Genomic DNA, 127,183 nt, shown 5'->3' on the forward strand with positions numbered 1-127,183 from the left:
TTCTACTACTTTGGGTGTTGGTTTGCTCTTTTTTTTTTTTTTTTTTTTTTTTTAGTAGGGCTTTGCAATGTAATGCCAGGTCATTTATTTGTTGACTTTTTCTTCTTTTAATGAATGAACTCCATGCAATGAACTTTTCTCTAAGCACTGTCTTTACAGTGTCCCAGAGATTTTGACAAGTTGTATAGGAGTTCTCATTTACCTTTAAGAATTTTTTAATCTCCTCCCTTATGTCTTCTGTTATCTATACATCATCCAATAGCATATATTTTAGTCTCCAAGTGTTGGAGTAACTTCTCTTTTTTAATTTTATCATTGATTTGTAATTTCATTCCATTATGGTCAGATAGAATGCAGGGTATTATCTCTATTTTTTGGTATCTGCTAAGACTTGCTTTGTGGCATAACATATGGTCTATTTTGGAGGAGGATCCATGAGCTGCTGAGAAGAAAGTTTATAGATGGCACATTTGAAATATGTCTGTTAAGTCCCAATTATTGATTGTATTATTGAGTTCTCTAGTTTCTTTGTTTAGTTTTTGTTTGGAAGATCTATACAGTGGTAAGAGAGGTATATTAAAGTCACCCAATATTATTGTGTTGTGGTCTTTTTTTGTATTTGAGAAGGTTTGGTTTGACATAAATAGATGCCTTATTGTTTGGGGAATAGATATTTATGATTGTGATGTCTGGTTTATGTATAAATCCCTTAATCAGTATGAAAAATCCTTCTTAATCCCTTTTCACTAACTTTGGTTTGAAGTCCACTTTATGTGACATGAGGATGGAAACCCCTCCTTGTTTACATGGTCCATGTGAGTGGTACATTTTCCCCCACCTTTTCATCTTCAGTCTGTGGATGTCTTTTTCTATGAGGTGAATCTCTTGAAGGCAACATATTATTGGGTCTTTTTTTTTTTTTTAAATCCAAACAGTCAGTCTATGTCTTTTAATTGATGAATTTAGGCCATTCACATTCAGGGTTATTATTGAAATATGATTTGTATTCCCTGACATTTTGGTTTACTTTTGGTTTTTAACTTGACTTGGTTTCTCCTTTGATTGGCCTTTCCTTTATTGTAGTTCCTCTCTTCTCTGATTTCCATTGTTGTTTTTCATTTCCTCTTCCTGGAATATTTTGCTGAGGATGCTCTCTAGTGCAGGATTTCTCACTGTAAATTATTTTAACTTTTGTTTATCTTGAAAGTTTTTATTTCATCATCAAATCTGAAATTTAATTTTTCTGGAAATAAGATTATTGGTTGGCATCCATTTTCTTTCAGAGCCTGATATATGTTGTTCCACAATCTCTTGGCTTTAAGGGTCTGGGTTGAAAAATCTGCTGAGATACAAATTGATCTCCCCCTACATGTGATCTGATTTTGGCGGCCTTTAAGATTCTATCCTTATTCTGTATGCTAGGCATTTTTATTATAATGTGCCCTGGTGTAGATCTGTTGTAATTTTGTACACTTGGTGTCCTGTAAACCTCTTGTATTTGATTTTACAATTCACTCTTTATGTTTGGGAAATTTTCTGATATTATTTCATTGAAAAGATTGTGCATTTCTTTGGTTTGAATCTCTGTGCCTTCCTTTATCCCGATAAATCTTAGATTTGGTCTTTTAATGCTATCCCATAATTCTTGGACATTTCACTCATGGTTTCTTACCATCTTCACCTTGTGGTCAACTTGTTTTCAAGATTGTATATTTCATCTTTATTATCTGACATTCTGTCTTCTTCTAAGTGATCTACTCTGTGGTGATGCTTACTATTGAGTTTTTTATTTGGTTTATTGTTTCCTTCATTTCAAGGATTTCTGGTTATTTTTTTTCCCAGAATCTCTCTTTCTTGAAGTAAAATTTTGCTACCTGTATTTGCTCCCTTATCTCTTTGTTGGTGTGATCAATGGTTGCCTATATTTGTTCTCTTATCTCTTTGTTGGAGTGATCAGTTTTGCCTGTATTTGCTCATTTAGGTCATTCTTTAATTTACAGATCATTCCAATTATATATATCCTGAACTCCTTCTCTGACATTTCATCAACTGCACTCTTTATTACTGTAGTATCCTGGTTTGTTTGGGGCACTTTCCTCCTTTTTTTTTCATGTTGTCTACGTGTCTTCTTTTCTTGCAGTGTGGATATGAGGTATTACAGTTTCTACCCTATAATCTTGTAGTGTTTGTGCAGATTATATGTACCTCACCTTGGTGTTGGGCTTCCAGACACTGCCGGTGTCCCCCCATGGATGCTACTGCAACTAAAGGTGGTGGCAGCAATGGCAGGAGGTAACTTGAGATAGCAGTGGGGTTATCCTAAGATGAATGAACCACTTTTAGAGATGGGGCTAAAAGGGTGGGCCTTATAATGGCTTTGGGATGCCTGTTCTGGGATGCAGCTGCTTCTCTGCCCTGTCTATTGTGACAAAGGGCTACTGTGTGGGGAGAGCCATGGGGATGGCTTCAGTGTCCCAAGATGGAAGTGGGTTAGGCCTGGGCTCCTAGGTAGGCCTAGGATGGCGGTGCTGGGCCTGACCCTGGCCTGGGCTCCTGTGTGGGTCAGCTGGTCAGCAGGGCGTGGACCTGGGCCTAAGTTGAGCCTGGGCTCCCTCAGGGGTGGGTGTGGGCGGTCCTAATTGATAAAGTTCTTAAGGCTCTAAAATGTGAAGGAACTTGCTTTGCTTTATGTGGCATACAGAGTGGAGACAAATAGAGAAAGTTTCTTCCTTTCCACTTTCAGTTCCTTTCAGTTTCTATACTTTCTGTAGTTTGCTGCCCCATTTTAAAATGCTGACCCTGAAGAAGATATTAAGTCCAAGGAAGTCTGATCCAAGCTGAGACTAGATGATGCCTAAATGGGCTGAGCTGTTTGGTCTGGAGTCAACAAGAGGGAGCCCAAAGATTATGTTTTATCTAGGAAACAGCAGGAAGGAGCATTATCTGCCCCTCCCCCAACAAAACACAAAGCTGACTTGCAATTTCATAAATATTTATCACATAATATTAAGTAAAAGACAGGGTTCTGAGTACCGCTAGGCAGAACTCAGAGAACTGTTGAATAACAACAAAGTAACCAATGTACAGGCTACTCCGGAGTTCACAGTCAACTGTCCTGGTTTGCTTGAGACTGAAAGGGTTCTCAGGACATGGGATTTTTAGAGCTAAAATATATTTAGTCTCTGATAAATTAATTGATTACCCTACTTATCAGACAACTCGGCTTCAATTTCTATGATTTTTTAACCCCAAATTTCTGCTGGATTATAATAATGTGTAATATTTAGAGTAAATTATTAGGCCTGTAGATACTTGCTTTTTGCTTCACAGAGATATACAGGAAAAAATTTAAGTCTTTTGGAAACTGTTTCTACTGGTTTACTTTCCTAGTTGTATTGAATTAACCATAATTAATCTCTGAGCCCTATTTTATAAAATAAAAATAACTATCATGAAGATCTGCTGTGAGGAATAAGTGAAATAATGTGCTGATTATTTTTTACAGTACTGTGCAGATGAGATATTAATTATCTGCAAACATTTTGCTGTAGCAACAATAGAATAAAATCATTTTCCATTCTCTCATAATGAAATTTCCTCTCAATATGCTTTGTAATTTAACAGAATTAAAAATATTTGAAGATACAATGGAGCACAAAATATTATTGTACTGCCATCTTTGGGACATATTTTGAACTACACTTTTGTGTAATTGAAGTAAATTGTTTTTCAAAGGCAATGAGGTTATGTTTTAAATGTATCAGCAATGGTTATTACGGCTATTGGTGTAGAGTCTGAAGGTCTCATTAAAAAACTCCTAGATCAATAAATCACAAGGAATTGAGTCAACAATGACTAACACCTGTCACAGAGCTCTCCTTATGGATGAGGCTGGTTCCTGGAATGATTAACTGTTAAAGCTGGAAGGGACATTAGAAGTCAGTTCTTGCAGATGGCTTCCTGTCTGCTTCCCCTGAGGGGAATTCAACTTGGGGATTTAGCAACAGGAAGAGTAGCAGATTTCAGCTCTGGGAGCTGCCTGGGAAGAGGGGATAGGCAATGTCTGGCATAAAGGAGAGACACCAGACATCCAGGCTCTACATACAAACATTGTCTATATATCCTTGTGTGAAGGAGTGAAAACATGAAACTTGTGATATAGCCCATTCCTTTATGATTCTGGGCTCTGTCTGATGAAGACAGAAATCAGAAAAGCAACCTCCAAGTACGCCATCCTGGGAATATGAGTGTGTCTAGTACCTCTTTACCTAATAATGCACAGTGGGATGGGGAAGTGATATTCAGAAGACTGGAATGGAGGAAACCCCTTTAAAAGACTCTCTGGCTTCCTTAGGCTGCATAAACTATGGTTCCCAAGTAAGCTAAGCAGTCATTTTACTGGAGAATTTAGGCAAGAGAATCAAAGCTTTACTGAATTAAGAGTGTGTGTTAGGAAGGAAGAGAAGGAAAGAGGGAATACAAAAGTCAAGAGTTGTGCTTCTGGGGCTGGGGATGTGGCTCAAGCGGTAGCGTGCTGGCCTGGCATGCGTGCGGCTCGGGTTCAATCCTCAGCACCACATACATACAAACAAAGATGTTGTGTCCACCGAAAACTAAAAAATAAATATTAAAAAAATGCTTTCTCTCACTCTCTCTTAAAAAAAAAAAAGAGTTGTGCTTCTGTTTAGGTAACTCAATCTTTTGCACTACTTCAATTGACATTTAAAACTTGACAATGAGTTTTGCTTGGACAAGCTTCTGAACATTATTCTAGGCCCATCTGTGTCCTTCCTTATAAAAATCCAAATTTTTAGCTATATTCATTTAGCAGGAACCCCCGACCTTGATCTCTGATCATTCTTAATATCTGATCAAGGTCTTTATCCTCTGTCATCCTCTTCCTGCCCCAAGATGTCTGATCACCCTGGCCTATCTTCAGCAAGAATTCTGTAAGGTTGGATAAACCAGAATACTCCTTCCCCCTAAGATTTCCTCTTAGCAATTTTCTCTCCACTGATCCCTACCCTGCTCCTTGGCTATAAGTTCCCACTTGTTCTTGCTGTGTTAGGAATTGAGCCCAATCTCTCTTGTCTACAGCAGAATTCCATTGCAGAGGTCCTTGTACATATCTCAGGAGCCCTGAATAAAGTGAGCCTTATATGTTTAAGCAAGTATATTGAGCAATTTGTTCTTTAATAAACTTCGGGGGATGTGGCTGCCTTTCCTCCACAACTCTCACCTCCTTCCTAGTCCATTTATGGTCCTCTCTTTACACTCCCTGTCTTCAAGCCGTATCAGTCTGCCCTCAAGATAAAGGTCCTCAGATTCAGCCCTTTCTTGTTTCCAAACCTTGGTCTAACTTCCGGATGTGGGTCAGTTGAGTCTTCCTCTGCTGAGGACTTAAATATTATGCAGGGAGAAGGAAGAATCGTTCATTATCCTGCAGGAAAGGGTCCAAGAGTAACTCTTTGGGGCCAGTTTGATTGGAAGCTTGGTAACAGGATTTAATACAAAGATTTGGCTATGTGAGGGAATGTGTATTCTTTCTATGAATATAATCTGGATCCTATGAATAGTCTAGAGACACTTTGTTCTTGGCCTGATTTATATTACAAAGAAGTTCCCTCCTGCCTGGGGAACGCCTTTCACAGCCTGACAGTTTCCTTTGGAACACTATAGACTAGGGCTACAGATTATCCGGCAGGCAAACACCATTTAGGTCCCAAGAGCAAAAGCCCCCGAGATGTAGTAGTCCCTGAGTGGGTTCCATCCTGTACAGCAGCAGAAGGATCAGCAACCTTTTAGATATTGCATTAAATTTTTGAGCTATGGCTTAATGTGGTAGGTCTGTAGTAGATAAGTGGCTTTTGAAAGTCTTCTTTGGAAATATTTTTTCCTCACACCCACTAAAATTTAATTGCTAACCAGAAAAGATTAACAATGTAAATTATTGGGAAAGATGTGGAGTTATGGGAATGCTTTTACATTGCTGTTTGGAGAATAAGATGGGTAAAACCTGGCTATTTCCAATTACGTTAAACGTACACCTAATTTATGATCCACTTTTAGGTATATAATCTAGAGAAATAAATGCATATGTCCACAAAAATCTCATACAAGAATGTTCATAGCAATTTTATTTCATAAAAGCAAGCAACTGGAAACTATTCAAGTATCCATCAACTAGATGATGGATAAAAAAACGGTATTTTTATATAATGGATTTCTCAACATTAAGAACAAACTACAGAGACATGAAACAACATGGATGACTCTTGAAAATATTGTACTACTTAAAAAAAAGTCATACACAAGAGGAGTACATAGGGTATGATCCCATTTACATTAAGTTAAAGAACAGGCAAAATTTAATCTATGGGCACAGAAATCACAAATTTGGTTAACTTTTAGGGGTATGTTGAAGAATACAGACTTTAAAAGAGCATGAGGGGAACTTCGTAGGCTGGTGTCATATAAGTATATATTTTTTTAATTTGCATCAGGTGGTGATCATACATTAAGGTTTACAAATGTGCAAAAAGATAATACACATAGGTTTGTACATTTTTCTTTTACATAAATTATGGCTCAGTATGGTACCATTAAAATCTCCTTTCCTTTCTTTCAACCCCTCCAATTAGAATTCCATTTGGGTTTCCTAGCTCTTCTTTTTATATCATCTCAGTGGAGTTAGGTCAACTGGGAGCACATTAGCTTTAGGAAGCAGGAGGGAGGGAGGAAAATTCCAAAGGCAGCCGCCTCCACTTTGTAACTCTACTCAGGAGTCAAGTGGTGGCAACTGCTTCAAATGTCACAGAAGAACATCTCCACCTACTCCTTGCCTGTGCCCGGATGGATGTGGCTGGAGAAAAAACACAGCTGTGCTAACTTAGTCTCACATTACATTTATCCCCTCAAATCTCAAGTGGGCCCTCTGCACGCCCTTGCAATTCTATTATATTTCATGAGTAAATTTACTCTTCTACTTCCTAAAATTATTTCGTACCTTAACCCCCTCTCTCTTCAAAGCAAAAGCACCCTCTTAGCTGACACCTTGTTTCGTATTTCGTTAAGAAAACCGAGGCCAATTGCCTCCTCTTCCCACCACGGAATCCCTCAGGTCCTCTGCATGCTAGCTCACCCACTGCCTCTGCTCCTGGTTTGGTGCCTCAGTGGTTCTCAGCCCTGGCTATGTGTAGAGCTTTTAAAACACGAATGCTCAAATCTCTTCTCAGAAATTCTGAATTATTTAATCTGAGTGGAACATCATTTTTCCCTTTCTATTCATTCTTTTTAATTTGAAGGGGTCCTAATATACAGGTAGAAGTTAGAACCAGGGATTTAGAAGGTCTAAGTGCCTGTCTAAGCACAGTCCCCACTTACAGAGTGATACTCTTCTCCCTCATCATCTCAAAACATTGTTCTGCCAGTGCTTTGCCATCTTTCCTGCATCGTCAGTGTTTCTCTTGTTACTAGACTGGTCCTATCAGCACTCATACATGTCTAACATCTTGTCTTAATAATGCCCCTTCCTTGACTCCAACCTTTACCCTCAGCTGCTTCCTTTAGAGAAAAACTTCTTCAAGTATTTGTCCACACTGGCTGTCTCCACCCTACAATCTCCAATTTTCCCATTAATCTATTTTTGTCTCTACTATTCAATGTTGAAATCATCAACATCCCACATGTTGGCAAACCCAGTGACCCCATTTTAAATTTTGATTTACTCCAACATGTAACATAATTGGATTTTCTTGAACTCTATCTCTAGGCGAGGACATCATCATCTTCTTTCATTCTTACATGTGCTCCTTCTCAGACTTCTTTGTGTACCTCCTCCTCTTTTACCCAAGCTGTAAACCCCAGATGATCCCTTGGCTCAGTCTTTGTCCCTAACCTTCTCTAGCCATGGGTTTTTTTAGGACAATCTCATCCAGTTCCTTATGTGGGTGGCTCATACATGTGTCCTGAACTCTTGTCTCTTTTCTAAGTGCTGGGCTTATGTGCTTCAAAAATATTACTTTCACACAAATCCTTATCTTAGGATCTGCTTCTGTGAAATTCAACCTAAGACACTGGGTACAAAAAGAGTTCTAGAAAACTGACTCCAAGGATGGGATTATTCACCTGACAGATGGTAGTCAGGCCCCAGCCTTGTCAGTAGGTGGAGCACTGTACTCTGGCACACTGTGGCAGAGTGATTGCTGACGCACATCTATGGCGAATTTGAACAGGATGCAAAGAAGCAGATGCACTGGCTTTGGCATGGGAGAACTAGCAATTAGAAGGATTTTGGAACAAGGTAGTCATTGATGAGGGAAAATAACAGGCTCATGGCAATCAATGGATAATTGAAAGCAAACTGTGAGAGTCAGTGGGCCTCTTGGGAAGAACTTAAAGGGAACATTGTTTTCTGTAGCTGCAGGGCAGGCAGACATGCACCTGAGGAGCAGACAGGAGACTTAATTGTGAGAGTGACAGAGTTTCACAGCAGGCTGAAGAATTCTCAACACCAGAGTTAGCGCCCAAGTAAAGATGAAGAGCTAGAAAGGGAATTTCTGGGTATTTTTACTTGAGCATCTTAAATCAGATTCTGTTAGAACCACTTGCCTGCAGATATGGCCCCCTTCCACCCTGTGGAAGACAGAGACCCCACTTCCCTTTTCAAAGGCAATACAGACACTTCAAAAGAGACTTGAATCTTAGAAAATAGGCTGTCTTCTCAGTTTCTATCTCTACTATATTTTCTGGCTGCCAGACCAATAACTAGACTCTGATCTTCAATAATCATTTGCTAGACTTATGAGGGAAGATACAGATTAATTATACACCAATGAGTTGACTCACATGTGCTAGCAGAAATCAGAAAAGTATGACTAGGTGTGGATGCTAAGGATTGTGAATCAAGGAGTGCAAATATAAAGCTGAATATGGGAACACTTTTCTATGACACAGGATTTAATACTTTTGTAACAGCCCTGGAAAACAGTTTTAATATGCTGTTATTATGATACTTGGAAGCTTGAAAAAATGATGGGCCATGCTACATACAGTTAGGAAACCAGAACTCCAGGGAAGAGCGTATAGAAGTGAGCATGTTTGAAAGGATCTACTGTGACATTGGAAAACCCATCCTGGCCCTGTTTCTTGGGAGGATAGAGAGGACACTTTATTTTCCAGGACAATAAACAGGCCTACTAGTGAGGGACCAGCATCAGTAGAAGCTCAGCAGCATCCATCCTCAGTAGCACAGGATTTATTTGGCTCCTAATAACAGTGGAGATGGCAGTCCTGGATTAGTTGTTAAGGCCTAACCATCTGAAGCAAGGTGGGCAGAATTACTGTAATGGGCAGCAATATCAGAATGGCATCAGGAGAGGCAGACCTGCAGGATCTTTGCAGATAGCTAATAAAGGTAATCATGTTAATCCCAGGGGTAAGATAAGTGGACAGTGCTTTATGTAATACGTAATTTGAAGAGATTAAAAATGGATGAGGAGAAGACTGACATCACAATCTCTTACCCAGTTTCCAGACCTGAGCCAGTGATCAGACCCAGAACTCCACCACTGAGGCTAATGGTCCCTGCTAGACTTTCAAAGTTTATACGGTAGTGATCCCCACCCCACAAGTTCTTCCCAAAGGATCATATGGCTACCTACTCAGGAAACAAATGGGGAAGAAGGAGTTCCTGGATCTTTCAAGGGTAAGGACTTTGGATACAAGTTCTGGGCTGACACTGATATCCAGGGACCCAACCCTTGTTACAAGAAGAACAAATGGAGTCCTTGCCCAGATCTGACACACAGTGAGTGGGTCAACTGCATTCAAACACCCATAATTATTTCATACTTAGCATTTGGTAGTACCAACACTTTGATTCTTGACTTGTAGAGGAGGAGCTAGTGTAGTAGGAAATATCTTGTGGAAGTTACTGAAACCTCCACTGTCCTTAAAAATGTGATAAAAACCATACACACACACACACAAACACACACACACACATGTCATTATATAACAAGGATAATGGAAGAAATTTGGGGTGGTGGTTCTTCTCATATCCCCACTTAATTCACCAGTTTTTTTTCCTTTAAAATCTAGACAGATCTTGGCAATGAGTAGACTGTCACAAATTTATCTATGAAGCTCCAATAGTGGTTGCTGTGCCAATGTGGTACCCTTACTAGAACAGTTTAACAGCCTTAGGTGCATATGTGATGAGAATTTAACACAATTCCAAAGATCTCTCCTATTGCAATTATAATAAAAATTATTACAGAAAAATACAAGAAAATTAAAGAGGATCAGAATTTTAGAGAGGCTGAGTATTCCCAATAAGAATGGCTACTTTTGAATTAGAGATTTGTCTAGCATGTGCAAGATCCTAGGTTCAATCCCCAGCACCACACACAAACACATTTCTACTTTTTTCTTTTAGTAAAGAAACTGTCCTTAAGAGTCTTCTTCAGAAGTTTTTCTGGTATCAGGTGGGTAAGAAGCCCCCAAAACTTAGGCTGAGTTTAATCAACCAGGAAGTGTATATGCACTATTCTAAGTTATGCCATGATTTATGGATTCTTATCCAATAGCCAGAATAAAACTCTAAGCTTCATTGTGTAATTTTACTCAGAAGCTATGGACCTGGGTATAGCCTAGCTCCATGTTCTCAGGTGGCCTCTTGGAATTGGATGTTTCTAACTCTAGTAGACTTTGCCTGTCTTAGGTACTCTATCTTCTTATTGGGTATTTTTAAAAATCACTGAATAGTTGAGTATCTGAGACATAGCATGTAATTCCATGTCCTCTTTGGGAATCTGGCTTCTCCCCCTCAAGGCAGCATGATCTCAGCCTTTGAACTGAGTGCTCTTTCTAACATCATATTTGTCCCCTAAGTGGATGATGTCATATGAAATGGACTTGATGAGCAGGAAACCCTCTGAATGCCTTGGTAACATGCATGAAATCCAAAGGATGGAAGATTAACTTTGCAGAAATTAAAGGATCTTCTACAGTGGTGGAGGTGTCATGGGATGCTGGAACATCCTCCACAAAGTAAAAATAAATCAGTATCCCTTGAGCCTCCTATCAGTATGAATGAATTCTGAAGCTTGAAAAAAGTCTGAAGTTTGGTTCAAAATCTGAAGCCTGTTCAGGTTTGGGAGGCATATTTCACACTTGGGGATAGACCTCCCACACATTCATCAGGTAGTGTTAACAGTGATAGTTTTAAGTGGGTCCTACAAGTAAGGAGGGGTCTTGCAACATAAGCAACCTGGTCACTTGAGCCATATCACCAGTAGATAGGACTGTGGTACTAGAGGTATCTGCGTACTCAATGATACTATGGAGACGGGTAAATTCCAATAAGAAAGTTACACAGCATAGACCCTTAAGCTTTTGAAGCAAGGCCATGCTATCTTCATGTCAATATGTAATTTTTCATGGCAAAGGTGGTTTGCAAATATGGTCATGTTAATAATTATGAGATGAGAAATTATCCTGGCTTATCTGGATGAGTGCAAGTTAATAACAAGGGTCCTAGTAAGACGGATACAAAGGGTCAGAGTCAAGGAAGAAGAAGTGGCATGAAAGGGGTTTGGGAGAGAGGGTGAGAGAGGGAGAGAGAAGGAGAAGAGAAGAGAGATGTGGGAAGAAAGAGATATATTATTAAATATACTGTACTGCTGGTTTGAAGATGGAAGAAGGGGCTATGGGCCATGCAGGAGGAATGAAGTCCGGCTGACTCTTGATTTTAAATCAGGAAAAAAAAAAACTAATTCCTGACTTCCATAATGGGATATTCATAAATTTGTGTTGTTGGAAGTATGTGGTGATTACATAAGTATGTTACAGCATCAGTAGGAAACTCATACAGACTTTGCTCACCAGAAGTAGGAAGCCTTAGGTCTGCTGAATGTCTAGGCAAATAGAGATCAACACTGTGTCTTTGATACAAGGTGAACAACCTGCTACTTGAAGACAACTTGACAATGTCTTCCCTGATTAGGAATAACCTGTCTCTGAATGTGTTTTGCCTTTGCTGAATTCAGGGCATCAGCCAGCCCCACTATCCCTGGACTCACATAGTGTCTAATCTGCTGACATGGATTCCTATCAGCAGTGTTCCAGACCATAGACCCCACTTTGCAACAGAGAAGGTACATCAGTGAAAACATGACTATGGGATCCACTGTCCCTACCACCTACTCCACTCTGCAGAAGCTCCTTCTTGATGGCATGGTGATGTAATCCTTTAAAGGAGAGGACCCTTGTACTCCGGGTGTCCTGCTTCAGGACACACTACATTCTAATCAATGCTCAATTTATGGTTATGTAGCTCCAATAGAGAGAATATTTGAAAATATATGAAAATCAAGGGGTAAGAGTAGGAGAGGACTTTGAACTACTGAGAAATCTGTGCTTCCTATTCTTACAACTGTAGAATCTCTGGGTCTTACAGAAAAGAAATGAAAGTTCCAGTAAACTTGAAGCACAGCTGTTGAGTGGTCATTTTAGATTCCTCATTCCAGTACATTAGGAGGCAAATAGAAGAGTTCCCATATGGACAGGGGCAATTAGTCCTGACCATTATGAGGAGGGAGGGCTACTGCAACATGAGGAGGACATGGAGCAATACATTTGGCATGCAGGGAACCCTCTGGGTTGTCTTTTGGTATGTCAATGCATAGGCTCAACAATGCCTAAGTAAGTTGGAAAGTATAGCAATCAAAGTTCAATAAGAGCATGGTACCGGAGGTCTCATACCACTCAATGGCGAGGTCCTGATCATTCCCCCAGGCAACCCAGAAGTGCCAGCTGGGGGATGAAGGGAATCTAGAATGGATGGTATAGAAAAGAGATGATGAGTATCAGTATATAATCTTGTTACCAACTGCAAAATTTGAGGCTTTGATTTGTCCTCTTTTGGTATATGTCCCTAGGAATTGTGGCAACAGAATGCCAAAGAAGCTGTTCCCAGATGGAGTAAACTTACTTTGTGAAGTTAATCTGAGCTGTGCAAAGGATGAACTGCAGCTGATGCTATAGGGCCATGGCATCCTTCTTCCAGCTGCTGCAGATGATGGCTGCTAAGAGCAGTATCTGTGCTTTTGCATTTAACTTTTGTCCATTCAACATTATAATGGATATACCCATTATAATGTGGTTGTACATAGCTACAGTAAGTTCTTACTGCTGTGCAGCATCTGATTGCTGGAATATATCACAATTTATTTGTTATACATTCTGTTGATGAATCTTTGAATTGTCTATAGTTTTTAACTAATTACAAATAGTTACAATAGTTACAAACTATTACGAATGCCTGTGGACATTCTTTTACCTGTCTTTTAATACACACACATATATATTTCTTTTGGATTTCTACCCAAGAGTGAAATTACTAAATCATAGTTCTATATGTTCTATGATATTAGGTAATGTTAAACACTTTTCCAAGGCAGTTTGTGTCCTGGTAGGAACTATTTTTAACTCTACAGATATGAATATAGTCTCCTATATAATCTTCTGGAAGCTTTATTGCTCTCCTTTTTACCTTTATATCACAAATTATTATGGTTTGGATATGACGTGTCCCCCGAAAATTCATATTTTGAGGGTTTGGTTTCCAATGCAGTTTAGAAGTAAGGCATTTAGGAAGTGATTAGATCATAACAGCTCTGACTTCGTGGGTGTATTAATCCACTGAAAGCTGAATGGATATTGGGAGGTGGTAGAAACTGTAAGCAGGTGGGACATGGTTGGAAAAATTAGATCACAGATGTGTATGTGTTCTTGGGGACTATATCTTATCCCAGCTGCCCTCCTCTGCTTCCCAACTACCATGAGCTGAGCATCTTTCCTCTCCATGCCCTTTTGCCATGATATTCTGCCTGACCAATGGACTGAAAGCTCTGAAACTGTGAGACAAAATAAACCTTTCCTCCTCTAGTTTGTTTTTTGTTAATTGGTTCTATTTAGTTATACTTAACAGTAGAACCATTTTAGTATAATTATAAAAGTATGGAAAATATATCTTGTTCTAATTTGGTCCTTAGTGCCTTTACTTCTCCTTTCCTTTCCCCACCCTTCTGCTCCTTTCCATCTATTGATCTTTCTGCCATTTATCCACGTTTTTTTAAAAAATTACTTTCTTATATATGTAAATGTATATGATGATGATGATGATGATATGTATATATATATATATATATATATATATATATATATATATATGACAATACATATATACAGACATACGTACATACACACACACATATCGGAAAGTTATGTCAAATTCATTCCACTCCAATTTGTTCTTGTCAGATATTTTGGTCCCAATGATAGAAAGCTGACTAATATAGTTATCAACTTGGAATTTTTTGTTTAGAATTATTTTTTTATGTATGGTTTGAGACAGGACTCAAGTTTAGTTTCTTTTCCATATGGAAATAAATTGCATATTTGATTCAAAACACAATTTAAAAGTGTTTTGAAAAGTTTCCCCTTTCTTCTGCTGTTCTCCAACACAGTACCTATAATGTTTTAGTTGTTTGGCTTTTCTCATAAAGGAGTTTGTGTTTGAAATGAGTTATTAGAAAATTATTTGGTTGAATCTCTTGTGATGATGGGATTATAGTCCTCCTTTTTTTCCCATTAAGAAATTGAAATTTAGAGAAGCTAATTAATTCAGTGAATAGGTTCTTCTATACAAGGATTCATCCTACTAATGCTTTTAACAAGATAGAAGTGACTTGATTGATGGAATGGTTTCCATATTTAATATAATGGAAATTGATGACCCAGGCCTTCTAAGGAACTTCTGCTAACCACATGTGATTGCATTTCTGGGTCTGACATGGTTGCTTCAGCTTTTACACTCTTGTTCTCATTGTAGTCTAAAGGGAAGGAAAGAAGAGCATGGGATGCACACTTCCTGTTTCAAGGATGTTACCTGGGAATTGCACACTTTCACTCATATACCTTTGGTCAAAATTAGTTTTATAGCCACACCCACCTCCAAAGGAGCTTGAGAAACAAAGTCTTTACTTTAGATGGCCATATGTCCCTGATACTTAGGGTCTTTATTACTAAAGACAAAAAAGGAGATAATGAGTACTGAAATAGCCAGCTATAGCCAGGTACTTGGTTTGAGCACATCTGAGATCAGGACTGTGTAACTCTAACTTGCACAGCACAGCCCTTGACAGCAGCTGCACTAAGTAGTTTGACTATCAAGTAGATTTGTGGGTTACCTTCTATCAGAATTTAATTCTTAGATGTCTCTACAGATGTGTGTGTGCACCCTATTAATAAATAATATTTCTTCACTATGTATTTGATGAAGCTCTCAAATGAACGTTATTTAAAAATTTTTGCTATTGTTAGTAAAAAAAAAAGTTTCCAAAGACTGTTTTTGTTCTCATTAACTTAACAATTTTTTTTTCTCTTGCCTTCCTTCCTTCCTTCCTTCCTTGCTGTCTTGCTCCATTTTCCCCTCCTTGTTTCCTCCCACTCCTCTTTTTCTTTTATCTTCAGTCTGGTGCCCTGGCATTTCCTCTCCACATCCCTCTGCTTACAATTTAATAACATGGAATAAGCCAAGTAAGGGGTAGGATGGGGTAGGAGAAGTGGTGATTCATAATGTCTCTCACTTTTACATATTTTTAAAACTTTTATTATTAGTCTTTATTACACAAGTAATACATGTTCATTGTAGAAAAAATTAGAAAACACAGAAAAGCAAAAGAAAAAATAATCACCCATAATCCCACTACCCATAGATAACTGCTATTAACATTGTAATGTGTGTCCTTCTAGCTTGCTTATGCATATATATATACATACATGGATATATTTATATATAATTTTCTTTTTACAAATATTATATCATAGTATACATACTGTTTATAACATGTTTTTCATTTAATATATATTGTGAACATCATTGTTTATTCCCTGAAAAAATTATACAGATACTACATGCTCATGTGGAAAAATTAGAAATTACAGATATGCAAAATAAAATATAACTGCTCCAAATCTCACCTCCCAGAGATAAATTCTGTTATCCTTTGGCAAGCATCCTTTCAGACTCCAATGCACACATGTGTCTGTATGTTTTTAAAAGGGATCATATGGTATTCTTCTGCGACTTCCTTTTATTCATTTCATAATCTAACCTGTACATTTCAATACATATACATAGAGCTTATTCTTTATTGGTGCACAGAATTCCATTGGATGAGGTACTTTATTCAACTAACCATATAATGTAGGCTTATTTACATTTTCCTACTTCTCCAATAATGCTGCTATAAACGTCTTTTCTTGCATATATTTGTATAATGAATAAATGCATCTTTACTCCTTTTTTTTTTTTGCTGAAAATGTTAAAGGAAAATTTACCTAACATGGAATTACTGGGCATACAGGAAAAATGTAGTGCCAAGATATTTTCCAGAAAGGTTGAATCAATTTACACTCCTGTTGACTGTAAGAGAATGTTCATTTCCATACTTCTTAGTTGTCCCTGGAAACTTAATTTAATTCTTTAACTCTCAGCCTTTCTGAGATGTAAAAGGGAGTTTGTCAGACTAATTTGCATTTTTTATTACTAGTAGTTCAACTATTATTTTAAGTTATGATACATTGCCACTTTGTGTCCTTACTTCAATTTTCTACTGGAAAGTTTGCTTCTTTTTTGAGTCATAAAATATCACTCATGTCATTCATTCATTATTCACTCACTCAATAAATGTTTTCAGTATTTTCTGTGTGTCTAGAGCTGTGTTAGTAGTTGGGAAAACAAAGTAAGCAAAATAGTCTTGGTTGTTGTCATCTCTACTTCCAATTTAGCAGGATAACCAGACAATTAAACAAGCAATAGTGAAAAAAGCTTGGGGGGTTATAAACCATGAAAACTTCCCTAAAGCAGTAGTATTTAAACTCTTGGTATATATTTGAGATCTAGACTCTGTTTCATATATTAAAAATAATATTTTCTCTTAATTTGGTGTTTTTTCAAAGGAATTTTTGATTTTGAATCAGTCCAATCCATCCATCTTTTCCTTACAATTATTACCTTTGGCATCATGCTTAGAAAGGCTTTTTTGTTTGTTTGTTTGATTGTTTGTCTTTTTCCACACTAAAATAGCATCTTCATCCATGTTGCCTGCTAATCCTTTTGTACAATTAATTATGCGCTTTAACATTTTTATCTTTATTTAATTTAGAATTTATTTGGATGAAAGTTATGAGGTATAGTTCTAATGTTTCTCCCAATAAATGTCTAATCCGTTATCCCAATAAAAGTTGTTTAATAATTCAATGTTTTCTCAAATTTGAAATGTTATATTTATAATGTGCTTGATTTTTTTTTGTTCTTGGGTTAATTGTAGACTGTGTGTTTAATTTTAGTGAGACCACTAGTACCACTGCTTTTTCTTAGTCTGCCTATAGTTACCTAAAGGTTGAATGCTTTCCTTTTGGTGACATTCTAGAACACCAGCAGTAATAAACATTGCTAAGTATGGGGTTGAGGGATAGGAAGTTAAGCTGTATGACAGCCTTAATTCTTTCAATGTCAAGACTTTCAGAGTCTGAAATTCCAGACAGGATCATTATTAATCTGGCCCCATTTGTTCCCTTTCTTAAATAAATACTATGGTTTTATACTCTGTTTATTTCCCCTTATTCTGAAGCCCAGCTTTCAGTAGGTGGCAGTATTACCAAACACTGAACATCTCAACAGTTTTCACAGGGGCACAGAGGAACAAAATGGTCAGGCAGAATTCAGAATTTACCCCAAGAGCTTTAATTCACTTGAGGAGGCACCATACTGTTCTATTTCTAAAGTTCTCTTTGCAGTGAGTCTGCACCTAGATGCAATATAAGCAGAGAGATTTTCAAAGTGATACCTTGGACTTGTAGGCATTTTACTCATCTTTTCCTAAAGTGCCTTTGGGCCCAGTCCCCTGACTGATCTAAAATCCAGGGGGCTTTAAGTGCAATGATTTTGGTGAAATTTCGTTGATTTTTATTTTCCTTATATGAGGTGGTATTTTTCAGGTTTCCCACAAGGAACACATATTATTGTTGTAATCTGGGGGGAAAACCAACATAGGATATTACAAATATGGTGGTCAAATAAGTGAGTGTGTGCCACAAAAATTTACATCCTTTTCTGTTTCAAGTTTGTGGGTACACATGAGAAAATAGGCTCAAAATTCTCTTCTTACCCTTGAGATCAGCTCAATGTTATTGCCAATCTCAAAGCAAATCACTATCAGGAAGCCAAGACAGCAGAACTTTATCTCATGAGACCACACCTGAGAAAGTCCTTGGGTAGGTGAGAGTAGAGAGGGGTAGCTCTTAAAGGTTGTGCTGGCATATCTAATGGGAGATGGTAGATTACCTATTGCAGCTAGGAGCCAATGTAGGTTATCAGAACTTTGAGTACTAAATGTAATTTTTAGGACCTGCTACTGCAAGGACATCTATAAATCTTGGAGTGTGTCTACAGGAACTATAAAACTGATCGAAGGCTGGAAAACAGGCACTATGAATAAAAGATAAGGTGGCTGAATATATTACCTTAGATATGGAAAGTCTGGCTAAGTAATTAGACAAATTCCCATCTCCATGAGTAGCTACTACAGGCTTCCCAGACATGGAGGTGAGACCTGAATTTATTAACAGTCTTCAGCTGTATAAAGGACAATTGCACAGAAGGTAAGTGTTACTTCACACAGAGACTAAGGCGAGAGTGAGCACAAATTAACCAAGCAGAAGTGATTTAGGTCAGGCATTTAGAAGAACGTGCTGAACACCAAGGTCAGACTTATCAGTTAGTAGCTTTGCATGGATTAGTAGGAACAAGATTGAAGCTAGGAGGTCAATATAGTCAAAGGGTGGGAGAGGGCAGAGATGGGAGCTGAGAGCATGCCAATTTGGGCTACTCATAATTTTGAAAACAGGCCTTTAAATAAAATAAGCTCAGGGGATGAAAATGAATCAGATACAGGAAAAAATATTAAGCTTTAATCAAGATTGATTTGTAAAAATCAAAGTGGGCAGACCAGCTGAGTCTGGGAGTGGTTGCTTGCTTTCTAAGGGAGTATTCAACTGAGTTTTTAAATAGCATGGTCCCACAGTGTTTTACACTATTTAACAAAGAAAATTGTGATTTTTCTCGTATGACTTGTCTGGGGTACTTCTGTTTGTGGAAGGCCAGAATACCTGTAACCCCATATTCATTACCAGTCCTTTGAAACACAACTCTGGACTCCAAGAATAAGGTCAATAAATAGCTGGTGTAATCAAAATAGAGACCTGACTAGCCTTTTGAGTTCTCCTCCAACCCTTTAATCCTTTTGATTGCTTTCAATACAAGGAGCTAGAAGACTATTCCAATAGAATGAACTATATGAAAATGCTATTTTGTAGGTCAAAACAGTCAAATACCAGCAATTTCATATAATTCAACCTAATAGAATAATTATTTACTCTCTTCATCTTCATGAAAGCTAAAAGCTTTAATATATTTAGTTTTTAGGTCACAGTATTGGTGTATATATAAGTGCCTATACAGGGTTAAGATTAAAGTTGTATCTTGGGTAAACCACTTGTAGGCATCTAGCTCCTTCTTCTATTGTACTGGACCCTGGTATCTCTTGTCCGACTTGACAATTGTTCAGACTATGTGAAACAAGAAAAGAAGTGCAAAGACTTGATCTTTCAAACCACAGGAAATTCTGTGTGGGAAATAGGTCAAAGGAAGAGCAGGGGAAAATATAACAAAATTTATACCATGATACAAGTTTAGTGGAGGAAGATCACAATGAAGTCTGGAGCAGATAAACAAAGCATGTGGCTTCCTCCTTTCTAAAATATAGTATTGCTTAATGTGTCCTGCTTTCAAGATTCTAAGCATAAGACAAGACACCAAGTACACATTGGAAAAGTCATATCTGCATAGTCATCTAAAATGAGACAAGCTTAGCTTAACTAAAATTTTTTTATTAATAATGTAAAATGTTAAATATTTTTACGATCAGAGCTAATTCCAGCATGCCCTATAAGATTTAACACTATGCTGAGGTGCAGACACCATGCTTCAAATTTCAATTAGAACGAAATGTGATAATATTCAATTTTACATTGGAGGGTAATTGTATATGTTACTACACCATTTCCTAACTGGATAACTTCATTCTCCAAGAAGCTGAAAAAGACACCATTGGATCAAAGGGAACTTAGTTGCCCATATGCATTGTACGAAGTTATTAGGATTATTGTATATTTACAAAATTAAATATTTTTCATATATGATTTTTGTTGCATTATAAATTAAGATATTTTTATGTTGAAGCTTTTAGATTCTGACAGAATGGAAGACTAAACTTAAATGAGTGCAGAGAAAGCAATAGGTGAGGTGGTGTATGTTTGATTATAATATTTCTAATGATATTGATAGATTGAATATTTGAACACAGTTTTGCAGTTTTAAATAATTTCTATGTTTAAAGACTTTTTTCATTTATGATAAATTGTTGAGATCAGCAAGAGCTATAGATAGACTATTATAAGTGAAATAAATTTTCTCTGTATAATACATTTAAAAAACCTTTAAATGATTTAAAAATCATAATCCTTGCATCTGTTATGGCATGGTTTGGAGCAGACATGCACAATGTCAGCTTTAAAAATCCTTTTAAAAACAGCCTGCTTTTTGATTCTGTTCTTTTTTTTTTTTTCTCTCTTGAAGGCAGCTGCTTTCAAGTGTAAAATCATTTAAAAGGGTAGGGAGAGGCGGATAAAAGTAATAAGAAGGAAGCATAGAAAACATAGTCAAAAACCCATCACTGTGTGGTCCAGCTGTCCGGAGGTCCTCCGGTTTTGTAATTTTTTTTTCCAGGTGTTTTCAGTGGTGGGCTTCAGGAAGAAGAAGAGCCTAGCTTGAGACGAGACAACACAGCCCAAAGAACCTTCTCTTCCGTCTTCTAACCAGAGGGTAGGGAGTTAGATTCAGAAGGCTGCTGTCATCTGTGAGGGGACAGAATGTACATATGATTGAGGTATAGACAAAAACTGCTCTTTATGAATTGGCTTTAAAAAAATCCATGATCCCTTGAATCAAGCTTTTTCAACCTCAGCGCTGTTGACATTTTAGAACAGAAAATTAATTCTTTATTGTGGGAGGCCATCCTGAGCTTTGCGTAGTTAGCAATATCCTTGGTCTCTACTTTCTAGGACATCAAGAACACTCTCATGTCAGTTGAGACAAACCAAAAATGTTCCCAGATTATAACAAAATGTCCCCTAGAGGAGGGGCAAAATAGCCCAAGATTGAGAATCACTACTCAGAATTAAATGAAAAACTGCTTAGAGGCAATCTTTGAGTTAGGAGAAGAATATAGCTTACTAGAAAGAGTGTGTGCTGGCTTCTTTTCTCAATTTACCTCTACTATTTACTAGTTCTGTGATGTTGAACATGTAACTTAAGCTCACTAAGCTTCAGTTTCCTGGTCTATAAATTAGGATTTAATAATAATACTTACTTTAGGTGATGATTAAATGAAATAAGCTATGAAAAACACTCAGCTCAGGTGGGTAGTTTAGTGCCTTGCACTAAGTGCCTTGCATAGAGAGGAAGCACTCAGGTAATACAGCCATTGTTAAGTCTTTTCCTTTACATAGGACCATTATTACCCTAGCAATATTCACTTCCTTCATGTCTCAGGAATTGCATGTCTTCAGATATTTCCTGTTGGGTCTTTCCCCAACATTTTCTATATATTTATTTCATAAAGGCATCCAGAGAAGATTGAACTGTTGAATTTCTAAGTTTTGGTTTGAATTATTTTGCAAGTAGAGGAAGAATTAAATCAGTAAGCCAGATCTGGTTAAACAGATTGCTTTTTGTGTTTGTTTGTTTGTTAAATAGTGCAGTCCAAAAGACAGAGAGGGTAGAAAGATCCTGTTGGAGTAGAATTGGGCTGTGGGGATCTCAGAACCTGGGGGCACACAAGGAATGGCCTGGAAAATGCCAACTGGGGTGATGCTAGCACATGGTCTGACTGGAACAAAAGGACTGGGTGGGACTGGTGAATCTTAAGTGTCCTTCAGAGTGGGGCTTAGGGGATCCCCCTTTCCCTACCCTAACCTTAAAGGAGACAGAAAATCTGCAAAAGTCCAGAATTAAATGAAGAGATGGATTCCGTGATGGAATGCTTCACCTCAATAGAACTGGTTTGTAGGTAAGGGCTTGTTTTTCTTGATAACTGAGCCTAATTGCTTAGGAAACTGTCAGGTTAAAAAAAAAAAGTCCTGGAGCTGGGGTTGTGGCTCAGTGGTAGAGTGCTTACCCAGCATACATGAGGCTGAGGCACTGGGTTTGATTCCCAGCACCACATAAAAATAAACAAATAAAATAAAGATATTGTATCCATCTATAATTAAAAATATTTTAAAAAATCTTGGTTTCTGGTCCTCTTACATTAAACTGTATCATCCAATTCCCCAGCTTTTCCTCCCCATCCTTAAAGACTTCCATGTGTTATTTGTAAATGGGCCTTGTCCACCAAAACTGACAGTAGTCTTTAGAAGGGAACACTATTTTAAATATTTATAAGTCCAAGCCAGAGAAGAAAACAGATACCCCAGTTGGGCACATAAAATGATTTAAACACAATCCTTTATCCAGTCTCCATAGATTAAAATTTTTTCTCAAAACTTAGATTCTGTTAAAAGGACTATTTTTTCCCTTTCCATAGTGAAATATAATTTATGATAATCTGGACATCAACAGTTTGAGAGCTAGAAACAGAGCATCTTTCTTTTAGCATTAATTTGTCCCCAAAGGATGAAGTTACTGAAAGCAATGTCTAATAATATGCATGAACCTCATTTTTCAAGATAATCTCTTGGAGATGAACCATGATAGATTTGGGACAGAAAAAAATCATAAGTCACTTTATCATCATTTCTAGGACTCTTATTTCTTTAACCAACAAATGGTTAAGAATAAGCTTAACCTAACTGGAGATGGCAAAGATTTTAGGAGACTCTGTAAAACACTGAAGGGTAACTACACATCTTGAAACTCAAGTTGACCTACAATTCAATGCTTCCCTAGAACAGAGTCATCAGAACTAGAGAGGAAAAAAAAAAATATATATATATATATATATATATATATATACACAAATGTATATATATGTATATATATATATCTCAGATTATATATATACACACACACAAACACACACACACATACACATATCTTGAAGAAAGAGTTTTTATATTTTCACTTTTTTAAGACTTGGAAGATCTATCTTCCAAAATCCTACATTTCCTGCTTTCCTTCCCCCTAATACTTAGCAGATTTGAGAAGAGACTTAACTGGTCTTTATATATATATTATAAAATGCAATTCTGACGTGTATTGTTCTCATTATATGATGAAATGTATGCCACAATGTTGTTTTTATAAATGAAAGTGTGCCTCTGTATGCTGTGGTCAGATATTTAGTTCCATTTTTAATGTTTTAAATGCACACAGTTATTATACACAGATATTATGTGATCTTTATTAAGACTGAATCTTGTTCATTCATTACAGTGAATCAAAAAGGCTTTCAGTTGTATAGCTTTTTTGGTATTGAAATTCTTCTCATCTAATCTTCTTCATAGATGCATTTGTATACATTATGTGCCCATACACATACATGCACATACACACACACACACACACACACACACATACACCACACACACACACACACACATGGGGTATATATGCTGCACTTATATATGTCACTGTATACATAACACACATATATTACATATATATGTCATAAATACATGTCACTCACAATAGGATAGAAGTGTTAGGACTTGTGGGGAAGGTGCTTAGACATTAAGCAAAGAACAGGCTGCCTGTTAAGGACACTGCTGATTTGGGGAATCTTTGTGACACCTTTGCCCAGCCCAGAGCTTGTCTGATTATCACCTAGGGCTGAAGAGACACAAAAGCGCAGAACTTCTTGGCAAAAATTCAGAGCAGCTTTCTACACCACAGGAAACTGAGATTTCAGTAAATGCTGAAATTCACCAAGCAGGAAGTATGCCTAGAATGGTTTGAAGTGAATTAGACTCCAAGAAAAGATGTCTCTTTACACTGATTGAAATCCTGTCTCTGAAGCAAAGGGTTGCTGAAAGAATATGAGCAAAATGGAACATTTCCCTACTCATTCTAAATTGTCTGGGCTAATCCACTTGAACTCGTTGGAAAATCTTTGGGTTTTATTGCAACTGTTTGTTTGGATATGGTTTACTAATTAAGACTTTTCTCCAAAGTGCACAATATCAGGAGAATGTAACCAAGGACAGCTTTAAATGTGAAAATGAAAAGTGGGGAAAGGAAGGGGAGAAATGAAAGGAAAGGGCAAAGTTTAAAGACAAGGGAATATATGGAATTTAGCCATCAGGAAGGTCAAACTCTATTCATTTGATATTTAGTTCTTGAATGTTACTCAAACCAGAGACTGGAATCCTGCAGGACACAAGGATACCATTTCTTTATTGCTCAAGTTTCTTGGCTAATAAATTCCTCAACTTTCTTATACAGAGAATATGTTGCATGGGTTTAAAGCTGTGTTCTTGGATATAATAAGAAAAAACACTGATAAAGAAACTACAGTTTCATGTTTGTGTTCCAGGATCTCAGTGGTTCTCAAATACTAGCTGCATAAACATCATCCAAGGGCTTGCTGAAGCACAGATTGTTGGTAACACCCGCAGAGGTTGTGGATTAACATGTTGTGGGTGAAGTCAGAGAATCAGTCTTTCTTACAATTACCCAGACATGCTAAAGCTGCTGGTTCTGAGACCACACTTTGAAAACCACAAATGAACCTGCTAAGTGTAAGGCTCTATGTTGGGTACTGAGAGTAATATCAAGATGAGTCCCAACAAAAAGATGGTCCCTGGATGCAAGGATAGTTCCTTCAGTAATTATGAGGCTTCATTACAATGCTATAAGAGATCTCCAAATATAGTGCAATGAGAGTTCCCAAGGGGAGGGGACAAAGGATTGCTCTCATTTAGAGGAGAAGAAAAACATTCATGCAAGCTTCTGGGAGGTCCTAGTGATCATTCTGGACCACAAGAAATGAGGAAAACTTGGATGTTTGTTGCAGTGGGTGGGCATTTGGAATAAAGAGAACACTATAGACAAAGATATGGAGGTGATAAAAGGCTGCTAATCTGGATTCAAGTGAACAGTCTAGTCTGGTTGAAATTAAGGGTTTACGAAGGAGGATATTAAACAGAACCTAAGTATGCCCACACCTTCCCTTGCCTCCCTGCTTTATTCATGCTGTTTTTTTTTTACCCCAGAAAAGTCCTCCCTCCTTAGATGAATGATAAGCTAATATCCAAGATTAAACACTTTTTTCCTCCCCCACAAAGTCTTTTCTGACTGTTCCATGCTTTTGCATTCTGTTATGCTCCCATTCCTTCTATAAACAATTGTTATAGGTCTTGGCACATTATCTGCATGCAATCATGTCTTCTCACCACCCTGTAAGCAACTCTTCATGAAAATATTCATACATTTACCCTTTCTGCCCCAGCTTTTGACTACCACTAACTCTCTGACCATCGTCAGCCAGGTTTCCATATCCCAGATTCCTCGTAATTTGCTTTTGCCAGCCACACCACTACCACAGTCACACCTTGCTGCTGAATCCTGTGAACACCTTTGGTTCTTATCTGGCTTCATCACCCTGCCCTAGTAGCCATTCTTTCCTCGTTACTCTCTTTATTTCATAATGCTTTCCTGGATTTCTTCTCAGGCCTTTTTGTAGACTGTTCTCTTTTTCTGTCCAACCTTAACTTTTGGCATTCCAGGGCTCTTCTCTCTGCACACTTCCCATGAGTGGTCTCAACTATTTGTGGGGCTTCAGTGACCATTGTGGAAGATGGTCAGCTCTGTTTCTGTCCTCCTGGATTAAATGTTCACTTCAGCACTACCAACCACTGAGCACTGTGCTCCTGGAGGTTCCTCATATCCAACACCTTAATCATTCTCTATCTCTAAGGCTTCTCCTCTGTTCTCTCTAGCTTAATGATTGATACCATTTTTCAATCACTTTCCAAGTTTGACCCCGGGTTTCATTCCTGATTCTGCCTTCTCTGTCATGCACCACCTCTGATTAGCCATATTACCCTTTCCAATCTTTTAGCTTTAAGTCAGATCTTTAGCATTTCTCACTTGGAATACTGCACTTTTCTCCTAACTACATCCTCCCAGCAGCTCCAGGATAAAAATACAACCCTCCTAATGTGGCTTACAGGTGCCTTAAGGTATAGCCCACCTACTTCTCTCATCTCTCTCTCTCTCTCTGTTCTGGGAATCAAATCAAGGGCCTCACACATGGAAGAGCACTACCACTGAACTACATTCCCAGCCCTCTCATCTTTCTTAAGCCTCCATCTAACCACTTTCCTAACTACCGAAGAGCTGTAGTTTTTAAAAGAAATGCTCTGTGCTGTATCTACTCATATCTAGATCCTTGGGTCTAGGTAATCTTTACCCCATCTTTTTTTTTTTTTTTTTTTTTTTTTTTTGAGTAACTCCTACTCACCTTAAAAAGTCTCAGTTTGGATACTTTCCAAAAAGCAAGCTCAAATGCTTCCCCATTTCAACTCAAATTCAGGCTAAGTGAGAATCCAATATAATCTTGTAGCAACCTGTGTGTAATCACTTTGGCATTATTATATTCTAAGTGCTCATCTTTGTATCTTAATGGTAACATAGATGGGGGCGGGTGGCAGTGGCAGGGAGAGTCCTTTTTGGAGTTCACATGCCTTCTCTGAACACTTTACCACAATCTCTATGAGGGAGGCATGGGCCATCTGGAAAAGCTTCCCAGGTGATTCTCAGTCAATTCTGCCTTGGGTGGCAGCATCGGGGTGGGGTGGTGCAGTGCAGGGATTTATCCCCAGATCTGGCACAGAATTTGACACATCATAGGTGACCATCACATGTTGGATGGTGATAAGGACAATGGATACTAGAGTGAGATTTGTTCTTCCTTCAGTAGATATTTAACATTTGTGAGTAGAGACTCAACATAGAGTAATGCATTAGAATTGATGCATGGATTAGATTGGAGGAGAGGGATTACATTTGTCACATTGAAAGCTGGATAAAAGGTTGTGGAGATTACAAAGGATATGGGGCTACTGGTAAAATTGCCCAGAAGAGCTTTCCAACACTACCTGGTAACACAGAATGTCTTCAGTTGAGGCCCTGGGAAAAGGACTTTGAAAGGTCACCTCCAGGACAGAGGGAGCATAACTTCCCAGTGCTCTTTAGCCAGATATCCAGATATCTTTTATCTGATATGGCCAGATTGGTTTTACATACAGTGGTCCAAATCAGAGTGGTTGGAGGATATAAATCTGGGAGAACAGTTCATAGGCTCAGTTTAATCTGGAGCAGGACTGTCCACATGTGAGCATTCATTCTAGAGCAGATTTGATTCCTGATTTACCTACTCCAGGCTGATTCTCATGCGTGGTATCAACAATGGAATTCTATGCAAGACTGAATATACCAATACAACCCACAGCATTAAGTCAGAATTTTAGAAAAGGTGAAACTGTCTTTCAGGCTTAATTTATTTCTGGCGATTCGCTTTGTTTCATAACAGTGTGCATTTAGAAGATGCTTGTCCTTCACTTTCCAATCTCCTTTTAGCCTTTGTCAGTAACCTTGCGGGCTCTCCACAGGTGGTTCCATTTGTAATCCATTTGACACAGCAAGACCATCATAATTAATGAAGCTCCCTACAGCACTGCCAGTGACCCAGAATGTAGGACAGGAGGGGCATTGAAGCAGTGGAAAGAACAGCGGGCTGAGAGCCAGGAGACCTGGGTGTCGCCTGGAGCCTGCTGGGGAGCTGCAGCAGAACAAGGGTGGCTGGCTCTTTTTTTGTGCACCTCTTTGTCTCCAGTCTTAAAGTGGAAGGATGGGGAAGAAAAGACTTTCTCTAAAATAAAGCCATCATCGCTAACCATTAAAATCCCTGCCCTCGGCCACCCTCCTTTCTTTTCTACTGAAAATCAATTTGAAGTCAACTTTTGTTGAGTCAAGTTTTGATTGTGTAGAAAGGGAAAGATATGATTAAATCTTTAAATACTAAAAAAGAAAACAGAATAGTTTCTGAGACAAGGGCTGAGAGGGAGCCTGGAGAAGAGGGGGATCTGGCTGGCAGGTAATTACATGGTCAGGGCTCTGGGTTGGAAAAACGAGGATCAGGAATGGTATCTTTCCCCTTTTTCTCTGTTTCAAACAGACATGTAAATGGAATAAAAAAAGAAAGGAAATAAGAAGCCAGAAAGAAAACAGATGGCTTTCTATAAAGGTTTTCAACCAGTTAGAATCATGTTTTGAAAATAATGTTCTACAGAAAAGAACTGGAAAAAATTTTCCATAATTTCCCCCCACTGTTTCCTGCACATGTTAGACTAGACCTGTGTAATAAACAAATCACCTGAATGGAGAAGACTTGGCAGTCCACCTTGGATCAGTCAAAGAGAAGAATCTCATATGATTTGCTCATTAAAATGATGCCATAGGCATTTGTCAAAAAACATTCCCAGAGGGACCACAAGAGACCTGTTCTCCTGTCCTTAGGCACTCCCTGGACCCTGCAGGCATCTCTCAAGCTCTTCCTCATCAGCCAGCTCACAGTGGCAACATGCTGTGGGGACATGTTGAACATTTAGAGAACACAGATCTTCACGTGCTGAGGGTTGACATTTCTCCTCCAAAATGAAGACACCTGAATTTCTACCAATCCTTCACCCCAAGTTATTTTTTTTAATTAAGATCTTACTGTACTACTTTCTTCTGAATAAGTTCTTACACCTCCTAGCTCTTTCCTTTTCATTCTCCATATGGATCCAGGACTCAAGCCCCTGTATTATTTATTCCTTTAACTCATAGTATTTTATTAGTATTCTAATATTTTAAAGATGTATTTAAAATTTTATTTTTGTTTATGAAAATAATACAAATTTATGTAAAATATTTATATTATACTTTCTCTAAAAATAGACTAAGTGAATAAAATTTGTCTTTTCACTAATGTACAATTCAAAAACTGCTGAATGAATTACCACCGGATATGGAGGGAATGTTTAAGATGGCATAATTTAAAATGTAGACTTTATGGCATCCATGAAATTTAGACTGGGGGACCCTGGGTAGTCTTCCTTCTAGGCAACTGAATGTGAGGTTCAGCAAGGGACCTGGTGCTATTGATGGGGGAGATTTGCCAAGTAGACACAAAGGACACTTTAGACATGATTTCCAAGTCCAGAAGCCAATGCTATGAACTGCAGCCTCAAGACCAGCCTCACATGGATATAACACGTGGTCATGGTGAGTGGTAATAGGGACTGTTTGATTCAGTAGTGGTTTGGGGTTCTCCTGAGCAAAGCTGGGTGGGTCAGCTAGTAAATAATATCAACAATACCAGTAATAACAACAGTACTTACAATAAAGCATCTGTCAAACATTTGCTCCTCGTAAGTAAGGTTTGTAATAGGCATATGACGCACTGTTTCATTTTATCCTCAAGACAACCCTCTGCAGTAGGTGATACTATTGTCCCCTTTCAGGGATGAGGAAATTAAAATTTCCAGAAGTTAAACACTTATCTAGGGTGAAAAGCTGATACGTGGTAGTGACAGCATTTGGACTGCAGCTAGCTTTAATCCAAGGTTCTTTGTCCTAAACTTTGCTTATTTCTACCAACAATCCGTGTTGTAATCAGAGCAATCTATCATCACTACAACGTGTGGTCTTTTTTTTTCAAAAAGCACTACACCCTTGGCTCAAGACAGCTGGCCTTGGTGGTCAGGCCCTTTGGGGGTGCTTGAAGTGACCTGATGTGCTAGTCCCCTGCCTCTCGCCCCATGCAGCTGAGGCCACACTACTCCTAAGCCTTTCAGCCTCTTCGTCTAGTGTTCTCACTTCCACCTCTCTACCTTCTGCTGAGCTGCTTCCTGAGCCAAGAGGCGCCTCAGCTCTGCTGCCAAATCCTCCTCCTCCCCTCCTCCTCGCTCTAAGGCAGGCAGCACCGTGTCCTCTCTCCCGCCTAGGCTTTGCTCAGTGGAAACAAGAGGAGTTTCTAACTTGCCTCCAAAAAGCCTTTCCCCATGTTTTCCGTGCCACTCTCTGAAGCTGCTCCAGCTGCATATGCTTTGTGAGAGTGCTTGTCGTCTCCCTCACCCCCCCCCCACATCCTTAGTCCCAAGGCCTGCAAAGTTGGGTACAGCTTTAACAAACATTTGTCATTTGTGCCAGGTATTATTCTACTATGTCCCTATCTCTAGATACTGGGGATACAATAGTTAACAAAAACATAGAGACGCCCTTCTCTCTTTCTGGTGAATATCCCCTCCTTTTCTGTTAGGATGTCTACTTTAAGATAGTTCTGGAGATGGACTACCTGCACGTCTACATCCCAATTTTTCTACTTACAGTCTGTGTGACTTTAAACAAGTTAATTAACCTCTCTATGTCTGAGTTTCCTGTAACCTCGGAAAAATAATAATATTTCCCTCAAAGTTGTTAGAATTAAATAAGCAGCTGAGGTGGCTCGGTGATAGAGCATTTGCTTGGCACATGTGAGGCCCCTGGGTTCAATCCCGTGCATTACACTCACAAAAATAATTAAATGATTTAGTACAGTTACTGTATGTGTACAGGATGGTGACATGGTAAGTTCCCAATTTATGTTAAGTATTACTATTACTTTTTAAATAATTAGACATGTAGATATTAGGGATCTTCTTTGGAAGTATTCCTAAGTCTCTCCCCTAGGCTGCAAACCTCTTGGAGACAAGGGCCACATTCTCAGTCCTTTTGTGGGACCCCATCTGGTATGGTGCTCGCCACTGCATGCAGTCAGTCGGGGAGAAATCTGCTTCTAGGTCAGAGTATATCTCTACCCAGTTCAAAGCAATTTTGTGATTACATTTCCTCCAAGGAAGACAAATGTATGCTTAATGCTTTCTATTGTTTCTGGAAAACACCCGCTTTAATTTCTCAAGAAATAAGTTCCAAGTTATGTATCTTGTTTAAAACATCCTTTGCCACACAGAGAAATGACAAGACTCACCTTGATTTTTCAATGGTAAAGGCATAGTTTCCCTGAGTTTGCTTAAAAGGTTTTTCATTTCTCGCATATCTCTGTAAAATTGATAAAAAGAAAGAGTAATCAGCTGTAAATTTCTAAAATGAAGTCTCAGTCTGGTCTATGAGACAACTGAAAGGCAAGAGTCTGTGCCTAGTTGTACTAGCTCTTTTTTTTCAGTAGGCAAATATTGGATCTATTTTGCTTTTATAAGAAAAAAATCTGAGATGGGGTCAGCTCCTGTGGGATAGAGAACTACTCTGAGGAACATTTCCACAGGATAGTGTCCTACAGGAAACTTCATCCTTGCCTCCAAATGCACCTGGCTGAGATCAGAGAGGAGCCTTTGGTAATGAGGACAATGCTTCAGATTTACAGTGAGAGGCCAAGGACATGCAAAATGCAACAATTGGGGAGCAGGGGTGGAGGTGGGGAGATGTGATATCTGGGTTCTGGTCAGAGGCAGTGGTGACTGTGTAGGTTCCTCACTGTTCTCTGCTCAGGTTCAAGTCTCTCCTTGCTGTGATTGGAATTCAGTATAATGAAGTATTAAGCATTTGTGAGAATCAATGCTTACCAAATTGAATGATAGGAGAGTATGACAAATTCTACAACCTCTAGAGAAGAGCTCTTAATAAAGAGAGAAAGAGAAACCACCTGGGGGCAGGTTGGTCTTCCTGTAGCCACCAGCCTCTTTTTCAAAACTTCCTGGCTCCCCAGTATGGTCTATTGCAATACCACTGCATACTTCCAACATCCTCCCTCATCTCAGCGGAATGTGATCATAACACCCCAGAACTGTAGAGCAACCAACCACTTCAGGGGCTTCTAGCCTAGTGCAGTGGGAAAACTGGACTTTTCAAATGTTTGGGACAGTGGTACCCACATACATCAAGGTGGCTGTGCAAAGGGAGACAGTGCTCTTAAAATCTTGGGACCTAGTGGTAGATTTCATCTAAAACAGCAATAATTTGATGCAAAAACCAGATACATCTTTTAATCAACTTTAGAATAGGCTAGCATTAATAGGCACCATAGATTTAAGTGTGGGAGCAGAGACAATTCTAAAGTGGAAGAAATTCTATCCACTAATTTTTTTTTTGTGCATTTAGGAGAGCCACCATTTAACTTCAGGTATGAAAACTCTCAGTCCCTTTCACAAAACACCACTATTCGGCTAAGCACAGTTTGAGGGCCAGTGCCTTGGTGGGGAACGTGGGCACTAGAGACCCCAAGGGACCTCTTCCTCAAAAGAATTGACTAAGATGTGAATAGGAGCTCAAATCTCAGGAATTACTGATTAGAAATGGAAGGGAAAGCAGCACACAGGTCTGTAGAAATGTTTCAATGTCACACTGTGACATTGAGCACTGCAAGCAGACAGCAGATGAGATTTAAAAAAAAAAAAAGGTCCCTCTCTTCATAAATTCAAGGAATATATTCTGCTTCCATATAAGACTGACTGCTGCACAGGAGTATCACCAGAGAGACCCTGATTCCCTTGGCTTCTGGTGGGGCCCAGGCCTCAATGTTTTTAAAAAGCCTTCCTGGAGAGTTACATGCACAGACTAGTTTGGGCCCAAGTCAGAGAATCCAGGAGAGCTGAGGAAGCCACATCCAGACCAGAAATCCTGTGCCTACTTCCCTCACTCTTTTCCACTCCTTTAACCAGAATCTGGACTTCCAGACTGACCAGAAATACAGCCAGCACTGTGGGCTTATTACCCTGTTCTTACTACCATCCACAGCTTGCTTTCTTAACACTTATAATGTGTGGCTATAGCTGCTGTGCAAGGTGCTTTGAAAAGGAAAATGGCTTTACTGATGGTTTCTGCCCTGACCATGGCATTCTGTGTGTGTATATATATATATATATATATATATATATATATATATATACACATACATACATACATATATATTTCCCCCTGGGAACAGAATAAAGAATCTTCTATTTTGTAACTTAAGATAAATCACTACCTCATGATTTGTCTACAGTTTTATCAAACTGAGCCAAACAGTTTTATTGTTTGAATTGTTGGATTTCCAAGCTTATTACAAAATCCAAGTTTTATTAATAGCACATAATCACTACATAGTTCAATTTTCTATAAACACAGAAATTCAGTAATTAGCTTTAGAATTATATTATAATCTAAATGTAGAACTACAATGGCTATAAATTTCATTGGAAGTTACGTTTCTAAATGTAAAAAAATAAAATGTTTATTATGTTGTCAATGAGTCAACCCTACACACACAGAACACTTAGTGGAATTGCTCAATATTCATTCAGCTGCTCTGTGCCTACTCTGGGGACATTAGTAGCAAAGGGTACAGATATTAGTGTGAAAACCAATAAACAAGAGTCTCATCTTTCGGCCTCACAGAACAGCATTTTTAGCCTTTAGATAGGACATGACACTTATTGTTATGATATTATTGCTTCTTTTTCTCAAATGAAATAGAATCATTGTAGAATTTCTTCCCAAGAAAAAAACACCCTCTAGAAGTAAGCTCCTACTTATGACAGTGCATTAACTCATTTTGGCTACTAAGGGGCCATCAGCTACGTTCTGGGAAAGTAAGAGGAGCCTCCATGAAATGCCCTTTGTGAACAAGACAGAATGCTCATCTAAATAGGCCACTCAATGTACCTGAAATTTAAAAATCCACTAGAAGCATCTTTGCGTGACTTTGGATTTTTTTCCTCTTAAACAAATAGAAATTTGGGAACCAGTTTGATGGATGAACTGTGACAGTATATAGATCTACTTTTCTCCCTTCTACAGAGATAGAGCATACTTGAGAGGGATAATCAGAGTCTTAGGAGCTGGCACCTACTATCCTCTACTGTTTGCCTGTAGAATTTGGACTACTTACCCTTTCTCATCTCAGTTTTTTCATCTGCCCATGAGAACAGTCTCCAAGGTCCCTGCCAGCACTATACTTCTCTGGCAGACCAAAGAAAGCTGTTTCTTCTGAACCTGAAATAGAAAACTCTCAACTCTCTGTGGCCCCTAAGAACATTAGCTGGGGGAGGATTGGAAGTCTATTCAGGGTAACTTCCCACTTACCTTTCAGTGTTCTCAATGTCTGTGGAAACCTGCCAGGAATGTTGCTGACTATCTATGGGGGATGAGGAGGAGTCCTCTAGGGCAGGTATTTCAGCACTTTCCTCAATTTTGCAATCCAAACTCTTCATTCCCCCACCAGGTTCCTTTCCTAAGGCAGAGAAGTTGTTGGCAAAGAGAAAGGGTAAGAAATCATAAGTGCAAGTTCTATATCCAGGATGGCATTGCAAAAGTTGGCTATGCTTTGAGCCAAATGCTACATTAAATCTAATAGCTTTCTGAGTAACAGAATAATTGTGTGTGTGTGTGTGTGTGTGTGTGTGTGTGTGTTTGTGTGTGTGTGGGCGGGGGAAGAGATGTTTTCTCAACATCTGGGAAAGATTCTTAAGGTCAGTGTAACCTAAAGATGAAGATAAAATTAAGGTTCCTGCTGCATGCAGTGGCACTTGCCTGTGATCCTAGCTACTTAGGTTGCTGAGGGAAGAGGATCACAAATGCAAGGCCAGTCTGGGCAATATAGTGAGACTGTCTCAAAATTAAAAAAAAAAAAAATGGATTAGGAGATGTATCTCAGTGGGACAGCACTTGCCTACCATGTGCCAGTCCCTGGGTTTTATCCCTAGAATAGCAAAAAAATTAAAAAAAAAAAAAAAAAAAAAAAAAACAAGATTCCTGTGTTTAGTGGACTGTTAGTACCTTGTAGCCTATTTTGAGTTAGATCAAGTTAGCTTGGGTGGGAGGAATTTGCCTGTGAAACCATGCTGGGTTTTGGTCTCAGATGCAGCAGGAGGTGAAAAGGCCAGGAACAGGTGAACCCAGGAGGAAGAATGGGAGCTCCTGCTGTTCTCTCTGATTTTAGACACTGATTCTCTCTATCTGCAACAGAGATCTTGGATCTGCCTTTCAATTCCTTGGCTCTCTGAGCTCCTTTAGTGCATTCTTCTATGAGGAAACAGTCCAGCCATATCATCCAGCTTTACAGATGAGGCAGTAAAATGCCATTAACTGAAGTGTCCCATGGAGGGCCTTGTATTGGGAGCTGTCCACAGCAACATACTGATGATCCACTAAGACTTGTATTTAGCATGACTGATCTTAAGTAGATAAGGTAGGAACTTTCTGGAAATAAATAGCCAAATTGATTCAGTCATAAATTTATATGAAATTAAAAGGTAGTCTGTGTTACAGGCATGCTCTGTTAATGTCTTTTATTCTACCTTGAGTATCCATGGTAGGATAACTGGGTACCATGGAAATGGCCAATAATGCCACAGAACTGGGGTTTAAACTCGGCTTTGTCATTCACTTGTTCACTTATTTATTAATTCACAATATTTCTCAAGTGTCAGCTCAGTATCAAGCATTGAAATTAATGCTAGAAATAATAAGAGGTGGGTTGGGGTTGTGGCTCAGTGTTAGAGTGCTTACCTAGCACTTGCGAGGCCCTAGGTTTGATCCTCAGCACCATATATAAATAAATAAAAAATAAAGGTATTGTGTCCATCAACAACTAAAAATATTTTTTTAAAAAGAAATATAAGAGGTAAAAGAAAGAAATAGAGTTCATGGAGCTTAAAATTTAAAAAATCATACAAAGCATTGTAAAGCTGTTGTACAATATTATGTAGTCTGGATTAAAAGGTACTTATTTTGTCTTTTACTCTTTTGCTTCGTTCTATTTTTATTATTTAGACACAGCTCTAGCTTAGTTAAATATTGTTTCAGTCCATATCACTGAATATTCTCAAGACTGAAGCTATATCCATTATTTGTTAGCTCAGTCTCCCTAATCCTGCTGTGATTTTTTTTTTTTCCTTTAAAAAACTCAAACTTGTGAAGAAGATAGCTGTTCATGGTAAAAATCTAACAGCACGTTATTTCTTTGGATTCCTGATCCAAAAGAACTAGCAAAAATTTCTAATCCATATGGTAACAAACACAAGGAGAAAAAGACAAACCAATAAGTGGTAACTGCACCTTTCATTAGACCACAGCAGAAATAGACCTCTGAACATTCATCCAAAGGACAGACACAAGTTTACTGATGAGAAATTTTGATCCTTTAGTGTGTACTTTATGCACACTGATCCTGAGGGATGGAACTTGCCTGAGGAATTGTTTTCTCAATTTTATGGTATGCTGTTAGCTGGAAATTAATTAAACACATAATTTAGCCCATTACCATTTCACAGTTGGAGGGCAATGACCTCTTAAAAGCATTTGCATTTTGCCTCCTGTTAGAGTGTGGCCAATGCAGTCAGTCCATTTGCCACCCACCTCTGGGCAGAGTTAGCCATAGGATGTGAGCCTGAGCAGGAGTGGTTGAGATCTGGAAGAGGGCCAAAAGTGGGGCTCCCCCAGTATAGCTCTCTGCTTTTCAAATCTCTGAAGAGTAGGGCAACCTGCAAGCACTTGTGGAACATTTCCTTGCCTAAGTATTTCAGAGCAGATCTTTGGAATGCAAAATTTCTTAGTCTTTACATGTCTGAAATTACATCTTCCCCTTCCTCTTCTTCTTTGTGCTCAAATTTTGATGGGCTGGATGTAGAAATCTATGTTCAAACTAAGTTTCTCTAAGAACTTGGATGACATTGTTCTCTGTCTTCTATTTATACCTAGGGATGCTCGGTATGTAGCCTATTTATGGCTCCCTGAAAAATTTTCAGGATGTAATCTTCAAACTTTTGAGTTCTATAAAGGTTCCTAAATATTTCTGGGTATGAGTCCTCTTTGTATTAGTTTCTCTTGGCATTTGAAATTTATTTTTTCTAATCTTTTATTTTAAAAAATATTATAGATTTTATATATAAAGTAGTTTGTAATGAATCATTTGAGAGTAAGCTGCAGGCATTAATGACACTTTATCCTAAAATACTTTAATATCTATCTCATGAAAAGCAAGAGTGTTTTATTACATAACCTCAAAACCACTATTAGACAAAACAATTTCAATTTTTTTTAAAGAGCGCACGAGCACGAGAGAGAGAGAGAGAGAGAGAGAGAGAGAGAGAATTTTTTTAATATTTATTTTTTAGTTTTTGGCGGACACAACATCTTTGTTTGTATGTGGTGCTGAGGATAGAACCCGGGCCGCATGCATGCCAGGCGAGCACGCTACCGCTTGAGCCACATCCCCAGCCCCAAAATTTTGATTAAATATGATTCAATACAACATTATTATTTAATATGCTAATATTTAAGTTTCCCAAGTATTCCAATAATTCCTTTTAATTGAGGGTCCCAATTAAGGACTCTACAAAGTATTTTGTTAGCATGTTTCTTTATTTTCCTTTTCTCTAGAATAACATTCTTGCCTGTGTGTTGAACCTAGGGCCTTGTGCATGTGAGGCAAGCACTCTACCAACTGAGCTATATCTCCAGCCCCAACCCCACCCCTGCACCTTTTAAAATTTCATGTCATGGATGCTTTTGAATGAAGAGCCCAGGCCAGTTGTTTGATATAATATCTTTCCATTTGGATTTTTCTGATTGTTTCAAAATGTCTAGATACAGAGTAAACATTTTTACAGACTCATAAATCTCTTTGCATATATTGATTACATGTATTTTAATTACATGTATTTTTGGCAAGAATATCATAGAAGTGATATTGAATCCTTCTTGGTGTATCACATCAAAAACACATGACTCAGTTGGTCCACTATTAATGCTGCTAATTTTGCTAAGTTGGTTTCTGCCAACTTTCACTATAATAATAACACCTGTTCCCCTTTGTGATTAGTAAATAATCTTAAAGGTAATTCACTAAGACAGTATGATCTTTTTAATTTAAATATTTCTGTCTTACTTTAGATTTGGGGAAAAGGTCTTCTCTTTTTCTTGACTCTCTACTTCTCTGAATTCTATTCTTTCAGAATTCTTATTTCATATTTGAGTAGCCTCTGAATCTTTCACATTTCTTAATTCTCCCCAATAGTCTATATTTGTCTTTTGGGCCAAATTCTGGGAGAATACTTTGACTTGATATTTCATTTCACTATTTTAGGCTTTCAGTATTTCCATTATAATAATTTTAAAGAACTATGACAGGTCTTAGATTTTATCCTACTTTCAAGTTAGCCTGATACAATTTTATAGATAGTGGAAGACAACATGAGATTCCTAGGTCAGAGACAAAGATAGTTGATTACTCACAGAATAGCAGTAGCTAGCCAGGTGTGGTAATGCATGCCTGTATTCCAATAGCTTGGGAGGCTGATGCAGGAGGACCACAAGTTCAAAGGCAGCCTTTGCAACTTAGAGAGGACCTAGGCAACTTAGTGAGACCCTGTCTCAAAATAAATCTAAAAAATTGCTGGGGATGTGGGCCGATGGTTAAGTGCCCCTGGGCTCAATCCTGTACCAAAAAAGAAAGAATAGCAGTAGCCAGCATATAAGTATTTGCTGGGTTTCTGAGTCTTAGTTCTCAGAGAGAGATGTAAGAAGGCCAAATGATACCTACACACACAGTGGGCTATGACAACAGTGGAGCCTTGAGCTTAGGGTTCTGGAGTCTTTAATCAGCATGCCTGCCCTTTGCTCCAGAAGGAAACGTTTTAATTATACTGCATAGAGAGCCTATGCTTTACTCTGGAGGGATACACTCTATTTTCCAAGACATTTGCTAAATAAGCATCCTTGAAAAGACAGTATAAAACAAAGGGCAATTAGTACCTTACTTTGTAAAACCCATAAAATGCAATAGACAAATGGAGAATTGTCACCCAACACTAATTAACTTATCTATGGAGTTTTTCATTGATAAAACTTTGTATTTCCTACAAATATGACTGGTTCCTATCTGTTGCAGACAATTGTTGTTTTATGTATATGACAGACTCATAAATCTCTTTGCATATATTGATTACATGTATTTTAAATTTTCATCACCTTAAATTTGTTCTTCTAGAATTAATTGTTTGCTGCATCTGGTAGCACCGTTTCATAGTGCTGGTTTTTCTTAAAAATCTGGTCATTCCTGGCTGTCTATTCAGATATGTCTTTGAAGATCTCTGTTTTCCTATCATTCTTATAATAGTGTCCTTCTGGTAATTGTGGAGAAGGAGCAGTGTGTATGGCTGGATGCAAAGGTTTTCCATCTTTGGTGGTAGGCTTCCTGGGCAGCCTGCTGTTCTTTATGCCCCATGTCTGCTCTGAGTTTCCTGGTTAAAATTTCCACTTCAGTGAGATACACTGAGCAATTATGTCTGCAAAAAACCACCATCGTCTGGAGCTCAGGTTCTTTTCCTTCCATTGCTGTACTTATGGAGGCCCAGAATGATTTCACACTCTATTCGGCTTTGCTTCCCAGGACTGACATTGACACCAGACATCCTCCTGGGACAGCCACAGTCTGCTGCTCAGTGTGGGGTAGTCCAGCTTTTCCGGAATGCAATTTTGAAACTAATTTCCCTGACAACAGTTCCAGAAATCTTTCCTATGATTTGTATTTACTGACTGAGTTTAAAATGTCTCTGGAATTGATTTCTTGCAAAAAAAATTTCTCCCGCTTCAATTTCTTCTTGAGTTTCTTATTTGCTATGAATTCCTCTGTTCTTTTATTTCTACCAACTCAATTCCAGTTGCCTCCTAGCTTTGAGAAATTTCTCAAAATTTCTGATTTGCTTAAATTGTCCTTTGTTTTTCAGGGTTGTGAGAGTTTCGTGATTGCTAACCTGTGTTTTCTTTTTTTTTCTACAATTAGAAAGGGTCACGTGAAAGTGTTATGGCCAGTGAACCCTTCCTTAGCAGGAGTGATGTAGACCTCTCTTCTAGACTGGTGTCTAAAAATTCTCCTTTAGAATCCTCCATGTTTTCTTTTTTCTTCTCTAAACATTGGATGTGCAGAGAATGAATAGAGCAATACTCTTTGCCCCACCCCAGCTCTGTCATTGGACATGAGTGAATAATGAGCTTTCATTGCTCTAATCTATTGAGATTTGGTATTGTTACATATAGCAGTTATCTCATCCTGATAAATACAAGAGCTAATATGGATTTATTCTTTTCATTATATACTTTTCTGTTATTTAAATGGATTCTAAATATGTGTATGAAATATGTGTATGTGTAGGAAGAGAAATATGTGTATCAGTTCAGTCCAGCATCTCTGGATAATCTTTTCCTCTAATTACATTCCCTCTCTTTTGACAAGAGATGCAGAAATGAAAGCAATTCATCCACTTATTCAATAATCATTAATTGAAACTTTATTCTGCTCCAGGCACTGTACTGGATGTTGGGGATGTAATAGTGAACACAATCAAGGCAATAAAAGTCAAGAGAGAACGGCAGGCACAGAGCCAGGCAATAACACCTCAAGTAATGTGCACATGATCAGTGTCATGGAGATGCTTGGGGGACACATGGAGGGGATGTAAAGGAGATGCTTGAGGGACATATTGAGTGGCCCAGCCTTGAAGCATCAAGAAAAGCTTCCTTCAAGAAATCACATCTAACTTGTGACCCAAATATAGTGCAGGGGTGGGCCAGGAAAAAGGGAGGGGTGTAGAGTCAAGCAGCAAGGGTCATATGTCCCAAGCAGGGGGACATACTGGAAAGGACTGTAAGTTGAGATTCCCAACATAGTTCAAGTTGACTTGAGTGTGGCAGGGCAGGATATGCAGGGGGCAGGGGAAGCTGAGGGAGGGTATTGCTGGTGAGATATGAGGTTGGAGATGTTAACAGAGTCAGTTTATGGAAGTTATTCTAAGCCACATTAAGGAGCCAGTGGAAAACCCTTCCACCAACCAGTTAAAGAACTCCATGCCCAGTTTCCCTCCTTTGCCTGGCTGAACTCAGAAGGGGCATTTGTCCTCTTGTAGCAGGTGGGTTCCCTGTGCTTCTTTTAAGAAAAGATCAACACGCTTCAAAATGGAAACCTCAAGTCCAAGTTTTGCTTTGCCCAAGAGAATGAATGTGCATTTAAAATAGTTCTTATTATAAAATAAAAAACTCTGTCCCTTAAAAAGTCAATTTCAGGCCTCAGTGAACAAACGTTTGCTTGGGGAGGGAATGGAGGTAAGAAGGGGGAAGGGAGCCCTCAAAGCACCTTGAAATCATACTAAGTTGGCTATGTCACTGTTTAGAATTAGGACATCCGAACTTGGCCACTTTCCTTAGGGTCCTGCAAAGCTTTTTGCTTTCAGATCCTTGGGGATTTCCATGTATTTTTAGCCTGTTTATGGAGAATATAAGAGGCATGTTTGAAGAAAAGTTAAAGGAAACCACCCATGAAGCACATACTAGATTAAAGGGCTGGTTATTCTTATATTCGTGAGAAATGGTCATTCAAAAATAACAAAAACACATCTGATTGTGGGGCCATATCTAGGGTGCTACTGAGCACCCTTGACCTCAGAAATCCGAGGCACTGGCACCAGTGGGCTCCTTTATCACCCCTACTCTAGTAACCTCTTTCCTCCTTATTTCTCCAATCCTCTTTCTCCTGTATTTTCTCTATTCTTTCTTTTCCCTTTCCATTCTTTCTTGTTCTCCTGCTTGTCCCCAGCTTACAGAAGGCACTGCCATGGACAGTTATCTCTTTGGAGGTCATTAGTTTGACCTCTATTGTCCAGAAAAGTCAATTTTATCCAGTTGAGTACAGTTATCCAGAAATCAAAATAAAACAAACCAATCTTCTCTGAGCAATTCTATATCACTGTCCTATCATTTCCTTGATATTAAGGGCAAATTTCATATGTCCTTTGTGCATTATCTACACACAGATAAGGCTTTTAAAATAGTTTTCATACTGACTGAATTGAGAAAAACAAAATGAACGTGGCTTAATCAAATGCATAGGTGTTTATCCAAATAGTGATTCTCTTGGTCAGTGCTTTTTAACTCCATGCATTATGGAAAGCACTGGGGAAATGTGGCATGTTTGTTAACAATCCATCTTTTTGCTCTCATGTACTAGAAAACATATGACTTACACAGAAAAAAAATATATCAATTCAATTAGTTGTTTATTTATATTAAACCATAGTTTGAAAGACTCTTCGATGGTAAGAAGATATTCTCAGTGTTATAAAACATATCACAGATGTTGGACCTGTGGCTCATGCCTGTAATCCCAGGTACTGGGGAGGCCAAGGCAGGGAGATCACAAGTTTGAGGCCAGCAAGAACCTGTTGCAAAATAAAACAAAACGTAGGGCTGGGGATATAGCTCAGTAGTAGAGCAGTTGCCTAGAAAGCATGAGGCCCTGGATTTAATCCCCAGTACCGCAATGAATAAATGCATGAATAAATAAATAAAACCCAACAAAAACAAAAACAAAAAATACCCCAAATGGCCAGAAATAATAAGAGCTCCAATCTTGGCCATACTCTTTTAAGTAAACATTTTCCAAATCAGAAGAGATAAAGTACTCTACTCTGCCCCTTGCCCTACAGCCTTCTCTGTGCTTCTTGTGGCACTGGAGTTCCATCATTGCCCCCAAAGTAGTACCCATAATGGTGGCATCATAAATCTGTGTGAGAAAGCAGATACACAGGATTCCCTTAGAATGCAGAAGAAGAGAAAACAAAGGAAAATACTTTCAAAGGAGATCCCTATGAGGCTTTTCTCTAATTTCATACTTTAAAGACAAGCAAAACAATGTGTGAGACGTGTTTACTATATAATTAATTAATTCCAACTTTTCCACAATGGGTGACATGGCCGAATCATGTTTCCATTGGCTCCCATGAATACTTCATTTTATTTATATATTTTTTACTGAATACAATGACTTCTTAGAATTAATCTTCTTTTTAAAAATGATACAATATGTTTTTTGACACAGTATCTTTATTTATTTATTTATTTTTTATGTGATGCTGAGGATTGAACTCAGTGTCTCACACGTGCTAAGCAAGCGCTCTACCACTGAGCTACAACCCCAGCCCACAACTAAACGTCTTTATCTAATGTAAAATATTTTATAAATCATTCAGTATTCTATGAATTAATATAAATCACTCAGTAATCTATGAATTAACATTCCCTCCAATCCATAAAAGCAAGTCTCCAAGCTTAGCATTATGGTAAGAAACTAACACATGATGGGTTTTAATCATTAAACATGGTTTTGAAATTTTCTCATTATCATTAAATAAGCCAAATATGTGAATAAAATTTGGTCAACTGTGCTACTGTTCTCTATTTCTCCATTTGCTATGTTCTGGTGTCCTTCCCGATGTAGTTTAATGGAAAAGGACTAATGTGGTAGACCAATCAGACTTTGCAGTGGGACCAATTTGCCATGTGACCTCAGGCAACTTACCTCATTGAGCTTCAGGTACTCTATCTGTACAATGAAGGAAATATTCTTGAGGGTAAAATGAGATAACATACATCAGGCATCTAGCAAGCAAAAGGGCACAATAAGTGGAAGCTATTATCAGTACTATTATCCTATTCTTTATGTGACACCTAATTTGATAAAGGTGACAATATAGTTCTATTCATTAATATATGAAGACATGAGAATAATAGATGTTTTAGATTACATTTGGATTACAGAATTTGGTTGTGTTTATACTGTTCAAACACTACCATCTTCTGGTCTTGGGTCTTTTACATAAAATGCTAATGTTCATGAGGTTGTTTCCTTTTTGTCATTCAAGTCAGATTCAAAATTACGTTCTCAGAAAACTTTGACCATCCCATCTAAAGTAGCCACCCAGTCACTTGCTATTACTTTATCTCTTCTGTTTCAAATTATTTGTATTGTATTCATTAATATTTGGGATTTTTTTATTAAGTTTGTCTATTACTGTTCTTTCTTCCTTTCTATGTCCCCTTCTTCCTCTTTCCCTGTTTCTTTTCTTCTTTCTTTCCTCCCTTCCTTTTTTTCTTCTCCACTAGAATATATGCTCCATAAAAACAGGGACTTATTCAGCCTTGATCACTGAGATTTTTGCCTCAGTGACCAAAAGACCTGACAAGAACAATTTTAGAGGAGGAAAAGTTTATTTTTGGCTCACAGTTTCAGATGTCTCAGTTCGTAGACAACTGACCCTGTTGCTCTGGGCCCAAGGTGAGGCAGAATATCCTGGCAGAAAGGTGTGAAGGAGGAAAGCAGTCAGGACATGGCAGAGAGAGACTAAGCTCCACTCACTTAGAACTAAATATGTACCCCAAAGGCACACCCCCCCAGAGACCTACATGCTCCATAACACCATTCCTGACTACAGTTAGACCTACTTAATCCATTCAAGTGGATTAATGCACTGATTGGGTTAAGGCTCTCATAACCCAATTACATCACCTCTAAACTTTCATTGTCTCACACATGAGCTTTTGGGGGACACCAATAACAATAACAGGTGCTTAATAAATATTTGTTCAAAGAGTGAATGCATGTTTCTAGAGTTCAGAATTTGAACCATACTTTCTATTTTAAGATTTATTCTGCTTCATTTCTTCTAACCCACTATTCTGTTTTAGGATCAAATGCCTCATTGCATTGGAAAATAAGGTGTTTTGGTTATATTCTATTTCTGTCTTTATGTTACTTGTTTCTTTTATTGATGTGGATCATTCCCTCTGCATTTCCTGCTATGCTGCTGAAGACAGTGAGTCTTTACTGCCCGTGTCCTGTTCTTGTCTTGAGTTCATCCTGTGTTTGCTGGATAGCAGATCATTAATGTCTCATTAGAGCATCTCAAACTGGATTTTGAAAAAACATTTTTCAACTTTTAACATTTCTCTGTCTTTTCCATTTTGTGATCACATTTTCTCTGTGTGGATTTATTCCTATATATGCCATGATGGCACAGGCTGGGAGAAGGACCCCTCTTATCTTAGGCAGAAGAAAGGATGACAGAACCTCAAAGGACCTGAGGATAATTTTGTTACAGGCTATGATAGAGAGGCAAGCAGGGTCAGAGACACCACTGACATAGCAAGGGGAGAGGAGAACAAAGATGGAAAGAACACGTTCCCATGTGAAGGGGCTCCTTTCAGAATGGGAGTGTTGCCAAACTGCCTGAATGGTGGAGAGAAAGGGAGGGAAAAGCCATAGTCAAAATAGTATCATCTAATTCCCTTAGAAACCTGGCTCCACTTTCTTCCAACAAAGTGAATGAAACTTGTAATCTCATTTCATCCAGTGTCAGGAAATATGCATTAATGGCCAATGTGATACATGGACTCAGTAATGCGAAAAGATTTCTTACCTAACTATGAAGTGAGAACAACTATTTTTCATCATAAACATAGAAATTAGACTTTGTCAAGTAATGCTCCAACTACAACTTAAAGTGTTAGAATATGAAATTACAAAATGACTAAAATTATTCCCATCTGTCATCTTCTTATACAAACAGTTTTTCAGAGCCATTTGCTACCTGATATAACCCAATAGCTTTTATTAAATGTGGGTTTTACCTCACATCACTGTAATTTACTTTAATTTTGTTGGCCATGAAAAAGGAAAATCATTTTAGTAATGCTTTTCTTCATTTCTTTGGCAATAGCATGATCTTGCAAAGTATAAAAGATTTCTCAGAGTTATGAGACAGCAAAAACTCAGAAGCAGAGTGTATGGAACAAGCAAGAAGATCCAACGAAGACGATGCAGAGAACTAAGGATGATTAGAATTAGTTTAATTGGGCAAGGACGATTCTTTTTTTTTTTTTTTTTTGGTACTGGGGATTTACCCCAGGGGCATCTAACTACTAATCCACATCCCCAGCCCTTTTTATTTTGAAATGTGTTTTTTGTAAGTTTCTTAGGGTCCTGCTAAATCACTGAGGCTGTTTTTAAACTTGCAATACTCCTGCCTCAGGCTTCTGAGTTGCTAGGATTATAGGCATGTGCCATGGAGCCTGGTTAGAGAACAATCTTCATTACTAAATTCAGTCCCACTTCAGAAGATTTAAAAATATTTGAGGCTCATTTTTCCAGAAAGAAACCATGACCTTAACCTCTAGAGTGACCTTGTGTGCCCTTTCTCATCAAATAGCAAACTCATGTCATGACTACTCAATATAGTTGTAAAACTAAGTGAAATATGCAACATTATCTGGACTTCTGGTGGCAGCCAGGAACATGTACAGATGTAAAAAGAAGTCAAGTGTGCAGATTATGATGAAATAACTTGGTTTCAGTATAGATTCTCATGTAAAGTCAAATTTTGTAACTCAATTAAAATCCCTCTCCTTTCCTGGCTAGAAAATAAAAGGTAGAGAGGGGAACAGCCAACTTTTAGCCACACTCACAGAAGAAAAGGAAATTAGCTTATGTAAAGGATGTTATATACCAACTTTCATCATAACATTAAAAGAAACAAACCAGATGGAGATTCAAAGCAGAAAGAGATTTTGAATATTACAAATTCCAGTGGGAGCCACTATTCCCCAGAACCTCAGGGATTATCTGATTTCTCAAAAAAAGAAATTTAGTGAGGTCCTGTAGACATGCTCTGTTCCTAGCCTGAAACCACATCAGAGGCACTGTTTGGATAAAGAGTATATTATCTTGGAAAACTAGACTAGCCTCTTTGATCTCAGTAGATAGACTTCTTTCTAGTGGATAAATGGTCTTTGTACTAAGACATGACATATGTATTAAATTACATAATTTAATATGCACATATAAATATCAATCCTGAGGAAAGGAGACTGATTTCTTTTTTTCTTTTTCTTTTTTTTTTTTAACGAGGTGGGGGGTGGGGGTGGTAGTGGGGATTAAACTCAGTGGCGCTCGACCACTGAACTGCACCCCAGTCCTATTTTTGTATTTTGCTTAGAGACAGGGTCTCACTGAGTACCTTAGTTCCTTGCTTTTTGCTGAGGCTGACTTTGAACTCGTGATCCTCCTGCCTCAGCCTCCCAAGCCTCTGGGATTACAGGCATGGGCCACTGAGCCTGGCAAGGCTGATTTCTTAATGCATGCCTTTTTTCACTACCTCTACTACCTTGCCTGAAATTTGCAATTACGTATTGCTCGGTTCCTGCCCCATTGCTTCCTTAGAGTAAATCTGTTTTTCCTTGGTTTCACATCTTGACTCAGGGCTTGGTATGTCACATCTGCAGAGTCTACCTCTCTATCCCTTCCCCATTTCTTGTTTTTATAAGGATGAGGCATTCAGTTCCTTTGCTTCTCATGCCATAATGAGATTTCTTAGGCTTGTTGATTACTCTCTGTCTACTTTTATGAATAAGGACTCCAGGCTTCAAGGTCAAGATACATGTCATGTCTCTTAATTTCCCCAATTCAGCTCTTTAAAGTTTAATACTCTTGTGCTGTATCTGTGGACCAATTTCCACCTCAATTGATATCTGATAGTTTATAGTCACTGGAGCCATTTTTCTTAACCAGGGCTTCCCAGAGAGTCAGTGGCAGATTTCATATACTCATTGAGTATTGGCTGGAAGCTATGGACATAGGCTATTCTACAGCTTCCAAAGATACCAAAGAAAAAACAAAACCTAATAACACCAGAATTTTCTGTGCTATCCTAATGGTAGGAATATGACAACAATAGTTCAAAAAACCCAGAAATCCAAAATAGTAATATAGAGTTAATTCTTTAGGTATAATGAAGAAATTAATAAAAGTAATAAAGAAATAGAAAGGATGTGCCATATTAAAGTAGGACTGTAAAATTTGAAATGATATTTTAATGGAATGATCCCAACCTTCCCATAAGAGCTAGTATTTCATTTAGCATTCCAGAAATTTCTAGCTATTCAAATGCTCTATCACTGAGCTACACCACCACTATTATTCATTTTAATAGAAGCAGCAGGATGAAGGCAAAACAGATATTGTTAATGAAGACCCAAGCAGGCTCACCAGTTAAGATGAGCATGGCTTTTATCTGGATGCTCAACATTAACAATAACAAGGAAGCAATATGGATGAGGGGATCCTCTTTTAAACAGAGAACTAGCACAGAAGAATTTTCCTTTCAAAAGTCAACTGTGAAAACAGAAAAAGTAGGAGTGGATGGCAGGAGATCAGGCAACAAACCAAAGAATTAGGATGGGGTGAGAGTGGAGGTCCCTGGTGTTAAGTACATCTCACCAGCAAAGACGTTCTGCAACAAGGGAAAAATTTCTGCAGATATATTATATGTGGACCTGGGGAATAAAGCTATCTATACCCAGCTTACTCAGTCATTAGAAAGAATAAAAATGCTACTCTGAATGTGTGCTTTTGTGTGAGTGTGTATACGTGTGTGTGCACATATACACACATGTTATGATGGATGGGGAGAAAGGGAGGGAGAGAGAAAACTAAGAAGTAAAAACATTAGGCCAATGACACATGTTTAGACAATATGAGTGTGTGAGTATTCAATCTGGGAAACAGAAATTTTTGAAACCCTTGAAAGATCAGCCTTTAAAAAGAAAAAGAAATAATATTAAGATATTGAGAAAATGTTCCCTGTCTTAGGAAGAATTCAGCATAATCTTGTTTTTAGTTCTGCTGTGAACATACATTTATGTTTATGTGTGTGTATACAAAATTTGATTTTTGCAAATAGTTTATCATGTAATTCTGTTCTCCCCAAATGGCTATGCTTATATGATTTCAAACCTTTAACTGCATCTTCACCTGAAATATCTTTTTTCCTTCCCTGAGTTCATTGAACTTTACCATCTCTGAATCTAAATCACAGCCCAGGATTACCTTCCACACACTTTTTTATTCTCCTGAGTTGAAGCACAACAAGTTTCTGTTTGAAAGGGTCCCAGCAATTAATTACTGCTCAATGAATAAAGAAAAATATAGGTCAAATCCTCTATTAATAGAAACTTTTGGCTTCCTATATAGCACCAATATCATTCTAGCCTCTTCCATTGTGTAATAGTGCCTGTTGGGTGGAGTTAACTCCACCCTTACCTCTATAAGTGGGCCTCGATTGCCTAAACTACCCAGTGGAATTCCACCTCTCTACCTATTGTTCAGGCCTGGAGCTTGTCCAACCAGAATGAAACTCGGCACCTTTCTCTAGAGTTGGGAGAAGTTCTCTCTCTTTATAGAGCATGTGATGTGCTGAGGTAATGACTGGAACTATTGCAATTAATTTGCTAGTGTGGGAGAAGCCAGATTGAGGGTAAAGCCAACACCCAGAAGGCAAGGCATCACTCCAAATGGGAGTCAGAATTCTGATCAAACCACACTGAAGCCACAGCCACTTCTGGGGGATACAGTTATTTAAGCCTATATATTCCCTTTATGGTTTTAACAAGAGAAGGATATTTCCTATAACTCATATGCCTCCCTATTATATGTTGAGTTCCCCCCATTTTTAAATCTTTGGGATCCAATATGTAATTTGTCTTCTTGAAACTTAATTCATTTAGAAAAATAAAATAATGGCACTTTCAGATAGCATTTACTACCCTAGTAAGTTCATTATATATTTTTGCTGCTTTGCTGATTATTGAAATTTATATTCACAAGTGGTAAAAGAGTAAATTTAAAAACTCTTTCTACCATAATTTCTGTTCAAAACAATTAGTGTTCTCTTACACAGTAGTGACATGGACATTTTATTAATTCATATAATAAGCATTTTCTGAAAATTTAAATTCATTCTAATTGTGTGAAGATGAGTATGTAGTGTACATAAACACTTGGCAAAAGATTAGCTTTGTTTAACATTCCTCAGTGTTTCTTGAAATCTATTAAACATAGATACCTTTTCGATGAAACTGAAGAGACCCCAGTAGACAAATGGATTTTAGCATCTCTGTTGTGTACATTTCTAAGCAACACTGCAGTTGGATATAAAGCCGACAGATTTCTGGGTGTATCTCACCATCTTCCGGGCTGCAATAGAATGAAAGAGAAAAGCTGTGAACAGTCTCAAGATTTCACTTATCAGCCATTTGTCTCAGCTATGCAAAGGGAAAATGCTCAATAAGGATTCCTTAAAGCCTGGAGTCTGAAATATAGGGCTTCCTGCTTTCAAACCAATAATTGATGTGACAGCTCTTATATAAGTATTTTTCTGACTAACTGCTCTTACTTTTTCCTCCCTTCAGTAGCAGATTTCTTCTGGGAGCTTAAAATCATAAATGCTTTAAGTAATTGAGAATATCAGACATTTTCAATTTAGCCATTTGAACAAATTTCCAAAATATACTTAAAGCATAGTAATGTCCCAGCCTGTAAAAAGAGATCAAAAACTCTTGTTTTTAGAGAAACTACCAAACTCTATTAAATTAACATTCATAAGACAACTCTTTAATGTTAGGGCACCAGCATAATATAATTAGAGTGCTAATTTACAAATTATTTTTATCAAGGTTCTTTGTCTCTGTCTGAAGGATATTCTTGTATTGTTTTCTAGGACTAATTTATGAGAATCCCAAGGTTTTTGATGAAAAATAAATTTTTTTGTGAAAAAAGAAAAATAATCAAGTTCTAATAATTATTCTTAATAATCTAAGCTATTATTTCCAAACAAAATAGAATATGCTGTATAATGTAAACCAAATAAAAAGGCTAAAGTTTAAAGATAGACTCTAGATGAAAGCCAGCCTGAAAGTGAACTGTCATGTATTCTAATGTATTGTCTTTACTTCTATCCTCATTCATTTAAAATGCAATGAAGTCTTATTAAACAATGTAGTATCTGGACTTGATTCCTTTGTTAAATGGGTCAGTGGTGAATGTCAGGACTAATTATTAGAGACAAAAAGGTGGCTTCATTGTATAAAAGTTCTGAAATCACAGCAAAAATAATTTGTATGTACACTGCACATGTCAATGACAATTAGTCTTCAGTTCCAATGCTTAGTTGATGAGCAAAGAGTTGAACCATATGGCTTATGCAGTGCAGGAATATTCACAGTTCTTTGCCACAGTCATCCCAGGTCTTTCCTGTGTCAGACAGAATAAAGTGCCTCAGAGAGCTTGAATGCTAAATTTGGCTTTATCTGGAAATTAAAAGTCTACCTTACTTTCTCATTTGTTTCTCATGGATCTAGCCCTAGACCAACACTGGAAGCAAGTGATCTGGGGTGAAAGTCTCAGGTTTTCTTGCAGGGCTTCTTCCCATAGGTGTTTTCTACTTTCAAGTTCTCCATCAGGAGTTTACCTTAGGCATATGCCACCAGCCACACACACTCATTATTTCATATCATCTTCAGCCTTTGGAAATGTCTCTGACTGTGTTCCATTCCCTGATGGTCTTTCTAAACTCTGAATGGTTAATAGGAATTAACAGTTCCCATAATAAAAGGTGATCTTGGTATGTTATCTGCTAATAGATTGCTTTTCATAGAAACATCTGAAGATAATGTCTTATTCCCAGGGCACACTAGGAGAAGAATATTTTAAGGCAGGCAGGTCTTCTCTATGCTGCTTCATCATCCCAATTGCAGCTGCCTGTTTTCACCTACGCATAGTACTGGTCCTGGTGTCTCATATGCAGATTAAAGAAAAAAAGAAACAGAACCCTATAAAAATCTGTTGTATGTATTGCACATTTTATGTGTGGGACAATTAGCCAGTAAAGTTTCATTTCAATCCATGGGGTATTCTTATTTTCAGAGTTACAAAATATGTGCCTAGTGGCTTAGTTCCAAAAATATGCAAATTTCATATATAGATGACATTTAAGCAAATGACTACTGTGTTAACATATCTTAAGGGCCAGTATATTTTATTATTTCACAACTAGAGAGAAATAAAGTAAACACTCTGAGAAAAGGCAAGGCAAGTTGGAACAGATTCCTATTCAAAATGTTTCTGTAGGTGACATCTCCTTAATGCCTCTATAACCCATGGAGATCTAGAAACTGTGAAACAACGCTGCCCCTCAAAAAATGTTATGGGAAGGAACCGAAGAGACACCAGATATATAATCTGCCTAAAAAATTAATTGATGCTAAAGATAAATTTTTAAGTCTCTGGTTAAAACATTCATACACATTCTTTCATATATTAGCTTTTCATATCTTGGAAGATTGAAGTATGCCTATAGGAACTAATTAAAGAGCAGTAGAAACGCTAAGATATCTTTTATGTTAGTGTTTCAGGAGCCTAGAGCAACATATAGTAATCTCTGGACTTGTACAATTTATATCTACAATTTTAGAGCTCTAACATACTTCACTGTTACTGATTACTAAAAGTGCATCCAGAGACATTGTCCGGTGAATTATAGTATGTCTAATGTTGTAAACAGTGAACTGAAAAGAATTTTTGAGAAGGATTAAATACATTAAATTATTTTCATAACAAATGAATAAGAGCTGGAGTATTAAAATGGGCAAAAAGCCAAAAAATATCAATTTATCTTAGGGATAAATTATAAAACCCAAGAAAATATTTAATTGTAATAAAATTAGACCTGTGGACATCCAGCTTGAAGGTGACTTGACAACATACTGTTTGCTCTAAAAAGCTTCACTCTTATTAATCAAAGTTTAGGTCTGTGAGAGTTATCTGAGGTGATACTCATTTAATTCAATCAAAGGTTAGGATTATTTGTTTATTTTTCTATTGAGTCTAAGTCAAGAGCTAACCTGACCATTTTGATTAATGTCAGAGCTTCAGTGTTTATAGGAAAAAAAAAACCCTGAAAATTAGTTCTGACAAAGTTTCAGGGCTAAAGTTAAACCCCCAAAACACTTAAAATAGACACTGAATTATGAATCTGCTTTCAATCAACTCTTTAAGGATGAGAATCAGGATTTAATGAATGAATTATACAGCTTAAGAAACCCAAATTGCTATAGTAATAAGAGGACATGAACATAGATACTGCCTTAATCCCCTTTTGAAAATGAGACTCTTTTCAATGTGAATATTCTTATAATTCAAAAAGTAATATGAGAGAGACCTGCCAGATGGGTAAAATAAAAATGATAACACCAAATGTTGGTGATGATGTGGAAGAACAGAAACTCTCAAATATTGTTGGTGGGAGTTAAAATGTTCAACACCTTTGAAGAAAAGTTCTGGAAGTTTCTTACAAAACTAAACATACACTTATCCTATGACTTGGCGATTCTGTTTCTAAATATTTGCCCAAGAGAAATGAAAACATTAACACATAGATATCTACATGAGTGTTCCTAGTACTCATCTTAGAATCACCCAAAACCGGAAACAGACTCTGTCAAGAGGAAGATGGTTGCAGAAATTAGTATATTGCTACAACAGAGCAGTATACTCAACAATTAAAAGTAGCTGACTCCTTTAAAACAACATGGATGAATCACCAAAACCTCATCTTCAGTGAAAAAAAATCCTTATACAAAAGAGTAAAATAAAACTTCATTCACACAAAGTTCTAGAATAGGTTAAAGTAATTGCTGGAGAAAAATCTTCAAATAGTATTGGGGTCCAACTGGGAAGGGAAATGAGGAGACTTTGTGGGATGAGGGTGATACTACATATCTAGACAGAGATTTGAGTGACATGGGTGGGTACTGAATGGTACACTTAAGTTATTGAATTGTTTCACTTAAGATTTGTATGTTTTATTATATACAAAGTTTACTTTCATATTGAACTGTAGTTAATGATATGCATGCTGAATTGTTTAGAGGTAAAATTTACTGATGTCTGCAACTTCAGAAAAGTTTTATGAATTTTTGATTGGACAACAGGATGAAGAGACAGGTGGATATATAGTAAAGCAAGTACATTAATAAAATGGTGGAGTCTCAGTGGTATGCATTTACATAATCACTGAGGATTTGCATTTCCCCCAAATAACTAATGGCATAAATTGAACAAAACATCTGGGAAGATTTATGGTTTGTAAGATCAAGTTCAGGAGTTACACTGGGATTTTAGTTGTGGAATGTCTTGGCCCTGCATCTGTCTGCTCTTTTACTAAGGTTGCCAGACTATGGCTGTCTGTGTAGCCGCTAAGAGGTTTTTAAAAACCAGCAAAATTTTTGTTGCTTTGATAGTCTGTTTGTGTATTTAGTTGAAGGCAGCAAGACAAAGAAAGGAAAATGGGTTCTTGAGTCAGAAAACTTAGATTTAATTTAACTGCTTAGAATTGTGATCTTAGGAAAAAACATTTTAAACTTTTCTTGAGACTCAGTTTCCTCCACTCTGAAACAGGAATAACAACTATACAAAGAATCTGAAAGTTACTGCACAGATCAAATGAGATCATGTGTGGGAAAACAAGTAAAAAAATGTGAAGGATTGTAAGAAGTTGGCTGCAATCCATTTTACATCAAAGTTGTGTTTACTTAGCCTTATGCTCACATATAGTCCTTAGTTATTGAAATCCTCCACTATTTTGTAGCATTCTTTATTTGCTTGCAGTTCTCAAATAGGGACTTTGGTTAAATAAATGTCCCATTAGGCTGAGAAAAGAAGGTAGTGACCCCATTGACAACTGCTCAACATTTTGCAGATTTTAGTGATGACAGATAAATATATGGCATTTGTCAGCTAGCAGAGATGGAAACCAGAACTCCTGCTGCAGCAAATATATCCAAGTTTCTCTTTTTGGAAGTAATTATGTTTTTGTCTATTAAGCCAAAAGGCAAAGAAAGACACAGGAAGCTAAGGGGGATGAGGGAAGGGAATGGTATCCTTTATTTCTCAGAGCAAATGGCTAGGGAGAAATCAGAGATTACATGGCAGACTGAATGATCTCCAGGATGTCTCTTCAAATATCCCCCCTGGTTCCTCTTAGGTACATATGAATACACCTAATTCTGTGCCAACATCAGAGTTCAGCCTTCATATGGTTTTAGTGAAGGAGATTTCCTCAAGGTAGTCCCTATTCATTATAGGTCTGTTTAAGCAATAGACAATCAGGGGAAAAGGAGGGCATGATCCTAGGTTTCAGATTCTTCAAGGTAATTATAGAGTCTAATCCACATTCATAAACACAGACAGATGCTGGATATCTATTAAATGACTATGCTTTTTTTATGTAAAATGTATACTTCCAAAAAAAGAGAAGCCCAGTTAATTGAGAGAAAAGAAAAAAGACATTTTCCAAAGTACCTCTACATATAAACCATTGAGTATCCCCACTGTCTCATTTTGTTCATTATCTTCCCCCTGTTAGTTTTTGTGAAACTTGTGCTTTGGGTGGAATCCTTCTATATTTTCCTCATAGAGAGTCTTAGCAAGTTTGGTGCCCCTGAGAGCCTTCAAAAAAGTAATTGCTGTAATTCCCCTCACTTTGCAGCTTATTATTTCACTGGAGCATACGGCTGGCTCTAGGACTTCCTCTCTATGAACACAAGTAGGGATCAAATTCTGCCCTGGAGCAGTTCGGGTTCAGTCAGAAATGAACTTTGAAGCAAAAGGAAATCTGAAGTGCAATTGAATTCTCTTTCAGCAGCTACTATGAGCCCCTTAATGAAAGGCCATGGGCTTATAGAGGAAGGCATCTTTTACAATTTGGGGGCTGCATTCTGGTCTCCATCTTCCCATTGCTTTTAGTTTGCCCCTATCAGGACCTTTGCCATTTGCCATTTCTACACATCCCCTTGGGAGAAGTGAGAAATAAATAATGGGTAGTGTTACAAAGTGCCTTACTTGTTTTTTTTCTCTATTTTAAAGTAAAAACTATATTTGAGCACTAAATAAATAATCCCCATCAGTTTTCTGACATTATGGTACTTATAATGAAATAATACTAAAAATATTACTATTAAATTTCATATCATCTTTTATTTATCTTAAATGTACTGATTAGGGTAATGCTTGGGAGAGCTGGGAATGACAGGTGCCAGCTGTGGCGAGTCTGAAGAGGCAAAAGGGTTAACAGCTGAACAATATGCCTGCTCATTCTTGCTACAGGACTACCTCTCACAAAGCCCAGGCTTCCAGGCCAGGAGAAAACCAACATGGACAAGGCAACATTCATTAATCTTCAAAGTAAGATGTCTTTCTTATTCTGTCTTGGTCCCTTCACCACCCCCCTACCCTTTCTGACTGCAGAGTCTCTTGGCCTCTCCATTTCCCCTCTACTTTTCTTGATGTTTTTCCCTTTATGGTATCTGACTAGGAATCACATGGGGTCTGCAAATAGCTCTTCAGGTCTTACTAGATCTTGTAATTTTTAAAGCTGGTGGAGTCTGAGTTTCAGATTCGTGAGTCATTGCTGGAGTGAACACAGCACCATACAATACATGGCAAGAACACAGCCCTTTCCCACTGTCTATATTGAGAGTCAGTGAATTTTTAAAGATATATACTTCATTTTTTTAAAGTTGTAGATTGGACACAATATCTTTATTATATTTATTTATTTTTATGTGGTGCTGAGGATCAAACCCAGTGCCTCACACATGCTAGGCAAGTGTGCTACCACTGAGCTACAACTCCAGTCCTTAAAGATATATACTTTTTAAAAGTTATATAAATTATACAAAAATATATACAACATATACATATATTTACATATATAAAGATCCAAACTATAAAAAATTACATATAAATATACAAGTGCATATATACATATACATGAATGTATGTATTTATTTGCATATGAATTTGTGTATATATTTATATATCTGAATATCTATAGCTTTTAAAAAGTTAAGGCCAAATTATTTCTAAAGAATATATATTTATATACATACATTAATGTACATATATCTAAATTAAAGAAGCATATATGTGTTTCCACAATTTAATCTGGAATTTTAGTCTCTAAAAATTGGGCAAATTAATCTACTAAATCTCAGTTTTCTTTCTTTTCTTTCTGTAGTACTGGTGATTGAACTCAGGGGCACTTTACCACTGAGCTACATCCCCAACCCTTATTTTGTTTTGAGACAGGATCATGCTAAATTGCCAAGGCTGGCCTCAAACTTGTGATCCTCCTGCCTCAAGTTCCCCAAAAGCTGGAATTACAGGTGTGTGCCACAGCATTCAACCTATATTTTTGCATTTAAAAATCAAAAACTTCTCTGAGGCTTACTGTTTTCTCTTGATATTAATGATGATTAAAGGTCAATCATCACTTGATTATCATGTTACACTGGAAAAAATTCAACTCATTAATTTTCATTTATCCAAAGGCTGGGTCATTTCATTACAGCATGCAATTAATTCCTGCTTTTATCCAGTAGAAGATTAGGGCTCAATATAGTAAAATTTTGGTTTATCTAGACAGTACTTAGCCCTTGATTCTTAACTACATTATTAGGTATAGTGATACTGTAATTCTCTTCAGTAAAACTATAAGCTCCGTCAATATTGCCAGAAACAATGACACAGCTTTACAATTACCTGAGATAACTGGTCTAGTCAAACTTCACTTATTCAACTAATGAAAATGAATTTTTGATAAAATTTTTGATAAAAGGAATTATTCCATTATCTCATTTACTATAATAGCATGAGAAGTTGTGCCATATTTTAATAATTACTTCCTATAAGTTGCATAATTATAGAATAACTAATTGTCAAACCCATTGTGGTTGTCAGTGCCAAAGGCCTAATCTTACATGTGAGAGACCCTTTATCTACTGTGATGGACAAAAAGGTGATAGAAGACCATGAGAATTTCAAACATGACCATACAGGTCTAAAATCCTGTTTGCTATACTTACAAAAGGATGAAACCAGAAAGTCTCTTTGAGAGAGCTTAAAAAGAAGGTGAAAAGGTGGCATCTGTTTATCGTATTAATAATGATAACAGCAAATACATATAGCTTCCGCTATGTTCCAGAGTTTCAGTACTGCCAGCTTAGCTTTCTGGTTTATGCTTTAATTCATATGAAGAATTCAGAGAAGAGTTAGAGTTAAATTTTTCTTTTTCTTTCTTTTAGCATTTTTCAGTATCCTTTTTCAGGAGTCTCCCTTTCGTCTGTAAATACTATACACTAATAGGATCCTGGGGTGTTATTGTGTCTTTCTATTGGCATGCAATGATGATTCCCATTTTTTGCATAACTGTCAAAAGATGACACTTATGCTAATATGGAAATGTGCATTTCTAGACAGATGTAAGAGCTATTTTCAACAAAAAAGCAAATGCTTTATGCAAATAGAAGAGGTTAGTATCTGTGTACATGGAAAATACCATGTTTTACCATGAGATTTTTCACTGGACAGTAAAGCCTTTGAGGTCAGAAAGCTTACCTTACATATCCCTCGAATAAAGATTGTCTGGCACTAGTAGGTCCTCAAAGAAACAATCCCTCAGATGCCTTTAAAAGTTAGTGTCTGTGTGATATATATCTATGTGGAAGGCTGGGATTACAGGGCTTATTATGTCATCACCAGCTTCATTTCACCATTAGGGATTGGTTTCTTATAGTCTTTTTTCTTGTGACCCTCTTTAAAAATAAAACAAGGGCTGGGATATTAGCTCAGTGGTAGAGTGCTTCCCTAACTTGTGTGAGGTACTAAGTTCGATCCTTAACAACACATAAAAATAAACAAATAAAATAAAGGTATACATAAGAAAAGAAGGGCTACACTACCATTTAAAATAAATGTCCTTAAAAAATAAAATAAAATCATTGAGTTGGGGATGTGGCTCAGTGGTATAATATTTGCTAGCATGTGTGAGGCTCTGGGTTCGATCCTCAGCATTGCAAAAAACAAAAACAAAATGATTTTATGAAATACATATTGACAGACATTTTATGCAGATAAGTAAAAAGGGAAGAATATGACTGATACTAATACTATAGGAAAACATTGTTAACATTATGGTATATTTCCTTCCAGATAAAAAATGTCAATATATAAATGTATATGTAGGGAAATATGCATGGAGACAGGAGGACACGTGGTATATACATTACTTCAGAATCCACTTTTTCACATAGCAGCACATCACCCATGAGCTTAACCTTTGTAAGGTATTTTTAATCTCTCTGAGCCTTAGTTCCCTTATCTATCAAATGGTGATGACAGTTCTCATCTGATTGTATTGTCGTTGGATAATTTCCTGACAAATGAAATTATCCATGGAAAGCTCAGTACATGATCACCATTCCAGTTTGATCACACATGGATAAGGATGAAGCATCCTAAATGCTGGTCCAATTTTCTTCTTTACTTTTAGTAAAGTTTTACTTGTAGTAAAGGTTTGATAACTGAGATTCTACACAAGTGTCACATGACCCAAAGTTGCCCAAGAACTTGTTTTGTCTGGCCTGCACTAATCAATCTTCTGTTTTTGAATCCACATAGCAAGCTGGATTTTCTGTCTCTCTTTAAAAGCAGAAAATCTTAGGGCATCAGGCCTGTAACTCAGTTCTCCTCACACCTGTGCAGCCTTCTCCATGCCTTTACTTATTGTTGTCATTCCTGTCGCAACTAGATTCATCAGTGTTGGTTTAGAGTCCAATGAATGAGGTAACAAACAGTTCCCAGTTTACAGTTGTTTGACTTATTATTTTTTGACATTGGATTAGTGTGAAAGCAAAATACACTCAGGGGAAACTGTACTTCCAACTTTACATTTTGATCTTTTTGTGTGCTGGCAATGCTGGGCTGCAGTCCTGAGCCATGATTCCCAATAAGCTGCAAGATCAAGAGGTTAAACAACTGATACCCTATAGCCTGTAGGATATTCCATGTTTTAAAAGAAGTTTTGATTTACAATATTTCCAAGGGGCTAGTCAGGATGTAAGTCAAGAACCATCTGTAAATAACAAACATTCTACAAAGAGAGCACACCAAATAACCACATTTTGGGAGGTAGGTTTGCGGTGGATGCTTGCATCAGTTTTAGTGCCATAGAATTCCTAGATAAAAAATACTTGCCTTGATATGAAACATAAAATTGGGGATCTAGAAATGGTAATTACTTAAGAATGTATAAAAAGCTCACCACAATCTGTATGTTCTTGATAAATTGTGAATCGTAACCATAGTAATTACTTCAAAGCTTCAACATCTCTTGAGCTGAAATCAAGAGTCCAAATCATAAAACAGGCCATAGATTTGAAAAAAAATACAAAACAAAATAAGCCCTCTGATCAAAATCCAAAAGTTCCATGTTTATCATTTCACCAAGAAGTATAAAGAAGATAATAAAGAAGCTTGAATTGTTTTTCAATAGTTCTAAACATATTTGGAAATATTTCCACAGTTGTACTTACCCAATTGACTACAATGCTTGTGGGTAGACTGAGGCAGAAAATGACAAGTGGCAGGGTGTTATATGAAACTGTATTAAGAGTGGGGTAGGGTCAGATACTGGCTAACAATATAGAGTTATTTTTAGTCCTCTTACTTTAAAATAACCACTTCAATTTCAGCAAACCTAAATTCCCATTTTAAAGCCGAGTAATAAGGGAGCTAACTCATTTGGCTAGAGAATGATGCTAATTTAAAACAACTCCAGCACTGGATGTTCTGATGCCCTTTGGGTGAAGTGTGAGGATGGACTGCTCTGTGGGAAGAAATGGGAAACAAACTTAATCACAAACAGAAGGTCAGGAATGCTTAGACCAAAGAGTCTGAGGCTGTGAGGTCCTTAATCAAAGTAAATATCATCTTGAAAGACATCCAAAGAGCACCACAGACTTGTTTTTTTTTTTAATTCCAAAAATTCCTTTTAGTTTCAAAGCAAATGCATTTAGAAGAAACTAAAGGTAGTGTGTATTTGTTTTCTAAGGCTGCTGTAACAAATGACCACAGACTGGTGATTTAAACAACATAAATGCACTTTTCTCACAGTTTTGGAGCTGAGAAGTCCAAGATCAGCACATCAGCAGGGTTGATTCCTACTGGGGGCTGCAAAGAAGAAAGGGTTCCATGCCTTTCTCCTACTTCCTATTGGTTTGCTGGTGATCACTGGAGTTTCCCTGGCTTATGAGAGCATCACCACAATCTCTGCCTTCATATTTATAGGCTTTGGTGTATATATGTCCATATTTCCCTTTGTCATAAGGACATCAGTGGCAGTGACTCACATAACTCTAGGGTGAACTCATCTAAACTAATTACTTCTACAATGACCTTTTGTTTTCCCCAAAATAATGTTATATTTCAAATAAGTGTTAGGATTTCAATATGTGAATTATGGGAGACACAATTCAATTCATAACATGTTCTTACTTGAAAAATTAGTTGATGAATTTAAGAAGCCCTACCAGAGTTTTTAGGCTGAAAATATAAATGGGTGCAAGAATGGATTCACAGATGAGAGACAGATATGTGTAATACACTACAAAGGTGTTAGAGGAGCTTATCCCACTTTCCTCCCCATTTCCTGCCACTTTAACCAAGGAATATATTGTCCAAGGTTTGAAATCACACATGTGTGTCAGTGCTAGACTTCCAAAGCAACTTTTCATCCAATTCTAGGAAGAGGGCTACCCAAAAGAGGAGAAGAGGAGGAAGGAGTAGTCGGGGAGACAGTCAGGAAGGAGGTGTCAGGGGAACGGCACTCTGAGAAAGTTTGTTTTCTGTTGAATATGAATGATATGCTCAGAAAACTAAGGAACACATAAAAGGAAACAAAATTCCAAGGTCAAAGTGAAAACTATCAACCCCTAAACAAAAGCTCTTCAAAAGGAGAGCAGTGGCAAATGAATCTTAGGACATCTGTGTCCTTTTACTCTGTATATTACTGTGTCCCCAAGAGCAGGAAGTTTTATTCATTATCTCTATTTCTCTAGCACCTAGCATATTGCCTGGCTCACTGAAGGCTCTTCATCCATGTTTACTGAAATGAATCCAATTGAAATTTGAAGGCTGACACTGTGGAAGATGGTGGAAGATGGTGAGTCCTGCTCTTGCACCAGCCTACCTGAGTTTCACTGTTGGAAATGGCACTGGGCCATTTGTTGGGAAGGACCATGGATTTGAGTTCATGTAGTTCATATAGTGTTCTCAAAGGGGCAAGGTTAATTAGTGAAAGAAAGAAACAGTAATGGGACTTTAAAAGGAGGATTCTATTCTACTGCAGTTCATGGTTTCTCAAAAGGAAGGAAAGATGTTAACAGGAAGGCCACCTTTCAGCTCCAACAGAGTAAGGAATGGTTTAGAGATGGTTTCTCACTTGATTTCATTACTTAATCAACTGTGTAACTCTAGGCTTGTTTCTTAACCCCTTAGTACTTCAAATACTGAACCAGGAGAGGAATATCTATTTCATAATATTATTGAAAAGTTTTAAGTGAAATAATATATGGGAACTATGGGATAGAAGAAAACAAGTAAATGAGGGTCATATTTCAGGAAGGTAACTCTACTTATTATCTATAAACATGCTTATACTTCTGTTGTAGGCTCCCCATCCCCCATTTAATTAGTGTTTCAAATATTTATTGAGTTCCTTATATGCACAAAAGAGTGAATTTAGGGAAAAACATAAATAAAACCATGACCTTTTCTAAAGTCTTTTTCTTAGGAGTTCATTAAAACTCCCATTATTATCCTATGGTGTTTTTATTTGATGATAACATATAGAAAAGTCTCCTGTAACAGAAATTAATTTTTCTGATAGAAAACCTGCAATTCTTTATTCCTTCCCTGTTATCATTTTACTACCAACAAGTTTTTGACTAAATGGCTCTGCTGTGGAGTTAAAAAATGTTAGTTCTTCTTTCTTTCTTAATAATGAAGTAAAATATGCCATTAGGTGAAACAGAATAAAGGACTCTCTCTGCCCCTCTTTAGTTAGTTCAGGAATAGAAGTAGCTCTTCAGGTAGACAGACACATGGGCAGGAAGAGATAGTGATTAGCCTATGTTTAGGCCTGTCCAATGGAGGAATTACTTTTGATTTTCAAAACAGTATAAATTATTAAGAATCATTAGTCTTCAACTAGGGAAAAATAAAGAGGCTGATAAACTTCACTGATGAAGGAATCAAGGGCAGTAAACTGCTTTTGGTATTTCTTAGCATTTGATTCCGCATTAGCAAAATACAACATAACTGATGTTTACTGGGAATTCACTATGTGCTAGACACCATGCTAAGCGCATTCATCCCATTTAATTCACACAATGAGTCTATGAGGTACTTGCTATCCTTATCCTCAATTTATAGATTGAAGGAAATGAGGCTTAACAGAAGCTATAGGACTTGCTAATGGTTCCATCAATAGCAAGCACAATGACAAGACTCAAATGCATATTTATGCTTTTCACTGCTATATAACATTACTTGCACAGAGTGCTCAGGAACTGAAGTATATTTTTTATTTTTTTATTAATCCCATGCATAGTTATTGAGAGCATACTATGTGCAAAATATTATGCGAGTAATAAATAATTTTTTTCCTACTTTTTTTTTTTAAATGAAGACCCTGAATTATTGTGGCTTAAAAGTCAGCCCTACTCCTAGTTCCTTCATTTTCCATGTATCATAAGTGTGCAATGATATTTTCTACCTAGCTCAGAAGAATGTGTAACACAAAAGAGACACAAGCATCTAGCAGAAGCAGTCTTCCAGGCTAGTGCAAACTGGTGTATATGGGGGAGCGGGAGAAACTGCTAAAGAGAATAGGGTGCTCCACCAGCCAGGGCTGTCTCCATCTAAACAGAGCAATGAAAATGGGAAAAGGAAATGACAAGGACCTGGAATACAACACTCTTTCTAGCTCTTTGTGCCCTTTGCTGCACACAAATGTTGATGCATTGAGTGGGAAGTCAGAAGGCAGCACTGATGCTCTTCATGGGCCATCAATATTTTCTTCTCCCCAAAGAGAGACAAGAATCCAGGATGCAATGCAAAGGCCCTTCTTGTCTCTTTACCAGGAATGTGAAAATTCTCTTCACAAGAGGAGAAAGCGGTATTGCACATTATTTGTAGAGTATTGTAGAAGCAAGAAGTGAGATAAATGCATTAATGCAAATATATAACCCTGTGTCTAATGGCTCAGTTGGATTTGGAGCAGAAAAGTTTTAAAATGTTATACTTAGATAACTGGTATCCAAACTTTGCATATCATGCATTCCTATCAATTTTAAAAAATTTAACATGCACTTCTATGCAATATAGGTTTATTGAGAAATTATGCATTTTGATTTATTAAATATATTTTAATGCACAAAAATAGAAATTAGAAAAAGAGAATATGATTTATAAAGTCATAGATCAAAGATATCAGATTATTTTGTACATGTCACTTTGAAGCTCATAGGCTTAGCTTGAAACTTTCAATCTTTAAATGTGCATCACAATCACCTGGAGGGCTTACTTAAACCATAGAATGCAATGCTCTGTCCCTGGAGTTTCCATTTCAGGGGATATGGGGTGGGGCCTGATAATTTATTTTTTAATTTTTTATCTGTTCTAATTAGTTATATATGACAGCATAATGCATTTTGATTTATTGTACACAAATGGAGCACAACATTTCATTTCTCTGATTGTACAATGAGCCAATATAGAGTCACAACATTTGTGCAATCATACATGTACCTAGGGTAATAATGTCCATCTCATTCCATCATCTCTTCCACCCTCATACCCATTCACTCCTCTTGCTCTCCTCTGCCCAATCCAAAGTTCCTCCATCCCCACCCTCCATTATAGATCAGTATCCACATACCAGAGAAAACATTTGGTCTTTGGTTTTGGGGGATTGGCTTATTTCACTTAGCATAATATTCTCCAACTCCATCCATTTACCTGCAAATGCCATAATTTTATTCTCTTTTAATGTGGAGTAATATTCCATTGTATATATATATACCACAGTTGCTTTATCCATTCATCTATTAAAGGAAATCTAGGTTGGTTCCACAGTTTAGCGATTGTGAATTGAGCTGCTATAAACATTGGTAACTTACTTTCCATTAAAGTAATGGAAACCATACTTTGAGAACCATTGGCTTAGTCTATCCCGACCATAATATAATTTCATTATATTTTCAGTTAACAAATTACTTCTTTTAAAGATCCCATGTTTATGTTTGATTGTGTAAATACAATATGTGTGTCATGCACATGTATGTCAATGAAATAATACAGTGTCTAAACAAAATTTAACTGTTGGAAGGAGTCTCAGCACCTGAAAAAATTATTGCATGAGGAAAACTTATTTTGCCCTCTTTTCCCTCTTCCATTAGAGCTTTTATCCCTTTTATTCCCATGTCCTGTTCATGCTTTTCTTTTCCACCCATTAACATCAGATAAGAGCCTGAAATATGAGGTGTCAGCAGAGATAAATTTAAAAGAAAATTTTTGAAGGTGAGAAGGCACCCAGCATCCCAGCATCCATGGGAAAGAAGCAATATTGGTGGTGTGCTGATGGTAAGGTTGATATTTGAAGCAGATGACCCTCTAGGCCCAAATCATACATAACACATAGCTGTAGAGCTAATTCCATTAAGCAAAGAGCACCTTCAGTAAACATCCAAGTACATTCCAAGTGAACACATGGAGAGAAAATGTTTTCAGATGCCATTCAGAATACACATTAGAGAAATCTTAGGAAGTAGATCCAAATCCACATCTTAACTCAAACTTAAGCAGATGGAAGACTACAGGAGGCTCCAGGACCACAGTGATATGGCATCCCGCATGACGAGCACCCCTGAGAAGCCAAGCATTGCTTGGCAGATTATTCTGCGAGGTCTCCTGGAGAGTGTGCATTCAGGTTGCAAATCCTATTTGGTTTGCACTCCAGGTTTTACCCGGAAAGGTTTTATCCTGATTTAAAAATTTTACAAGTTTTTTGTTTGTTTGTTTTGGCCTCTTTCATTTCTTGTCCTTGAATTTACATCTCATTTGGCTTACTATGAACTGACACCATGTTGTAAAGGGAAGACAATGCAGCAATACCCACTTTACAAATTAGCATATGAGTTAGCAAAGAGCCCCAAATGGTGAGATGACTGGAAAGTGGCAGTGTTACAGGCAAGGGCAAGGGCAAAACCAATAACTATAGACTTTCCACCTCCTGTTCTAAACACATCACTTTAAGGAGTGTTCACATGGAAGCAAATGGGAAAGGTAGAGGATATGCACAGGTGTGCTATTGCTCACTCTACTAAAATTTCAGAGATCCATAACAGATGGCTAATGTTCCCACAGCTGATGAAAACTACTGGAAGGGTGTCAGTTCAAAGCATCAGCTGGGCCTGCAGTCTCAGTGAAAGGTATAAAGACCCCTCCTGTTTGTTTTATTCAAGGTGAAAATCCTGGCCGTACTATCTGGACCTGTTGCAAAGAGAATTTGTACCAAGGATGAGAGACATCATTCAGTGAGAGTAGCAGGGAATTTGGAAAAGTTGGTTCTGGTTTGGGCAGAATTGAAAAAACAACAGCAAGAAGCTGGGCAGAAGAAAATAGCCAATAGGGGACAAATCTGCTTGGATCTGTGGGGGAGCTTAAGTACAGTTCACCAGTGGAAGTTTGCACAGGCTGGCAGTAGTGAAGCATCTTATAGATACAGCCCATTCTTTCCCCAGGAGTTAGGTGGGCAGAAATTAATTTCTATTTAATGTCTATACTACAATTTCTTTCTCTGTTCCTCTCTTTCTCTTGAACAGTGCAGTTCTATTTTTAAAGAATGTCTTTCTTTTCCAAGTTGACTAATTGGAATTCCAAGTATTGGTGTATGCATAAACTCCATTTTTGAAACATGAATAAATGAAATCTTCAGCAGTATGCACAAAGTCATCTCTCTGCTATGAATTACGAAATGCATTCTCCATTACAACTTAAACATATTGCCTAAATAAACATACAAATCTAGAAAGAAATATCTTTCTCCTTTCACCACTATATTTTGCTTTTTTTACACACACACAGACATGACACACACATATAGATTTTTTTTTTTTTTTAAGGTCAAGCACAGTGTTCTATCAGAAGGGAGAAACATCAAATAAACACAATAGCAGGGGTAAAGAAAAACATCACTCAGTCTACATGGAGCCAAGAGGAAGACTTGGAAAACAAAGAGTAAGAAGTTGTGGAGCAATTTTCCCAAACCTCAAGCAAAACTTGTTTTGTCCTTTGAAAATGAGAAAATACTATTATGATAACATTAAAATAATTTTTAAGTGAAAAGTAAATCACCCCAAATCCCACTAGCCTAATGTACTTAACTATCACACTGAATTTTCTAAACTTTAGTCATGTGAATATCTTCTTTTACATAATTAAAATCATTATGGGACTTTTTTCTTTTGTTGGGGGAGGAATGGCTTCTTTTTAAAAAAACCACTCTGTCATAAACATTTTTCCATTTAAATAATTTCAACATGGTAATGTGAGAAAAACATAGGAAATTCAGATGGGGAAATATGAGAGACAAGTAAATATGTAAAAAAATACTCAATCTCACTGCTAGTAAGGAAAAATGCAAATTCAATTCAGTGAGATATACTATTTCATATTTATTCAACTAAAAATAAAAATATGAAAACATTAATTTTCAAGAAGAGATAAAGCAGTATACTGATCAATGGAGAGGTAAGTTGACACAACTGCTAGAGAACAACTTAAAGGATTGAGTAGAATGAAAGTTGTGCACACTGAACAACCCTTCAACCCTGTAGATAGGACCATTCAATAGTATTTCCTTTAATGTGGAAGTATTCTTCTGTGCTGAAAAATATGGTTGTTACTGGCTTCATGTGGCTACTGAGTATTTAGAATGGACTAATGTAACTGAGGAACCTAATTTTTAAATTTTAATTATGTAAATTTAAATTTCAATACCTCTAGCAATATATGTGTACCAGTGTTATTACAGAATTACCAGAACTGGATGTTTTCCCTTTTTGACATTTTGCTACTTTTCAATGTGTAGAATTCTATTTCTCATACACTGTGTGCTTTAAAAAAAAATAGATAATAGACTTGAATATTTTTGCTTGTATTTGTTTACTTCAATCATCTGTGCATTTTAGCTGAAGTCGTTGGTATTAAATCCCAGGTAAACCTTTTTTCTGGTAATAGTTTCTATTGATTATATTCTTTAAGTTCTTCCTGATTTATATCCTCTAGGACTTCAGTGCAATTTTTCCCATTGTATTTTTCTTGAAGCATTAAAATATTACCGCATTTTAGCCTATGGTTTCTTGTTTGAAGTTAAGCAACTTTAGTTAAGATCAGCATGTTCAACTATACAAGAACTAAACTGCCATTGAAACAAAACAGAAATGCAAACACTGGATTGCATTGGGTAAGACAAGCTTGTCTAAACTGTGAAGGACTCATTTAGTTAACAACAACAACAACAACAAAATCCACTCAGAGGTATAGAAAGATTTATTGCTCATTTACTAAGTGTCCCTTGTCTGCTAAACACTTTATTCTACTGTCACGAGGCTTCTATTTTTGTTGTGGAGAAACCTACTTCCCATTTAACTGTACTTCCTCTATAGGTAAAGTCTTTTTTATCTGATTGCTTTAAAGAACTTCCTTGGTGTTCTATGGTATCCTATTTTCTCTTTTTGAAACTCTTATAAGAACTATAACTTCCTCATTCTAGTTTTCATGTCTCATATATTTTCTGTATTTTTATCATTCCCTATTTCTGGTCATTTCCCTCAGATTCATGTTCCAGTTTATTCCTTTTAGCTGTGTATAATTCATCCATTATTTTTTTTTAAAGAGAGGGAGAGAGAGAGAGAGAGAGAGAGAGAGAGAGAGAGAGAGAGAGAGAGAGAGAGAGGGAATTTTAATATTTATTTTTTAGTTTTCGGTGGACACAACATCTTTGTTTGTATGTGGTGCTGAGGATTGAACCCAGGGCCTATGCAAGCGCTAGGCGAGCGCTCTACCACTGAGCCACAATCCCAGCCCCTATTCTCTTTTAATTTTTGACCCTGGGGCTTTCTCTAACTTTCTTGTGAATCAGTCACACATTTTCAAGAGTGTTTGTTTATTTTCTGCAACTCCTCTGACTTGTAGCCTTTAGGGTTACATATGGCATATTGCTGGAAAAGAAGACAAGTTATCTCACCCAATTTTACACAGGCTTTATGATGCAGATACTATTAAAGAGGAAGACACTGAGACTGGGTTAATTCCCAGGGGTCACTGAACTATTAAGCCTGGGACTGGAATACTGACTCCAAGGCCTGGGTTCTTTATGCTATACTAAACATTAGATGTTTGTGCTATCAGAAGAGAGGTAATTGCCATTTAAAAAAAGAGAGAAAGAAAAGAAGGAAAGAAAAAAGGAAGGAAGGCCTATAGATTCAAGTAAAACTAAATCATCTGAAAGATTAACTGTAAAAAGTCACAAAATAAGACAGACTAGTAAACAAGAGTACTATAATATTAGAGGTTCATTGATCAGAGCTGACCTTTAGGTATTCTAGATTGTGGGTGTGAATCTAACATTGCTTCTTCCACTTTTATTAAAAGGGGAAATAAGTAACTCCTGACAATTTGTTCTCTTTTGGACAATATAAGACGATTACACAAAAATATTCTACTTTTGAAGTCTGAGCATTTTCAAGTAACTGTGCCATGTTACTTCAAATCACAAGCTTCTAAATTGACAAAACAGTTAACAGAAACCATGGAAAGCAAATAAGTTCAGAACACCACAATCTACAATTCAGATCCAGGTGTCAGGATGACACAAAGAAGTAATTCTTATTCCAGGTTATGCTGTATCAGATCAAAAAATTGTTTCGTGTATAGAAGTGATTCAAAACAAAGATTCATTAACTACACAGAGCAAATTACATTTTAAACCTTTTGTGAAAGCAAAGAATAATCTTGCTTGAGAAATTAGTGCAAAGACAAAAAAATACTCTTGAAATACAATAAGATACATTCTACTTGAAGAAAATTTCAGAAGTAGGTAACACAGTCTAAAAACTGGATAAATCTTGAAAATTATTTAGAAAATTTCACTGACTTTGGAGGAAATAATCAGAAAATGATGAAGAAAAAAGGAGTAAGATTTCTTAAAATGAGGGGGAAAAAGAAATTTTCCCACTATGTACATTTTTAAATATTTTGGGAAATATTTAGGGGATAAACTTTTGTAGACTGTTTACATTAGAACACATTTTAGTATTTTATGGTCATCAAAAGGGAATTTACTTTAGAATGTACCTTGCAAACCTGGAAAATGAATTCTGTAGATAAGAATAAACAGTGCTTTAATTCTTCAAAGCTATCTAATAAAGGCAAATAACTAGATTTTAATCCAAATTTTAATTAAATTAGTAAGGTGTCAAATATAAAATTGGTATGATAACTAAGTTCTGATTTTGGTATATTGGTAAACTTGATGTAAGGATGTCAAGTTCTTTTTTAAAGAAACTATATATAAGCCAGATGATACATACTTGGAACAATTGAAAATTGTCTTAAAATTTAAAAAGTAAAAAATTTTAGGTTAATTATGAAGAATAGAATACTAATATTTAATGGAATAAATTAAGTATTAATAACTGCTTAACACATAATAAAAGGAAAGAAAGATGCAGTACTTCAACAAAATGCAGGAAAAAACTATACTGTATTTTTCTGACCTAAAAAAAAGATCAGAAGCTGCATGGAAAAATCCCTTTGGTCTTATTAGTCAAGCGCTGATCTGAAATATTTTTTTCTGAATACTTGATGTCTAAAAATAAATTAAAGCACATTCTATGGTCCTGATAGTTTGGCTGTCATAAAAGTCTTTAAGACACAGAATGCTTCTATAGAGAGTAATCTTTGTTTCAATATTGCGTTGGCAGAAGGGGCCACATTACTGAACAAGAGTGACAAATAGCCAACTTCAGAGACTAAGTAATAATGGCTGGGGTTTCAATGAAATAAAATATCAGTTCAGTAAAGATTCAATTTGGGAAATTGATGCTATGATTTTATTCTGGTTTAAAAGATTTAGAAAGGCTATTTTTATAATTTAGGCCACTTCCTCTGTTATATTTAAAAATGATTTAACAAAGTGATGAATGTTCTATGAGTCTCTGTATCCACCCCCTCCCACTAATTCATATGTTGATGCCCTAACCTGTAATGTCATGGTAGTTAGAGATGGGGTCTTGAGGGTTAAATGAGGTCATGAGATGGGGGGCTTAGGGGGCTTAGTCTGATGGGATTAGCATATTTTTAAGAGACAGCAGAGAGTTTGTTCTATTTTCACAATATAAATATAGTGAAAAGCTGGCCATCTACAACCTAGGAAGGGATCTTGGACTTCCAGGTTTCAGTACAGTGAGAAAATAAATTTATTTCATTTAAGCACCCAGACTAAGGGACTATACTATGACAGGCAAAGCAGATTAAGCCATTCTATTAAAAAACAGAAAGATATTATTTTTTATTTTTAGCAATTTTGGGGGGTTACTGGAAATTGAACTCAGGGGTGATTTACCACTGACCTATGTCGTCTTTTATTTCTTGAGACAGGGGCTGGCTAAGTTGCTGAGGCTGGCCTCCAACTTGTGATTTCCTGCTTCAGTCTCCTGAGTCACTGGGATTACAGTTTGCATAGCCAAGCCTGGCTATAAAAGGGAAGAAAGTATTCTTTTAAAATATCAATGTCATAAAAGAGGGAAAAGTCTGTAGAACTATCCCAGATTATTGGAAGCTAAAGAGAATATGACAACTAAATGCAATAACTGACCAAGAGCAGATCCTATACTGGAAAGGGGAAAAATGATGTAATGGATGGAATTAGGTCAGCTAACAAAGGTGGAAGATGCACAGTATATTCGATGATTATTATTTCAATGTACATTTATGAAGTTGGTAACTGTACTGTGGTTATGTAAGATAATGTCCCTACTCTTAGGAAATATGCCCTGAAATACTTGGGAGTAAAGGGTCATGATATATGGAAATCACTCTCAAATGGTTCAGAAAATCATCATAGATATAAAATATTTATATAGAGTAAAATGTTAATAATAGGTGAATATGTTACAATAGGTATACAATAATCTTTGCCTATCTGAAACATGTTTGTAGATAAAATGAATAAAACTTACTCTATTTAAAAATTCACATCAAAAAATCAATATTTAGATTTGATTCATGGTAGTGTTCAGTAAAACAGTGCAGTAATACTGTTTTCTTGACTCAATCCCTGAGAAAAACAAAGCAATCATGATTGTCCTCCTTAGCATGATGTACTTCATAGATAACTGCTTAGAAAACAACTCCCAAGGGTCCATGGAAAAAGAAGCCTCATTTATTGCCACATCCTTCTGACAGAGGAAAAGGAGTTCATCACTGTGACCTTCACTTTGTTTAATAGAAGAGTAAGAGATCAGACTTATTCCAAATGTCTTCACAGGGTTTGTGGGTATAATTTGTGGGAAAGCACTTCATACCTCCTGATGCCGATTTAAGTCAGACAGAAATACATCAGGAGCCACAATCAAGTTGCTTACAAATGCTTTTCTGCTCGGCTAAAGGAAGTGGAAAACACACTCTTCTCAAGACTAGCTAAATTGCCTACTAGGTTACTGCCTTTTAAGGGCAACATTTTTTCATTAGTAAGAAATTATTATGGTATGTTTATCATAGAATCTTTGGAAAATAACCTTAATGTAAGGGAGGAAAAAAAAGCCACTCATAAGTCCATATAACAATTTTATTATATTTTCAGATGTTTTATATACTATATGAAATCCACAATTTTAGAATAAATGGCCACCTAAATAGTCTTTTGTAACTTGCTTTTTGGAAATGCTACACTGGGAATGCTTTTCCATATTGATATACCTACATTACTACATGAAAACATCCACAAATCTTCACAAAACATGATTATTTCCCTAGAATAGATTATTACAAGTGGAATTTCTGAATCAAATGTGGGGATATGCATAAGGCTTTTGATCAATGTTGCTAAGTAGCCATTCATTAAGTTCATCAACAAGTTTTTCAAGTCATTCATAAAATCATCAACTAATTTATATCCTCCACCAGCCACTTCTGAGAATATATAAATTTTGAAACTTTTTTTTAAACTCTTTGGTTATTGAAGTTGTATTTGTTTGATGATTACTAGTATGTGAGTTTCCTTGTAAGTTTTCTGCTCATTCTTTTCTGAATTAAGATTTTGTGTTTCTTGCTTACTTTATTCTTGAAGTGTTTGTCTTTTTTACTAATATGTAGAAGTTTTAAAGACAAGTTATTAACTTAATTCTGATGCACTTAAAATATGTTTCTTAATGTTTTAAATTGCTAGGCAAATAGATACAGAAATTGATAAGTGCAACGAATATAATTAATTCAGAAAACATTTGTAATACTGATATGCTACACAATTTCTCAATGGTCTCTAAATATTTTTGAAAAAGTTTAAAACAGAAATCAAAATTCACACAAAGTTGTTATGTCATTTCAATATGTTTTAATCTGAATTGTCCTTTGACTTTTTTACCCATGACATGGACTTCTTTTAAAGAGTAGAAACAAAATATTTCAAGTCCTGAATCTTTGTCTCTATGTGGTGTTATTTAACTTTCATACAAAAATTTAAAATTATTATATAGGCAAATGTGTCAAGCATTTTCTTTATGGTCTTTGGTTTCAGTGTATATTTAGAATGGAATTTCCTCAATTATATAAATTTGTATCTTTATCATTTTCCAGGACTTTTATTAGTTTGGACTTTACTATTAAGTCTGTTACCTATATTATCTTGGTGAAATGAGCAAACAGATTTCTAAATAAATTTACAATGACACTTGTGAAAATTAAATAAATGATTTAAGTGATGATGTTGACAGGTAATAACATTAACATGAATAAATGTTTAATGCAACAATAAACCATACACATAACATCTGAGTGTATCATATATTTATTTTCTTCGTCAGGTTTTATTTTTGCAGCAAACTGCATCAAAGACTGTGAGTCAAGATATAAAATCATCACATTCAATTTTATGTTCATAGTTTATTCTATTTCATTATTTTCCCCCTAAAGATCCACTAGCATTCATCAAAATAGCAGAGTCTATAATTCTGATTATAGTGAATGATGGTTTTAAATATAGCTCATTAAAGTGAAATGAGAAGAGGAAACCAAGCTATTATCTTTAAACTCACTACTTATACAGAATGTAAATTTGAATAAATGTATCAATGAGAATTTCCATCATCATAGAAGCCAACCTATTTCTCTCTAATATATTGGATGGCAATATTTTCTACATACTCGTAATTTTCTACATACTTTCTGACAGAATTCTCCTGATCATTATGTGATCATTTACCTAGCTAAAAGGAGAATTAAATTACTTCTTTCTCATAAAACATCTTGAATTATGTTTATATGTGTTTAATATTAGATTTGGCTTACTGAAGGGCAGGAGCTAATAATGGGAAATGCTTAAGGTAAAAAGCTTTGAAATTTTTATAAGTACCGATGAGAAGTTCTGGTTTATAATCTCAGAAAACCTGATTTTTTTCAAAATGTCTGCTCACCACAAAGATAAAATTAAAAAGACAGATAACACCAAGCTTTAGTGAGGAAAATTTTTATTTATTGCTATCGAGAGTGCAACTGATACTATTTCTTTTAAAATGCTGCCTGTATTTACTCAAGCAAAATACGTACCCAACCAATGATCCAGTATTTTACCTAAGCATTTACCCAGGATAACTAAAAACCCTATGTCCATCAAAAGATGTATACAAGACTAGCATCCTTATTCGTGATATCTTTATCTGGAAATAAAGTGTTATTTGATAGGAAAATGGATAAATTCACATAATGAAATATTGTACAGCAACTAAAAAACTGCAATACATGAATGAATCTCATAGATATACTGATGTGGAGTTTATGAGCTTTCAAAACTAATCTATGGTGATGGAAATTAGAAGAGTGATTATTTAACTCTTCTGGGAAGGTGGACTGGGAAAAAGCATGAGGGAACATTCTGAGTGCTAAAAGTATTTTAAAGCTTGATCATCTTGATCTAGGGGGTGGTTACACAGGCATATACACACACAGTGACTAAATTAACTGTACACTTATATTAGTCCATTAACTTTCTTTATTATATGTATATCCTATTTCACAAGAGCAAAAACTCTGATGATGGTTTTAACTTCATGTGAATTGAAGTATGTATATTCAAGTTTTTCCCATCTTAAAAGAATCCTTGGCCTCTTGTCTTTTCTCAGTATCTACCTCTTCCCTTTCCTTTATGAAGTTAATTAAAAAATGTCTTTTTTTCTAACCTCTCAAATCTTGTTTCATCCACTGTCCTCATTCCTCCCCTGAAACAATCCTGTCCAAAACCCCTAATATCCTTGTTATTTAATTTAATGAACAATTTTCAGTTATTTTATCACCTGTCTGGAGCGTGTGTTATTCCTGACCTCTTTCTCCTACTCGAAAGTCTCTGTCTTTCTTGTTTCTGTGATGCTGCCTTCCTTCATTTTACTTTTACCTCTGAGGGTGCTGCTTCTTAGTCCTCTTTGCTGTTCCTTTATCTCTTGATGTCCTCAGGGTTCTGCCCTAGTGCCTGTCATCTCTCATTACACACTTTCCCGCATCTGTCTCTTCCATTCCTGCTACTTCCATAAATTCTTGTAAGTCCAAATCCATTTATTCGTCAGCCTATTAGGCATCTCACTTTGATTTCCCACATGTACCCCAAACTCCTTTAAATTTTCTCTTCTTGTTTACCCTACCTGAATGAATGAACTGCATTTACTCTGATGACCAGGCCAGAATTTTATAAGTTATTTTTAATTAATTCTTCCCTTTCTTTCCTCAGATACAATTAACCACTTTGATTCTACCTTCTGAATGTATACTCAATTTTTCTGCTTCTTTCTATTCTCATGTAATAATTGGAGTTCAGGTTAACATCACTACCCACATAAATTATACCAACATTCACTTAACTTTTGTTCCTTTCTCATTCAATCTCCATAGTACTGTATATTCAGAGCAAACTAAGATGCAAATTTGATTATATTATTCCTTTGTTAAAAACTCTTCAATGGTTCCTATTATGGTTTAGATATTAGGTGTCCCCAAAAGTTCATATGTGAGACAAGAACATTTGAAATGATCGGATTATGAGAGCCTTAACCATCAGTGAATTAATCCCCTGAATGGTATTAATTGAATGGTAAATGAAGGCAGGTAGGGTGTAAATAGGGAAAGTAGGTTATTGGGGGTGTGCCTTTGGGGTATAATTTCATACCTGGCAAGTGGAATCTCTCTCTGTCTCTCTGTCTGCTTTCTGATCATCATGTGAGCTTCTTCCCTCCACCACACTCTTCCACCATGATGTTTAGCCTCAACTTGAGCCCCAAAGAATGGAGCTGGCAGTCTACGGACTGTGACCTTTGAAGCTGCAAGCCCCCAAATAAACTTTTCCTTCTCTAAAATTGTTCTTGTCAGGTCTTTTAGTTAGAACAGAAAAAAAAAAAAAGAAAAAAAAAAAAGCTCATTCGTTTATTCTATTGCCATTATGCCCTCAGGATAAGAACCAGTTCCTCAGGGTGTCTTACAGCATGGCTCAGCTTAGTCTTGAGTTCACACACTTTTGCCTCATATTAAAACTACTTTCAGTTTTAGGATGTGCATGATTCCTTTCCTCTCAGGGCCTTTGTACATTCTCTTCTGGTGGCCACATTTTTCTCATCTCCTTTCTTCTCATTAACGCCCATAAAGGTTTTTTCTTTTTCTTTTTCTTTTTCTTTCTTTTTTTTTTTTTTTGTAGTCCTGCAGATCTAATTCAGCTCAGAGCTAAATTTCAGCGCCCCCAACTCCGTATGTCATTAAAGTCTCATCTTAGATATCTACATTATTTTTTCTTTTTGGAAATCCTCCCTAATATCCCTAATCTACTTTAGGTACTATCCCTGTAAGATCCCCATACATCCTAAACTTATTCTGAAGACAACATGTATATTGAATTACTGAATATCACTACATGCTTTCTCTCTCTTCCACTGTAGGTGTTAAGTTTGATGAACACAAAATATGGTCATGTTTTACCAGAGGACTTTCCTAGTACAGATATGTCCATGCGTTGATTCCTCCACTATTTTTCATGTTCAGAGGATAACACTTCATGGAATAATTTTTGTCATTACTTTATTAGGACTCTAAAATTATGATAATTTTCATCCTTTTTTTTGATGTATGTTGATTCTCAATAGTAGCCTGGTACTTTTATAGTAATGCTACTTACGAAGAATAAGAAGAATGGAAAATCCTTTGTTTAATTTACAGTTCTAAAGATTTTTGAGTGTTTTTCACAATTTTAAGAGGAATATCTATTTTGAAGACATGCTCTATTTAAAGAGTTGTGCTGGATATGGTGGCACATGTCTGTAATCCCAGCAGCTCTGGAGACTGAGACAGGAGGATCACAAGTTCAAAGCCAGCCTCAACAATGCAGTGAGGCCTTGTCTCAAATAGAAAATAAAAAGGGCTGGGGATGTGGGGCAATGTTAAGTGCCCCTGGGTTAAATCCCTAGTTACCCCTCTCCCCCAAAGTTGTATATTTTCCTGACAGTATCATGTACTGAAAGCATATGCATTTAGATATGAAATACTATTGCTATATCACTTATAAAATTTATAATGTTTCCAAGACAATAAATATGACATTAACAAGGTCACTTCCACATCGAAGAAAAACATCTGGAATAGAACAAAAGAGTCTTCAATACTGACTTCATAAAAGGAGCTAAAAGAAGATGGTATATGTAGAAGAAATGTAAATTGTATGTTTTAATAACTTTGTATTTATTTCTTCATTCATTATTGTTATGAAATGTGGTGCATTAAAATGGTGATAAGGAGATGGGATGTAAAACAGGTATGAAGGAAAGTCATGGATATTTATTGGTGAATCAAACAATGTCCACATGCCAAGTAAAGAGTTGAGGGCATCTCTGAGACTCCCTCCCTCCTACTTAGAGAGAAATCATTGACCTCAACCAGAGATCCTTGTAAAAATGCTAATGGTATTTACTAATGAAAAGATGCCAGAAAGTCCCTATCTAAAATAATGCTTTGGGGCAGTTTAGACCTGGTCTGTCTAGACTGTATTGTGGTTTATGGATTTATGGGGCATGACTGGCTGAAGATTGGGAGGTAGTTATATAAGCATTTTCTATCTATCTAAAAAAAAGTATAAAACTAGGAACCTCAAAACCAAAACAAATTTTTTTTAGAACAACATGTTCATATGAATTGTTCAGTACTCAGTTGTTACTCTGAAACCAAAACATTATCTAATATAGGAGGAAGGGAAAGTTTATATATATTTAGTTGTTGATGAACCTTTATCTTATTCATTTATTTATATGTAGTTCTGGGAATTGAACTCAGTGCCTCATACATGCTAGGCAGGCACTCTACCACTGAGCCACAACCCCAGCCCCAAGAAAGGGACAGTTTTGGGAAACTGTGTCAGATAGACTCAGGGTCATCCAGAAAGGAATGTCTAATGATACACAGCGTACTGAGTTTTTACCAGTACCCTGTGTATCATTAGTAAAGTCTCCGATAGGGTAAGCCATATAATACTCATGAATCTACTTTGAATTTCAACTCTGTGGTTAATATAGCAAGTCTAGATATGAGAAACTAGTAAATGTAGCATATCAGACCAGAGAGAGAATACTTTTTAAAGTGCTGTGAAAATTGGTCAATATCCAGAAATAAGTAGATTCTTACCTTAGATTATATACTAGAACAAAGAATAAAAAGGAAAAAAATCATTTTAAAATTAGAATAGAAAATATATGAAACTATTTCTGATTTTTACTTAGGGAAGATCTTTTTAAAGCAATAAATAAATAATTACATATTTAAGTTAAATAAAAAATCAAATGAAGAACCAGTACATAAAGGATTGATAAACAAAGAACAAACCAGGGAAACATATTTGCAAAACATTTTACATAGATGGATTTAGTATATTAACTGTTAGAAATCACTGGGAAAAAAGTTAGTGCCACCATAGGAAAGGGGCAAAGATGATAGGTAATTGCCAAATGTGGAAACACAAAATATCAATGAAAAACATAAGTACAACTATATTACAAACCAAGGAAATGCAAAATAAATTTTTTAAAATGAGATATGGTGTTCTGTGTATTACACTGGTTGCACAGAAGAATGAAGAAAATACCCATGACCATAGCCAAGATCTCTAAGTAATGTCCTTCATTTTGTAAATGAATAAAAATATAGTGGTATATCCCTTCAATGGAATGCTTCAGAACAATAAGAAGAAATGAATATTGAATAACACGGACTGGTCTCAAGTGCATTTGGCTAAGTGAAAGAAGTCAGACTCAAAACACTCTAGCGAGTATGATTCCACTTAACTGACATTTTGACAAAGGCAAAACTACAGATGTCTACATCAGCATGTTCCAGAAGATAGAAATCAGAGGAAAGATTGACTGTGAAGGGGCAGCATGAGAGAGATTTGGGGGTGATAAATTCTTCTGTATCTTGATATTGATCATGGCCATGCAACTTTATGCATTTATTAAAACTCAGAAATGTGCAAATGTGAATTTTACTATAGTTAAATAAATGCTAAAGGATTAAAAAATATGAGGACTTAAAAAAAGTTTGGGAAACATCAATTGTTTAATTTGAAAAGATAGGTTTTATAGAAGCATTCAAAACATTGATAATAATATTAATTAAAATTAGCTATATAGGGCTGACATGCATGAGGCCCTGGGTTTGATCAACATCACAGACACACATACACACACACACACACACACACACACTCAAAATTAGCTATAAATATATGAAAAAATATATATATATACATATTTAATGGGTGTACCAACTTTTAAACCCATAAATCCACAAAAAGACAAGTCAAAGCAGAGGGAAAATTAACTTTATATTTAATTGGTTGAGATATTAGTCATTTCTAAGGTTATAATTTCTTTCCTTTTTTTCTTTCCTACTCTTCCAGTGTTCCAATGTGGATGCCTGCAATGGTTTATCATTTAGAGAATTTTATCATGTGGTTCTTTAGGTATCAGGCTCTGAATAACATAATGGAAAGTTTAGATAACTTAACAGAGCAGGTAGAAATATTCTTTATCCGTGTCTCATGGATTCTCAATAAAAATCAAGAGATTAACACTAAATCATATTTCTGTGAAGGGATTTCCAGTATGACCTGCAGCAAAATGGTCATAAATGTAGCTTTCTGGAGCTTGGTCTTGATCCAGGAACAGAACTTAAGGAAACTCATATCCATAAGCTATCTCTCTTGAATATAAATGATTTTAGCCAAGCTCCTAAAAAAGGTAAAGCTTAAAAGTTCCGAAATGGACATCCCCATTAGGTATGATAGAAACCCTTACCCATTGTCACTGAGACTAGCATTTGCGTGGTCAGCAAGTACTCTATAATTTATATTTTACACTGTTATTTTAAGCTGGTATACGTAATTATACATAAATCTACCAGTCTTCTGGTTATAGGCTGAGGTTTTTTTCTGAATATAGTTTCATTGATTAGACTACACTATCTGGAAAAAAACCATACTCATATTACATTATCTCCAATTTCTAGTTTTAATTTTTTTAAAGTATAGCAAGAATTTAGAAACACTTGTGCATATGTACAACATATGCACAACCAAATGCACAACACTTCTAGAATGTTGTGATTATTTTCCATAACATTTTTATAATTATTTTGTCCATACTAATTTGATATCAATTTTTTTTACTAGCTTATCAAGTCAGTTTTGGTACTAACATCTCTTTTTGCCTTCTTATTTAATTGAATTGCTTTATCAAAACTATATCATAAACAGATTTGGAACCCAACATAACTTACTCTTGATAACTGTACATTCCAACTAGTGGGGAAGATTCAGGAAGCCAACTGTAGGAGTCCCAGGGACCAGGCAATTACTGTGATTTTTCCAGGGAGCTAAGTCTGAGAACACGAGAGTTGTGAGTTATGAATTATGCAGGGCCATGCCACCCATCTCTCAACATAGATGTGACTCTAAAATCCCTTGCTATACTCAGAGTGGTAATTCAAAAGTCACCAGAGTCCTTGACATGCTGCAGAAACCAATGTTGGCCTTGCTATTGAAGTGCACAGGACTTCAGAAGGACCCTGTGCTAGAGGAGTTCCACTCACAACGGTACTTTGATGACACACTGTAACATCAGTGCTTTCCCCCCTCTCAGATTGTGCAACTCAGATAATTCCATAATAAATCTTTTCCTAAGGATTTCTGAGTCTTCCCTACCTAATCTTGGTGGCAGAATAGCTGAGAGGTATTCCATCTGTCTCTGGCCACAAACCATTCTACTGGTTACCTGGCCAGCATGGCAAAGGAAAGAAGAAGGGGTTAAAAAAAAGAAACAGCCTTTGATATCTCCCAGAGGCACAGTCTGAGAAGACATGGAATAATGGATTTGCTTAGGTTGTGATCCTCTACTCTTGCCTGTACAATCAAGCACCTTGGCAAAGAGGAAAATTTTATTATTTATTAATACATTTTCTGTTATTACTATTTATCATTTGTATATCTATAGTTCTTTTACTCCTTTTCTTCTTCTTTTAATATTTAACATTTTATTTTACTTTTTCCCTCTATTTTTTATTTTTACTTTTCTCCTATTTCCAAGTTTTTCTTTTCTCTTTAAATTAACTTTTTTTTTTTTTACTATTTCTTAACTTCTCAGTTTGTTCTATATTTTAGTTTCCCGGTCTTTTCATGTTGTTGTTGGTGATCTGGTGGTTATTTTAACTTTATTTCCTTATCTGATATATTTTTTCTTTTTTTTTCTGTGTGGTACTAGGAATCAAGTCTTATACTTTGAGCAAATTGAATGAGTACTTTTCTTCTCAGCTACACTCCCAGACCAGTTCAGAGGAATTGTTACTTACTCTAGCCATGTCCTATACTGTTCAAACCTTGGCAAATACTTGAACATAAATAATAAGGCAAATAAAACACCCTCAGCCCCAAGTAGGCTAGGACTGGGAGGACTGAAGTCCTACTTCTGTACATTAACTTCTATACCAATAGCAGAGGGAATCACACAGAGTTGTAGACATGGCATTTATAAGGGACTTCATCATAGATCACTCCAACCATATCAGATCTCACACTGCTGACAAGACTAGAGAAGTAACCACAGATATTACTTCTGTGCCCTTATATTCTGCTGACTGTATCATATCTGCGTGAACTACCAGAGCAATCCCACTCTAGTGAGACCTACAGAGAAAGTGTGTTAAAATCTGACAGTGTGTTAAAATCCTCTAATCACAGTCAAAGAAAACACAGGGAAAATACACTATGAATTATACTTGAAATTTAACTCAATACTACACAAAAAAGTGATATCCCCAGGGCACCACATAATGAGAAGACCTTTTACTAAGAATGCCCTCACATAAAGTAGAAGAGATAGCCATCTCAACAGATGCACAAATTTCAAGGGAGAAACACAAAAATAAGAAAAAGAAAACAAGGAAACATGACACCACCTAAAGTTCATAACTCTCTAGTAACTGACCCCAAAGTTATTAAAGTAGATAAAATGCTAGACAAAGAATTCAAAAGAATAATTTTTAAAATGCTCAGTGAATTCCAAATGGATATAAATAAACAGTTATAAATTAGGAAAGACAATACAAGATAAAAACAAGCAATTCAAAAGAGGATGAAATTTTGAAAAGAGAGTCAAACTAAAATCTTGGAAATAAAAAGTTCAATAAGCAAAATTCAAAATTCATTTGACAGCCTTACCAGTAGATGAGATAAAATGGAATAAAGAATCAGAGCTTGGGCTGGGGATGTGGCTCAAGCGGTAATGCGCTTGCCTGGCATGCACGGGGCTCTGGGTTCGATCCTCAGCACCACATAAAAATAAAATAAAGATGTTGTATCCACCGAAAACTAAAAAATAAATAGTAAAAAAATTCTCTCTCTCTCTCTCTCTCTCTCTCTCTCTCTCTCTCTCTCTCTCTCTCTCTCTCTCTCTCTCTCTTAAAAAAAGAATCAGAGCTTGAAGACAAGGTTAAGGAATTATTACATTCAGATAGTAATGAAAAAGAAGAATAAACAATGTATACAGTCTCTGGGATACCTCTAAGAGGCCAAATTAAAGCATAATTGAAATATTCAAGAGAGAAGAGCTGCAGGCAGAAGGCATAGAAAATATGTTCAGTGAAATAATAGCAGAAAATTTACCAAATCTTTGGAAAGACATGAATATTTAGGTACTGGAGACATTTAGAACCCCAAATAGACATAACTGGGAAAGAACCTCTCCATGACACATTATAGTTAAACTGTCAAAAGTACAGAAAAAGAAAGAATATTAAAAGCTCGAACAGAGAAGCACCATGTCACATTTAAAGTCAAACCCATCAAAATAACAAAAGATTTCTCAGAAGAAACTCCAAAGGCCAGGACAGGAGGGAATGATGTATTCCAAATCCTGGATGAAAATAGCTGCCAACCTAGATTACTATGCCCAGCAAAGTTGTCCTTCAGAATTGAAGAATAAATAAAGATTTTCCTTGCTAAGCATAAACTAAATTAAATTTATGACCATTAAGCCAGCATTATAGTAGATACTTGAAGAGAGTCTTAGACCCAAAAGAGGAAGAAAGATAAACACAATTGTGAGAGTATGGGAAAGAATGAATCTTATCTACTAGAATAGATAAACAAATGAGAAGTAGGAAAGAAACATTAATACAGAAAACCATCAAATTTCTAAGATGAATAGATAAAAAGAAACAAACATAGTATATTCAAAACCACCAGAAAACAACAACAACAAAATGATGGGTCAAGTACATACATTTCAACAATACCCCTAAATTTAAATGGTCTTAGTTCTCTAATTTAAAAAATTTGGACTGGATGATTGGATTAGAAAACAATGCCCAATAATATACTGCCTGCAAGAAACTCAACTTACTGGTAAAGACATACATATACTGAAATGGGAAATGATATTCAAACAAATGGGATCTGAAAGCAATCAGGATCAGCTACTCTCATATCTGGAAAAAAAAAAAAACAGACTGTAAGCCAAAATCAGAAGAGACAAAGAATGTTACTACATATTAACAAAGGGAATAATTTATCAAGATATAAGGATTACAAATACATATGAAGCTAAATTTGGAGCATGTAATTGTATAATACAAGCACTGCCGGATATAAATAGGCTCAATACAATAATAGTGGGTGACTTTCATACCCAACTGTTACAATTATATAGACTATCCAGATCAAACAAATCAACAAAGAAACATCGGAGATAAATTACACTATAGATCAAATGCATAAAAAGTCTCAGGAGATAGCTAATTAGGAGAGTGCTTGCCACATGTGAGGTCCTCTTTCTATCCTCAGTACCATAAAAAAACAACCAACCAAACAAACAAACAAAATCTGGTAAGATGTAGAAAAAAAAAAATTCTTATACATGGTCAACAGAAAAGTAAATTAGTATAGCTACTATGGAGAACAATACGGAGTTTTCTCCAAAAACTAAAATAGAACAACCAGATGATCCAGCTATACAACTTGTGGGGATTTATTAGAAGAAAACAAAAGAGGTACAGCGTAGACATTTTACGGAAGCACTATTCACAATAGCCAAGCTATGGAATCAGACTAGATGCCCATCGACAGATCAATGTATAGAGAAAATATGGTCCATATATACACAATTGAGTATTGCTCAGCTATAAAAAAGGAAGAAATAATAGCATTTGCATGAAAATAGGTGAAACCGGAGGATATCATGCTAAGTGAAATAAGCCAGACACAGAAAGACAAGTATCCCATGTTTTCTCTTACACATGGAAAAAAAATGATAACCTAAAAGTAGAAGAGTGAGCATCAGGAAAGGGGAAGTGGATTGGGGGAAAGGAGAAAGAAGAAAGGACAAAAAAGGGTAGGAGGGAAAGTAGGCATGATCAGAGCATGATATATGCATGTATGGAAATGTCACAGTGAAACCCATCAATTTTATTGTGCAATTGATACACATACAATCAATATGTGTTAATAATTAGAAATGAACACCTATAGTACCTGAAATATAGTTATTCATTGGAATTTATTGCATGTATGCTTTAGATATATTCTGTTTTGAAAAGTAAATGTACAAAATTCACACAAACTTGAATTGCAGCACTACATGCAAATTGGATCAAGATTTTCATTCTACAACAAAACAACTACTACTGCTATTATAAAACATATTTGGATTTTTTAAAAAAAATTGTGTACATTTGTGACTATAAACTCAAAAGGAGCATAATTATCCTTTTACACAATTTCTTTTTCTCCGTACTCCCCCATCTGGGATATTTGATTCCTAGTGAATTTTTCACATAACACATCTCAGAATTACCTATATGCTCTCAACTTCTTCACCACAATCATTACCTCTTGCTCTCAATTGAGTCTTCTCTACAGAATTCAAAACTATCATCCTTTTCTTGCTATGGTCACAGATTTCTGTCTTTAAACTCAGCCCTGCTCCAAGATTATGGGTCCTTTTTCGGGTATTTCTTGATGTTCAATGAGGATATTTCCTACCCAGAGACTTCTGGACTTTAGTTCTGAAAGTCTTATTTTGTAGGGTAAGACTCTTAGGACTTTCTCTTCTCAGTAAAGTAGAGGCTTAAATTGGCACCTTTATTGTATCATTTCTAACTATACTCCAAAGGGCTTGTCTGCATGGACAGCCTAGATAAGTGATTTTGAGATTGGTGCTAGCCATCTCTATTCCCAAGACTCTCTTGCCATAGTAGATTTTTGCCATTTTCAAAACTGCCATTAAACTCTTCCTTTACCACTAACTGCCCAAACACATGCAAGTTGCTTCTTGAGGCCATAACTTATAAGGTGCTGGCAGAACTATTTAATTTCCATAAAGGAAGATGTGTGTCCTCCTGTCTGCTTTGGAGCAGAATGAATATCATTCTGTGAATTTATTCAGATTTTAAGTCAAAATGAATAGTAATATGTGAGAAAGCTTTGCCTTATGCTATTTAAGATGGAAGCTCTGTGTTAAAATGCCTTTACTTGTAGTTAATAATCAACCTGTTTTTATGTATAGCCATTTTAAGGTGACCATATATTTTCCTCTTTGATATGAGGAGGAGGAACTGGTAGGAAGCATCTTTCCAACAGTTACTCTTGTATGGATTGAGAGCAGAGCCAATCCTACCCCAAGCATTCATTCAAGTTTCTGGAGGCCATGAAGCCAACCAGTGGATTCACTGAATGTATGACATTCAAGATGAATGCATCCACTTGTGCTCTGACAAGAAAAACGCGAACATCATAATAGACCTGTCTATTCAGAGGTCTAAATAAGGACGAGGAATAAACCCATGCTTCCAGGAATAGAAAAACTTTTTGGTAAATGTGTTAATAGTCTGTCTCTACTTCCTCACTTGTCACTGTGTATTCAACCGCCAGTGTGGACTTCTGTCCCCAGCACTCCACTAGCTGCTAATGTCAAGATCACCAAGAAACTTTCTCACAAAATCCACTGTTCCTTCTATCCTCATCTTATTTGACATGTCACCAGCATTTAGCACAATTGTTATACCTTCCATTTTGATACACTTTTCTCCTTGACTTTCAGGTCCTTATAATCCTGAATCTCTGGCCCCCTCCTCAGTCTCCTTTACTGAATCTTTCTCTTCTTCCTGAACTTTAAAAGCATCTCTGTGCTCAATTCTTCACTCTTTTCCATTTTCTAGCCACATTATCTCCCTAAACAAAATCATTTATTCCCAAAGCTTTAAATACCACTTCTTGCCAATATCTACCAAATTTAAATTTATAGAACTGACCTTTCCTCTGAGCTCCAGAATTGTCCTAATGGACATGATATTCTAATGGATATTAATGGATGCCTAAAGAAATCTCTAAATTATTATATGCAAACACAGCTTTTGATTTTTGCTCTTATCCCCTATGTGTGCTTCACCTAGACTTTCCTGTTTCATGAGGTGGTACCCTGACTGAGTCAGTTGTTCAGGCCAAGTCAAATGATTTGATTTTTATCTTCCCTTTCCCTCATCCCTCTCACTCTCCCTCCAGCTGTCAATCCATCTGGAAGTCCTGCTGGCCACTGCCTTACCTCTAAACAGTACCTCTAAAATAGCCACTGTCACCTGAACAACTGATTGTTCTCTTTCCCTGCACAGTTTTTCTCTTGACATTAAATAAACATAAATCTTACCCTCTAATGGCATTTTACTCATTTTAAATCAAATCCACTGTTCCCTGTGACCTAGCATGACCTCACAGACTGACAAGATCTTGTCTTGTCCTATTCACTCATCTCTCACCACACTCCCATCTGCCAGGTTCTGGAACTCGCCAAGTTTGTTGCTGCCTCAGGGTCTTTGCACTCACTCTACCTTCTGCCTGGCATGTTCTGCCCCAGATATTTACCTCAAATGTCACTCATTCAAAAAGGACTTTCCTGCTCACCTAAATCAGCTGCCCTTTCTCTGCTCCCAGATACAGCATATATGCTCTCATATTATCCTTTTATATCATTGTCTTTGAACATGTTACATTTTTGTACTTGTCTGTTTTCTTATTTATCATATGTCTCCAGTAGCAGATATAAATTGCATCAGGGAAAATTATGCCTGCTTATTTCCTAGGGTACCCCCCAGTGCCTGTTCTAGGGGATATTTTAGGATCACATCAAATATGCTTTTCAAATCCCAGGGAATCTGGAAAATAGGGCTATTTGTCAGTATTATAGGTTTTCACAGCTTCTTCTTCATTAATACAGCTGGGAGTTAAAAGGCCTAATTCATCCTGGCTGGGTTTCAGTGTCACCAACCACATCACTCTCCAAAGTTGAGAAGGCTTGGTGGAGCCTGATGACAAGAGGCTGAATATTTCAGAAACACTGAGAAGTGAACTGAATATAGGCAGAATTTAATGGTCCCACTCATGAGGAAATAAATTAGGTTGCTATTTTTGTTATTCACTTGAGAAACTGCTATGGTTATCCCCTGGGCCACACCAGTAGGTAGAAGAATCCTCAGGCATGGCATCTGGAGGATGCTTGGACAGAAAGGGAGATAAACTGGTAAAAACAGGCTTGTATGAGCTGTGGGAAAGAGGGGTATGAGCAAGAGTCCAGATTCCAATCAGTGCCTATAGATGGATGGAGCTTTGAGTAGTGGGCCAGAGACACATGATCCAAGAAAGATATTGGAGGGGCATTCTGGCACCATCAGGGCTTTGGCTGAGGCATGGGCTGACAACAGCAAATGAGGGACAAGGCCTCTGCTACCAAAGACACTTCAGAAGAACACTCTCAGAGGAGGTGTGTAGGGTGTGGGGGACACTAGATTTCTCAAAGAGTGAGGGATGGGGACTCAAGCCATTTTTCTTGGGTTCTAAATGTAATGGTAGCCTCCACGGGGCTAGGGATGTAGCTTTGTGGTAGAGTGTGTGCTTAGCTTTCACTAGGTCCTGGGTTCAATTTCCAGCACCCCTCTCAAAAATAAAATAAAATAAAATAACAGCCTCAGACAGAAGAATTTAAAGAAACTGTTCATTATTTATATGGGTATTTGAGCAGCTGATGATTTTACTTTCTCTATGAAATAGGAGACTATATCATTACTCTTTTTTACTTGTTTTTAAGTGGAAATGAATGGCTTTCCAAATAGCTAAAAAGGCAAACGTAGATGCTCCTACATTCAACTTCCAGTAACAAAAGGTTATTATTTTGACACTTGAAATGGTATTTACACAATTTCTCTAAAAAATAAATGCTTTTTATAAAGCATATTCTGCCTCTCTATGCTTTACCAATTAAGCCTCATTGTTCCAGGGAGCTCTTTCTGTTTGGGTTTATGAAAACAGACACTTAGCTGATGTATCCCAGGTTTAACTCCAGGAAAAAAAGGATACTGCAACAAATTTTGGAGGTGCTTGCACTATTTAGAGAAAGATTTAAACCATGATAATATTAAGTCATTTTTCAGCTCTTCCTATATATGATTCCAGCTCAGTTTTTAACACCTACATTAGCCCAACTTTACATAAAAATCTGTCTTTGGTGAGCTTCTTCCTTGTCATTTTTCTGAAAGACAGTAAGCATGCCAAAAAGATTCATGAAACAAAAATTTTTCAAAACCTAACATTCTCTCTAAAAAGTACCTCTTACTGATAAGCAATGAGCAATCTTTGCTGTTTAGTTTTGCACGTATGCACACAGCAAAGAGAGAGAGAGAGAGAGAGAGAGAAAGAAAAAAAAAAAAACCCTAGCGGGAACAAAATTAGAGGAGATAGAAGGACGAATTCTAAGATAATGAAAATTTTAACACTGTCTAAATATATTAGTATCTCTGCTATTCTCATGTTGTTAATAAAGGTATTCTTTAAATGATCTAAATCCCACATATAGTTTGAAAACTTAGATTATCTCTAATTCTTGCATAGCACTATACACACACTCAAGTCATGTGAGGAGGAACCTAGCACACATATGCACAAACAATATATTCTTTTCAGGATCTATGAATTTTTATCTTCATATTCCCATAACCAGATACTGGAAACCCCAAAGCCTAACATGCACAAAAATGCATAATAAATGTAGGCTGAAGAAGGAATGAATGAAGAAGTGCACGAATGAATGAACAAGGAGTGTGTTTCCAGACTCTGGCCTAGAGTGGCTGTGACCCAAATGCATGAGGTGACTTCTTCATGAGCCAAAACTGGGTTAGAAAACTAATGAGAGTGTAACTCTGCACACCCTATATCTTGGGAGAAGACAAATAACAAAGTCCCCAGTGGAGAATGTTGTTTCTGCTCAATGTGCAAATTGACTTATGTCTCCAATGACTTGAAATTATTAACCACAGGTTTTTTTTAATTAAAAGGATGAATAAAGTATATATATATATTTTATAATAGCTCCTAATTTTCATTGGAATCCTCTCTTATGAGATTTTCTAATACTGAAGAAAAACAGAAAGAAGAATATAGCTATAACTTCTTAAACCAGTGTTGTTCTGTAGGGGACATTTCTTTAGATGCCCAGCATTCAACCCTTCTTTCTCTTACCCTTACTAGTGGTTCTGAGAACTCATGAAGTCCATCATGGAAGATGAAATTGGGACAGCCTCCTTCCACTACCCCCTGCAGCCAGGATGTTCCACATGGCCAACTGGGTGTTCTTACCAGGCCTGAGAAACTGGAGTATGCAGCCCAAGAAAAAGGAATGGTTAGGACTCATTTGGAGCAGCAGTGTCCACTGGTGGCACTGGTTGCAGCAGTACCTTGGTCGTCCCACCTGGGCCATTCCACATAGTCTGTGTAGATCCCTTTGTTCATGTTCAATAGTCTGTGTAGATCCCTTTGTTCATGTTCACTTTCTAACCCTTTTTTCTCCTATTCTCACTTAACTGTATGATCCTACTATAATGTTTCAATAAATTTTCATATTAGCTTAAGACAGATATAGCCAGCTGTTCCTGCTTGCCAAAAAAAAAAAAAAAAAACCACAAAAAACCTAATTGATAAATCTCCTTAACTACCAATCAACAGCAGAGCTAAGCCTATTTCTGGAAGTCACATATAAAATAAAAAGAAGAGCAAAATGTTATAAATTGTCTAATAAATTAGAACCACATTCAGAGGTTATTTGTGTTCTTCCAGTTGTGGTACAGTGACAAGTCTGGTGGCTTTTGAATCAGGAGGATGCACATTTAGAGCACTGACCCTACTGTTTATTGACTATGTGATCTTTGGTAAGACATTGACCTCTGTGAGCCTCCCTTTCCTCATCTACAACATAAAAATAAAAATATCACACAGGTATGTTCCAAGGACAATGTAAGATCATTTTTTTTTATCATGAAACCCCTTTTAAATTTGGAAGCTATTTTTTATCATTTCAGGCCAACAAATTCTCTTCTATATAGTCTCAATGTGTACACCATCCACATTCATTATATATTTCTTTTTAAATTTATTTTTTAGTTATAGGTAGACACAATATCTTTATTTTTATGTGGTGCTGAGGATCAAACCCAGTGCCTTACGCATGGCAGGCGAGTGCTCTGCCTCTGAGCCACAACCCAGTCCTCATTATATATTTCTTAATTTCTTTTTCAGGTAGAGACTGGTAAGTGAAATGATTCTGGCTTCAAATTCTAGTGTATAAAGAACCTTTACCTTTACTTTCAGTGTAAGAAATGAAGTCCAAACTATGTTGAAAGATGAGTAAATGACCTTTTATTTCTCATTTCAAAAACTTAAGTTTATATTTAACCCAATTTACTTTGTTCTCCTACTGACAGACACACAAATGTAGACAATAAGCTCTGTGTTCACAACCCAGCTCCTGGGGCTGGTCATGTAGCTCTGTGGTAGAGCGTTTCCTTGGCATGTATGAGGCCCTGGATTCAAACCCCAGCACCAAAAAAAAAAAAAAAAAAAAGAAAACACACAAACAAAACAAAAGAGCTCCTTGACTGGGTCATACTTCAAAGCTACCAACTAAATACATTGACTTCTACTTAAAACTAATATGGATGGCATATCATCTTCGTATAGCAATGTTGCTTAATACAAAATTAATATTGCCCATAGAGATTCTTTTTTTTTAAGAGAGAGAGAGAGAGAGAGAGAGAGAGAGAGAGAGAGAGAGAATTTTTAAATATTTCTTTTTCAGTTTTCAGCAGACACAACATCTTTGTTTGTGTGTGGTGCTGAGGATCGAACCCAAGCCACACGCATGCAGGCGAGCGCGCTACTGCTTGAGCCACATCCCCAGCCCCCCATGGAGATTCTTATGTGACCATAAATGGAAGTTTTCTGGTTATGTGATGCTATCACAGATAAAGGGTGGCTGTGGAAACTGAGGCAGAGGTGCATAAATCAGAAGGTGGCATGATGCTGGTAAAACAAGAATTATAATCTGAAAAATGGTCATTGTCATGAATGATACAACAATTGTCTCTTGGAAGCTGACGTAACTCCTCCAGCAGAGGGTTGAAAAAAATAGGGGAAAAGAAAATGATACCCATGTGGGACTGCTCTCCATTGCTCTACTTTGCGATCATCCGCTTGAAGAAAGAAGGGAAACATCCTTTCTTAGGGGCTTTGCTTGCTTGAAACAGTCCTTTGTCTATGCCAGTGGTTGTCTAACTTGGCTGCACATGGTGACATTTTTAAAAAAGTCTGGAGGACAGGCCATGCCCCAAATCAAATAAGTCAGAATCTATGGGTGTAAAATCCAAATGTTGACATTTTTTAAGCTCCTGGGAAGATTCCATTGGGCAATGCAAGTTTGGAAACCACCTATGTTGTTTCAAAACCTGTTTATTCCAGTAAAGTCTTGAATTGAAAGCTTCTGCAGGTACACTACAATTTGAAGCCAGAATCATTTCACTTACCAGTCTCTACCTAGTACACTTTTTTTAAGCTAGTACACTTTTGTAGGTAATTTAGAGGACAAGCAAAGCAGCCAGTTTGGCACTTAGCTGCCCAACATATATAAAAGCTAAACCTGAGAGTTTATTTTTCCCTGTTCCTCTACCCAGTTCTCTTGATGCTTGAACCTGGAAATAAAGTCAAGATATCCTTATTATATTATGTGCATTAACTGTGTTGTTTTGAAAACATTTTCAAAGGCCTGATCACTTTATGACAAAAATATTGGCCTTAAACCCAAAGTCATTTTCTAGTGTAGTAGTAGCCTTTGTAGGTGGCTCATCATTTCTCTAAGGCATTCTTTCTAAAATGAAATATTCTATTCTTGATGTCAGACCTCAGAAGAATTATTTTTGAACATTTGAAATATCCTTTCCTCCCAAACTATTTCTATTATTTTATGTACAATTCTCTTTTTCTGGATTACAGTGAAGATGTTATTAATACATCAAGTATTTTTGATTAAGAAATGCTAGAATAATAGTAATAACTGCCATGTATCAAACACATATGTTTGATGTTTTTCTTAATGCTTCGCATTATTAGATTCTCATGGCAACCAAGTAAAATGGGTGCTATTATTATCCTCAATTTTTCAGGAATGGAAACTAAGGCTTGCAGGTGATAATTTACTGAGGTCACATGTTTGTTAAATAACAGTTATGTCATTCACTTCATGGAGGCATATGTGAGTGAACAGAAATTTATTGAGTTATTGTGTGCCTGACTGTGTCCTAGTCTCATATATTGATGTCTCTCATCTTATCTTCATCACCACTGAAATATAAGACAAAAATATAGATACAAGATGCTCTAGGGGAGAAAAATAGATCAAGAGCCATCTCTCGAGGCTCCCTGGCCTTCTGACTTTCTCACTCCTGCTTCCTCTCTCATTATTCTCTCCAAAGAAATGAGGGCAGCCCTATCAGGACCCAGAACAAACACTGCAGGAGAAATGCCTATTCCTCCTCTCACTCTTTCTCTTAATCTTCAGTCTGCAAATCAGGAAGAGAAACAAGTCTAGGGCTAGTACACTTTTGTAGGTAATTTAGAGGACAAGCAAAGCAGCCAGTTTTGCATTTAGCTGCCCAACACATATAAAAGCTAAAACTCAGGGGCTGTAGGTGTCACTCAGTGGTGGAACACTTGCCTAGCATGGGTGAGACAGACCCTGGGATTTATCCCCATACACTGTCAAAACAAAAACAAAAAACAATGAAGCCCCTAAACTAAACTAAAACTCCACATATATAAGCATAATTATTTTTTTAGATTTTACTACAGTTCTATTTAACACTAATATTCAAGACTTGAAGTGTGTGAGTAGATTTTCCCCTTAGCATTTAATACAAAATATTTAGAAACATGGGTATGTAAAAAAAAAAAAGAAAATTACTTATCTAGAAAGGAAAAAAAATTGTAGATTTTGGTGTGTATCTATGTTTTGAATTTTGTTTCAAAAATGAGGTCACAGGATAAAACTGCTTTATAATCTGGTATTTCACTTAATGTCATTTTAAATGTCTGCACAATATTCGAGTACCTTGATATATCCTTAGTTATTTAATCCTCTATTGGGTCTTTAAATTATTCCTCATTTTTTATGGTTGTGAACAATGCTTTAATGTACATGCAAATGTTGGCAGCCTACAGGAAACTTAGAAATTATATGCAAACTACAGCTCAGAGTGGTCAATGATGTGATCAAAATTATCCTGTTAAAAAGCTTGGCAGAAATTCTAAATGGGGCGGGGGCGGTCTTCTGTTAACAAATTCTGACCATTTTCCTCTATACCAGTGTTCTCAATTCCTACTATATGTTCTCAAATCAACTGTAGAAATTTTTTAAATTATCATGCCCTCACTTTGCTCCCAGACGTTCTGGTTTAATTTATCTGGGGTGGAGCCCAGGTATAATAATTTTTAAATACTATAATGTGCAACAGGGCGAAGAACCACTGCTCAATACCAGGCAGCTGCTGAAATCAGGATCTCTCAAGAGTGGTGTCCTGGTACCCCACCCTCTAAGCATTAGCTTCTGCAAGTTAAAGTGGCAACTGGATAATGGAGCCTCTTGAAACCTCCTATAATTACTCTTTCTTGAGCTAAAAGTACATGGGCATATCACTCTTGTGATTTCTTAGTCGATTTTCACAGGCTATTTGGTCTTGAAAGCTAGAAAAGTGCATATTCTTGTTACTGCTCAGGTTTTAGAGAGCTTTGAATGTTTTGCTTTAGAGCTGGTTACAAGGGAAAGGCTGGAGGGCAGACAAAGAGCTTCAATTCAAGGGAAATTGGAGTGTCCCAGGCTTTTCTCACTTGTACTCATAGCTCCAAATCCTTTAGCATTGGCCCTCAGATCTCAATGTCTCTGAGTCCCCACCTGCTTGGCTGCAGCCAGCCTCTCCAAGCATTTCCAGAAACTCCAAGGTTGTATTTCTGTAAAATACTGGTAGGTGTTTAAATGGTAGTGTTATTTGCTCACTGCCTAAGTAAGCTGACTGGAGCACCTGCAGACTCAGACCCGACTGTCTCACAAAAGTGTCAGCTGGACTAGAATTTGGCTATTACTGCCATTATCCCTTCCTAATTGCAGTGGAGTTGGAAATGGATGGTACCTTGAGCCTAGGAAAAGTAGAACTCACCCATCACTTTTTCAGACCAAAGGTTGCAGGTTAGAAAAAGACTGCTTGCCATGTCTTCCACTTCTTTGGTGAAGTGTCTGAAGGCAAGGTTAATTGGATTGAAAAACTCTAGGATTTAGTAATTCAGTGTTCCACTCACACCCACAAATTCCCCTCCAGGGCTTCAGTTGGGAACAGGTTAGGTGCAAGTATACCAGAGTATACTCCCATAAAAGCTACAGCAAAGTGCTAAATTACTTCTCCCTTGTGGTGAATTCACACCCTGCTGTCACTTCTGTGATGGAGATTCTTCAGATCTGTATAATACATCAGAACAACACCTGAAGGCAGATAAGTGCAAGAAATAAAAATGGAGATGGGTATTCGCTCATAAGAGATAAAAGAATCTGCCTGTTGCAAGCTAAAAAAAATATTCCCTTAAAGATAAATAACAGAGTGAATGGAGAGGAGCCCTGTGGGATAGAGTGCAAGGCCATGGCTTCTCATTCCATGCTCTCGGGTCATGTGGTGAAGGCAAGTCACCTTACCTCTCAGAGCTTCAGTTTCCTCATATGTAAAACAGAGATAATGATTCCCACTTCATAAAGGTGTAGTAAGGATTAAATGTCCTTAATGTAAGTGGAAGCACTTTGCTCTGGGAAAGCAGAATATCCATGGTGACAATGGATTCTGTTTATTCAGTTAAGGGTAAGTGCACTTCTTAGGGCCCTCTAGGACTCCAGGAAATCAAGGGATATCACACGGTACCCACTTAGCTCTAAAGTTGTAGACCCTGCAATGGTAGGTAGGGTGAGAGGACTCCAGCAGATGCCTGAGAAGGAATACGAGTCCCAGTAGCTGTTTCTTCAACTATTAATTTAACTTAGCTTGCTGAGCCAGGGTAGAGAAGGCCCCAGATCAAGGACACTTTCTCCTATATCTGAATCTTTTTCTGTCTTCATCTCTACCTCCATTGCCAGAAAATGTATTGGGGAAATTCCTGGGGTTTCACTTGTCCCTGTGGGGTGTGCGGAAATAGATTTGGGGAAATAGGCCTGGAAGAAGGAATAGTACTGTAGGAGGTTGAATGGTGTCTGTTTACCACCTGAACCCTAGATGATACTCAGCCTCAGTGATGAGATAAAGCAGAGGCAAAAGATTCCAAAAATACATCAACAGTTTAAAAAATGGGTAGAGTTTTTTCCAGCCCTTGGCATGGAGATAGTGTGGTGGCTATTCTCCCTCTTCAGGATGGACCCCAGTACCACTCCACCACTCTAGGGACTGGTTGTTTTCAGAATACCTAAGGCAACACCTTTGCCTGGACTTGTCAAGATGATGGCATGGAAGCTGTGCTAAGGGGCCTGTGGACAGTAATGATTGCTGTGTGGGGCCTGTGGTTGCAGATTGATCATGTGCACTAATTCCTTAGGGACTAATATGGTAATAAACAATAAAAAATTAAAGAACCCTGAAAATGCAGGAGTTAGGAACCTTACTAACCTTGAAAACTCCAGAAGGTATAATTGCATTAGTAATATAATAATAATGTTTGAAATATTTATGCCAAATCACATATATAGATGCTAAATCTATGACTAGAAGGAGCTATCAAGACAAAGTTAAATTATTATAGAATTTGTGGATCTTGGAGTTTTCATGAACCTTACAAGTCAGCCATTTGATCTAGTTTCTTCCAAACGCACAAATTTCTTCCCTAAATTTTTTTTCCTCTGCATGTCACACCAATGTCTTTCTAGTCCAAATCCCCTTCCCTTTAGTCTCATCTCACCTGACTGTTTTTCTAGAAGAGGGAGGGGTAAACAGGGGAAGACATGAGAAGAATGGATAATTCCAGGCTACGTTCAATCTTAGTCTTAGAACAGGGACAGATTGAATATACAAAAGGAAATGTTAGATACAGTTTCCATGCCCATGAGAAGAAAAAATTTGATCAGAGAATGAACACTCATTTGGGAATTCAGAAATAGCTATGCAGACACAGTCATAACTCTTATAGAGTAAAATGTGTCATATATGGTATTCTCTTTCAGTTAAATCCTACCAGCTACTAAATCATATAAATAACAAGAAATCAGGTTAAGACTTTTTTTCCCCTTAGGACTTCACTTAGATAAAGTAAAATGTGTATATTTGATATATGGTATGCATGCAGACCTCAGACTCACACCTGACAGGCTTGATCTTGCTCATAAGATGATTAATGGTTCCTGTTTAATGCAAAAGAATAATATGTGAATTATATAATCATTTAAGTAACTGCCTTCCTGGCAAAAGAGGGTCTTTCAAGCAATTTGACTTTAGGACAAAGGTACAAATATTATCATTCCTTCTTTAGGTTCAATTCTAGTTTCCTAAGGCTAATTAAATAGGATTGGCCTTCATTAATTAATAACTCAAAACTAAAATGTATTTCCTTTTTTTCTATATTTGGTGGATTTTTTTATGAGGTGAATGATATTAACAATCTTTAATCTCTACCACATGCTGCTGCGAAAGCAACAAAGAAATTAAGAAGGTGACACTGAACCCAATGACTAATACAAATCCAAAATTATAAAATATCCAGGCACTTCTCAATATGTCCACCATCAACAACTTGCAAATATTCTGAGCAAGGAGGTGATAACTAACAGAGGCAGACACAGAAGGCTGAGGCCCCCTGAGTCAGAAAACACTGGCCAACGTACAAAACCATGGTATTTCATACACAAACATGGATTCACGGTCTCTTAGAAAATAAGCTACATATCTGTGGTAAAGGTAGAGGCGGATCTCATAAAAATCTAAAGGAGATCAGTGGAGTAGATGAAAGGGACCAGGGGGACAGAGGAGAGGAGGGACAGAAAAAAATCCTTGGGAATAATATTGACCAAATTATACTGTTATACAGTGCAGATATGTGAATATGTAACAATGAATATCACCATTATGTACAACTATACTGCAACAATTAAAAAATGGAACAAAAACAAATAAGATTTTATTTAAAAAAAAAAAAGGAAGAAGAAAAAGAAGCATCAAAACTGCACATTTGGCCCATGGGAATTGGCAACCAATGAAACCTGGTTGCCACAGCCTGCTTCAGACGCCTTGGCACGTGATCTTGCACTCACACCCTCATCTATCTTGGCCCTAGTTGGACATGAGTTCAAAGACCCTGAGTCACACACTGCCTCCAGCTTCTTGTCCTGAGATCCACCAGTCCCTTTTATTTCCCTTCAACTTCATCCCTTCATCTCTTGGCAGTACCAACTCCTTAGTCAGCATATTTCCCAAAGAACTAATTCGGCCCTCCTTCCCCATTTCCTTTCTTCTTTTTCAGCTGAATCATTCTCCTCGCCTGCCTTGTTCCCCCTCACATCCCACAGAATTTCCTCCTCAGAAGCTGGAGAATGCCTTTAGAATGCTGACGCATCAAGCAAGACTCTCCCGGAATGAACTGTGCTCGCCTTGCTTCTGGAAAGATTATACCTAAGTGGATACCTGAAGTCACTTCAAATTTTCACATGAGATGTACGGTGGCACCTTACAATAACCTGATTTGAAGATTTAGAGAATAATTTAAACCCACTCTAAATCTGAACAGATTTGGTAGCTTAAAACACATTTCTTCCTCAGAAAACAAAAGACTGAATCTATGAATATAAAAACAGTTGATATGGCTTGTTTTATGGAAGGAACATTTGCAGAGTGATTTTGTACCATGGTGAATATTGAGGCCTAAAATAATCTGAGCAGTTTCAACAATGGTACAGTATTCAAACAGATGTAGCCATTTGAGCTCAAACTTCAGACAGACAGAAAATGTGGCTTGTGAGGTGAAAGATTCATAGAACTCACCCAGTGCAATCTGTCAAATCCTTTTCTTCCTTGTGGAGTCACTCTTAGTAAGTGGTTGATGTGTCCTGTCTCCTGATGGTGTGCTCTCTAGTGGGAGCTACCACCATTCTCCCCTCTGGCTGTGCACACATAGAAGGCTCCTCAAATGTCTACAGGTTACTCTCCCACAGCTACCCTCTAAAAATGATGAATTCTGAGGCTTTTGGCCACCTGTGATAGCCAAGGGAACTGACCCAAATGGGGAGAGACCTTCCACTCACCCTCCAGTAGAGTGAGCATTTCTCTTTCCCATGGATGCCCTCATCCAATCTATATATTCCTAAGTCCCAGAGCCAGAAAGTTCCTGACCATTTACACCTGCTTCACCTAGATTACTTGGGGGTAAAGACATATTGTGGTCCTCATAGAGAAGACCTGTCTACTTTGGCTACTACATATGAACAATGCCTAGGGGAAAAATATCACAACACAAAAACAAACATCTTTATAAAAATTAATAAGCCGCTAGTAAGAACAGGAACAAGTCTTAAGATGATGGATCCTAGAGATTGTTTATTGATTTCTTACTCCATGGAAAAATATGCATGGGCCCCATATTCATTCTCTCTCTCTCTCTCTCTCTCTCTCTCTCCCCCTTACAATAAGAATAGATAAAAAACAGAAATGAAGATACAAAATCCAAAATGTTTGAGGTATACAATTCAAGAAACATTAAGTAGTACTATACATCAGAGACCATTTTGGCGATAAATTTCCCACTTGAATTTTTCCTATATCAGAAATATTTGGTGAGGATAAGAGGGATGGTTTCCTTTTTAATTATAAGACAAGTGGCAATATTCAAGGTAATGGAATAATAAGAATATGATACTGAAAATGAAACATGAGAAATTATCTGCTTACTGATAAAGAATATCTGAGGGGGGAGGACCTATCAACTTCACATATGTCCTCAGCTCATGAGTAGATGGCAAGAATAAAAAGGCTACTTTCTTATGAGGGGTCCTATCATCCCAGTGGAAGCTGTCTCTCCTTTGAGACCCTCCAGCCCTTGGTACCATTCCTCACCCTCACCTGCATTTCTCTTTTACTCTTGTGCTCATTGGCACCCTGGAAGGGAGCTGGGTGGCCACTGTCATTGTGGTGATGGGATATCCTGTTCCTGCTATAATGTCTTTTGCCTTGAAGAAACAGATCAGCTCTTGAAATACCCAGAATTCAGCCCAGCCATGCCTGAACAAAGTCTGGTCCTTCAGGGTCATTTCTAGGACTTGCATAATCACCACCCAGAAGGACAGTGCCTGAGGATAGAGCAATTTGAGTAAATGTGGTTATGAGGGAAGAAAGTGAAAAATTTGGGGTCCAAAGAAAAGTGCTGAGACCTCAGGAATGCAGAGCCAAGATCCATTTGCATTCCACTGGCAGCTCCAGTAAAGCCATAATTTTGTTATTCTTCCATCCTGTTTTCCTTTTCTTAGTAGCTGAGAAAGCCCTTAAAAGCCCTCAAGTCCGCTGTGTGTGTCAGCTGAAGAGATCCTTGTTCTGAAGTGTGTTCAGGGGAGGAGAGAGATTCTGAGGGGAAATAATGGTTTGTGGCAGTGGAAGAAAATGAAAGGAATCCTGGGGCAGTCCAAGAAAGAAAGGGTCAGTCTGGGGGAACAGCCCACGAGTGGCTGGAATAAAGACCAGGGAGACTAGTGTTCAAACCCCAGCCCACCAAATAGTTTGAACAAATATGTCAAATTTTCAGAACCCCAGTTTACTACAAAGTGATGATTAAAAAAACAAAACCAAAAAGAACAAAAACAACAACAAAAAACCCTAGCATTTTGCTTTCTCTGAAAAGCTTCCACGTGTGCCTCACTAGAATCCAGAGACAACCCTGGAAATGCATTTGCTCTGAAGAGGACAGCCATCTTGGAACCATAGGGAAAAGTCAAAAGAATGACAAGGGCCTCAATCCTGACATTCTTGAACTGGTGAAATAATTCCAGCTCCCACCCAATTACATAGTTGGCTCTATGATATGGTCACTGTGGCCAATCTCTGACATGTGCAAGTAAATTTACTTCCCAGTCAGCATGCCAGCCTTTAAAAACGTTATCTCACTGGCCTATAAGAAAATATTATTTCTGAAGAACTCATTTAATCATGAAGCAATATTTGCAAAGGGCAAAACATATAGTAGGCTCTTAGCAAATTTAAACTCCTATTTCTGGCCAGGTCTAGTCCTAGCTACCCTGATCACTTCAGCCCAGGAGTTTGAGGCCACTCTGGACAACTTAGTAGGACCCCATCTCTAAATAAATAAATAAATAAAAACTATTTCTGTCTCCTTTTGGTTCAAGACCTACAAAGAGTGTCTCCTGAGGTTTACCCATGGCAGGAAGCCACAAATAAAAGAGAAAGTACATTCCTATTTGCTTTACAAGGCCCAGCCAAATGGCATCACCCCCCTCCTGAAGTCTTCCTCTTTGGCTATGCCCCCTGAGGCAGAGCTGACTGCTGCCTCCTGTCTACCTTCACTGCATCATCTGGATATTTCTACTGCAGCATCTATCACATTGTTTGGCAATGGTTTGTTTACATATCTGTCTCCATCCAGATGCTAGATGCTCAGCACCTTAGATGCAGGGACTAGGTTTTTTTTCATCTTTATACTTCTGGAACCTAGCACAACATCTGGCCCATAATAGGTGTTCAATGTTTAATGAATAAGTGAAGGAACAAACTAAAAAGGGAATGGGCAGGAAGGACAGGGAAATGCTAAATATCTCCTTCTACTTTTTTCTTCCCACTTCAGATCCTTTCCTTACTTCCCACATCTAAGATTCCCACTTTTCCCATTTCCCCAGTTTTGCTAAAGATCGTGTCCTGGGCCTTAGCTTATGGATTAGGAGAGTTTTATTCTCACTAGATAACTGGTATGAAGAGAGAGATAAGTACATCAGACGATTTCTGGAACTGCAATAGCAATCTTGGGACCTTGAGGAAAACACTTGGAGTACTATAGAAATTGCAATCCTGGTATCCTTGAATTATGAACAATGCTTGTAATGTCCCATCCCTGGCATTTTGGGGGGGGGTACAGGGAATTTAACTCAGGGACACTTGACCACTGAGCCACATCTTCAGCCCTATTTTGTATTTTATTTAGAGACAGGATCTCACTGAGTTCCTTAGCACCTCACTTTTGCTGAGGCTGGCTTTGAACTTGCAATCCTCCTGCCTCAGCCTTCTGAGCTGCTGGGATAACAGGTGTGCCATACAGTGCCAGGCCCACCCCTGTTTTTTTAAACATATTTTTAGTTGTAGATGAATACAATACATTTATTTATTTATTTATTTATTTATTTATTTATTTAATGTGGTGCTGAGTATCAAACCTAGCACCCCACACATGCTAGGCAAGTGCTCTACCACTGAGCCACCACCCCAGGCCCCACTATTGGGTTTTAAATTTATGTGTATTTAAGTCATTGATATCTGGGCTGTGTTACAGCTAAAGCCAATTTTGAACTAATACTCTAGCTTGCTTTCTTTTCCTCAAACATGCCAAGGTCAGTTCATAATTAGAAACATTACACTTGCTGTTCCCTTTGCCTAAAATGCTTTTCTCTCAGATTATCACATATTTAATTCCTTCTCAAAATAAGATATTAAGGTAGGATGTCACTGCTCAGAAGATCCTTTTTAAGCACCCTATCTGAATATAACTTCCCACATTACATCCATAATTCTTTCATATTATTCTGCTTTATTTTTATCACTGCATTTATCACTATCTGAAATGCCCTTTTTGCTTGTTTCGTCTTGGTCACCCCTTCCCCCCACAGCATGAATGCAGAAACCTTCTCTAGTTTGTTCAGAGTGGTTGTGTCTGCAGCACCTGGAAGAACACATGGCATATGGTGGCATATGGTGGGTGCTCCATGAATAGATTCCCAAATAGAGAGATGACTCCTGGAGTTGGGCCACAAATAGAGTTTCCCATACAAAATACTATCATATGTAATGAATGGGTTTATAATTTAGGAAATTATGGGTTAAATATTATTTATAACCTAACTATAGAGCAGTGTTTATAGGAGATACTGAGCTTTGAGTTCAATTTCCCTTAATGAGCTCATTAAAATCTGGACCACAGAACATTTTGTACTTTATCCCCATATCCAGAAAACTCTCCTGCCTCCTCAAGTTAGTTGTATAGCTGCTTCGCCACATTTTATTCATAACAGCAGATCAGATTTTAACTTGATGAAATGAAATTCTTTGATTTACTAAAGGTGGTTTCAAAAAACTTTTTTAATTTTTTTTTTAGTCTCTCTCAATGTCAGGTAAGTTTTGAAAACTGATTTCTTGAGTGTCCTTACCTATATTCCTTCCAGGTCTTATCTCATTTCACATCCTATTTTGGTGAAACTCATACTCAAATCTCTTCAAAGTCACCTTGTCTAACTTCCTGCCCTCCTCAGTGTTTTTTGTGCCTCATATTTTTTGATGAACACCAAAATTGATGCTTCCTTCTGTTTTGTCTTTCATTGTGAGAAGCATAGGGGATCATATGAGACTATAAGACCCTGACATTCAGGAGAGTGACTTATTATTTAGTTTTTGAGCTAACGAGTATGTCTTTACATACAGAAACCATCTATCTGGACTAATAGGATAGAGTTTTCCTGTTACATACATGTAAGAAATTAAAAAGAACAGCGTGAAGAAGAAGTGGAGACTTTAAAAGTTAAGTGGTAAAAGCTAAGCCCAGGCATATAGGTAGGGTACTTTTGACAGAGATTTTTAGTTGTTTCTCAGTCTTCATTTTCTCTCTCTGTCTCTCTCTTTTTCTTAGCTATAAAATTCTCATTTAACATGGCAAGGGAAAATAAAACCCATTAGGTGAAAGTGTGCAGTTATATGTGACAATGTAATGTAGTTCAGAAAGAGGTTCTATTTGGAACTGCTTAGGTGGTGATGCAGCTGGAATTGTGGCCTCTTGCCCTTCCTCTTTTATTCCTTCTAGTTGGGAACCCAATGCAGTAATTTTGAATCATAAAGTGAGGTTTCAGGTGGAAGCCACAAACTAAGGATGAGCCACAGAACCATGGTTACATGAGTCACCATCCCCAGTTCTAAATTGTCCATTCTAAGACTTTTCTGTGCAAAAATAAAGCCTGGTGTTTTTAAGCAACTGCTACTTTAAAATTTTTTGTTAAATGTAGCCACATAATCCTTTCTGATACAGATGATCATGTAAGCAGCTTTTAAAAAATATCCCAACGCTCAGACTGCATCTCAGGCCAATTACGTCAGAAATTTTAGGGATGGAACTTAGGCATAGCAAATGTTTAACACTGCCCCAGTGATTCCATGTGCAGCTCAGGTTAAGAATCACTGTGTTAGACTGACAGGCCTTGTATGTAGCATGTTCCAGAATCTCCTAGGGGATGCAATGATGCTTGTTAACAACTTGAGTTTCCACGCTTCACACCCAGAGGTTTTAGCTTGTTAGGTCTGTGGGCAGGTGATTCCAGTACTGACAATCCAAAGATCACATCTGAAGAGACACTGATTTAGGCAGTGGGAAATCTTTGGAAGTTTTAAAGCAAAAAAGTAACAAGATCAGAGGAGGATTTCAGGAGGATTAGTCTGAATCTGATGAATAAATTGAAGAGAATAGGTGAGAAATTGAAGGTAAGGAGATCAGATGAGAGGTAGAAGAGTAGTTGATGGCCTGGGGGATATATTTCTGAACTAAGAGGGTGGCCACAGAAATGGGGAAAAGGGGAAAGAAAGATTAGACACTGAAAAAGATAAAACACTATAGGACTTGGTAACTGAGAGGATAAGGAGTGGGGAAACCTCAAGATATTCTTAGTGGAGGAATATACTAGGGGGTGTGATTTCTAAGTTTGTATGCATATAGCCCCTTTTGTTTAAACTCAATTAAATAGCTGTCTACTATTATTTAACTATGTATCTACAGCTACAAACCTTAGGTTGATTTTTGTTTGTTTTAACCCGAGTGTATCTAGAGCCTTTCATTAGGTTGAAAACATTTATTTGCTAAATCAGTTCTATTTAAAGGCTTGGATGCTTTAGCCCTAACGATTTCACAAATAAGTTTAGTGTGTTTATAAATATATGTGTGCGTGTATATATATATACACACACACATTTATATCTGTCTGTGTGTGTATACAAGCAGTTAAAGATTTTTCATGAGGTTTTTCTTTTTCCTTTTTTTAAATCAAGTAAAGTGAAGGAAATAAATAGGCAATGTAGTTATTGCTCTAAAGCCATGATGTATACAGCTGTCTCTGGGATGCAGCACAACTAAACACCCAAGGGCTAAAAGTTTAAAGAACAATTCTAAAAGACGATCTCAATAATAATTATTATTTAACTATTCAATATAAAGGCACCAAGCAGGGAGATATAATGGTGATATTAAACATAATTACTCGTGAGTAATTGTAAAATAACACACTGACCCCTGATTGGTTATAATAATGAGGGCTTATGCTTCAGAAATTGATCTTAGATATGCTCTTCAAGTCCTTCATTATTTGAAAACCAACATTGATTTTAGAGTTATAAAACAGGAAAAGTAGCAATCAAATATAATAGAAATGTCATAAAATGTGAACTAATCTAATCTCTCAATTCTTACTAAAGTTTGTATCACGTCATAGTTCCTTTTAAGAATACACTTTGAAATATCAAGTAAACTTAATGAACAAGCAAGGCATGCATTGTCACTGAACATGCCATTCATTGTGTGCAGATAATGAAACACAGCCTTGCCCTCTTGCACTTCTTAGTATAAACAATAAAGTGATGATGAATTTTCCTAAAGTTCATCCTAGACTCAACTTTCTAATTGGAATATCCATTGAGAAAACCCTAACAAGGTGAAAATAATTCGATCTATTCAGAACATAAAAAGGCTCAACTTTGCAGATAATGGAGGAACACTTTTCTAGATCCCTTCTCACACTGAGTTTAGTGGCTAATCAGAGCACTCTCTAATCTAATGTGAGTTGGTACTTGGTCATGTGCTCCACAGTATGTTTATGGTCCTTAACCAACAGTGTTCACACCACTGAGGGGCTGCCATCTGCCCAGTACTTCCCTGCATATCAGAGAAAGTAGTCACTCCACGTGTGTATTGTCAGTTGATTTTTGTTGACCTGATTGTGTCCTTGTGAAAAGGAGAAATTTGAATATAGATACACTCAAAAGAAAACACCATGTGAAGCTGAAGACAGAGATGAAACTTCAACAAACTGGAGAGCACCAATGATGGCCAGCTAGGCATGAGGCTAAGGGAGACATATGGAGTAGATTCTTCCTCATAGTCCTTAGAACTAGGAACCAACTCTGCTGAAACATTCCCCTTAACCTTCTTGCCTCAGAGCTGTGGGGCAATACATTTCTGTTGCTTAAAGCCACCTGATTTGTAGCACTTTAAAATTATAGCCCTAACAAACTAATGCAGAATTATGGTTTCATCATTATCTCAAAGACTAGCAAATTCGTTTGGTGTAGACATAACTTGCCTTTTACTATTTACCCAGTTAGAATTTAAAATTATAAAGCAAAACACCTGTCATAGGAAGGGAAAATAAAGGACAGAGTGGGTGGCCTGGCATGCTTGCCAATTGCAGGGCTCTTCTTCTAACAGCAGAGGCTGTCACTGCCCACTTAAGGCCTCCTTCAGCCTATGGATCAAAGAAAACTGAGAACTTGCGACCATGGTCACTGAGCTCTCTCCTTCCACATTTTCACAACTCATGTCATTGCTGTGATCTTGGCCACAGTGTCAAAAGGAACTTTACTAAGTTGCAGTTCTATTTTCCTTCTTCCTAAAAAATGGAGCAAGGGAATGGACCAGAAACCTACTAGAAGTGGGAATGGAAAAAAATGGAGCAGGAATTTTGTATAGGAAACAAACAAACCAAAACAAACCAAGGAGGGAAGAGGCAGAGAGAAGGAGAAAAGGAGAAAAACACAGGCTTGACTGGTCAGGAAATCATTGCTGGAGGGAAAATCATGAAATCTGTATTTATGGAGCTCTAGGATAATTTGTCGCAATGCTTCCAAAAACATCAGGAAATTAAGATTCTTCTTATGAATTTAGTATATGTTCAGATTCAAAAAGAAAATTATTTTTGGAATTTAATCATCAAACTCCCTGTGTCGTGCTTCTTGTTTCCTAGGTCTGTCTGTAAACAAAAAACTATGTGATTGTACATCAATTAATGTTGAATACTGAAATGATGAAGCCATGAGACGAAGAGCCATTCAGTTCAACCCTCTCATTTAGTTGCACAGGGAATTTAATGGGCTTGTCCAATGTCACAAAGGCTACAACAGAACTAGATTTTTAAAAAATTAAGTATTATATAGCTTATGAAGTTGATATAAACAAAGAAAATATGTCTGAACCTAATGACTTCTCCATGTTATCTGTAAGGTGTTCAAGATTGGGCCTTTTGGTGGCTTTCTGGAAAATTTCACCATAGAAAATTCCTCAAAATATAATGTAAGAAACAAAGAGAAACAAAAATTTATTCCAGCCATAATATTTATTTGAAAAATATTTGATAGATTAATATACATTTTTATATAAATGTATCTTGACAACCTGAACTTTATGTATTAAAATTTATATCTTCACAATTATACTAACATCAACTCAAACTTAATAATAAGATAAATGTACTATATAACAGGCAGCTTCCTAAATACTTGCCCCTTGCAAACGCCATATGATTTGGTCCTATTATTTATTAACCATATTTTGCTGATTAGGAAACTAAGACAGAGAGATAATGCCTTTGCCCAAGGTTGTGAACTATGGTAGCACTACCAGTCTGGCCCCCAAGTTTATGTACTTAGCCACTATACCAGATGGCCACTTGCCACTCTGTGAAGCAATTTGCATATCAACTTGCACATGTACCCTTAGTAAGTGGTAAAGCCAGAATTTTATCCAGATCTAATCTGATTTAGAGTCAATGCTCTTTTCCATTACGCTATCTTGCCTCTCACATTAGCATACTTAAATCTTATTTTTAAGATCTGGCATATGCCCTTCCACACTTGGAGTTTCTTCAGCAGCCATTAACAGAAGGTATTGGCATGAGGAAGACTCTGTTTAACACAGATATCACAGAAGCAGCCTTAGACAGAAATCCTAATCACCAGCTCACCCAGCATCAGCTACTGGGATTTTCTGGGGGACAGTGGCACTTCTGGGCCACCCCTCCCCTGTGTGTTGTGCTCTCATCATTCTCAGGAGTTGGTGGAATGTTTGACAGAATAGGCACTAGACTAGGGAGCAAAAGACTCAGGTTCCAGTCTTAGGCAGCCTCTGATAGGCAGAGTGTCCATCAGACAGGCTGGGCATGTAGTTCCTTCTCTGCATATTGAGTTCTCTTAGTCCTCTCAAGTATTCCATGAGCAAACAGAACAACTAGTTTACAGATGAAGGAACTGATAGAACATTACTTTCATCAAGGTCATAAAAGATGGTATTTATTCCAGGTCTGTCTGACCAAAATCTCCTGTATACTCTGCCAAGTTGCCTCTAAATTCATCTTAATCTTCTGAATCTCAGACTCCTCAAATATAAAGTACCCTGGAGCAGAAGTCACTTTGGGAAAGAAATCCAAGGAGACAGGGTCTGGACTATTACCCACTGATATGAAAGCATGCATGTGCATAGATACATACATATACCCTCAAACAGTACATAGCAATGCTACTTTGGCCTGTCTTCTAGATTTGACTTTCTACATTTAGATTGAAGGAAAGATTTGCTGCTTAAAACGTCTACTTTTTTGCGGGGGCGGGGGACTACTCTTGCAAGTGATACTCAAATCTGTGTGTGTGTGTGTTTTACTGCGGATTGAACCCAGGGCCTCACATATGCTAGGCAAGTGCTCTACCACTGAGATACATCCTCAATGCAAATAATCTTTAAGGTCCCTCCGGCCTTAATATGTAGGAAAAGATCTGAGTTGTAAAGGTTTAGTAACCTTGGTAAATCATATCAGGCAGAGAAGACTTCTGATTCACCTGGCTGGGTTTGTGCTAAGACACTTGCTGCCTCTGAAATAAAAGGCTGTTGCTGAAACAGCTACTGACCTAACACCATTTGAGAAAGTATTTGATTGCATTGGGAAAGATAGACTTCTAACCTAGGGTGGTCATGAGAAACTCAGGCTGGGTTTTCTCCTTTGTGGTTACTACCATACCTGGAGTGATTCAATTGATCAGGGATGAAAAGGAGGTAGTAGCATTTGTGGCTTAATTCTGACTCATAATTTTTTTCTTCCTCTCTCTTTCACCTTTTTACCCTGTCTACTTTCAATCCCATCTCCCTACTCTGGCCCCAGATTCAGCTGTTGGACAAGGAAGGGGTAGTGGTAAGCAATGAATTCACTAACTCTTTGGTGAATTTACTAATGTCTTCAACTCCTGCCTTTCTTCCACCTGTACTCCTACAAAAGCATCAGTGCTTAGAGGCTAGCTATCAGATAAGTATCTTGATGGATGCGTGGAGAGCAAAACTTATTTTTTTTCCATCCCTCTAACTTATATCCTTTCACTACAAACTACATCTGTAGAAAAGAATGAAGCCAAAAAAAGACCAAATGTTAAGTATGGTGATGGTGTCTTAAAAAACATTTATTGAGATATTCTTTATATACTATAAAATGAACTCACTTTTAGTTGTCAATTCAACGGTTTTTAGTTTATATGCAGACTTGTACTTTGGAATATTTCCACAGTCCAGTTTTGGAATATTTCCATCACTCTAAAAAGATTACTTGAGTCCATCTTGAGTCACTACCTGTTCCCATCGAAGTACTATGTAATCACTACTTGTTGTCCCTATAAATTTGCTTTTTCTGGGCATTGCATATCAACATAATCATATACTATGATTATGACTTGATTTTTTTCAGTTAGCCTATTCTCTTTAAGATTTATCAATATTTTGGCATTGTTAGTATTTTTTTCCTTTTTACACAACTCTTGAAATGGTATCATTAAAAGATCATCAGAAAAGAGCATGGATATCAGAAGCAAGAAAACATGGGGTTGAATCAAAGGTGCGACTTTGTAGCTGGGTCTTTGAGCAACTTCCTTAATCTCCCTGGGCCTTCTTAGTAAAATAAGGATAATAATCCCTCCTAAAATGCCTATTTTTTGAATTAGCTGGATTGTGACAGCAAATAGCAGGCACTCAAGAAATCCAATATTTTTCTTTACTTTTGGAAGAACTTTTGCTATTCTCACCCTAGCTTTATACTGTAAAAGGAATCTTACAGCCTCTCTACCGGCCTTCACGTCAGGCTTGAAATGAGAAGCCACATAACAAGCAATATCAGAAATGGAATTCTGCAAAAGGAAATCACATTCTTCATTAATGGAGCCCTGAAGGTGAGGAACCAGAGGAATTTCCTTCAATTATATCACTGTAACCTTTTATAAAGAATGTTAAACTGCATTTAATTATTTTCAAGGGAAGAATGTGTCAAATTTTATCCTAGGTCATTTTCGGAAGTTAGCTTTACCTTTGCAAAGATCTAAGAACACCATATTTTCTCACGAATTCTTATAAAAAACTTCCCCGCTTAACCATTGACCCTCAGTTAATAGATAAGCAACAAAGTAAATACAATCTACCTCAAATCCTCAAAACTCAACTTTCATCCAATAGTTTCAGATTTCTTCTTTCCTAAAACTTAGAAGAACTGAATTTCATATGTACAGAAAAATACTCTGAATTGAACTTGTTCATTTCTTCTACTTTCTCTGCTTAGAATGAGTTCCTGTTTTGAGTTTCCACATAAAGGGATCCTGGATATAATTCCATCCTACACTCTTGGACTTGAAGGTTATAGAGTTGCTATGCCTCAGCACTGAGTGGAAAATTGCCTGTCCTAACCTGCTCTTCTTGTGAGACATTGTTTCTCTAAACTTTTTAAAACCATTACTCTCCCCTCATGTTTCTTGTTTTTTTTTCTCCACTTCACATTTGTCCCTTAATGTTTCACATTATCTTTGTCTCTCAAATATATTATAGCCTGCATTTCTTAAAATACACTTCCCGGATTCACTTCCTATTAAGTACATTTGTGTCCCTCACTCCCAGGAAATTAGAAAGATGTATCTTTTCTCCTGATATAAAATGACTATTGTCAAATGTAAGCTAGTAAGAAAGGCAGCATAGAGCTTTCCAGTCTTTTTTATAGTGACCAGTAAAACTCATTATTGGAATTAAGGATGATGAAGAAGAAATTATATATAATTCCTACAAGGATCAATTTACAACATTAGTAGGTGGGTCTGACTAATTTGAACTTCTATTATGATAAAGAAGTTATATAACTTCTTTATATAAAGATATATATCATGACTGAAACAAGCACTTAAATTATTGTATTTGTACAAGAATTTCTGTGCTTCTTTGCTGTAAGTACTTTAAAATAGCAACTGTTAACAAGTCCCTGGCTCACTTTTCTCCCAATATGGAGATCAAGAAGGAGTAGATGGGGTCCCAGGAGAAAAGTTTTCACTCACTTTATTATCACCTTACATAGACTTGAATAACTTGTAGGAACAAAGTGGCCTAGGTTTTTTTAGATTTGTGAATTTCTCCAATCTGTAAAAACAAACAAAACCCCTCACTTTCAATATCATTACAGTGAAGAGAATAATTTATATCCAAGACTTTATTTTAGGGATTTTATTTTAAATCATAGGAATTTAACTCATGGTATAAATAGTTTGGTAAATCTTAAATTTAGCATAGATTTTCTCTCTACAGCATAGCCCTTTTCTTTGGCAGCAGATGACAAAATAATCTTGAGGCATGATAATTTAACTTTAATTTGATTCTCAATCCCACTCCTCAAATCTTAAGTCCCAAATTCCATTATGCAGCCATCATACTGAAAGTTAAATTTTTAAAGAAATAAATCACTTATTACTACCTCTCCACACACAAGACTCCTACAGCCTTCAGATTATGGTTTGGCCTATAGTTTGTTTATAGGTCTCTAGAGAATTCCAACCTTAGGATGATTGGTTTAAATACCAAATTTGCAAAGATCATCTCTGAGCCTTGGACACCATTAACATTCTGTCAGTATCCATGCCTCATATACAAATTATCAAATAATGCCAAGAGACTCCTACCCTGAGATGGCAGCCAGTTTTTGGTGTGCCTGACGGGCCATTTCACAGCCTTTGGTTCTTGTCTTGTGCATTTCCGCGCGAAGTGAGGGGCAACTGACTGAGACGTCCCCAATAGAAATGACCAACTCTCGATACAGAGCCACTTGCGTGTTGAACTCTTGGACAAGCTGGAAAAGAAGCCAGTTTCTTTCACCAAACACTTGTCATCAGAAAGTTTCCTATTTCGGTGTACATAAAGGAAATTTCACTGACCTCTGAGCCACCTCCCCACATCTTCTGTCAAGGACCCTAAGGACTGTTTAAAGTTAAGGCGCAAAGATGGAAAGTCTCTTTATCCAAAGCAAATGTTTATTTTCCATAAGCAAGCCTAATCCTGGAAACTCTATCTGCACAGCCACTTGCCCCCACCCATTCAGAATGTTTCTGAAGAGCAAGAGCTTATTTGGAGAGCTATCATTCCACTCCAGGTCACTATGGAACCATGCTGGGACTCCCACGTAGATGCTCCCCTCTGCTACTGCTAGGACATAGATATGAAGTGGCACGAGATAAAAGACTAGGATGTTAACAGGCAAAAACAGTCACCTCCTGCCTGGCCATGGAACCCCTCTGGCTCTGGAGCCTGAAGAAGATTTGCCAGTTTCTTCATCCCCTCCGCAGCGCCCCATACTCTGTTTGGGTTTGTTTGCTACTGTCTCACCACAAAGCAGCACCCCCCCCCCCAATCACCAACCCCTCCCTCCTTGTGAGCGAGCCAGTTCACCCTGTCTTTCACATCCACCATTCTTCCAGGGGTTAGAGGCACAACCACAGACCTTTACTCCCACGACCCTAGTAGTGGCACTTTTCTCCCTGAATCTGGGGGACTGCAGATTTAAAAATAGTACATGGCACGTGATCGGCATGGAGGAGCCGAGGATGGGGAGTGGCTGGCACTCAAGCGAACGATTAACATACACGACTCCCCAACCCCCTCTTAAAAAAAAAGAGGCGCAATTTTCACCCACCATCTTGCAGTCCTCCAGGGCTCGCTGGGTTTTGTGGGCGCTTTCGGAGCCGCTGCCCCTGCGCTCCCAATCTCCGCTCTGCAGCGGGGGTTTGCTGATCTGGAAGATGGAGGAGCGGGCGGACCGGCTGGGGCGCTTTTTGCGCCCATTCGGTGCAGAACTCATGCATACACATCCACCAAGCCAAAGCCACTGGTGCAGTGCGCCCCGGCGCGGGCGGCCCGGTGGTTGCCCTGCACTACGCGGCCAAGCAGCAGGAGCCGGGACCCGAGGCGCGCAGCTCACAAGGTTGGAGCTGGCTGCGCGGGTGGGTAACCTTCAGCTTGAAGGAGAGCAGGGGAAGCGCTGGCTGTGCCCTGCAGCATCGCTTCCACTACCAGCTGTGAAGAGGCTCGATCAAGTTCTGCTCAACAGCATTGCCGGCCCTGTCCCGGGAGCTGGACTCTGGCGTGGGTTCGCACAGCTTTCCTCTCGGCATGGATTGCAAGGCTGAGCGAGGAGGAACGAGCTGCCCCACGGTTCCGAGTTTCCATTCAGATGGGGGAGCAGCTTTCAAAGCCTGCGCTGCAAGGTGGGGGGGGGGGGCGGGAAAGGGTGTCGCTCTTGCTTCAGTGTCTTCCCGCAGCGGTGCTCAGTTCCTCTTTCCCCTCCCTCTGCGGTCGCCAGGCCTGGAAGGGCTGGCTGTCCCCGCTGCAAGCAATTGGCTCTAATCGGTTGCCTTGATCCCTTCTCCGCGGGCTCCTCTCTCTGTTTAAGGATCCCAAATGAATTCGTGGCGGGACTGGTAGACGCAAGGAATCGGTCCGGCTGACGTTGGTCGCGGCCCGGCACATTGATAGGACAGGAATACTAATGTGATCTGTCCATACAACCCCTTCCCCCTCCACAGTTTATACACTTATCCAATCAAATCCCAGGGAACATCAATTGCAATATTACTTCATCTGCTCTATTATTAGAAACGAAAAGTGTCATCAGAGTAGAGCACATTGCCACATGCTGGGACCTAAACAGGATTTTAAATGAGCCAACGTGGGCTCAAGCCCTCAGCATCTCAGAGGAGTCTGTCTGGGGCCACAGGAGGGAGTGAGTTTTTTGCTTCAAAGAAAGATCTCTTGATGACATAAAAGGGAAGCTTTGTTTCCCTGAATTGTTTTTGTTGTTGTTTGTGGGGGTGGGGAGGCTATCAGGTGGAATGCACAGAGACATTCACTCAAATTGGTCCTCATCCCCATCCCATTTCAACTAGCAAAACTCTTTGTTTTGCGTTGACAAGTCTCAGGATCCAGCTCTGAGTTTCCCAGTATAAATAAGAAGAAGTAAGAGCCAAGATACTTCCATGGACCCTCAAAAATTATCCTTTCTCCTCTTTGGAGCATCAATAATCTGGAGGTCAATGGAAAGAGGAGCAGATGCCTATATGAAAAGGGACTGGAATGAGGTGTCAGCCACTTATTTTCACTCTCAACCACTGACTTCCTAAAATCCTTCTGGAAAGAAGAGCAAGTAGGGGGCATTGGACTCTAATGCTCTGAGGATGCTTGTTCTCATGAATGATTTATTGGAGGAGAGAGATAAAAGAATTATGCCACAGGGGAACTAGTTACATGGGGAAAAGCCTATCAAGAACAAATCAGAGGTTCCTGGTCAATCTCTTAAGGGGATATGGAAAGTGCATAAAAAGGGAGAACCAGAAACAGTTAGGAAAGGGGTGGTTCTGGATTTTTTTTTTTTTAACAGGACAGTTAATCACTGACATGGTGTAATAAAATAAGAGAGATAGTTAGCCTCTGAACCTGGTTCCTGGAGCAGAACTCCAAAAACCCCTGGAAATTACCTGAGGGATAAAGATGACAGGAGCATCTTGTTGCCAGAAAAAATAGCCCTTAATTAGAAGATTGGAACTTTCAGCCCCACTCCCCAACCTTTGGGGAAAAAAGAGGGGATAAGCAATTGAGTTCCCTATTATTTAATCAATTATATCTATAGTATAAAGAAACCACCATTTAAAAACTTCTAAACAACTATGGAATGGAGTTTGGGGAATTTCTACAATAGGGAAAACATCCAGGTGCTGTGAAGGTGGCATACCTAGAAAGGACATGGAAGCTCCTTGCATCCCACTCCCATACCTTGCCCTGTGACTCTCTTCTATTTGACTATTCCTGAGTATTCATTAAAATAAACTGGTAATAATAAATAAAGTGCTTCCCTAGGTTGTATGAGTCATTCTAGCAAATTATTGAACCTGAGAAGAAAGGAGATTGGAATCCCTGCATTTGTCACCAAGTTGGACAGAAGAGTGAGTAACCTGGGGGTCTAACACTTTTGACTGGCCTCTAAAGTAAGGGCAGTTTTGTGGGAATGAGCCTTTATACCTGTGGAGTCTAATGTTAACTCCAGGTAGTTAGTGACAGAAATGAATTGAATTGTAGGACACCTTGGTATGAGAGAGTTGGAATAGTATTGGAAGAGACATTATATGTCTGGTTGGGGAGGAAAAACAAAACCTAACAAGTAGATATTTGAGTGGATATTCAACTGCATTTACATATTATTTCATAAAAGATTGAGAGTCAGTTTTCTTTATCACAGACTAAGGGAGGGAGCCATGAGTTCTCTTCAGACCTCTATGTGCTGTTATCTTCTAGGGCTTTAGATGGTCCAGAGAGCAGTATGAAAGGAATCTTCTATTGGCTGAATCTCCTCAAATATAAGAAGATAAAAGAGGTTAACCCTTAGCCTTATTGTTCCTCTTTCCCTTAGTCTCAATTTGTTCTCTACTTCACGTGCATAGGGAGAAGGAAGGAATAAGGGTTAGTTACATCAAGTGCCTGGGATTTGGTGAGTGGTTAGGAGGAAAGTGACTGAGGGGCTGAAGGACTTTAAAGAGAAATTCATGATACTCATTTGTAAATTCTTTAAGTCCTATGATAAAAATTTCTTTCATTATAATTGAATTGTCTTCCTCTGCCTTCCCCCAACCTTTAAGAGAATCTGCTGTAGTCCATGGTTGATGGGGCTTTGGAGAATGAATGGAAAAGACACTGCCTTTTACATGTGTGTAGACAGGATGGAGAGAATGGGGCACTGGGGCTCAATCTGCTAGAAGCCTTTTGTCACTATTCTGTTATTTCATCCCTTTTCACTGCAAGAAAATTGTGACTTGCACTAGATCTGAGAATCTCAAAGCTCTGCAGTAGTAGATTTCTACTCTAGCTACAACCATCTGGCTCCTGCCCTCATCCCCTTCTTCTGCCTAGAGATAATTTGAACAAATTAAAAGTAAAAAAAAAAAAAAGGCAACAAAATTGCACTGCCCAGTCTCCATGCCATATTTCTTGTAGGAGGGAAGAAAACTAAGGAATAAATGGGACAAATGCAATGCCACATCTAAAGGACTATAGACTTGGACACCTGCTGGGGTATTAAGTGGAAATTGTCATTTGTAGATAGATTCCCCTTGGCCTTAACTGCCAAGAAGAAGGTTAAAGTGCAGTTGGAAAACTCAAAAACAAGGGCACATTTTCTGGTTACCCAGATCCAATTTTGACATATCTCCCCTATTGTTGAATGGCTTTGATAAGGCTCACACTCTAGATTCACCCCAATATAAGATACACCTTACATTTCATGTTCTCTCCATGGAAGTATAAAAGAATTCATTTTACTTTGGAATTTTTTTTAAAAAGAATACTATGAGAGAATGTCATTGTAGAGTGAACATGAACCACTGGCACATTTCTTCACATTGGTGCTATGAGGAACCATGTTGTGATCCACGAACAACTATAACTGGTCAGGCCTCTCATGAATGGAGATACTGGGAGGCAGATTTCATTTCGAAACACAGTCAGTTCGAGGGGATGAAAAACAATGAAAAGGGTCTTTTCTGAGTGGGTCTGTGACACAGGCAGAGAAAAATATGTTAAGATACTGAGTATGTTAAAATATGTTAAGATACTGAGTATGTTAAAATATGTTAAGATACTGAAGCTGAGGACATCTGAAGTGAATGATTAAGTTCTTTTCTGTTAATGTCAAAAGATAAGACATTAAGTTATTGTGAAGAATTTAAAGTGAATGAATTGTCCACTAAATGATTCATTTCTACTAAAAATAAGGAGCCCAATATGTTGGGAATATTTATTTATTAATTTTACAAATATTTATGTTTTTAGCAGGGGTACATCCAGGTTTTATTGGTCCTAGAACTTTTGCAATTTGTAGGCCTTTCTTTAAAAAAATATTCAACAATTTAAATATAAAACTAGATACATGGTCTTAGAAGAAACCTGTGTAAGTGAAGTTCCCTGAAGTTTAAGCTTCATTACCCTCATGTAAATTTCTACCTTTTGTATCTCATATATGCACACCTTGCTCAGTTTTTTCCTCCTTTGATGATAGCACATTAAATTTCCTTTGAGAAATTAGTCTTTTCTCATTTTTTTGCCCACATGGCTCTGTGAGTGGGACAATAAGACTCAGGTTTGGCCCATGAGAGCACTGCATCCCAACAGCCATGATGATTGTTTTAATAATGGATATGAAATCTAAAGTGGACCAATGAAGTTTAGCCTTGAGACTTTTTCATGAACTATCAGGTCAAAACATATGACACTGCCATTATTCAACCATTTTTGAACTATAAAACCTGAGGTATGTATAGAAGTATAGATAGGATCTGGACAGATGTGTGGGAGCTTTTCCGAGGTTGGCTAATAGCAGGAGCAAATACACAAGAATAGAGGCCATGAGGAATCTGACCTGAACTTAAGACAAGAAAGAGGGGCTCATGTAAACATGTTTTGGGAGAGGTCAAGCATATTGGATAAACGGTGTGGTTTCTTTGGTTTAGGAAAGGAAGGAATATCTGACCTACTAAAAGTAAAAACAAAACATTACCTGAGCAACAGAGAAGACCTAACAATTTTTTTTGATGGCAAAAATGTGTATGAATTGACTCCACATTAGGAAATATATCCCCTAGCACTAATCTGATGTCTACCATGGTCTTCCTACTTTTGCAGAAGTGGACTTTAAGTCTGAATTCCAGTGTTCTCAGGAATTAGTGATACGATTTATGAGCAGATGGGAGTTAATAGTAGCTAATAATGGCATGGTTCACATTACTTATAGTTTTTTGAACAAAACAGGTTTGCTCCTGATGGTGGATTGGGAGAAATCATGGGAAAAAAACAAGACAATTGTCATTTCTCAATTAAGGGAATTAGCAAGAGGCAAGTGATGTTTTAAGAAGATTAACTTGGCAGTGTGTGTAACATGGATTGGAATAAAAAGATAGCTACTATAATAAACCAAGAGGAGGAGAAACCCTCCTGTGCTTATAAGAACCAGGGAGATATTTAAGAGGTTTTAGGGTCAAAGAATAAACCCACAATAGGACTAACTGGAAATAGCTGAACTACTAAAGGTAAAAACAAAACAAAACAGCAATAGACATTTCAATTTCCCATGGACATAACAAAACTCATTGACAATTATCCCTGAAATTTGCATCTTGCCCTGGCTCCATAGAGGCTTTTCTGCCTGATGTGTATCTAGCACAAGTACCGATTAGTTCACCCCTCCATTCTCCTTGTCTCTGAATTTTACTGAAACTTCCTGCCATTTGACAGATCTCTTTCTCCAACCACAGCTCTGACTTAACCCTAATCTATACCACACCACCCCAGACACATTATTTACTGCTTTGCTGAACCTGTTTCCTTCTTCTGGCCATACCAATCCTGTCTGCAGTGGTCACTCTTCCAACATAATCTGGTTCCTTTAAGGACACTTGTGGACCTGCCAAGTGTACTGAAGCATTACAGGAACACTGCAGAAGATGGACTGTGACTGTAGAACTAGCTCCTTAACTGTCCTTTGACCCATCTGTATCCTGCCTCATTTTCGCTCTTTCATTTCCTACGTTTGCTACATTCTCTGGTTCATCTTTACTTTTCTCTCCTTCATGATTCATACAATGTGTACATATTTTTCCTTACTTAAAAAAATTATATTGCAGAAAAGGAGAATGTCCTTTTTGACCACCATCCCAGTCTCATTCTTACCCTGCCTCCTCAGATATAATTCTTCTTATAAGTTTACTATGTAAATCTTCTAGATCTTCTATTAGGTAAGTGTATGCTTATATCTTCCTGGGAAAACTGTATAGCGCTTTGGTGTTGTTTATGTATGTGTATTTTTGTAGAAATGATATGTTCTATATCATTCTACAACATACCTTTTCTCTTTCTTCTCACCACTATGTCTTTGGAGAAGCTTCTGAATTGGTTCACATCTAGCTCAATCTTGGACTTCTGTATGGGGTTCTAGAATAATAGATATATTATAGTTTACTAAGCCAGCTCACCAGTTGGCACATTTAGATTATTTCCAATCTTTTAATGTTATTTATAAGGCTGCAATAAAATTCTGAAGACTCATTCTTCTTTATATAAGTGTATATACTTCAAAAGTACATATGAAGAAGTGAAATTCCTGGGTCATAGACTATGAACATTTACATTTTAATGAGATACTTGAAATTTGTTTTCAAAATGATTGTATGAAATTACATGCATGTTGGTTATTTATGAAGGTTCTTCTTTCCTTACATACTGGCCAGTTTGATATCATTATACTTTTAAATGTGTTCCAACTTGACTTTCCTATTTTGATGTTGCATTCTTTCTCTCTGCTTTCCAGGCTTCTGCTCATTTAGTAACTCTTAGCAGAGAATTTCTGTCACTTATACTTGGTAGTGTCCTGCCTCCTTCTCCCCCAACACTATTGTCTTATCCAGTATGGCGCTAAGACTCATATGCTCACACAAGTAGGCATGAGTTTGTGCAGCCTATCTTAGAAAGACTGGGATTCCAAATTGCTTGCTTTTAGGGAAAATAGGCAAGGCAGGGATAAGAGAAAAAAATTTAAAAGATGAATTCAAATTTCCTAATCTGAGTGATTATGAAAATGGAATTTTTCTGATAACACTGGACAATTGAAAATATTAGACTAGGTTATAGGTTTGAACTAGGGATATAAATTTAGAAGTCAGAAATAAAAAGTAGTCAAAGAAGTCCAAGAATGGATATGTCTACAAAAAGGAGTAAGTAGGGGCTGGGGTTGTCGCTCAGAGGTAGAGTGCTCACCTAGCATGCGTGAGGCACTGGGTTCAATCCTCAGCACCATATAAAAATGAAATAAAGATATTGTGTCCACCTACAACTAAAAAAATAAATACTTAAAAAAGGAGTAAGTATAGGAAAGAAAAAGACAAAGGTAAAGTGAGTGGAGAAACGGAGAAGGGACTGCCAGCACTCTTCAGGAAAAGTCACGGAATGCAGTGTCCCAGAATCAAAGGGTGGAGTCACTTTCAAGGAGTGAACGGTATGTTTGCTTCAAGGGTTTCAAGGAGTAAAGATCTTAGAAAAATACATCTGGGTAAGAGGAAGTCTTTACGAAAAATTGGGTATTTATAGTTGAGTAGGAGAAAACCCAAATTATAAGTGAACCATGAAGTTAAGGAAGTAGAAGAAACCAGCAAGGTCAACAGGTATGAGGACAAGGGGACACAGGACAACAGGCATGAAATGGAAGTTCTGACTAGTGGGTTTGTTTTTTTAAAAGACTGTTTTTGCAAAAGAAGGGAATATCTAGTAGATAAATAAAGACAGACATTGTTTTAATAACAAATCATAATTATAGGGGGAAAAGGTGTCAGAAGAAAATGGAATTTGTCCAATGTACAAATGAATGGAAATCTACTATTTAAAATTTTTTTTTAAAATAAGAAAAGTCTTGGACAATATTCCTGAGTCCTTAACAGGAATTCAGTGGTACTGATCTCAGTTTAATACTGACAATAAAATCGAAGTTTAAGCGTGTAAGTCCTTAGAATAAGTAAATAAAATACTGAACACGTAAAGGGCTATGAAATAACACCAGCACCTGGTACTAGGGATTGAGGCATTAGAAATCTTGAATTTTCTTTTTTAAAAATTTGTTCTTATTTAGTTATACAAGACAGTAGAGTATATTTTGACATATTTATACAAACATGGAGTACATCTTCAAGAGGTATTGGAACTTTTGCATTTTCAATTGAGTTACTGAAATTCTGGTGCATTCGAGGGAGGGTGATAGGGAGATTCAGGGTCTTCTTAGGCTTGCATCTTTTCTCTTAAGCTGATTTCTACAACTTATTTCAACAACATATTCTAGCACCTAATAAACCTTGTAGTAAGGACATTCTTCTTTATATCTATTTTAAATTTCTCCTTGGAAAATTTCCTTAGTAAATACAGGAAATTAAGAGTTGGACTTGAGATAGATAGATGAATTAATATAAATCTGTGTTTTCAAAATATTGGTATAACTAAGTTCTTTTCATTTTTTATTTGTTCTTTTTATATATTACATGACTGTGGAATACCTTTTGACATATATACATGGAGTATAAATTTCCATTCTTGTGGTTGTACATGATGTAGAGTTACACTATTTTTTTATCTATATATGAACATAATAAAGTTATGTCTGATTCATTCTAGTGTCTTTTCTATTCCCATTCTCCCTCCCTTCCCTTCATTCCCTTGGTCTAATCCAATGAAGTTCTATTCTATTCCCTTGCCTATTGTGTGCTAGCATCTACCTATCAGAGAAAACATTTGGCCCTTGGTTTTTGGGGTTGGCTTATTTTAGTTAACATCATAGTCTTAAGTTCCTTCCATTTCTGGCAAAAGCCATGATTTTATTTATCTTTAGGGTTGAGTAATATTCCATTGTGTATATATACCGTATTTTCTTTATCCATTCATCTGTTGAAGGGCACCTAGGTTGGTTCCATGAATTGGGCTGTATACAGCTAAGTCTTTCAAACTTTGACAGAAATGGGAAGAAAACTAGGATGAAGAGAGTATCTCTTAGTTCTAAGGCATGGAGGATCTAGGGTTTCTCCTCCCTGGGAGAACTGGGAAATAAAAGGAACCTTTTAGGGGACTGAGAGATGGAGGGTTCAGCATCAGGCTAGGATTGGTTCCAGCCCCTTCTGTTTGACTCATCCTGTCCTCTCTCCATTTCTGGAAATTGGAAGGATTTATCTGATGTCTCTGTTCTGGTAGTCTGGCAGAAGTAGAGTGTGTCTGACTTTCAATTTGGCAGCAGACGCAGCCACAGTACTTCTGGCTTTTTCAAAATTGCTAGTGCAGAGTCCACTAACTCTGCTGATTTGTTACATGACCATAGGTAAAATGAGGCCACTAACCTCTTGATAGTAACACTTGCATCCTTTAAGATTCATATGATGTCACCTTTCAGGTTTTGTCCTTCCAGGCAAAAGTAATTTAGTTCCTTTCCCCTTCCTTGGAGATGTGCACACTCATTTTCATTATTTCCAATAACTTGAAACTAACCTCTATTCTTGAGAAGGTCTTTAATAATACCATGACTGAAGTGAAATAACTTTGTTGTACCTTCATATTATATCTAACTAATGCCTCGAGGCTCTAATTTACTGCTTTTAAAATTAAATGACTATTCTAATAATTTGTGTTGACTTTGTGATCTGAGAAAAATATAAAACAAAATATTCTTGTTTTATATGACCACAGTAGGAAGAGAAATGATGTAATAATATGCTTTTATACCTGGTCTAAAGAGAGATATGAAATAAATAAAGCAGAACTACATATCAATTAATAGAGAAACTTGCAAAGGAAAGACCTTTGCTTGTTATTACCTGATTGTTTTGTGCTTATTTAAAGGAGCTAATAACTTCTCCTTTTAATAAATCTACTCTTTCTTGTTACTCTATAGTTATAATTGCAATAAAACTGAAAAAATTATTAGATAAGTAGACTGAGAAGTACTAGACATCTAGAGGATGTTATGTGCAGTCCAGGAATATATTGAATGATTGATAGATAATTTTTCTTTATCAGAGTAAAAGACAATTGATTACAATGAATTCATTATAATGCTAAAAGTCATTTTAGTGTTTCTACAATAAATTCAGATCATCATTAATAAATCGTGATTGAGAATGGTGTCTTTAGGACACTAGGTTATATAATAGGAAATCCAAGAAATCAGGTGATACAGTTACCACTTTTAGAGCCATAAGAACAGATAACTAAGATGCAAATATTAAATGTCATAATTCATGCTTGCTTATGAGGCCTTATACATGAAGAAAGGAGTCCAGATAAGACTGGGACAAGGAGAACTGACCCTTGTTGGGGAACTAACTGTCCATTATGCTTTGTCCAAAGAGACAGGACAAAATTTACATGATTCATGTAAGCTTGAATATCTAGGGAGGTGTAATCTTGTTGGAGAGTTTTTGCTGTTCTAAAAACATGACTCATGTTATCATGGGCTAGGTGTTGGGAAGATATTGGTCAAAAGATACAAAATTTTAGTTAAGAGAATAGGTTCAGGAGATTCACTTTAGAACATGGTGACTGTAGTTAATAATGTATTCTCAAACATAGCTAAGGGAGTAGATTTTTAAGTATTCTCAGGCAAAGATGATTAAGTGTGTGAGACATGGATGCTAATTAGTTTGATATAATCATTCCACAATGTAAATACACTTTAAAACATTATATTTGATGAACTTACACAATTTTTACTTGTCAATTAAGAAAATTAAATTAATTAGGGGAAAAATTAGAAAAAATTAAAATTGAGGAACATTCTGCAAAACCTGACTAATGTTTTTCCAAAGAGTCATGGTCATGAACAACAAGGAAAGACTGAGAACCTGAAAAAGACTAGAAGAGACTCATGAGATATCATGACTAAATCCAATGTGGTATCCTTGATTGGATGCTATATCAGATAAAGGTTATTTTGGAATAACTTGTGAACTTTGGAATCTGTACTTTGGTTAATGGTAGCATACCAAAGTTAATTTCTTCACTTTGAGAACTGTACCATGGTTATGTAAGAGGCTAACATTGGGGGAAGTTGGGGAAAAGGTTTGCATGAACTTTCTGTACTATTTTTGCAGGTTTTTCAAAAGTCTAAAATTATTCCAAAATAAAAAAAAAAACTTATTTAAGAAAACATATACCTACTATATGCTAATTTATGGGGATACAAAGAGAAATAAGAAAGATCTCTACCTTCAAGGAACTTATAGTGCTGCAGTCTGGCTGGGCACAATTCAGGAGCCACTTATCAAGCAGGAACGAACTTTATTTTTAGAACACACACACCGCACCACACGAGCTCTTCAGGAATTCCCTCAGAGCCCAACTGCCACTACCGGCACTCTACCCACCCTTGAGGCCGATTGGCTGGGTTGCATAGGCGGAGCCAAAAGAGCCCCCCAGTGAGCAGCTCCATGGTCTGAAAGGGTGGGGAAACAGCCCAATGAGCATCACCACAGAGGAGCCAATCAGCTGGAAGTTTGCTGGGCCGCAGTGAGCCAATCAGCTGGAAGTTTGCTGGGGCGCTTCGGCTGTGGCTCTCAACATTATAGTAACAGAAATAAAAATGGCAAGAAACATATGTAGGGTGACAGAATCATCTGTGAGAAGAGTCTCTTGGCAGTGAGACTCCCAGCAGACAGGGGAGCAGGGTAATAGGCTAACAAGAGCTCAGCAAGGTTCTTAAGTCACAGAGAAGCAGGCTAGGATTTGATGACAGTTCGGTAAAATGCAAAGCAGAAGGTCAATGATAGGGGTCATGCCAACACTTTTGGGAAGAGAGAAAGTTTACAATTCAATGGCCTCATTGATATACAAACTCATCCATGCTAGGGTTCTAGCTTTTGGCAACAAGATTGGTTTTAAATCTAGAGTATTCTTGTGTTCTACGTTCCCTGGAGAAGAGTTTTTAGGGAACTAGGAGTGGAGCTGTGTTGGCTTCTAACTCACAGTGATTTAGTTGATGGTGGTTGGGGAATGAGGAGCTTACATTTGGTTACTAAATGGTCAGTAGTGGGTCCAATCAAAAGATTGGAGGAGAGAGTCAGCACAGTGCTGAAGTTGTTAAGAAAAAAAGAGAAAAGGTTTCAGGGAGTGGGTCTGGAAGAAAAGAATTGGTACTTAGATAAGAAAAAAGAGTAGGGAAAGCAATCAAGGCAGGAGAATTGGTATGAATAAAAGCACAAGAGAAGGGTTCAAATGCACATATGGGGAAAGTAAGTGTATCTTTTTGGCTGGATCAGAGGGTTTATATAAGTAAATAATAATCAAGAAGATTGGAACATGGTTTGGAGCCAGGTTATAAAAGATCTTGAAATATCAGGATGTTTTGGACTTCATCCTATAAACAAAAGAGAAATTGATTTTTTTATTATTTTAGAAGAGAAAGTCTAGCAATATTTTGAGAAATATCAATGTATAGAATGGATAGAGATCTGGGTGAGAAAGATATTACCCTAAAATAAGGGAACCTGGAATTAGAAAGTGGTGGGATAAAAGGGGGTGTTGAGAAAGACATTACTAAGGAAGACTTGGTAAGATTTCAAATGATGGGAAAAAGAGGTAAGTCTTCAGAGTCTCATATTTATGAGGTTGAATTTCTCCTGAAATACCCAAATCTAGTATTAGCTGGATGTAGATATGTTAAATTGAGGTGATAATGAGACTTCTTAGGGAAATTGTCCTGCAGATAATTATATTTACCACATTTGAAATTCAGTAAAGAGGGCTTGAAATGCATGTCTGAGGATCCTTCTGTAGAAATGAAAGTTTAAGCACTTACTTAATAGAGGATTCTCTTGGAGAATATGTACAATAGTGATTGTAAACCCAGGCTATATGTCATTATCATTGGTGCCCTCGGCAGCTGTTGCTTCTGCCTGTCTTCCCTGTTGTGTAACAGAACATCTCTTTTCATTTTAAGAGTTGCCTCTCTTCCTTTCCATATGATTTTGGCCAGAGGGTCTGTAATTATGGGGTTCCACTTCCTACACATAAAGGAAGGCCTACAACTCAGTCAGGACAATCATATCCCTTAGATACGAAAACTGCTCCAAAAGTAGGGACAAAACTGGGTGTCTTTACTATTTAACATGTAGACCAAGGTAAAGATTCTCTCTGGAATCACTAGCTATGCAGATGATGGGAGGAAGAAACTTTCTGTAGGTTCTCTTTTCCACAACTAAAGAAAGTCTGCCTAATGATGAAGCCAAGAGAAAGGGACAGGGATTTAATGATATCCTTTGAATCCCTAGAACCAGATATTCCTAAATTTAGTCCTATCACAGGTCTGTGAGCATGGCCAGCAAGCAACTCTAGGACTTGGGAGAGGGGAGGAGCACTAATGAAGGCTGCGGAATATCAGTTGGCTGAGTCATCTTGTGCATTGGGCTGTTTAGATCTTAGTTTAGGACTACCTATGTGATAACACGACAAGGGTCTTACAAGCACATTGTACCAATGAGGTTTCTGGTTTTGATATTGTTTGACGGTTATGTAAGATGTAACTCTTTGGGGAAAACTGGGTAAAGGTACACGGTCCCTTTCTGTACAATAATATGTTTAACTCCCTGGGAATCAATACTTAAAAAAATTATAATACAACTAAATATACAGGTTAGAAGTTAAAGGATAAGAAAATACATTCTATGCATAGATACATTTATATCAGACTTAAAGGCATTAATGTAAGATAATGAGAGTTACTCCATGGTGGGAAAAACATTATTTTTTTTATTGGATAGGATGCTATCTAATAACATAATCTCAAAATATTGAGAAACAAAAACTGATTTAATTGAAAGGAGAAATAAACAAATCCACAATTATAATATGAGATTTTACCATATATTTTCCAATAATTACAGATAAAATTGTTAAAAATTTAACAACAATGAAAATCTGAAAGGACAATAAATTGATATATGCCTAGGTGCTACAACTATAGAAAGTGTATGGTTAGTTTGACAATTAGCCA

At 37.2% G+C, this 127,183-nt stretch overlaps 1 protein-coding gene across 1 annotated transcript; it reads right to left on the minus strand.

The window, feature by feature from the left end:
- Positions 1-15,700: 15,700 nt before the first annotated feature.
- On the minus strand, positions 15,701-113,431 carry Rgs7bp (regulator of G protein signaling 7 binding protein). Its single transcript, XM_076857230.1, has 6 exons — positions 113,267-113,431; positions 112,260-112,426; positions 49,939-50,069; positions 34,295-34,442; positions 31,203-31,273; positions 15,701-21,045 (listed from the first exon to the last, which is right to left on the minus strand). The coding sequence occupies exons 1-6, from the start codon at positions 113,429-113,431 to the stop codon at positions 20,954-20,956; spliced, it is 774 nt and encodes a 257-aa protein (XP_076713345.1). The 3' UTR covers positions 15,701-20,953.
- Positions 113,432-127,183: the final 13,752 nt, after the last annotated feature.

The sequence above is a fragment of the Callospermophilus lateralis genome, chromosome 5 (assembly GCF_048772815.1).
Source record: "Callospermophilus lateralis isolate mCalLat2 chromosome 5, mCalLat2.hap1, whole genome shotgun sequence".
Lineage (NCBI taxonomy): Eukaryota > Metazoa > Chordata > Mammalia > Rodentia > Sciuridae > Callospermophilus > Callospermophilus lateralis.

Excerpts from the sequence above, each read along its gene's own strand:
- Rgs7bp (XM_076857230.1), bottom strand. The coding sequence starts at position 113,431 with ATGAGTTCTGCACCGAATGGGCGCAAAAAGCGCCCCAGCCGGTCCGCC. Across the intron at positions 50,070-112,259 it reads AAACTGGCTGCCATCTCAGG|CCCGGAAGATGGTGAGATAC; the intron begins GTAGGAGTCTCT and ends ATTCTATTGCAG. Across the intron at positions 31,274-34,294 it reads GACATTGAGAACACTGAAAG|AGATATGCGAGAAATGAAAA; the intron begins GTAAGTGGGAAG and ends TCAATTTTACAG.